Genomic DNA, 133,910 nt, shown 5'->3' on the forward strand with positions numbered 1-133,910 from the left:
GTGTGTGTGTGTGCATGCCTCACCATTTGTTGTTGGAAACTGGATTTTAAATGATATAACACATCAACTCTGGAAATCAGATTCTCCCTCTTCCCTGGTGTTTATTGTTGATGTTGTTTGTTTAGTGACTTTTCTGAACAAATTCTGTAATGTCTATGTATTCTTTGTCATGTGTGGCCACTGAAGTCTCTGCTCAGTCAGCTTAGTGGTCAGCTAAAGACTGGACAGAGATTTGTTTTAGATGCCTAGAACCAATAAGTCTGTCAGTCTTTGCAGAGGCTCTAGGGGCATGTTGGGGCAGGCCTTCAACAATCAGCCAGGAAGTTTACAACTCTGCCTTAGCCTTCACTTCCTACTTTTTTAGAGCATCAAGGTTAGCCAGAGATGAGAGCTTAGGACCTTCCTGAAGTCTTTCCTAAATAAGTACACGGCCCTGGGTATGCGCACATTCCTATGCATATGCATGCTTTCTAGATTCTCTGGAATATTTCAAAATCCCCTTATGGACACCTTATTCCCCAGCTTTTTATTTTAAGGTTTTTGATTAGCTTATTGTTTGCCCCAACTGTTATCCATTGCCTCAGGCAGCCATAAAGGCCCACGATTGTCTTTGATTGTTTTCAACAGACCTCCTTAGGGAAAGCTCTTCATCCTGGGCAAGCTCAGTGTACAGTCAAAGTAAGATGGCCTTGCAAAAGGGATCTTCCAGACACTTCAAATAATGACTGCTCTCTGGAAATGAGGCTTTTTGAAGGAGCTCCAACCCTCTTCTACCTGTGACTACCAAGCTGCTGATTTTCCCTGTGATCATGGGGTGTTGGTTCCTAAGGCTACTTCAGCGCTGGAGAGAGGGTGATGGAATCAGAGCAAATTAAAATGCCATAAAGCAGGGCGCCTGGGCGGCTCAGTCGGTTAAGTGTCCGACTTTGGCTCAGGTCATGATCTCACGTCTTGTGGGTTCGAACGCCACGTCGGGCTCTGTGCTGACAACTCAGAGCCTGGAGCCTGCGTTGGATTCTGTGTCTCCATCTCTCCCTGCCCCTCCCCTGCTCACACTCTGTCTCTCTCTGTCTCTCTGTCTCAAAAGTAAATAAACATTAAAATGCCATAAAGGCTCACTGTTCTTACCAAGATTGTGTCCTTTTTCTTGAATAAACACTTTCCATATTAAGCCCTTGGTTAATTTCCAGACTTTTGAGGAAGCTGATTCTGATAATTTTTTGTCAGTTTTCTCCTTGCTTTTGTGAAGAAGAGAATTTTCAGAGGGCTTTACTCTGGCATTTTCACTGACATCACCTGTAACATATTTGAAATGCCCTTCTCTGTGATTGCCTTCTCATTTCTTAAAACACAGCTCAAATGTCTCCTCTATTATAAAGCCTTTTCTGTGTCCTCTGTGCAAAGGACTCGGTTATTTCTTTATCTTCCTATACATCTATGTTGATGCCCCTGTTATTTCACTTTTCACAAATAACAGTTATTTATACCTGTTCCTGTGTCTTCCCTCAGCCTGCAGTTTCCTAGTTTGTGACGTATTCATTCTCCATGCCCAAACTAATTCCAGACACACAGTAACTATTCATCTATGTAGGCAGAGGGGTATTTGTTTTAGGGGATCTCAGAGCCTAGCCAGGGAATTCTCAGCACCCGCCACCAGTTCTTTCCTCCTCCTTCTGTGATTCATAGCTGACCTCTGTCTCTTCATTGTATTAGAAGTGTGGGGTGCTGTGTGTGATTACCATAAGCTCAGAGTGGACACACTGAATATAAGAGGAAAATAGCAAAAATAAAGGCTGTGTGGATGAGGTTCAACAGTAATAATCATAATAGTGATAGCAGCTAATAGTTACTGAGTAGATTCTATGCTAGATATCAGGCTAGGAGCTTTACATTCAGTATCTCCTTCATTTCAAACATCAGTCCCATGAGGTGGGTACTATTTCCTTATTTTACAGGTGAGACAGTAAGGGAAGTGGCAGATCTGGGGTTAGGTGAAAGCCTGTATTCCTAACTGTTCTATCTGAGGGGTCCGTGGGAAGCATTTGGAACAGGGGAAGCCACACAAGTCTTTTTTCTTCCTTGGGACCTGTTCTGCCTCTCTGAAGAGCTGTGGTTCCCAGGCGTGCTCAGCTCAGCCGGGCCGCTTTGTGCTTTGAAGCAAGATAGCACTGGGGGCTCCTGTAGTAACTGGTCCCCAGGGAAGCTGGGGGGAGAGGCCCCATTTCCTCAGCATTGGGGTGACAGGTGTAGCCCTGAGGAGAGAAACGATTAAGATTCCTCATTATCATCCCAATTCCAACATGGTGACAGCCCCACACTGCTGGGAAAGCCAACCCACACAGAGATGAGATATAATCCAGAGGGCTCAGAAACATTTCAACAAATGCTAATATCAGTCTTTCCAATACAGCCCTGTCAGCAGGAAGGGGGAATGTGCTAGCATGCACGGGGCACACTGTTTGGCACAAGGGACCTGGTTGCTAAGCAACAGTAGCTGGCCTCCCCTCCTCCCTATAACCTTTTTCTCTGTTTCTAAGCTTCTAGTTAGCAGATGGGAGGGCCTGAGGCTGCCCAGCCCAGCCCAGCCCTTGGCCCCTTTCCCTGCAACAAGGGGTCTATTCATGGTTTCTGAGCAGATTTATTGTCTCTTTGGCACGCGCGTGCGCGCACGTGTGTGTGTGAGTGTAGTGGGGGGAGGATAAAGGGAGGGGCCCTATGTGAACTAGGGAAACCTCACCCTCCAACCAAGTTGGCTGGGCTATTTAATCAATGCTGATCCAAGAACAGGAGCAGAACCCTGACTAGCAGACCCTGAGGCTTTACATTGGTGCCACTGACCCAAATGGTAAGGCTGTACCTACATCTGTGCTATCCCTGACCTGGTCTCTCTCTCTCTCTCTCTCTCTCTCTCTCCCACAGGGCATCTAGGGATGCCTAGACCAGTGAGGAAAGGCAGAGAGAGAGAGAGAGAGGTAAATGAGCACAATATAGGGCCAAAACAGGTGCCTTATGGGTTGAAGGAAACTTCTTAGAGCAGTGATGTCTAGCTATGTCTTAAAGGGTCCTAGGAGTCAGCTACATGGGAGAAAGGACAGCAAGTGCAAAGTCTCTGTGGTGTGAGAGCACGTGAAGGCCTGGAGGACTGGCATGTGTGTTAGTATGATCCTGAATTCCACTGAGGAGGGAGTCATGCTGGCAACTGGGGATGGAGAGGTGAGGAAGGGTGAGATCACAGGGGATTTTGTGAACCATGTCTTAGGACTTTGGATTTATCAGACTACAGAGATTCATTTGGTACTTTATTATTATTATTATTATTATTATTATTATTATTATTATTATTTTAGAGGGTGAGGGGAGAGGGGCAGAGGGAGAGAGAGAGAATCTTAAGCAGGCTCCACACTCAGGGAGGAGCCCATGATTGAGCAGGGCTCGATCCCATGACCTGGAATCATGACCTGAGCTGAAATCAAGAGTCGGACGTTCAGCCAACAGAGCCACTCAGACGCCTCTCATTGGGTCCTTTAAAGATGAGATTAACTTGCTCATGTTTGAATTTTAGGATTGCTCTGACATGGAGAATGAATGGAGACAAGAACTAGAGGAGGGAGATTACTTGTTGGGTAGTAATGGTGATCACTCTTATTTTACAAATGAGAAAACTGAAGTTTGGAGAGGTGTTAGGCTGCAGACCTAGCTTTGAACTGCTGTTCCAGTATTTCCCCTAAGATCTTATTTTCCATTACTCTTCTTCACGGCACATGAACTTCAGGCAAACATATAACTTACTCTGCTCTGTGCTTTTCCACCCCCATGCTTTTGCCTCTTCAGTCGCCTAGAACACCCAATGCCCATATATGTCCATGTAGGCCCCGTGCGTCTCCGAGGGCCTGTCTCAGGCTGCCTTTTCTGGGAAGCCTTTTTTGATCTCCCCGGTGAGAAGTAAGCTCTGCTTCTGAATGCCAATGGTGGTGAAACTGAACTTCCCTTCTGTCACTTAACATGTTCTGCTTTTTTTACATGACCTATTGTCAGGACTCCACTGCAGATTCTTTGGGGGCAGCTGGGGAGTGTTCCATGTTGGTTTATTTTGAATTCCCTACAGTGTCCCCCATTGTGGCCTATCCACTTGGGCTAAATATGGTGCATTGTGCAGGGGCACTTCCTACTCTGACACAGGAGGGGAAGAAGAAGGCTGGGGTCTGGAGGCCTGAGGAGGGATGTGGAGAGACCCAGTGGATGCCCTTGATAGCTGTGGGAGGCAAGGGGAGTGGGTGGTGAGGAGTCTGGGTTTCAGAGTCAGCCCAGTCTGGGTTTGAATACCCGCTCTGATGCTTACTGGCCTTGTAAGAATAAGGTGGGTGAGGTTAGGGGATCCAGGGGAGCGGAGAAGGCCTGGAGGGGCATCGGCATCGGTGGGAAGACAGAGAGAGTGTCTAAGATGAAGAAAAGGCAGTGAGTGCACAGCCGAGGTTAGAGAGTGGGGGCTCGTAGTGGGCTGTGACTTCTTACCGTGGTGTGGGGATCCTGAGTGACCGACAGTTATTTTCCCAGAGCCTGATGCCGGATGGCCAAGCCCACATGGAGCCTCAGTATGCAGAGGAGGGTCCAGGACGTGGGATCTTCAGAGCAGAGCCAGGAGACCCACTGAGGAGGCCTGAGGCCCAGCAGCAGCCCAGTAGGCGAGATTGGGTTATGGGGAATGATAGGGTGGAGACAGTGAGTGGATAAGCTGTCCACATTCCCCAGACCCTTCATGGGCCAGTCCCAAATTACCGATGGCGAGAGGCAGCCTCACTGCTCCTCCCGGAACCGCTTTGGCCGTTTCCCAGTGTGGGGACCGAGTGGGCTCTGTGGTGATGGGGCAGGGGGAGGTGGGCAGGGACAGTGGGAGCAAACTCCCGCCACAGCCCAGTGGCTGCCGTGCCCCGTGGAGGTGCCTCAGGGCAGAGTGAGGCTGGCAGGCAGGAGCGGGGCACCCAGACTCCTCTGCCCTCTCCCACAGCCTCTCGGGCGGGGCGCTGGTGCTCAAGGTGGCGCGGCTGCGTGGGGCTGGGCGCCCTGGCGCTGCTGGCTGGTGTGAGCGTCGGCTCATGGCTTCTCGGTCAGTGCTGGGGCCCTTCGGTGCTCTGGGGAGGGCTGGAGAACAGGATCTGGGGGATCCTTGTTGCAAGACACAAGCGGGTGTAAAGGGCAGTCGGGAAGAGCGTCTTTCTGATCTACCCAGAGCTGACAGCAAGGGAGAAGGGATGGATTTGCAGCTGGAGGGATTTAGGCTCCGCGTAAAGAATGTTTTAGTCCTACAGTGAGAAGTGTAAGGTACTTGAATGGATGACCCGGGGAGGCCCAGGGCAGACGTTTTCTAGAAATCATTCCCAGTCAGAGAGAGACGGAGACAGGGACAGACAGAGTGTGCTCTCCTCGGGGTGTTAGTTGGGGGACCCGCCTAAGGCTGGGTGGTACGTGAGTCCCCAGGCAGCTGCTTTTGTCTCCCTCTGTTGCAGGGGTCTTGTTCTGCCCCTTGGCCCTCTTCTTGGGAATCCCTCCCTTCTCCTAGCCTCTTCTCTGTGACCTCTCCCTGTCCTTGTCCTCTGAAGTGCTGTATCTGTGGCCAGCCGCCTCTCAGCCATCTCCCGGGAACTTGCAGGATGAGGAGATGCCTTTGAGCTGCTCAGAGGCCAGTGGTGAGGAAGCCCTGCTCCCTTCGCTTCCCAGAACAGGTGGGCCACACCCCCAAGGCAGCAAGACTGCCCTCTTCTCAGCCCTGAGCCCCTTCAGAGCTCTGGGCTCCCCACTTCTGGCCAGGGGCAAAGAGGACCAAAATGGAAGGCCATGAATCCACTGCCTGCATCCGGGTCTCCTCCTCTGGTGGGAAGGGAGTGGCATGGTCCAGCCTCAAAAAGTGGATCTCTGGTTCGGAGCATCCAGCACACCCTGGGGACTGTTTTGACCTCTAGCCGAGGCACAGACAGGGGTCATTAAGGCCTCTTTGGGGCCCCGCACGGCCAGGTCCAGCTCCCCCTGGCCACTCTGCCCCTCTACCCCTCAGCAGGTAGGATGTGACTTTTATGCTGTGCCTTCAGTATCTTTCAGAATCAACCCTGAGGGCTTCTTGCTGGCAGTACAGGTGAGGGCTCGGCCAGACTGGCTCCTGGTCTGCCATGAGGGCTGGAGCTCTGCCCTGGGGCTGCGGATCTGCCAGAGCCTGGGACATCTCAGGTAACTGGGGCCAGGCTAGGGGCCCGGGGAGGGTTGCAGGCTGGTGGTAGGAAAGGGGGAGTTGGAGACCTCTATCTGCCCGTCCCCATCAAAGTGCTCAGGAACTGGCAAGAGGTCACTTTGGCCATCTTCTCGCCTCTGGACACGATGGTACCCCGGCCTGTTTCTCTCCTTTGAGCAATACTGCTTTTTAACAAATATAAATCCCAGAAGTCATTGTCAAAGTCTTGCTCAGTGAGGGTACTGTTGGGTGGATTGTATATCACGTATATCCCGGTCATGATTAACTGCCATCTCCTGTGCTACAGTGTAAACCGATTTCCTCCCGTTCTGTTCCCCTCTTCTGCCAAGACTCACTCACTACAAGGGAGTGAACCTGTCTGACATCCAGCTCAACAGCTCCCAGGGGTTTGCTCAGCTCTCTCCAGGTCTGGGAGGCTTCCTGGAGGAGGTGTGGCAGCCCAGGTAGGGCTTCTGAGGAGATTGAGTGGGGTCCCTTACTTCCTGGTGAACAGTCCGGCAGAAATCTTCCTGTCATGGGAGGCTGGTAGCAAAGACATTGGCCGTATGATATAGGACACAGAGGAACATTTCCCAGTCTGAAATCACAAACTCCGTTCCCATGAGTGGGGATTCACTCTGCCAGGAGAGCCGGGATGCTGTGGGTTTGAGACACTAGAACGATCGAGGCATTAGGCTGCTGGGGCCAGTAAGAGCAGGTGAGAGAAGAGGGCTTTGGTCCATCAGGAATGGAGGTTTGCTAAGAAGGAGGAGGGGGAGAGGAGAGCAAAGGGCGGGGGATAGAGAAGAGAGAGTAAGCCCAGGAGGGGCATGGGACAAAGCTCCCTGTTCTTCTTTCAGTCCCTTATCCGCTCATCCACCGAAAACACGTCCATTTGGGGGCTCTTAGTGGGCACAGTTGGACTTTCTTGTCTGTAACTTGGGGCCCTGTCTAGGACAACCCTCAAGGGCCACGACCTCCGCTGGTACCCCGGGGTGGGGCAATGGGCCAGGGTAGCAGTGCTGTCCTGGGGGCCTGTGAATGAGGAGGGGCCTGGAGTTTGGGGCAGGGGTGGGAAACAGAGGGGGGCTGCACCGGAGGCCTCCTCTGTCTCCAGCTGGCCTCCATGCCCTCGGGTGGGCCCCTGTCCAGCTTCTTGCTGCCATCTCCATTTTGCAGGGACAGCTGCGCTTCTGGTCAAATCGTTTCCCTCAGATGCTCTGGTGAGTCATGTGTCCAGTCCAGGAAGGCGGCAGTGGGAGGAAAGGGTCTCCCCACTGTCCTGAGTGTGGAGAGCCACACAGAGTGGGTGTGGGATGGGGTTCCTTGCCCACCTTCCCCTCTGCCTGCCGGTCACCTTCTTGCAGACACAGTTCCATCTCAACAGAGCCCCGTCCACTCCTCTGTCGTGTCCCCCACCAGCCACCGATCTGGTTGGATGATCTTGCTTCTCTTCCTAGCACTATCTGTCTTCACTTCTGAGGCTCCTTCCCGCTTTCCTCTGGAGAGCCCCCAGGGGGATTACTATAGGCCGTTAACCGGTTAGCAACTTTAGGAGACTAAGGAAGGTGGTAAACCAGGGGCTGCATGGGAGACAGTCTGCAGAGCTCCTTGCGTGTGACCCCAATCATCCGTCTGTGTCTTCACCTCTCCTGTTGCATGCATCCCTCTACACACCAACATTCTGACCCCTCCTGTGGGACAGGCATTTGGTTAGGTGTCGGGGCTCTGCACACAATGCAGGCCTGAGTGTGGGCCTCCGTGAGCTCGCAGACTGATTTCTGCCTTCTCATACCCCCAATTCAGGGTCGGGAGAAATAAATCAGAGCCGTCCACACTGGACCGTGCTCCCCGAGATTTAGGACCAATCTATCACCCACCTCTCTTCCCTAGTCACCATCTCACTCATGCTTTCCTGTTTGCAGAGTGTGGGACGAGGCCCCTGGCTTCCCGGATAGTTGGCGGTCAGACCGTGGCTCCCGGGCGCTGGCCCTGGCAGGCCAGTGTGGCCCTGGGCTCCCGGCACACGTGTGGGGGCTCTGTGCTGGCCCCACGCTGGGTGATGACGGCCGCACACTGCATGCACAGGCAAGTCTCGGGGGCTGCTGGGGAGGACACGGCCTCAGTTGCCTTTTCCGTTTGGCCGTTGGTATGTCCATGTCGAGGGCGCCTGGGTGGCTCAGGTCATGATCTCATGGTTCTTGGGTTCGAGCCTCTCGTCGGGCTCTGTGCTGACAGCTCGGAGCCCGGAGCCTGCTTCGGGTTCTGTGTCTCCCTCTCTCTCTGCCCCTCCCCACTCGCACTCTGTCTTTCTCTCTCTCAAAAATAAATACAAACATAAAAATTAAAAAAAAAGTCCACGTCGAACAGTCTGCCTCCCCATGTGCGTCCTCAGGGGCACGGATTGCGAAGTGCTCTCCCCGTTCAGTGCCAAGAACAATTTGCATGAGTAGCAGCAGTAAGACAAAGACTGGTTCTCTGTGCTGGCTCAGTTTTGAAGTTTTCAAAATACTTTCGTATTCACAGCGCTCTGTGCTTCTTAATGTTTAGCACAAGTGTCATTAAATCACCTTCCGGGTAATTATTTGCTTAATGTCTCTCCTCCCCTTTAGACTGGAAGCTCCCCAGGAACAGGGACTCTCAGTCTTGTTTACCCCTGGGTCTCTTTCTTGATTTGTCCACGGCCATGTCCCCATGGCCTAGAACAGTCCTGAAATACAATAGGTGCGTAATAAATACTGGTTGGAGCAAGGAAGGGATGAATGATGAGCAAATGAGCTCTTTGGACCTCTTCTTTTGGCGGCCGGCAGGGCAGTAGCACACTCCTCACTTCACAATGAGGAAACTGAGGCTGGGAGAGGTGAGGTGTCTTCCCCATGGTCACAGGTAGTAAGTGGAGAGGCAGGACTCCCAGAACTTTTTCTGACTCAGAGTTAGGAGGTCACACAAGCCCCTTTGATGTTCGTTGCAAAATGTGGAGGGGACTCATTCAGGACAGAGGGGCTGGGGGGTTGCAGATGACCCCCAGTGTCTCATGTCTCTGGCCGTTCTGCATATTTATTAAGCGCCTACTGTGTGCCCAGTATCTTGCCAGCTGCTGCGACGATACTAAGAGGCCTGGCCCCTGGGTCCTGCGAGTGGCCAGCCTGGTGATGGGGGCTTCCATTAATGGTTTCTCCGGCCAGCTTCCTCCATCCGCCGGCATGCTTATGTCAGGCTCTTCTGCCCCTCCCTTCCCTGGGCTCAGCACGGCTCCTGTGTGTAGTTTTAGGCTGTCCCGGCTGTCCAGCTGGCGGGTGTACACGGGGCTGGTGAGCCACAGTGCCGTCAGGCCGCACCAGGGGGCTGTGGTAGAGAGGATCATCCCTCACCCCCTCTACAGCACCCAGAATCACGACTACGACGTCGCCCTCCTCCATCTCCGGACACCGCTCAACTTCTCAGGTGAGGCACCGGCCAGGAACGAACAGGCTGCGGGCCGTGGAGGGAGCGGGGCAGGCCCTGGGACGCCTAAGAGGTGAGCTCCCTTCTGAGTTCCCGCCCAGCGCTGTAAACCTTAACACACTCAGTTCATCGGATGAGCTCTGCCATCTCCTGGACCTCAGCTTCACCCAGGCTTGCGCAGGCGCTTTTGGGGACAAAGGTTCTGGCCCCTTTCGCAGCTGGGCTGCAAGCGGGACTTGCCTCCAAGTCCCCAGCGGAGCTCCTGGCTGCTCTATCTACCAACAGACCGCCCCTCCCCTGTCCCCATGCCACGGCGTGACATGCTACATGGTTTTCCAGATGTCTTTCCTTCAACTCTCATAACAACCCTGACAGGTAGATGAGACAGGTATATACAGACAAGGACAGTGACACTTAATGAGGAGAGGGATGCTCTGCAAGGTCACATGGCACACGGTTCCCGAACCTGGTGTCCGGGCTCCAAGGCTGCTTCTCCACAGCACCTGCCCTCGAAGAGCAAGCCCCCCCAGCGTGCATGTGCATGTGCGTGCTCACCAGCACACACACACACACACACACACACACACACACACACACACACACAGAAACACACGCACACACTCACCCAGTGCTCACGCAAGTACCCACGTGCACGCTCTCTCACACACACGCACACACTCACATACACTCAGTGTTCCTCTCTCCCACCTCCACCCATGGCCTTGGGTTTCCCAAATCCCAGTGTTGCTACATACCCTTGGGCCTACGTGACTCTGAACTTTTGCTCAACAGTTCGTATTTCTAAATTGACTTAAGTACATTTATTTTTCCTAATGTTTATTTTTGAGACAGAGGGGGAGAGAGAGACAGAGCATGAACAGGGGAGGGGCAGAGAGAGAGGGACACACAGAATCTGAAGCAGGCTCCAGGCTAGGAGCTGTCAGCACGGAGCTCGACACGGGGCTCCAACCCACAAGCAGTGAGATCATGACCTGAGCCGAAGTCGGATGCTTAACTGACTGAGCCACCAGGTGCCCCTAAGTTGACTTAAGTACCTTTAAAGGGGGAACTTCAAGCTACTGCCTAATTGGAGAGCCCACATTACTTGTAGCAAATAGGTAACAACCATGAAAACACAGAGCAAAAACGAGCCAGGGTTCAAGTCGTCTGCAGAATTTGGCGTCTGGGCCTGCTGTCTCTGTATTTAGGGGGAAGTTGACAGGCACTGGGAGAGCCACAGAGTGGCACCCCATGGAATCTTTCTCCATGATGTAGTTCGAGGGACTGAAGGAGAACCCAGAAGAAAACCCTTCCTCCCCTCACGCATCAGCGATTATTTAATGGCATGTCTACGTGCCACCTGACAAGTGTGGGCCCCAACCATAGGACTTGCCACACTTTTGGAAACAATTCCGCAAGAGGGATCCAACACCCCAAGTGAAGTCCCAAAGGAGTACAGATGCTCGGAAGGAATTCTCGTTCTCCCTCAGTCCCTGGGTTGGGGGTGTGCACTGCCCAGCCTAGAAGGCACCCTGCACACTGCAGTTTATACATTGTCCTCTGTGCAAATGGTGGCCCCCCTTGCAATGTGGTCTGGTGCACGACCTGCACAACCTTACAGGAGGCCTGGTTGGTGGAGGCCGGGAACCAGGGCTGTTTGAGAAGGGGGTGAGGAGGAACTGCCAGGCCTGGTTGTTCCCCGAGGCTGAGGGTGAGGTGGTGGGGAAGGGAAGCTGAGCCTGAGTGGAGCCCAGAACCACCTGCTTCTCTACAGACACCGTGGGTGCTGTGTGCCTGCCAGCTGAGAAGCAAGATTTCCCAAGGGGCTCACAGTGCTGGGTGTCTGGCTGGGGCCACACCGACCCCAGCCACAGTGAGTCAGCTCCCAGGGCCCTGGGTACAAAAGGGGTGGGGGAGTGGGGGAGCATCCTCCCCCCAGGTGACGCACCTCTACCTCCCATGTCCACCTCCCCCCCGGGCCAAATGGCAGTGCCAACCCCCTTTTTCTCTGGTGTCATCGTTGGCCTCAGTCTCCCCTGCCTGGGTCTTCCTGGGAGAACACCCCCTGAGTTTCCCCTGAAGCCAGGCCTTTTATACCCCTGCCCTTTTTCTGGCCTTCTTCACTCTTAAGTCTGACAGACCCCTGCCTCCTTCCCGGAGTCCACAGCTCCCACCTTGGGCTCTGCTCTTTGGGTCTCGTGTCTCCGGGGCCTCTAACCACCTTCCCTCCAGCTGCTGTGTCTTCCTGGCCTTGCTTTGTGCCCCACGGCCCGGCTCTGTATCCCTCCATCTCCATGTCTGCCTCCCGCAGCCCACAACTCAGACACACTGCAGGACACGGTGGTGCCCCTGCTGGGCACCCGGCTCTGCAACAGCTCCTGCATGTACAGCGGGGCCCTTACCCCCCGCATGCTGTGTGCCGGCTACGTGGACGGGAGGGCCGACGCGTGCCAGGTGCAGCAGTGAGCGGGACCGTGGTCGGGGGCGGGGATGAGGGGTTTCCTGCTGGGGCTTGGCCCCTGGTCTGAGCAGCCTCTCTAGGAGGATGGGCGTCTAGGCGAGTTGAGTAGTGCAGCTAAGGATTAATGGAGGGACGAGGTGAGCGGAGATCCGTGCTGGAAGCAGAAGGGGCCTAGCGTAGAGGGCGTGCTTTGGGGAGTTCTGGTGCGCCTCCACCGGGAAGGACTAACTGCCCGCTTCTCTGTGTCTCTACGTCTGGATCCCTCAGGGTGACAGCGGGGGCCCCCTGGTGTGCCTGGACGGGGGCACGTGGCACTTGGCGGGGGTGGTCAGCTGGGGCCGTGGCTGCGCGGAGCCCAATCACCCTGGTGTCTACGCCAAGGTTGCCGAGTTCCTGGACTGGATCCATGACACTGCGAGGGTGAGTGTGGGGGCAGGGGTGGGCGGGCAGCTTTATAAAGGACCCAACCCTTGGGTGATGCTCAGCTCTTAGGTCTGGGCGTTGCTTGGGGCTGGAGAATGGTCCCTAGATGGGGAGGAGGAAGTGATGCTTATAGCACCGAATGCATTGGATTTCTATCAATTTAAGTATTAGCTAGGGAAGAGTGGACCTGAGTTTGTAGCCCAGATCTGCCATTTACTGGGTGAGCTTCGGCCCGTTCCTAACCTTGGCAAGCCCCAGTTTCTTGGTAGTAGCTCACGGCTACCTCGAATGCTCCTGCGACGATGTAGTGAGGTAAGATTACCACGACACAGCCGCGCAGCCCTAGGCTTGTGGTGGGTGGTCCTCATGTTGTTCGTGGGCGTATTTCCGACCATCATTCGTTCCTTCTTTCTAAGGCAGTTGTGAGTGCCTGCACTCCCTGCACTTTGGAGAGAGCTCGGCATTTTGCAGTGTGGGTTCAGCAGGGGATTAATTCTTGTGTGACATCAGGCAAGCCACTTGGCTTCATCCGTTCAGTGGGAGGGCCCAGGAGGATAATGTGCATGAAGACAGGTCCTCTGTGTAAAGTACTTAACAGATGCAGGGCGTGATGATGAGAAGCATCTCTCCCCAGGGTTGGGCACAGGGGCAGGTGGCCGGTAGTACATTTTAGAGTTTCAGGGGACACATACACCCCTGTTCTCATTCAAGCCTCACAGAAAACCTAGAGAAATAGTTTTAGCTGCATTTGATAGAAGTGGAAACCAAGGTTCTGAACGGTGGTTTCCTCAAATGGAAATTTCTCGGCTGGTAGGTGTTGGGGCCATCATGGGTCTGGCTCCTTCCTCCGTCAGCCCAGGCCCCCCTCTCCCAGCCCTGTTCCTCCTCCACCGCACCACACGCAGCCTCACACTTCTTCCTGGGTCTCTGGCAGGCCCGCCAGATGGAGGAGGAGCTGCAGACCCAGGTGCCGAAGGCACGGACCTCCTTTCGCACAAGACAGTCATCGCCCGCAGGCCAGCCTCCGGGTCCGGGCCTCTCCTCTCAGGCCCTGGTTTTGAGTCCCTCTTTCTCACCAGGGAGCCTCAGTAACAGGAGAGCCGATGGGGCTGGGCTGGAAAAGTGGGGGGAGGGGCGGGTGAGGAAGATGCTGCTGGCGGCAGCTGGGCACCCGCCTTCCCCCCCTCTGCCCTTCCCTGCACGCATCTTTTGGGAGGATGCTCGGGGATGCCCTGGGACCGCTTTCTCCATGTCTCTCAGGCAAGGAAAGTGCCTCCTTAGAGGAGCCCCTGGCCCCGAGGCTTCTGGGCAGATGGGGTCAAGGCTGGGCAAGCCCATGCAGTCAGGATCCTCCCCACTCTGCATGTTCTCAAGTGGCTGTGGCTGACCCGACCGGACAGGGTCGGGGACATTTAAGAATGCTCTGGTTGGCCTTCAGTTAGGACTTTGCTTTTATAACGACAGTTCTGTGAACTGGTTCAAGGACTGCTGTCTTGGAGTGAAGTGATACAGGGTCTCAGTCCCTCATTTTCTCTTGCTCTCTGTGTCTCTCTTTCTCTCGTACACACACACTCTCTATCTGTGTCTCTGTCTCTGTCGGTCTCTCTTTCACACACACACTCTTTGTCTCTGTCTCTCTTTCTCTCTCTCACACACACATACACGCTAAAAGGATAGAATTACAGTTTTCCTCCCATACATGTTTCTTAAATCTCCGGATCTGACTCCTGCTCCTCTCTCTAGAATCTGGGCATTCACTTATTCAATTCTTTATATTTCTTGAATCTACGTGTCATAACCTGCAGCAAAGAGCCCCCGCCGTCCAGATGGGCTGATGCACAGGTTTGAGGACCTTCCCCCCACCCCAAGTCAGTGCTGTCTTGGAAGGCTCTGGCTTCCTCATGAGACCTCTGTCTCCTTGGCTCCTGTTCCAGCACTGGGCCTTCTGTCTCGGGGAGATTTCTGAGTTTATGCCCAGTTAGCATTTTCCTGGTTAAGCTTCTCCCCGACTCTCTTCTCTCTAGCAATTAAAATGCACTTGGCATCTTGTTTCTAAAAAGTGCAATGAATTTTTTATGGTGCTTACCCAAGGAAATGCAATTAGCGTTTAGCAATAACAACTTTTTCATGAATTTATCAGCATTTTTTTGGAGGGGTAGTACAAATGAATATTCATTCCTGGAGGGTCTGCTCACTTTTGGAGAAGTGCACTAAAAAATAAGGACCTCGATTTACTGTCGCTGTATTACCTGGGAGGGGTTGCTGGGAGTTGGCTCTCACATTGCAGAAGTGGTGGGGGAGAGACTCTGGCAGGTGACAGACAGCCTCATCCCCCCGCCCCCACCACCCGGCTCTTAGATCTCCAGCCTCTTCCCTGAGCTCGAACATTTACCACCTGACTCTGGTGAGTCCCCATCTCAAGAGGCAGGTTCAGGGCAGCTGATCCCCCTGGGCAGGAAAGAGTTACCTGCAAATCCATCAACCATAATCTTTTCAGTGTTTCTCATGTCCCTGTGAGTGTTTGCTTATTTAAAGGGAGGTTTTCCTTTACCATAGTCATTGTAGCCGGTTAATAATCAGTAACATGGGGCTATTACAGTTTATCAACACAGCTCACGTGTACCTCATTGAGATCTCACACTAGCTATGCGGTGAAGATATTATTATTGTGCCCACTTTATAGGCAAGAAAATTAGTTCAGAAAGATGAAGCATCTCCCCAAGACCAGCCACTAGTAAGCGCCAGTGAACCCTGGATCTTTTTATTCCACACCCACATTACCGTTTGGCACATGGATGAACGAGATGGTCCAGTGTTGCACAGCAGTGTAGATGTGAAAGGTTCTTTATCACCTAGTGGAGTCACCTGCCTACACAAATGCATCGCCATCCCTGCTTTTTATAGGTGAGGCAACCAAAACCTGGGGAGAAGTGGCTCCTGCCAGAGACCCTTCTTAGGCAATATTCTGACAGATTTCCAGTTCTCCGTGAGATTGATGGCCTGACTTAAACGTTACAAATGAGTATCTTCCACAGGAGGACGATAAAGAGAACCCTAATTAGAGAATTTGCTAAAAGTGATTCCCTGTTTACCTTCAGAAGATCCCAGGATCTTTCATCAAGCTACCAGTCAGATCTGCAGACTCAGAGGCTCCCACCTGCTCTTCCTTTGTTGGCTGGCACCCGCCAATCCAACTCTTAGGAAAACGAGGAGAAAGAGTGCCTGGGCTCTTTCTCCTGGGCCAGCTGCTGGAGTGCAGCGGTGGGGATGGGGGCAAGGAAGGGTGGGAAAATTCAGGTCCAGAAGGATTTTAATGAGGACCAGCTGGGTGCCCAGCTGTGTTAAACTCTGTAGGGAATTCAGAGGTTGAGAAACTGACTGCCTTATTGGAGTCAGTATTTGTAATACTGACTTATTTGTAATAAATTATTAGTGGCCAGCCAGGCACAAAGCTGCGTGGTGAGGCAATAATTGTGAAGGGAGCTCTAGGGGACTATCGTGGAATAAGTCAGGGCATTTCTGTGCAGGAAACTTGTCTGTCCCTTCCAAGGATTCAGCATCCCACCTGCCTGGGCAGAGCTTGTGAGCCCCAGGAGAATTCGTAAGCAGGTTGCTCCTGGCTGCCATGCCCAGGGTGGAAACATTCTCCTTTTCTGTGCTTTCGGGGTCTGGAAGGTATAGCGGGATGCAGGCTTTCTCTACTTGTTAGAACTTCCGTGGGGTCCTGCTTTTCCTAGAAGGGCTGCTGTGAATGAGGGGGCAGGCCTGCCATTCCTGAGGAACATTTCTCAAGCTCTTTCCTACATTTTATTTTTGGAAGTGCTGGGCTCACCCACAGTAGGACAAAACTGGAAATGCTATAAATGCTAAAAGCTGGTACAGCATCTGTCAGGGGATGGTTTTCCCCAGTCTCTCTATTGCCTTCTGTGCTCTGCCCTCTCCTGGCCATGCACTTAGGACCCTCCAGGCTAGTGAAGAGAGAACCCAGCTACACTATTCAGCCTCTCTCAGCATATCTGGTCCGGATCCCCCCACCCCTCTACTCAGACACATCAAAATGCACTCTTGGGGTACACTTCACTCTTGGGGCTCTGCCTCCTGCTGACCCATTGGAGCCCATTGCTCACGGCTGTTTAAACTGTCTTGAATACCATCGCCTCTAGAAGAGTTCCTAGTAGCAGGCCTGGAGTAGCTTCCCACTCCTGAGGACGAGGCTGATCTTTCTTTCTTTTTTTTTTTTAATGTTTTTATTTATTTTTGAGAAAGAGAGAGACAGAGCGCGAGTGGGGGAGGGGCAGAGAGAGGGGGAGACACAGAATCCGAAACAGGCTCCAGGCTCTGAGCTGTCAGCACAGAGCCCAACGCGGGGCTCGAACTCATAGACCGTGAGATCATGACCCGAGCTGAAGTCGCACGCTCAACCGACTGAGACACTCAGGCGCCCCGAGGCTGATCTTTCTTACACATTCCATTACCTGGACAGGAAGACGCGGGGCAGGCGGGCACACTTCTCATGCGCTGGAGGCCCTGGGTCAGAGCAGCCCAGGGGAAGCCACTGGAGGGTTTGTACCTGGGGTTGGTGCTGGAGCAGAGCAAGCTGGGGACTCAGACGGAATGGAAAGAGGAGTCCTGGCTCCAGAAGGCGCCGGTCTCGCCCTTGTGTGCCTCTCCCAGAGTGGGGTGAGGGCTGCAGGAAGGCAGGGGGGCTCACAGGGCCGGGCTCATCTCCTGAGCCTCCTCCCTCCCCAGGAATCTTTGGCTGTGGCCTCTGAGGGTGTAGAGTCCCAATCTAGGTCTCCAACCACTTGGGAGTTTGCTTTCCTGAGCTAACGACCCAGCCTCCCTCAAACTTGGACTCTCACCTGTCAAATAGGGAGTCTGGGCCAAGTGGTCTCCATGGGATCTGCCTTGTCAGCTTTCACGCAAACCTCTGTCACCCCCGGAGACATCTGCCCCGCACCCTGTAGTTGGGACACAATGGACAGCTGCCTGTTCCCTGGGATGGATCTAAAGGACCAAGACTGTTCTGGCTCCTCAGGCCCATAAGAGGAAGGCACTCACAGCTGCTCTCCCTTGAGGCTCACCCTCTGGGTCCTGGGGGAAAGAGGAGAGACAGCACCAGGCAATTTGAAAAGCCATCTTTCCCCATGTCCGTCTGCCCAGCGTTTGTATAGGGGTGAAGGGTTCCAGGACAGGCTGAGCCCGGTGACTGGCACTGTTTCAGCTGCTCCTCAGCTCCTTCCCGACACCCTGGGCTCTGTGTGGGGCCTCATGGGCCGCAGACTGCTAAAGACACTGAAGGAATTTCCTCCTTACCTCAAAGATCCACGGACACTTTCCTTTCGCCCATTTTCTCTTGACAGCTCCTGAGCTGGCCGCAGGACCCCCTCTGCTCCCCAGCCTCTCCCCGTGCATGAGGACGAGTAGTGAGGAAAAGTTTTGACTACCAGAACCATTAACAGGCAGCTTTGGTCCAAGATGTCCCCGTTCCTGGCCACGTTACCAGGCTCACAGAGGGAGAATCCTTTCCCATGGCCCTTCAGTCAGGGTGACCCTATCTTCCCAATTTGCCTAGGATTGACCTGGTTTTAACACTGAAACTACCATCCCGGCAAACCAGTGGGTCACGCTAAGCCTGCTGCCTCCCTTCTGTTTAAAAGGCATTTCTGTAAACTCTGGTGCCCCTCGGTCTCCTCCAGTCCAATCGGGCTTAAAAGAAAGCTTCCCTGGTGACCCAGAGTTGGAGGAAGAGAAGGTTCCCGGGAATTCTCGAGGTCTGGATGGTTTTGTCAAGGCTGCAACGTTAGCAGATAGTGCCTTGGCCCTGAGGCCCTCGGAGCAAGTCTCCCACAGACCTGGCTGTCCGTCCTTCCCTACGGTGGTCCCTCAGAATCCAGGACAGCCGTACCTCGCTTCACCTAATGTTCTGGGCACACAGCCTGATCCTCCCAGGCCCAGAAGCCCTCCTGCAATTTGGGGGAGGCTAGGAAGGTGATGTACGTGTAGCGCTGCTCCCGGAAGCCATGAACATCACTTTCCCACTTTGCCCAGGTCTCACTCATGTCTGGTCCCCAGATCCTGGTCTGGGGCTTGGCATGAGGTGCTCACTGAGCCCCCTTGGGAGGAGGATAAGAGGGGGCTATCGCCCTCCTGGGAGGTGGGTGGGTCTCTTCTCCAGCCTCTGCCCTCCGGAGGGGAGCAGAGAAGAGCAAAGAAGAGACTGCCAGACTGCTGGAGCCCACAGGGATTTTGTGGGGTTTATTTTGCCTCGGCACTGTCTGCAGAGGTGAGGGCATGAATAAAAGAGCGAGGGAAGATTTACTGTTCCCACACTTGGCGGTGGCCCTGTATTTGCACAGCGGATCCTGGCTGGGAGGGGCTGGAGCAGGTGGAGGCCAGGCTGGGACTCAGGGAGAAAGCCAGACTCCAGGCAGTCTTTTCGAAGGGACCCTGGGGTGGAGCGGAAGGTGAGGCTGTGAGGGGGCTACTTAGGCCATCTCTGTGACCCCCCAGGGGCCAGAGCGTCCCCTCCACTCTTCTGCTCTGTCCCTCACATGAACCAGTAGCAAACAGCTTGAGTCCAAGAACCTCTTAAACCCAGGGGCATGTGGTGGGCCTGGTAGGGTGCACTGCCAATGAGGACCCCAAAAGAAAGGGCCCCAGGCTGCGCTCATTTGTATTCATGGCCCTGGTAATGGGCACAATCAAGAAGTGACATTAGTCGTGGCCTAGCCTGGCCTGGGGCTGGGACCTGGAACCTTTCAGCTGAGAGTGACCTTGGACGGGGTCTAGTGTCACCTCTGCATGCACGTCCAAGACAGTACAGCATCGTAGTGTCCTGGGGCCAACAAAAGACGGACCACTTTTTGTACACTCAATCCTAATGGGTCAAAGCTGGTGGTGGGAGGTAGCAGAAAAGAGGAGAGTCTGAGGGACTGGTAGCGGCTTCTGGGAAGTGATAGGATCCATACTGTGTGTGTGTCTATGTATCTGTGTGTCTGCCTGTGTATGTGTATCTTTGTGTGTCTGTGTCTGCATATGTCTGTGTGTGTGTGTGTGTGTATGTGTCTGTGTGTGTGTGGTCTCTGTGTGTTTTTGGGCGCATGTCTGTGTGTATATTTGTGTGTATACTGGTATGTATATTCTATGAAACGTGAAGGTCTGGAGGGAAGAGGAGACATAAAGGGAGTCTGGGATAAGCCTCTACAGAATTTCTCCCCTAACCTTGAAGAGGCAGATCGAACTCTGGCCAGTTTCCATGTACAGGGCTCCCCCCACCTTTAGCTTCTCCCTCCCCATGACACACACACACACACACACACACACACACACACACACACACCACCTCAACACTTTACCCTGGCAGATGTGATCATAAATAATTAGGAAGAATCACAGTGGTCACATATAAGAAACACAGACCTCTGGTACTAGCTTGTTTGTATATATGCATATGTGCACGTGTGCATACATGTGTGTGTGCACGTATGTGTGGTCATGTCCCCATGGAAGCTTCTGAATCTTAAGTCAGCCTCTCAAGACTGCTTCCCCCAGGTCCACTTGAACATTTGTGGGGCTTGGGCAGGAGCATGGATGGAATATACCATATGTCTAAAGAGTTAAAAGTAACACATCAAACTAGCAGATCATTCAATTGAAAATGTCTTGCCATGACAAATATACCTCCTTAAAGCTGTGGAATACCAGGTTCAAATTTAGAATCCTAGAATCCTTGGATTCTTTCCTGGGGCATGGCGGGATGGGGAGAACTGGCGTGTGGCTACCTTTTCTTCCCAGCTCCTGATCCCTGCCCTCCTGCACAGGGACTCGTAGGCAGCCAGGAGGGCATTCCTCCTGCCTAGGGCTGTGCCCACCAGTGGGGTCTGCCCTCAGGGAAAGAGGCGAATGCAGCCTCAGGGCCACTTGAATTCCAGGGTGTAGAAGGGGGCACATGGGCTCTGGGTGGGCATGTGACCTCAGCCCTGCGAGCTTCTCCTTTGAGGGAGGGTACGATCAAAAAGGTCCAGGACAGCAGGGTCAGGCCTAGGGTGAGGTTAAGTGAGGCATGGCTCTCAGGATCTCACAGGGTGGGCTGGCTCCTGCCTCATCCTGGTCCTGGCCCTATTGGACAGGGTCTTATTAAGTAAGCAGCCCAGAACGAGGCTGGCTTCTCTTTCTGGTCTCTGTGGGGTCTGATATTTACTGTAGCCCATCATGTGAGACAGAGGTGAGATGACAAAAGTAGACCCCCACCCACTCCTCCAGATGCTGTAAAGTGCCCCTGGCTACATTTCAGGGGGCTCCACTTTACATCAGCCACCCTCCCTCCCCCGCCCCTCATGGCAGTCCCCAGACTCAAGCTCAGTGGAAAAATAGAGTGATTCATGATTCCCACTCACTGGCCCTCAGAAATTAACTGAGATAAACACAGGAACAAAACTCTAGTGAACAAACGAACTATATTCCAGAACTCTCTCACAGACAGAATTCGCTAAAACGAAGGCAAGCCAAAGCTAATTAGAAAAATGGATGTGTAGGGTCAGGGGAGGTCTGTGGGAGAGGAGCCAGGATACAATCTGTATGCATTTTGGAGAAATCTGGATTGAACTTGTTATGGACAGAATTATGTCTTCCCCAAATGCATGTGTCGAAACCCCAACCCCCAATGTGATTGTATCTGGAGATAGGACCTTTGGGAGGTAATTAAGGTTGAATGAGGTCTTCACTGGTGTCCTTATAAGAAAAGGAAGAGACACCAGCACTCTCTCTCTTTCCTCACAAGCACAGAGAAGAGGCTATATAGGAGGACACAGTCAGAAGGTGGTCATCAGCAAACCAAGAGGGGAGCTCTCACGAGAACCTGACCGTGATGGCACCTTGATCTTGGACTTCCAGGCTCCAGAACTGTGAGAAATAGATTTCTGTTCTTTAAACCATGCAGTCTGTAGTATTCTGTTAGGGCAGCCCACGGCAATTAATATAAAATTAAATCACTGGAGGGACGCCTGGGTGGCTCAGTCGGTTAAGCCTCTGACTCTTGATTTCGGCTCAGGTCACGATCTCATTGTGAGATCGAGCCCCAAGACGGGCTCTGCACTAGCAGTGTGAAGCCTGCTTGGGATTCTCTCTCTCTCCCTCTCTCTCTGCCCCTTCCCGTCCTTGCACACATGTGCGTGTGTGCTGTCCCTCACTCTCAAAATAAACAAACTTAAAAAAATAGAATCACTGTAGAAGATGCTCATAAAACAGGAGAATAAATAGAAGAGGACATCCGGGGTGTTGGAGACTGATGCTGGAGACCGTGGTTTGGGTTTCCATCACATGATGCATGGGAGGCATTTAGGGGAGGCCAGGTCCAGGACCCCTGGAGCTTGGGTTCCGAACTGGCCTTCATCCCTTGTGATTGAGCCCAGCTGTCTCTGGACTTTGCGAAGTTCCTATTTTCTCCTCTATGTAATGGGACTAATAACATATGTTCTACATAACTCACAGAGTAGATGGGGAGACCAAGTCAAATGAAATAACCAGAAGGCCTCGGAGATTGTGTGGAGCTAGGCAAATGTAACAGGTTATTGCTTCTAATCTGTGTTGGTACATCTGCCACTTGTCACGTTTATCCACTCAAACCCCATTTATTGAATGTCTCCTGACTATCATGCCCCATCTTGAGCCTGGAATACCCAGAACTGAATAGAAGAATAGCACTGTCTTCGAGGGGTTCATGGGCTAGTTGCAGGCAAACACTAAAACACGGCTATAGTTATTATTTGCTGAAAGAGCACAAATATGAAATATTTTGAAAGAGTTTGCTACAATTACTGTACAACCATTTACAGATAGTTGCTTGTTGCCAAGAAAGAACTGATGTGGCAAATGTAGAAATTTCCCACCTACTATCAGCATGTAAGGTTTTAAGAAAACCAATGGAGGCAAATGGTGTTTCGATCGTAACCTCAGAAATGTGGTTTCCATACCAACGTATTTGTGCAGAATAAAAAGCCCAAAACAAAATGCTGCCTCTGATTCACAATAAGGCGAGCCTTAGTTGAATCGTGTTTTTAGTAGAAAAGACTAAGCCCCCAGCCCCCACAGTGCCTTGCCAAATTGTCTGTGCTCCCGTACACATACGTGCAAGCACACAATGGGAGGTAAACTGGGGCCCTTAGAGGGATCAGATCAGGCTCTCTGTGGAATCCTGGGTTCTAACCCTGGCCTATCACTTTACCTGTCTGGGTCTCAGTTTCCTTGTCTGTATAGGAGGAGTGATTCTGTCTCATTACTTTTATTGTCATGAAACTGAAATTGCACCAAAGGTACTAGTATCTTGAAAGAGCAAGTAACAGAGTAGTCACATAGGTAGTCCAGCCATAGCTTAATCTGGAAGGTCTTTTATGTTCCTAGGAGGTGAGCAGTGTGGCATGAGAAGCCGTGTTTAGTTCTGTGAGGATGATCACTGTGGAGGATCGGGTCCTCCCCAATCTGTCCTGCTAACGTCTGACCATCCCTTCCTCCCTCCCTCTGTCCTCCCTTTTCCTGTCTCCTCTTTCCTCCTTCCCTCCCTTTCCCCTCCATACTCATTTCCTTCATTTTTATTGAATGCTTGTCATGTACCAGAATGTGGAGATAAGTATCTCACTATTTCAGCAGAAACTCATAATCATGTGGGGGAGATTAGAGATGTGCACCAATCATTTCAATAAGGGCCAGGTGCAAGGTGCTTCATTCCGGAGCGTGAATAAGGTATGTGGCTGGGTAAGGAGACTGCTTGAGCTGGGCCTTGACTGATGAATGTCAGCAATGAGCTGGGGCAGGGGCGTGGATATGGCCGGGAGGGGAAGAGAGAACAAGGCCATTTGGGACCAAGGGAACAGCATGAAACACCTGACATTTCCTGGGAAGCAAGTAGTTTCGTGATTGTGGACCTAGAACAGGGTCTGACACCTGTGAATAAGTGGCAGCCAAGCCAAGAAGTCCTCCTTTGTCTAATGAGAAGTGTGGGGGGAGCTTCTGAGACCGTTAAAGCAGGAGAGAGTCACAGTCATGTATAATGGAGAGATTACCCTGGAGGAGATATGCAGGTGGGCTTTGAGGGGAACTGCGGCATACTAATATAACCATTAGTGTAGGGTCTCAAACTCCTTTTAAAGATAAAATCTTTATTTGGAGCCCTTAAATATTTGAGACAAAGCAGTGTTTTATTAGCATGCATTCATTTTATAATTCCACATTGCCGATACCTATGTAGGATAAAATCAGTCAGTGTGAACAGTGATGCCATTTTGATGAGCATCAGCAGTTGAAGTCAGGAACCATGCATCAAATTACAGAGTTATATTCATTTCACGACCCACCTTAATTCCAGATTTTGGTTTCAGTTGCATTGCACCAAGGAATCCTGACTTAACACAGTTAAGTCGTTGCTAATAGCAATGGGGTTTGCACAGCTTGACTTTTAGTCTCAGGGCATGCTTTAATTAAAAGAGGAAAACTTCATTCAGAGGTCTGTATAAAAATGAGTTAATCTCGTATCCTAAGTTAATGGGGTGGTGGTCTCCAAGTACCAAAATTGGGCATGTTACACATTTTCGTAATGGTCTAGATGGCTAAAATATGTTTTAAACGAAATGTAAATCAAATATTTGAGAACCCCATGCCACTTGCAGAAGGTGAAGAGATGAGTGAAGGGTATTATGTGGTTTGTTTGTGTTGGTCCTGCCATGGCCGAAGTTGGACAGTTAGGGTTACGTTAATACATGCTTCTTCAGTTGGATGTTGATGGGGACTTCTCTCAAAACTGGCAGGAGCAGTGCAGTGGGGTAGCTACATTGGGTTCATCTTCCCTATAGACAGCGTGTGGCACTTCTATAATCTTGGTACCTTTGTGACCTATGATTTGTGGGAGTTGGGAGAACCCAAGCCAAACATCAGGATATCGAGAGACCTTATATTCGTTTGCAAACTTCTACCTGTGTATGCTTAGGGAACTCACCAAGTACAAAAGCACCCCCCTCTACCCTCCAAGAGGAAACTGATAACAAATCCTTTTACTGAACACCTGCTATGTGCTGCACACTGTTTTATGCAGTTTATATGTACCAACACTGTTAACCTTTGCAGCAGTCCTATGAGATGATTGCTCTTATTTTCTCCATTTTAAAGACGAGGAAATTGAGGCACAAAGAGGTTAAGCGTCTTGCCCAAGATCACACAGCTAGGAAGTGACAGAGCTGGGATTTGAATCCATAGTCTGGAGCCTGCGTACCTAATCACTATGCTGTCTTGTGCCTCTTCAAGGTAAGAATTTACATTAGACCTCTGAGGTCACATATCTTTTCATTGGAATGAGCATTGCATTTGTCCCTTAATTTTCCCCAGGAATATCCTCAGTGCTGGTCATAGCACGTAGGTTCTTCTGCTGATGTTGAGGATGGGCTTTCAGTGGAAATTGTGCAATGGGCAGTGTAGGTGGGGAAAGGGACTTCACACACGTGTGAACTTTTTGGAAAAGTATTCTTTGGAGGTGGGCTTGGGCCCTCCATGGTCTGGATTCATGATGCTATTATGAAGCATCAGGTATCATGAAGTCAGGAAATAACCCTAGGGGGTCTGTGAGCCACACAGCCTCTGTTTCTCTGTCAACTGCAGGATCCAAGGTACCAAGAGGGTGGGACAGACCCAGTACAGAGAGGGTGGTGGGAAGCTGAGGCTTGGGGTGACCTGTGTTCCCGGCTCCCAGGTCTGCCTCAGATCCACCCTTTTCTGGCATTGGTCCTTCCGAGTGAAGAGAAGCAGCCAGTTAAGCCTGCACTGAATGTAGGAGGTTGAAAAGCTTAAGAGGAGACTGTAATGAGAGTAAGCTGGCAAAGCAGCTAAATTGATAGGAAACAGCAGGGTGGGATCAGCCATCGCAAAACCAGTCTATTAAAAGAAGGTCCCAAGAGGCCAGGATGGCTTTTTCTCCAGAATAAATGCTGAGCTGAGCAGACTGAGTAAGTGAAGGCACATCAGTCAGGGCTGCACGGATGGGCAGGAGCAGCACCCTCTAGAGTCAGGTCATGGTCAGGGTGGCCTCTGACCTGTTTGCCGGATCTCAAAGTTGAAGTTGGAAAGAGTTTATTTCAGCATCAACAAAAGGAATCTCCTGTTGGGAGAGCTTGTAATCTGTGGTGTGAGCACCAGGGATTAGATATACCATCAAGGAAGGATTTAATGAGTTCTTGGAGTGTGCAGAGCAGAAGGCCTGGGGAGGGGTATAGAGAGGTTCAGGGAAGCTGCTTGACCTTGTGGAATGGCCACCGGGAAGTTCAGCCTCCCCGGGCTCCTGGTGGCACCGTGCAGCCAAGTGAACACAAGCCATGATTGCCACCTGGCCTTCGAGGGCCTCTGCTCAGGTATCCGTGGGCTGTCCCCACCCCCGGGTTAGTCTGAGCACCGTGCTCAGAGATCTCACAGCCCTGCTCACAGCCCACAAACCTCAGGGTGTCGACTCCTGGGGATCACACCGAGCTCAGGTCTCTCCGTGAGCAGGGAGCTGGTTCCAACGCAACCACAGCTCTGAGAATGAGCGTGTGGTCTCTTTCCACGTGGCCAAACCACTGCTCCTGGCTGAAAAGAGCAGGGAGGGAACCGTTGCTTGTGGGACACCACCTTTGTATCAAGTACTGAGCCGTGCTAAGTACCTTGGTTCACAGAATCTGTACAAAACTGCTTCGAGGAGGTAGCCTGTTCTTTGTGTAAACGAAACTGAGGCTCAGCTATGTTAACACACACAAGTTCACACACCTGGAGAAGGTGGGGATGGGGTTCAACTACACATTTTTTTGGGTTCCAAAAATCTGTGGTCTTTGCACTAGCCCTGCCTCCTGAGCAAAAGACAAGAAACTCACCGCTTTCAGTGGCGCCCAGGAGTGGCCGCCATGGTGTCTCCCGGCAGGGCTCGAGCCAAAATGTTCCCCATGGGACTCGCAGGCTCTCAGCTTTTGCCCTTGGGCAAGTTATTTGACTTTTTTGAGCCTCAGTGTCCAACTTGGGTACGACAGAAATAATATTCTCCCCTTCCCCTTGGTGGGTTGTGAGATAGATGAAAGCAAGTACGCAGAAGCTGTCGTCATGGTCAAGGACACATTTGGTGACAGAACAATCAGCACTGAAGTATCCAGTGAGTTCACTCTCCTCTTCCCCATTATGTACCCCTGGGTATCTCTGGCATAGCACTGATCTCCAAACATTCTGGGCTTGAACGGATGAAGATGTCACTGTTCAGCCAAGAAGTCATTTATAATTCCTCTCGGGGTCTGGTCACTGTGGGGCAGAATGGGGGGAAAATCCATCTAAAGGCAAAACTTTCTTTTGTGCTGGCACCAGAAAGGAAGTAAGTCATCTTTTGATTCGAGGCCTGGGTAGCCAGCCAAGTCCAGGGAAGGGTGGAAGATGCCCAGGCCGGAGGGGAGGGCAGGCCTGGAGTCGTTACCTGGGATGAGGATGGTGGCTCCTGCCAGAACCCCAGGCGCTTCAGGTCCTTTAAGACTTGGGTGGGAGCAGGAGGGCAGTGCTGGTAAATGCGAGAGGGCACTTCCGGGAAGGTCTGCGGGGCTCGGCTTAGCCCTGCAATGGAGGCCGGGTGGTTTTGGGGCCCTGGCTCCCCAGCTGTCCCATTTCTGTCCTCCTCGCAGGACCCCGCTGACATTGCCCCTCTCTTCAAACACTTCCTGCTCTGAAGAGCCCTCATGCATCCTTAGAACATCCCTCTCCTGCCACCTGTCTCTCAGGCCTGTTCCTCACTGCCTGTCAGGGATAGGACACCATCCGATCAGGCCCTCCCACACCCACCTTGGGTGCCTTCAGAGACAGAAATGCTTCTCCTGTGCTGCTTCTTTGTCTCTTCTGTGAGCATCCACTGAACATCTGCTGTGTGCAAGGCACATGGGAGCAGGCTACATGAATTGGCACTTGTGCTAATCATACCTTTTTATTTTCTGATGCTTTGATGCCTTAGGCTTCAGTGACTCTGGAGGGACTGGCCCTCCCAGGGCTCGCTAATTCTTATGGAGAGTAAAGGACTCCCCTCCAAGGGCACCTTCCATATGCAGACCAACCAATCCAGAGCCCAGACTCCCGGCCACCTGCTTTATTGGGCTCTCAGGGGGCCACTAATCACCCCTGGGTTGGGTGCCAGGCAGCTAGGGCAGCCCCTATACCCAGCTCAGTGAATGGAATCATCCTGCAGCCAGTGCCTAAGCCAGAAACCCAGGGTTATCCCTGATCCTCCCTCATCAATCCGCAGAGTTCCGTGAACCCGGCCTCCTTCACATCATCTTCCTCTTCCTCCTCCTTCGTGGCCCCTTCCTTCACACTCTCAGCATCTCCCCTCAGGCTTTCGGCTCCAGTCCTCCACACCTGGTCCTCCCATTGCATCACCACCACACTGTGACTTTTCCAGACGTACACGGTGCCATCTCAGGTCTGTCTGCAGCTGTCCAGCGTCCTCAGGATGGTGTCGGAACCCCTGGGTTGGGCACACACACCCTCTAGCAGAATGCAGGTCCACCTTCTTCCCTCACTCCATCTCTTGACCCTTTGAGATTCCCAGCACCCCAGGGTGCTCCTTCTATGGGGCAGGAGGATGGGATTCACAAGGAAACTGCAGTCATCACTGGTTCTCCACACTGGATGTGTGTTAGAGTTGCCGTGGCAATCACCCTAAAAGTACCAACCCATTCCAGAAATTCTGATTCAGTTGCTCCCAGGCTCAGGGTCAGACTTAAAATTTTTTTGCAAGTTCTCTTATTGATTCTAATGTTGAGGATCAATAAACCCTGTGGTCAAAGCTGCTGAAGGCTGAGGAATGAGCTGGCTTTGCACCAAGGCCTACCATTGAGGTAGGAGTAGAGGTAGAACCATCTCAGAATTGACCAAGTCAGTCCTGAACATTCTAGTCCCAGATTAAGGGGATAAGAGACATAACCTGGGGGAGGACGATCACTCTTCTACTTCTACAATATTGAGTTTATGTTGAAGTCAGCACAGTGTAGCTCTAATCAGCTGGAAAACTAAAGTGGGAACCTAAAATAATGCTAAGATAAGTCTGGATCTAGGATATTCTGGATTCCTCCAGTCACTGAAGTGGCTCAAGTTTACTGCCCTTAGCACATGCAATACTCCCCTCTATCTCCTTCCTCCACATTTCCACCCCAAACCAGTGATGGGGATGCAGATTCCTGTGACCAGAAGTGAGGCCTCCTCAGTCCTGGCCACATGCAGGGCTCATGAAGCGTGAATGTTTCTCTTCATCGAGTTCCGTGTACATGTGTTTCTCTAATTCTACTTGGGCTTCTCTTTCCTGGGTCCATAGACCTCTCTCAGCTCACAGACCTGTAGTTCTTTAGCATGTATCCAAATCACCTGGAGGGATTGTTAAATGCAGACTGTTAGGCCCCACCACCAGAGTTTCTGATTCTGTAGGATTAGGGTGGGGCTTGAGAACTTGTATTTCTAGAAAATTCCTGCGTGGTGCTGATGCTGCTGGTCCTGGCAGCACGTTTTGAGAATTTCTGCTTGAAAGGACAGGCCCTTTTTGGTCTGGATTCTCTGGGTGTTAACCCAACTTAGGGAGAATCAAACCCTGGAATACTCCTGGAAATCCAAGATATAAAGCTGTGCACTGCCCTCTCCTCATGGAAACTGTAGCAGACATTTTCCAGGTTCCTTTAGCATCAACTTTAACCACCACAAAATGCAATCCTTGTCCTCCTGACTGTTTCTTTTCTCCTGCTTCTCAGCCTTTTCCTCTTTTCTGGCTCTCATTTTCATCTTTTCAAACATTCCAGGCTGTTTTATGACTTGGCTGTGCCATCACATATGCTGAGTTCTGAGCCCGGAATTTCCTTCCTTTCTCTCTGTCTGCCTGTTTTATTTGCCTCTTTTGGTTCGAAGGAACAGGTACTCTCTCGAATTACTTCATTCTATAGGAACTTTATTTTAAAGATCCCAAGAGAGGCAGACCAGATCTCAGGAAGAGCAGGAACAGATGGGCGGTTCTGATTTCAAGGTGTCTGAAGGGATATCAGCCACAGAAATTTGTGTGCATTTCCTCTAATGTTTGGCCACTAAGTGACTCAGCAACTCTGGGCATCTGCTCTTAACTCTGCTCTCTTCCAACTAATATATGCTTCCCCAATATGTTTTGGTTTTTTTTCCATCCAGTTTATAGCTTCTGCTTGCTCTTCCTCATCTTATGTAGTTTCTGTTTCCTTATAACTTTGGCTTGAGCCATAGCTCAAATTCTGCCTCACTGACAATCTTTCAGATAGGGCTACTGGGAGGGTGTTCAGGGCCCTTGTGTATGTAAACAATTTAAAGCACTTATAACAATGGTGGAAGAGGGTCCTCCAAAAATCTTCTTCATTAAAGCCATGAGAACACTGGCAAAAATAGTCAAAATCAACTTTCCTAGAATGCTGGAATTTGATCACAATATACAACAATTTGAGGATCATTCACTCAAGAAATGGCCAAATGTCAGCAAGAACATTATGTTTTCATAGTATTTTAGCTTGCTCTATTCCCATTCCCCTCTCCCTTGCTCCACAGCAACCTTGGAAATGAGCAGCCTCACAACTATGGTTTATGTGAAAATTAGCAGCTTAATAGCTGCCAAAAAGGGAAGAATGGGCTTGGACTCTCCAAAAAACCCTATACTCAGAGAAGAGCTTTATTTGAGTTGTATGGATGCTCCCTGGAAGAGAGCCATTCTCAAGGCTTGCCTTTGTTTGACCCAACTCAGAGCTCAGACATGTAGGACACCATCAAGTTACCAACATATAAATAATGGGAGTCCCAGAAGGAAAGGAGTTCGAGAAAAGGACAGAGAGAAAATCTGAAGGAATAATGGCTAAAAACTTAACAAATTTGATTTAGAATACTAATCTATAAAAGCTTGACAAACTCCAAGGAAGACAAACTCAAAGAGATTCACTCCAAGACACATTATAGTCAAAATAACAAAAGCCAAAGGCAGAGAATTTTGAAAGCAGCAAGAGAGAAGTAACTCATCATTTACAAAGGATCCTCCAATAAAAAAAAGAATAAATAAATAAAAATACAAAGGATCCTCCACGAGGTTAACAGCTGACTTCTCATGAGAACCCATGGAGGCCAGGAGGAAGTGGGATTACATGTTCAAAGTTCTGATAAAAAGACTGTCAACCAAGAAGTTTATATCCAGCAAAAGTATCCTTAAAAAAAAAAATGAAGGTGAATTTAAGACATTCCTAATTAAGTCTTGTTTTGACTTTTTCGGACACTTTAGAATATGATTTCTTTCAATGTTGACTCCACTGTAGTACTCTATACACTGCCATCTGCAGGGAGGATAGATGAAGGACACACAGGTGGAGGAAGAAGGAAAGTCCCTTGTTTTAGACAGTTAAAGACTAACCTGGAAGAATATGATGTCGTCACATCTATCAGAATCAAGAGAAGACATTGATCATAAGGGCCTATTGGCATTGTGGAACCATGATCTCTAAAGCCCTTGGAGGAGATGGTCTGACCATCCCCAGAGGATCATCTGACATGTGGCATGGAGCCCACAGAAAGCAGAAGTACTACAGATGGTGGGGGAGCATGGGTGTCTCCGCTGTCCTTGGGTGCTGTAGACTGAAGGGAGCACCATGGATGAACACCTGATACATGAGCCCAAAGATTGATAGTGAACCTTTGGTAGCCCAAAGTCCTGAATTCATCTTGTGTCTGACATGAGTGAGTGTCACCAAAAGAAATGTGACAATACCATCCTGGTTTCCTGACCTTGTGTAATCCCTTGAAAGAAATACTTTGCATTGGCCAGCAGAAGCAATCCTCTTGCCAAGCTGCCCTCCTAGAATCAGGACCCACCTATGAGGGCCTGTGACAACCACATTGCTGTGAGCCCCAGGGCTCTCAGGGAATCTGGTTAATCCCACATATGAGGTAGAGGGTCTGTGAGCTCCCCAAAGGAAAGAAATAAAACAGGGCCTTTGCAGGTCCTCATCCAGGCTTGGGGTGCCCCTTCTAGATGATACTGATAGTCTCCTTAGTCTGATGCTACTAGGCATCAGAGAGAAAGTACTAGCCTCCCCTGAGGTGGGAGGCCAATCCAGGACGGGGCCCTGCTGGTTCTGATCTAAGGGTGCTACCTTCTCAAGTTCACTTTTCCCTACGAGCCACCTTGTTGGTTAAGTGTTTCTTGGTTTAGAAAATTTCTGAGAGGGAATCTGATTCCCTAGCTGATCAGTTTTGCTCTAGGCCAGTAGTACTCAGGGTATTGTCTGAGGACCCCTGGGGTCTGAGACTCCTTCAGGCTATCTGTATGGTTAAAACTCTTTTCATGATAATACTAAGATTTCATTTGCCCCTTTCTTAGTGTTGACACTGCGAAAATGATGGTGGGCAAAACTGCTGGTGCCTTGGCACAGATGAAGGCAATGCCACCAAACTGTTCTAGTGGTTTTCCACCATATTTTTCACTACCACAGACATTTTAAAAAATCCAGTTTCACTGAAGCGTATATTTGATGAAGCAATAGAGTACTAGTTTTTTTAAATCTTGGCTTTTGAGACAAGACATGTATGTCTTTTTTAGGTCTGCGTGGAGCCCCCCTACAGCCCTTCTGCTGCATACTGAAATACAGAGGATGTCTTTAGGAAAAGCACTCATATGACCGAGTTGCAAGCTGAACTAGCCACTTTTTCCCTAGAATGTCATTTTACTTGTGAGATATATTGATAGAAAAACTATGATTATTCAGATTTGATATTTTGCAGACATTTAAAAATGAACAGAGGGAATCTGCCAGTTCAAGGAAAACAACTGATGGGTTGACAACGATGGCATTTGAAGTTTCAAGCGAACAGTAGGGTTTTGGAAAGCTTGTGCCCACCAGGATCTGGATAGCTTCCCACTTCTTCAAGACTTTCTGATACTGGTGGTGATATTAATGAATGTGTACAGATAGAGGGGAAGATCAAACATTCTGATTCCGGCTTGCTAGGTATGAGGTGCTTTCATTATAGAAAGCAGCCTCAGGGAAGGGGCTGGAAGTCAGACTCTGAGAGCCCCAATAGGTAGGGCTCTGGGGTGGACATTGCCTGAGTTGACACTGGTGGTCTGTATCCTTTGTGGGAGCATGTGGCCCACTTCCTCATGTGGACTGAGAGTTTCTCTAGAAGTTTACTTGTATCATCGAACAACTGTAGAGCTCCTATGGCAAAGGCTTAGGAGAGGGTGGCACTTGAGGCTGGGCTCAACTCCCTCCCCTTAAGCTTACTACACTTGTCTTGAAGGCTCTAGGCATCCTGGGAAGCGACCTCTGAGACCCAAAGGGGAGAAGGGGGTTTGGATGGGCCCACTTAACCCTGACCATAACAATGCTAAAAATAAATGGCTCAGTATCTCAAGCTCTGCCTAGAAGTGGGCTAGACAGCCCCAGTCTTCTATAGCATATCAGATACTGTGTTTTTCAGAAATCCCAACTGAATCCTGAGTATTGCTGCACAAACACTTTGAGCCAAAATGCAAGGGAAGACAAACAAGTCTGAAGACCTTGCAGAGTGACTGAAACCAATGGAGCAAGAGGGAGAGAGCTGGAAAAACATCAAAGCAAAGCCAGTTTTCTTCCAGAGACTCCAGGCTAGTTACAAATGCAGTAATCAAATATCTGGAGGAGCAGAGGATTTGTCCTGGGCTAGGGTTGTGGTGAAAGGTCCCCTCTGATAGAGATGCTCATGTTTAGCACTTTTCTACATGTTTCTGCCACTAAGGAGGTGATGCATAGCGTAGGCTGGTGGTCACAACCCCCATACCCACACTAGTCCCACAGAGGTGGCTGTGGTGAATGTGGAGGCGGGTGGGGAGATTGGAGTTTGGCATGGAGGGATTTTAGCTGAAACAGAGATGCTGGTCCTGGGTGCTCCGAAATCTTTAATGGAAATCTTTCACTTGTAAATAGGTTTTATTTGTCTTTGTATATTCAGTCTAGTGCTGGCCAGCACAGACAGCTGATGCTTGGTAAATACTTGGGGCATTGTACTGTGAATTGCTTTGTAGGAATAATGTAAATGGGATAAAACAGTCATCATGGGGCCAGCAGCAGAGGAGGCTGGAATTTCCCCAGTGGGCTTATAGAGGAAGGTGAAGCTGTTGGAAGAAAAAAGGTGGGGGCTGGCAGAATGGGAGCATGAGGGCTGACAAAGGAGAACAGGGAGAGGGCTGGAAGATCCCTGATGGAGGTAAAAATGCAGGGGTGGATTGGCAGGTCTTCTGTTGGCTGGAAGGAGAAGTAGAGAGACCAGTTTCCAGGCCTAGGCTCCCTTGCCTGCCAAGCCCCTGGTCAGAGGCATTAGAAACTAGAGTGGAGATTGCACACTAAGATGGCAATTTTGCCAGCAGGGCCCTTTGGCAAACCACGGTTCTACAGACCTTTCTCAGCAAACATCCCCAAATATTTCCCATGTCCTAACATTCACCAACTGTATGGCCCCCCAGTACTCATAGCTGTAGGTCTCTCACCTTTATCCATTCATATGATACTTACTCATTAATTAATCAATTAAAAAATATTTATTGGGGCACCTGGATGGATCAGTCAGTTGAGCATTGGACTGGCTCAGGTTATGATCTCACAGTTCGTGAGTTTGCGCCCTGCATTGGGCTCATTGCTGTTGGCACAGAGCCCCTTTGGATCCTCTGTTCCCCCCACCCCACCCCACCCTGTATCCTACTTGCATTCTCTCTCTTGCTCAAAAATAAATAAACATTAAAAAAAACACATTTATTAAGTGCATCCTGTGTGCCAGGCACATGCTAGGTACAAAGGTTAAAATAGCACAGCCATTCTTTAAGTGTGGTCTCTGGGCCAGCCACATCCGCACCATCTGGTGTGTTAGTTACCTATGGATGCCTAACAAATGATTCCAAAATTTAGTGGCCTAAATCAATAATAACCATCTCTTATCCCTCCTAGTTTCTGGAGCTTCTGGCTTAGGATCTATCATGGAGCTGCTGGGAGTGCAGTCAGGAGGCTTGAAGTAGGACTGGAGGGCCTGCCTCCGAGGTGGCCCATTCACATCGCTGGCACATTGGTGTTGGTTGCTGGCTGGAGGCTTCAGTTCCAACCCCTGTGCACCTCTCCTCAGCGTTGCTTGAGTGTCCTCACAACATGGTGGCTGGAGCAGCCTAAGAGAAAAAGCGACAAGCTGCAATTTCTTTTGTAATCTCATCTCAGAAGCCACACACCTTCACTCCCACAATAGCCCCTTGGTCCCACAAGTCAGATCTACTCAGTGTGGGAGGAAAGCCCACAGGGGATTGACCAGGAAGCAAGCATCAGGAGGGCCATTTGTGAGACTGGGAACTTGTTTGCATAACCCCTCCCGGTGCCTCAGATGCATGCTACAGTCTGGGAACCACTGCAGTGAGATATGAAACCTTCTCTGCTCTTAAGCTGCTCATGGCTTAGCTGACGTTACTGAACAATCATGACGCAGTGTTGTAGCAAGGCCATGGGAAGTCAGGGATGTGTTCCCAGCCCAGCATGCCAGGTCCTCCTTAACCTGAGCTCCTCTGCCCCCACCTCTCATTCCTTATTCATTCCCCTCCTACTTGGGCCCTCTGCTGTAGTCTGGTCTCTTCCCATCCCCGTTCCCTCGTGTTGTGCTTACTCTCTCTTCTGTGGAATGAGCTGTTAATGGATGTGACGGCATCTGGCATGGTGCCAGACACATAACAATCGCTCCATAAATGCATCCTTGCTTTCCTTTCCCTGTTCTGGATTTCACACTGGGAAGACCCAGCTCCTGCACCCTTCACTTAGCAGATTCTAAGCTTTCTTAAGGCCCTCCACTTCCATGAAGCGTCTCAGACACTGTTTACCCTAGTTTCTCCCTTCCCTGAGTCTCTGAGCACTTAGCATGTGACTCATACAGCCCAGTCCTTGAGTCCACTGATGCATTTGGTCCTGTATTTTTCCCCTAAAATCCCCCATTTGTGACCATCTTTGCAGCTCTTGTGACTATCTGAGATTGCTTTATTATTCTGTGTTCTTGCCGCTTCCTATCACCACCACCTATGTGGCAGCGCCTACCTCCACCACTAGGCTTAGGTCACCTCCCCCCCGGGCCCCCCAAGCAGGCTCCTGCTTGGAGAATAGCCTCCAAGTTTGGTTTGTTTTAGCTAATGAGCTCTGACAATGTGCATGGCCCCAAGGTAGGTCCTGGGCTGTGGGCGGGGGTTCTCTTTTAAATGCTAATACCTGTGGAACGACTCTGGGCAGATGAGGCTCCTCACGTGGCAGAAATAGTACAGGGCGTAAGGCCTGCTGGCTTCCCGGCTTCTCTGGCTACCTGGTAATCCTGGGCAGGTCCTCCTCACTGGCTCAAACTCCAGTTTTCCATCTGTGAAATGGTGCTCATAGCCACCTACATCTGAAAGGTAATAAATACCTAAGTGAAGGACGGATATGATAGAATTAAACTATAATGTTGTAAGGAAACGAATGCCGACGCTTGAAGGTTATCGGTTATTTAACACTTATTTAATACGTGCTTACTGCACACCAGGACCTGTATCAGGCTCTGGATATAAAATGATGAGGGTCCCTCACTTGTCACTTGAGACTTTGCAATGGTTATCAGGGAGAACGAGGCAGAGTGAAGAAGGAGTGGACTGTGTGTGAGGGCAGGGGGAGGGAACGGGACCCTGAGTGGGTGGGCAGGCAGGGGCTGGGTCCACAGGTAGCTCCCAGGCTCTTCAATGTCCTTTTCTCCCTGGCCCCCAGCCTGTCCACTTCCACTGATGCACATTGCTCTCCTGTGTCTTCCTGGTGGACCAGGGCTGGGAAGAGAGGGCAGATGGGGTCTCCGCGGATTTTCCTGAGTTTGGTTTCATGTGGAAGAGGGCCTTTGAAGAGCCTGGCCCAGCAGCCATTATCCCTTCCTTAGGGCCATCCCTCAGGCTCATCCTGCTTTTTCTCCCCCCAAATGTGATAACTGAACTGTGACTAACTTAAATATCCTCAGATTGTTTTCGTTATTAAAAGCAGGTGTCCGTTCTAATTGGGTCTAGGATGAAGTCCCCTGAACAGCTGGCTTAGTAGCAGATGTAAACTTGCTTACCAACATCCGTCTCTTCAAAAGCAGGGTAGAGGGTGGTGGTTGGGGGGCAAAGAAGAACCGGGATCCGTTTGAACATGGCTACATCACCACATTGCCTTCTTTCTTATCAAGAACTGTGTTTGGCTCTCTTGCTAAGTGATGCTCTTGTGGTCCCTCTGGCCTGCTTGGGAAGGAAAGCAGTCATCTGCTTGTCTCTGATGATTTCTTGTTCAGGGAACATGACAGACAGGTGTAGTGGGAAGATCATCGAAGTGGAGTCAGGAGACTACACTTTGTCCCAGGCCTGTCACTAGCTGGCCAGTGGCCTTGGCCAACTCTTGGAGCCACCTGGGACCATCTGTCAGATGAGCAGGAAGAATGAGGGTGATTTCTTAAGTTCCTTCTGCCCTCTTGGTCTTGTATTATGGGAGGAGTTTCCAGATTTGTGTCATGCCCTATGATTTTATGAATTCTTCCTGGACCCCCTCAAACCTCTGTCTCCCTCTTCACAAACTAAAATTGCTTTGCACATTAGCATCACTGATGGGAGGAAGGGTTAAATATTACACAAAACATAAGAGATGAATGTTGTAATGCTAATTCCTGGCAGCCTATATGTAATGTTTTATGTCCTATTTCTGTAAGAAAAATTCAAATGAAACATCATGAAGGCAAACTCTGGAGACTGTTCAGGCCTAGATTTCATGACTGGTCTAAATTTGGGTCTGTGTCATTGCCCCAACTTAAATGGCCACCTCTCCAGCCCAATGGTCCTATATGAGGTAATAATATTCTCTATGACAAGCCGGTGAAATGGTTCATCCTTGGTCATTAAGGAATTTAACTCCATTTATCAAATAGCTTCTGAATTCCTATTATGTGCAAAACCTTATCAGGCATGCCGTAGGCAATGAAAAGGACAGAATACTCTTTTCCTTAGGGACGTAATTTTATATAGTGTATTTTATGCACTGATTTTCCAAGGAGATAATCATGTGTTGAACATCTCAGGGTGTTAGCATATTGCCTTCATAATAACAGCAATGACTAATTTTTTAAGTTCACACAAAACTATGTGCCTGCCGTCACGTTACGCACTTTGTGGGTACTGCCTCATTAACCTTCACAACAATCCTGTTCTAGAGATGTAGGAACTGAGGCCCAGGGACTTCAGTAACTTACCAGTGTCTTAAAGCCAGTAACGACAGAACAGGGACTCAGCCGAGGTCTGTCTGTCCCTAAAACCTGTGACATTTATCATATGAATAGTCTGCTCTGTGTAAAGTTGACAGTCCAGAAATATTAGTTGAGTAATTGAGTAAGCAAAGAGTGAGAACTTGAAAGAATAAATAAATGGAAAGACTTTGGTGTAGTCCCTGAGGGGCTTCAGGGAGTCACAGGCCACCTCCTTCACCTCACTGAATAGGCCCCAGATCCTGTAGTTGGGAACTGTCTTCTGGGGTCCTTTCCATTCTAGTCTCTGCTCTCACATCATAAATGCCCAGCACACATTCACCAGTATCTACTTTTTTGAGTGAAGCGTCTGCTTTGAGTCAACCGGTTTTTTTTTGTGTTTTTTTGTTTGTTGTTTTGGTTTCGTTTTGTCTTCGCTCTACCTCTTCCCCAAGCCTACTTCCAGGTAGGCTATTATGCATCCATTTTCTGGACTCAGATTCTGAGATACCCTGGGATGTGTCCTCAGAGTTGTTCACTTATCTCCTTTCCAGATGCCCAGAGTGGAGACCAGTCAGAGGAGCAGGGGACAGCCTGATTTATTGCCCTCAGCCCCAACCTGGCACCCTCATCCACACTCAGAGGCTCTGCCAAGCTAAGGAGAGACCCAGGAACTGGGAGGCTCCAGCCAGGGACAACTCTGCCATTGAGTCCTCCAAATTCATGAGGAAGGGAGAAGCCTGGTTAGATGCCTCCAGGCATCAGCCTCTGAAGATTCAATGAGGGGGGCATGCCTCTGAGGGCTGACCAGGAAGTCTGTGAACTCACCACAGACCATGCTAGAAAATCGAGGGCCTGGTCCTGGTCTGCACAGCCCTGCTTCAAGAAAGGCTGCCTTGTGCTACCTTTGTGTTCACATCGGGAGCCCAGTTTCTTCCACCCTCCTCAGCCTTTCTGCAATCTCAGCCCTGCCTCAAGAAAGGCTGAAAGACCCATTCCCCCTGAAATGCTGAGGCTGTCCTAGAGATGGTGATGGGTTTTGGAGTCGTGGGGGTCCAGAGCTGTCGGCCAAGAAAGAATTCTTGAGATGTCTTTGGAGCAAAACGGTGATTTTATTGAAGCACAGCGATAGGATGCATGGGCAGAAAGAGCTGCACTGGGGTTGTGAAGAGTGACTGGTTCTGTACTGTGGAGTTGGGGGAGGTAAAGGCAAAAGGGAGGCCTCCAGAAGGATTTTTATGTGCTAAAGACTCATAAGATGCCAGGGGCCTTGCTATTGTCAAGCTAAGGCTGTTTTCCCTCTAGTAAGGCATTAATATTAGGACAGCAGGGGGTTCCTGGAGACCTGTTATACTCTGTATTTGCCTCAAGTATTTGTCAATGGGCTGCAGGTTATAAGGAAATTTAATTTTACCTGCCATTTCCTTCTCGCCTTTGTTTCCCTTATCACTATTGAGGGATGATGTTGGGGCTCCAGGAAACTGAGTCTATGGGTTTCTGGAGATTAGGCTGTGGACAAGATTGCCTTTTTCTTTCTTTTTTTTTTTTTTTTTTAACGTTTATTTATTTTTGAGGCAGAGAGAGACAGAGCATGAACGGGGGAGGGTCAGAGAGAGGGAGACACAGAATGTGAAACAGGCTCCAGGCTCTGAGCGGTCAGCACAGAGCCCGACGCGGGGCTCGAACTCACGGACCGCGAGATCATGACCTGAGCCGAAGTCAGCCGCTTAACCGACTGAGCCACCCAGGCGCCCCAAGATTGCCTTTTTCTTATAATTTACTAAGATATTTGTAAACTGACAGAGACTCCTGTCCTGCAGGACTTTGATCTCTATCAGTTAACCATTTGTTTTCTTTCCTTTCCTTTGTTCTTGTTCCGACAGGAGTGCCTGAGGGATGTCACACAAGTCCCACCTGGTGGGAGGCAGGGGGGCTGTATTTGCTGGCTATCAGCTTGCCCTATGCTCCCTCATCAATGGGAAGGGCAGGAATGGGCCCAGTGCAAGCTGGAGAGCAGTGAGGAATCAGGGCACCTCTCAGAGGGTGAGTGCCTCCTGGACCTCTATAATTGTGAGTTGACCCCGCAGGCCTGGCCTTCATTGCCAACTGAGGGGAGAAGGGCAAGAGGGAATGTGATTTGTTGAGAGCTTGCTACCATGTCCAGGGCTGAACGGGGACCTCCATACATGGTTCCTTTGACTATTACAATTATCTTCTGAGTTGGGTTTGACTACTCCCATCTTACAGATGAGGAAGCTGAGGCTCAGGAAGGTAAAATAATTCAACTATATTCTCACAGCAAGTGGTGGAGCTTGAATTTGAACCCAGATGTGTCTGATTTCAAAGCCCATGCTGCTCATCCCTGGGTGCTTCTCACCTGGCTCCATTCCTAATGTGGACTCCATGGTTTCCCTCCTGCTTCCTGGCAGCTTCCTGCAGCTGGCTCAGACTGGTGCTTCTAGGGTTAGAAGGTGAATCCTATGCTGTGTGTGCGCGTGTGTATGTATGTGCTCATGTACAGCATACATGTACATTGTAGGAAGCATGGACAGGAGGAGGAAGGTCTGGGGTCTGCAGAGATGCTTCCTCCCCACCACACCTGCCCCACTTCAGGCTGTCCCCAGGCTGCCCTGGGGCTTTGGGGTGGGGGTTTGTTATTGTGTTGTAGGCTCTTGTATCTTTCCCCAAGGTGGGTAATTGCAGATGACTCACCTGTGGAACAGGATCAAAACCAACTTTATTTTACTGAATTCCCCCTTCCTCTATGTGCTAAGAAGCCTTAGGGGTGGGGGTGCGAAGGCTTTCCCAGAAAATTACACCCTGCATTTCCCTTTCTGCTGCTTCTAGGACGTCATTTAAGATGGAAATTAGAGCCCATTATTGCACATTTAATTATCCACCAAATGAATGGCATATTTAATGGAAATGGCAAAATCTTCCAACTTGTGTAAGATTTCTAGTTCATGCATCTCCAGACATGTTGCAAAATAATTCATTAGCTAGAGATGTGAGCTGTTGGGGCTGCCTCAGGGGAAAAGCAGGGCCAAGGAATGGGGCCAAGGATGTGTGAACTAATTAGCTGACATCCCTGCCCTCGGGAACTGAGGTAATGGAGAATTTGCTTCTACTGTGCTTGAAGGTGCAGCCCCCACCCCTTACTAGGGGTGGGGCAGGGAGGCCAGCCCTGGGGCCTCTGGGGCTGAGTGGAGAGAAGGTTGGGGTGGCCCATCTCTTGTCATCTCCCCAGCCCCAGGTTCCCATAGCAACACACTGCAGCCCTAGGCAATATATACAAGTAGCTGTGGGATGGGGGAGAGCTTCAGAGATGGCAGGCACAAGGGAACAATCTCTGAGGCAGTTAGTGGGGGGCAGCCTCTATCACCCCTCTCCCCCTCCAATGTTCTAGCTGTGGCCTCTCTGGCTTTGGCTCGAGGCTGTTGTTATATTTTAGGGATATTTGTTCATTCACTCAACCAGCCAACATTTATGGAACATCTGCTATTTGTGGAAAATCTGTTTGTTAATTCAACCATGCAAACAGCCAACCTTCTTATTAAATACCTATTATTCATTCATTTCCTTGTTCATTCATTTGTTTTAAGCAGTGAACTAACCAGCCAACATGTATTGAATAGCTACTGAATTACTTACTCATGCAACCAATCAGTAACAAAGTGCCTACTCTTTGACCACCCATCCCTCCATCCATCCATCCATCCATCCATCCATCCATCCAATCAACCAACCAACGAACCAACCCACCAACTAACAACCAACAAGCAATCAATAAATTAATTCAGTATTTATTGAATAGTAAAGGCATATTCATTCATGCAGCTCACAAACATATTGAGCACCCACTATATACCAGGCATTGTATAGACACTAGGGAAACAAAGATCAAGACACAAGTCCTGTTTTCAAGGGGCTCAGAGTGAAGTAATGATATTAAGCTAAAATTTATTCAGCACTGAATATATATGTCCAGCAATGTGCTAAATCAGCGCTTTACATATATTAACTCATTTGCTATGAAAGGTGCTGTGAAGAAACAGGCATAGAGAGGTTAAATAAATTCCTCAGTGTTACACAGTTTTTGAGTTGATAGAGTTTTGGGGTTTGAACTCAGATTTGAAAGTGTGTGCTCCTAACTATGGTGTTGTCTCCCTAGGTGGGGTAGGGGGCCAAGTATACAGTGCACAGAGGATATGTGGGATTAGCATTTAATGGTACCTTAAAGAAGGCATAGGAGCCTGTGAGCTAGGGGAAGGAAGGAGAGACACCTTGAGCAGGACAATGTTGAGAATGAGGGAATGTAGGCATACAAGATATGGTTTCTACCCTCCAGGAGCTTTTTTTTTTTTTTTTAATTTTTTTTTTAACGTTTATTTATTTTTGGGACAGAGAGAGACAGAGCATGAACAGGGGAGGGGCAGAGAGAGAGGGAGACACAGAATCGGAAGCAGGCTCCAGGCTCTGAGCCATCAGCCCAGAGCCCGACGCGGGGCTCGAACTCACGGACCGTGAGATCGTGACCTGAGCTGAAGTCGGATGCCCAACCGACTGAGCCACCCAGGCGCCCCTCCAGGAGCTTTTAATCAAACAGGGGAAGTGGTAGACACAGATAACTTCACTACAAGGAATAGTGAGGATGGATGACAGGTGTAGGTGTAGGATGTGCTGAATCATACAAAAGGCACAAATGAAATTCGTAGTAATAGAAGGAAAGAAGAATCCTTTCAGCTGGAGGTGATCAGAGATATCATGATGGAAGGGACAGAGCTCAAGACCCACTCTAAATTAAGGCTGAGTGGAATCTCCTAAAACGGGGCTGGGCAGAACATTCCAGCAGGTGGACTGGCTTGAGAAGATGGGCTAGAAAACAAGTGGTGCTGGCTGATTTTCATTTCAGACTCAAGTAGGTGAGCGGTGAGTGGAAGAAGAGTCTTTCCAGACTCTTTCTGTAGGTATGAAGGGACTGGCGTGTTCAGTTAGGGAGATTAGGCTTAGTTTAGTAGGGAGTAGGCAGCCACTGAAGGTTTTGAGAAGGGGAGAGTGTGAATTATTCTGTGTTTGTACCCTTGTTTGTATGTGCTAGGAGAAAGACTCCCACAAGCTGCCTTACCCATCCTCCATGATGGCCAGCTTCTGGCAAGATTCAGTCAACAAGAGCCCTGGAAGTACCTCCAACCTGTCAAGAAACATGTTCCCTGCTCTGCCCTTGCTAGTCAGAGCTGTGTCCCTCCAGAAACTGTATTTTTAGCCTTTATTGTAGGTAATTTTAGTACTCAGGTAGGCCTGGGAATCATTGACCTGTATGCTGTTTACCAATCGCTTTTTCCTTTAATCTTAGAACCCAAACCAATATTCTTATCCATATTTTACAGTTGAGAAAACTACGGTTCAGGAAGGTTGTGATGTGTCCAATGTCACCAACTTTTAAGCAGAGTAGCTGGGCTTAAAATCCACATTTCTGAGTCCAATTTAAGCTTCTTGGGAGAACCAGAACCAAGATAGAAGATCTTCGCAATAACTGAGTCCTCATATATTTTCCTCAAACTTGTTTCCTCCAGTCTTTGCATTGCTAAATATTGCCCATCTGAACTAGTATTTGCTACACACAGTCCTCTATGGTCCCCCAGCTGATAATAACCTCATAATCTTGTGGCTGCACCTGGTTTGTATTTGCATGTTTTCTTTCTCCAGTTGTCTCTAAAACTTTTAAAGACAGGCGGTATGAAATAGCATGGCTTTTGGAATCTTTGATCTCTTGTACTCCATCATCTCACTCACCCCATCACTCAACCCTTGTATCTCATTCTCTATGAGATGATGAATGGCTTCATTTATGAGATTCTAGGACATCATTCCCTGATCACTCCCCCCATCCCTCCAGTTTTATCACTCACCATTTATGGATTCTTTGTTAGTAATTGCTCAATAAATACGAGCCATTTTCTTATTAGGGTGAGTAGGAGGGAGATGAGCTAGCCAGCTAGACAGAGATAATTTCTAGGGCAAGGAAGGAGCCCCGAGGGCAGGGTATATTATATTTTATGTCACGGGGACCCCAGGAAAGACCATTATTGCATACCTATTCTGTGCCAGGTACTTAAAGACACTATCTGATTTAATCTTCCCAATAGTCTTATGCTTTGTGCATCTATTTTTATTTTATTGAAATAAACTAAATTTCAGGGAGATAAAGTTAAATTCTCTATGTCCCTCTACTTTCAGTGGCAAAGCCAGGGCTTGAATTCACACACATCTGTGTGACTCGGGAGTCCAAGCCCTATCTGCCACAGCCATGGCCTCTGAGTTACGGGTGCTGAGATGAATAACCCAAGGCAGAGGACCACAACTAGATGACAGGGTCTCAGGCCACAAGCTATGTCCAAGGATCTCAGCTCTGTTTTCAGGTTGCTTGTGATTCCCTCTGTCCCATCAGCTCCTACCCCCGACCTTACCCCCCCCCCCCCCCCCAATTTCACCAGAGAGGCCCTGGGTAATGACTCAGCTGGGAGCTGTCCAGCTTCATCTTCCAGACCTATTGGGAAAGACTTCTGAAGTAGATAATGGCTTTCAAAATGTAATTTAACTTAATACACTGCTGTATTGTTACTAATGTAAGTCCCATTGTGTGTGTCTCTGAGGCAGCCAATTATAGAAACTTTGATAAAGAATATGTCTAAGCCAAGGCAACTGTTACTTTTCTGAACAAATGGGATGAGATTTAAGCCATCTGTCTAGGACTGGCATTTGAGGCCTCACTGTAGTTGAGATTCCAGGCTTCCAAGAAAATGTAAGGAAGAAGGTCCTTATTATCCCCTCAAGAGTAGCACTGGAATCTGTGCTGGGCGATCCCTCTGTTCTCATGCTTTATCCCCAGCCTTTCAGCACAGCATGGTGGAAGAAGGCCACCAACATCAGCTTGGGGATTTCTGTGTGCCCATGGGCTGAATTCTTCATGTTAATAAAAAGACATCTCAGAAGACAGAAAAAAAGGACTTTTAAGAAGTATTCTTCAGTTTCAGTGACTAGAGTGGGTCTTGTAACAGATTGCTGGCATCTGGGGACACTGAGTCAAGTCACAATTCAACCCTCATCTAACTGGTATACGGAGAAAGTGCTTAAAATACACACAAGTAGGGGCTCCACTTACCTTCTTTCCAGTTTCTGACATTAATCTCCCCTCCTCTTCCCTCCTACACCAAAGCTGTCACCAAGGGGTTCCACTAGGTTCCCTGCAGAGAGCCACCCTCCCTCCTCCTCTCTGTCACTCAAGCCACACTTCAACAGGCCCTGCACTCTGGACACGAGTGTGTGATCCACTTCCTAGGAAAGTGTCTGCCTTGTCCATCTGGCTGTAGAGCCAGGCACCTCTGAGATTTCTGAGGATCATCCACTGAACCTCATAGCAACTTGCTTGAAATTCTCATTTTTTTTAATATGATGACAAAAAAAAATCAATCTGTGTATCTGGTATTAAGTTCTCTGTTTAAGAATGTCGGCTCAGGGGCACCTGGATGGCTCAGTCGGTCAAGCGTCCGACTTCGGCTCGGGTCATCATCTCACAGCTTGTGAGTTTGAGCCCCGCATCAGGCTCTGTGCTGACAGCTCGGGGCCTGGAGCCTGCTTTGGATTCTCTGTCTCCCTCTCTCTCTGCCCCTAACCCATTCATATTCTGTCTCTGTCTCTCTCAAAAATAAACAAACATTTAAAAAAAAAAAAAAAAAAAGAATGTCGGCTCGGAAGGGTCCTTCCTCTGGGACTTGGAGGTCAAGGGACTTTAGTGCTGTTGGGTGGGGGCACTTGGAGTGTGTGTGTGTGTGTGTGTGTGTGTGTTTACATGAAGTGACTAGAGCAGGTGAGGAGTATTGGATGGATGACACAACCTTCTCTATGTCGTCAAGATGAGCACACAGAGGGGAGAGAGCACTGGGCCTAATGGTGTAGCCTTTGCTTTGCCACTGGCCTTGTAGGATTAGGCAACCAGAAGAAGAATGAAACACCTCAGCCTTGATGGAGCCCAGCTGTGCTTTAGGCTTGGCTGTGATATCCAAGATCTTCCCATCTGCCATCACTCCATCAGTCCATCCATTTGTCCATCTTTTCATCCTTCCGGCCAAATTAGTCAGAAACATTATCTTCAGGAGGGTCCAAACTTTAATGAAGGTTCCAAGGCTCTTCAGCCCAGCCTGTCTCCTCTCCATCCTTTCTCTCTTGACCCTCTCCTTCATGCTCTACACCCCGCTGAAATGGCCACACTCTCACCTCCCAGCTGTGGTGCTTGTTGTCTCCCCTACATCACACCCTGTCTACTCTGACTCCTCTACCGGATTCATCTTCCACTCAGCCTTCAGGCTTGAACTGAGATGTCATTTCCTCCAGGAAGCCTGTTCTCACATCCTCCCCATTGCCTGTTGGTGCTCCTTATCTGTGCTTCTTTAGCTTTTGAATTTACTCCATGAGGACACCTGTCACCCTATAGGGGAAGACATGAGTGTCCTCTCGCCTTGGCTGGGTTGTTCGTGGTCTGTGCCCCTGGTGGCTGTGGCTCAGTCTGGTTCTCTGCCTCCCTCTTGGGGCCGTCCAGGTGGCTGAAATCTCTCCAGAGTCATCCTGGTTAGTGGATCTCCCTAAAGGGGCAGTTTCTACCCATGAATGAAATCTCACATAATTGATCTGTGGTTGGTTTGGGGCATCACAGGGGTTAGGAGGTCAGGGGTTAGAGGATGTGTGATGATTCATTTTATATGTCAACTTGACTGGGCTAAGGAATGCCCAGACAGCTGGTAAAACATTTTTTTCTGGGTGTGTCTGTGAGGATGCCTACCGGAGAGATTAGCATTTGAATTGGTAGACTGAGCGAGGAAAATTACCCTCACCCATGTGGGTGGACATCATCCCATCTGTTGAGGGCTCGAATAGAACATAAAAGGTGGAGGAAGGGTAGATTCACTCTCTTTACTTGAACTAAGACACGAATCTTCTCCTGCCCTTGGACATCAGGGCTCCTGGTTCTCAGGCTTTCAGACTCAGACCAGGACTTTAACTTTCAGCTCCTGATGCACAGGCCTTCAGATCTGCCCTGAATGACACCATTGGCTTTCCTACTTCTCCAGTTTGTAGGAGACTGTGGGACTTCAGGGTCTCTGTAACCACATTAACTAATTCCTAGAATAAACCTCCTCTTAAATATGTCTCTGTAGATTCTACTGGTACTGTTCCTCTGGAGAACACTGACTAATATGGGGGAGGGGGGATATATATTCTAACTTTTGTGCATTTCTAGGGACTAGTATCATGGCCAATCTAGCCCTCTCTGAGCTCTGCATTCAGCCAGGAGAGGGAGAGTTGTCAGAGAGCGCATATTTAGATGTTCTGAAAGTCTAGTCTTCCCCGCTGGGGAAGAGTGTGAAAATGGGAAAATCCCAGAGAGGAATTTGGGGTATTTATGATTGTGTGGAGGGAGGCAACCTCACTGCTCAATGGCCCATGTTTGTTGGTAAATGTACTGTCTCATTACGTGTTTCCTGGGTCCTGGAGCTTATCTCTCCCGTCCAGGTGGAATTTCAAAGCCCATTGCAACAGAGACTCCTGGGAAAGAAGCAGCACCATGTACAGGTTTTTATGGCAGAGTCATCCCTGGAATTTTAATTACCTATCTTCACACTATTATGTATTTACATATCCTAATGATGAGATTACACATTTCAATTAGCATGTAATTATGAGTTCTATTACTTAAAGAAAAAATACTTGGGGATAATCACACAATTACGAAGTACAATTAGAAAATGACATATAATTAAATTTAGAAAAGCTTTTGAAACACTCCTACCCTCCCATCCCGCCGCCTGTACAAGAGATTTCTTGTATTTATTCTTTCTCTCTTTTTCTTCTTCTAGTACAAGCACAGTCCAGTCTAGTGTGAACAAAGGGTCCAGGGACACTGTAACTTGGGGATGTAAGCCCTCATGACCTCTTGGGGGTTTCGAGGCATCTCTTGACTTTGGAAGCTCTACCTGAGGTTTTGGAATCATGCGGGCATTTTTGGGGGGTGTCGTAGGGAGTAGTTGTCCAAACCTTCCTGGCTATTCCATCTGCTGGGAGTGCAGAAAGTCAGGGAGCAGGGTGGGACTGCTGGGAATGTTGCAGGCCGGCTGGGCTCCTGATGGTGGTAGGAAACCGATAGGGTATCCGAAGTGACATCTTCCATGGCTGCCACAGCTCACCATTTTCTTTTTTTTTTTTTTAATTTTTTTTTAACGTTTATTTATTTTTGAGACAGAGAGAGACAGAGCATGAATGGGGGAGGGTCAGAGAGAGGGAGACACAGAATCTGAAACAGGCTGCAGGCTCTGAGCTGTCAGCACAGAGCCCGACGCGGGGCTTGAACTCACGGACGTGAGATCATGACCTGAGCCGAAGCCGGCCGCTCAACCGACTGCACAGCTCACCATTTTCAAAGCACTTCATTTCCCCAGCTCATTCAACCCTCCACACCATCTGATGAGGAAAAAAGACAGGTTAAGTGTTCTCATTTCCCTTGTTGGGATGCCTTTCTTTGAGCTCAGTGTGTCCACATTTCTGGTTTTTGTCTTCAGTCCTTGGATTTCCATCTTAGTTTTCTTCATTTGCTTCTTTTTCTACTTGGCTCACAGATGACATGTTCTTTTCCTCCAGTGTTCTGTCCCATCTTCTGTTCCTTTCTGTCTCTTTGGCAATTGCAATGGGGTGAGGGGAGCAGCTGGCGGAAGGTTGGATGGGAGCAGGGAACGTAGCCAGGGAATGCTAAGAAGCCTCTGTGGCACAGACTGGCTACTGTTTACACACGCATTTCCCCTCCCTCTGGGGCGTGTGGTTGGAACATCTTCCCCAGACTTCCCTGAAGTTATGTTGTGTGTGTGTGGCATGTAACCGTGGATGGGGGTAAGGTACCTCACTTCCAGGCGTGGCCCATAGAACTTCCCTCTTGATCCTTTACTTCTCTTCCACCATTTTCTGGCTGAATGCTGATGTCCAGGATTACCTTCGAAGCCCCTTTGAAGGAGGCAGGGACCCCGCCATCTCTAGAGCAGAGCACTCCTATCATTGTTGCCACTAATTAGAGTTTGGACAAGAAAAACTTTTACTTGGATGCCTGGGTAGCTCAGTCAGTTAAGCATCTGACTTCAGCTCAGGTCATGATCTCACCATTTGTGAGTTTGAGCCTCATGTCGGGCTCTGTGCTGACAGCTCAGAGCCTGGAGCCTGCTTCGGATTCTGTGTCTCCCTCTCTTTCTGCCCCTCCTCTGTTCATGCTCTGTCTGTCTCTCAAAAATAAATAAACATTAAAAAATTTTTTAAAAAGGAAGAGAAACTTTTACTATATGGAACCATTGAGATCTCTGGGTTTATCTGTTGAAAGCGAAATGGCTTGAAAATGAAAACAACCTTACTAATATGAAATACAGCTTTGGCCCGGATATTTGCACGGGCAGTGTTTTTATTCTCTCCTCAGGTAGGTCTGAATGGGAAGCCAGCTTGTATTCAGTGTTGGTGAAGTTGGTTAGTCTAGCAGATGTCTCAGGCCCCTCCCTGAAACCCATTTCCCTTACCTGTGGCAGCTATCTCAGTTTTGTTCAGGTCCCCTGCCCTTGTCCGCCCCCACCCTCAGCTCCAAGGTTTGGCCTGTTGGGCTTAAGAATAACTACATTTTCTTGGCATTAGGGATCCAGGCCGCTGTGAATCAGTCATGGCCTCAGGATTCTTTCAGGAAAGGTTGTGACCCACTTGGTCCAGTGAGGCGGGGGGCCAGGTTTACTGGGGTCTGTTTGGAAAGATCCTTCTTCACTCTTTTTTTTTTTTTTTTTAATTAGAAAACCATATAGAGAATACTTTATTACCTTGGTGTAAAAAGTAGTTTTTAGACAAAATACAAAAAATCACAAAGGAAAATATTGGCAATTTAAAATTGGTAATTAAAGTTGTGAACTTTTTTTTTGCTTCATCACTGCAAACCCATATAAACTCCTTTTTTAAATTTCTAGTATGTTCTAGTTTTCTTTTTTTAAATTTTTTTTTATTTTTAAAAATTTACATCCAAATTAGTAAGCATGTAGTGCAACAATGATTTCAAGAGTAGATTCCTTAGTGCCCCTCACTCATTTAGGCCATCCCCCCTCCCACAACCCTTCTAGTAACCTTCTGTTTGTTCTCCATATTTATGAGTCTCTTCTGTTTTGTCCTCCTCCCTGTTTTTATATTATTTTTGTTTCCCTTCCCTTAGGTTCATCTGTTTTGTCTCTTAAGTCCTCACATGAGTGAAGTCATATGATATTTGTCTTTCTCTGACTAATTTTACTTAGCATAATACCCTGTAGTTCCATCCATGTAGTTGCAAATGGCAAGATTTCATTCTTTTTGATTGCTGAGTAATACTCCATTGTACCTATATATCACATCTTCTTTATCCATTCATCCATCGATGGACATTTGGACTCTTTCCATACTTTGACTATTGTGGATAGTGCTGCTATAAACATGGGGGTGCATGTGTCCCTTCGAAACAGCACACCTGTATCCCTTGGATAAATGCCTAGTAGTACAATTGCTGGGTCGTAGGGTAGTTCTATTTTTAGTTTTTTGAGGAACCTCCATCCTGTTTTCCAGAGTGGCTGCACCAGCTTGCATTCCCAGATGCTTCTTCACTCTTAAGAGCCACAGAGGGGTGCCTGGGTGGCTCAGTCAGCTGAGCGTCTGACGTCAGCTCAGGACATGATCTTGCCGTCTGTGAGTTTGAGCCCCGCATCAGGCTCTGTGCCGACAGTTTGGTGCCTGGAGCCTGCTTCAGATTCTGTGTCTCTCTCTCTCTCTCTCTCTCTCTTTCCCTCCCCCGCTTGTGCTCTGTCTCTCTCTGTCTCAAAAATGAATAAGTGTTAAACAAATTTTGTTTTAAGAAAGAGCCACAGAAATTGTATCCCTGATGACTCTGGAGTTCTGAAAACAGGGAGCCAAGATCCAGACCCCATGCAAGCAGTGATCCTGGGAAGTCTGGTCCGTCCCTTAGACTTGAGTCCCCTGGTTCCCAGACAGCTGTGTCCTACTGGGACTCATTCATTACCTCCTCTTGCCATGCTTCCAGGCTCACTGGGGATACCAGCTTGGGATGCTTTTTTTTTTAATTTATTTTTGAGAGAGAGAGAGAGAGAGAGAGAGAGAGGGCAGGGGAGGGGCAGAGAGAGGTGGGGACAGAGGATCTGAGGCAGGCTCTGTGCAGACCGCAGAGAGCCTGACTCAGTACTCAAACTCATGAACTGTGAAATCATGACCTGAGCCGAAGTCAGACACTTAACTGACTGAGTCACCCAGGTGCCCCGAGCTTAGGATGCTTTTAACCGAAAGTATCAGGAAACACAATTCAAATAAGCCAAAAGCAGTAAAAGAGATTGGTTGGATCATGTAACTGATAAAGGCCAGGCGTGGAGCATGGTTCAAACATGGCTCATGCTCGCTTTCTTTGAGATGCTCTTGGCACACCTACCTTTCTTCAGGCTGGTACCCTGCACCGAGCCCAGGCCTCACAGCTATAAATGAGGTCCAAGCAAAGGAGGTTACACCAGGCTGTTCTGATTGGTGTTTTAGCCCTTTTCAATTCATGGGGCCCTTGGCTACAGACATCTTGGTTGACTCCCACCGTTAGCTCCTCACATCCGCTGTTTATTACTGTTTCATTCTTAGAAGAGTGTCTGTATTTCCTCATCTCCAAGTTCTTAGGCAGAACGAGCGTGTGGCCGTGGCTCCCAGGCATGGCCAGTGCAGGTTACCTCCTCTCCCATGGCTGAGCCATTGCCTGTCCACTGACAACCCCAAGCCTACAGCTCCAGGGTGGACTTTCCTGCAGACTCTTCACAGACTCTTCTGGTTCTGGGCACCCACTGCACAGCTCTGTACACACTGAGCGAGCATCTAGATGGGAAATCCTCCTGTGCTCTCAGGCCGGTGTCCTCTAACTCAGTGAGTGGTGCCTCGATTTACTCAGTCACTCAAGTTTGAAACGTCACCACCATCGCTGCCTCCTCCTTCTTCTTCCCTGGTGCATCCAAGGGATCCAACCTGATGTTGGGATCCAACCTTAGTTGAGACCCTTCTTCTCTTTTTCCTGGAGTGTGAAGGGAGTTTTCCTGACTAGTCCCCTCTGCTTCTGGTCTCATGCCTTTCAAGTCCATCCTTCCTACGATCCCTAGAGCAGCCTTTCTGTAATACAAACATTCACTTGTTGGCTTCAAAGAGGAGCCTTCACTGGCTCTCCATTATTGCTCGACAACAAGATCCAAATTCCTTAGCCTGGCATTCGAAGCTCTTCGTGTCTGGCTCTGATCCTCGGCTCTACCAACATCTTCTACCATGATTTCCCTCACACTCTACCTTCCAGTCATACCCAATTGTTTGTTCTTCTCCCTCTTCCTTGAAACCCTACCTCGTGGGTCACCTCCTCAGGGCACCATCCCTCACCCTTCTGCCCACAGCCAGCAGCTCTGTCTCGCACTCCCCGCCACCACACGCTCATCATGCCTTCCATGGCACTCATCAGTGCATTTGCCATCGTGTGTATATATGTCTGTCTCCTTCACTGGACGATGAAGGCCTTTCATTCATGCCCTCAGCCTTTATGGAGTGTTTGGCACGTGTCAGACCCTGTGCTGGGAGTTGGGGACAGAGATAAACGATAGCAGCTAACATACCTATACGACTTGCTGCAGACCAGGCTCTCCTCAAAACACTTGGCGCACATTAACTGAGAGAGCAGTAATCTGTTGGGAGCCATGGAGAGAATGTGAGCTGTGTTGGCCATGCATGGGGGCAGCAGTGAGGTGCCCGTCCCCTCCCCAGGAACATGGAAATAAGAGAAATGCAGCCATTTTTGTAAGAGTTAATCCACAAACACAGTTATTATTGCAGCTTTGGTTGGTGGAGAGGCAGGGCTTGGCTCCCGATTTTTTCAGGCCCAGAGCTCACGTCCTTTCTGCCACGCCTGTTTCGCTTCACCTCCTCGCAGCGTCCTCATCTGTCAAGTGGTGAATATACCTTCCTTTTCTACTTCATCTGATTTGTGAGAAAGATCCAATATGATGGTGGTAGAATTTTGCAAACTCTAAAGCTCTATTACAAATGTGAGTTCTCACTGCATCTATACGTGTGTCTCAGGGACTGTACTGAGCATCCATTGCACCTAAAATAAGGCACCTCTTAAAGCTGTCGTCTGCTAGCATCTCTGGGTTGCACAAGAAAACACTGTTGCCCTGATGGGGTCACGGATCTCTGGTCGCTTCTGGATCCTCCTTGGCGCCTGACAACAGGTTGTTTCTAAGTAAGTGACCCATTTGCCTTCGTTGGAAGAGTTTTAATCCACTGTTTACTCTTCCCTCATTACCGTATGCGCCTCCAAACTCTTCTGTCTCTCCTTTGGTCTACACAATCCCAAACCCCTCACTTCCAGGTTCTCTCAATGAGAGTGGGAAACCCTGCCAGAACTGAGAGCTGGTGCAGGTTGCCCAGAAGGTCCTGTCCTGGAGTGGCGTTCTCACAGTGTCCACTTATAGTCAGCCTCAGGGTAGAAACCCCTCTGGGCTCAGAGGCAGGACTCTGCCTTCCCCGGTTAGCAGAGCCAGCAGCAGGCAGGCCCCTCGGGAAAGGCATCCACTGCACTGACAGCCGCTCAGTGTTCAGGCCACTTGCTCCCCAGGGATGTCCTAGAGCACCCCCAGCAGCCTCACTCCGGAAATGTGCTGACTTTGGGCAGGAGAGAGGGGCTGGTCTCTTGGGGTTGTGGTGATGGCCTCAGAAGCATCTAAGTGTGAGTGTGGAGGGGGTCTCTGGGCATCTTTTATAAACACAGACTCAGCCTGATGTGATGGGGCGCAGTTGGCTAAAAGGCAATGGAGAGCTTACCGAAGGCCCTGTCTGTGTGCAGGGAAGGCTGGGGCGCCTGTCCTGTCCCGGGCATTGGAGGGACCTGGGGCATTCCCTTCAGATGTGGGTTCAAGAGAGCTTTGGACCTTGCAGGCTTATGCTGGTTCTGTAAGGGGATTATTAAGGGACTCCTCCCATCTTCTGTCTCCTATCTTCTGCCTTTTTTTTTTAACTTTTATTTTTTTTTACCAATTGCTGTGACACCAGTGCTGAGCATGTCAAAGATAACAAAGAGCCCAAGGTCAAGGTGCTGCTTCTAAGAGAAACGATTCTAAATTGCAGATCTAATTATGTCATTTGCTCCCCATCTGCATGCTGTCCCTCTCCCCTACTCACTTAAGACTATCCAGATACGCTTAGGACAATGTCCAGAGTCCTTAAAGCGCCTATAATCCACTACCCAGGCTCCCCTCCCACCAATGAGCCTCCCCCTTCCTTTCTGCTCCAGCTACGCTGATCTTTCTGAGGCATAAGATTTGGCTGCTCTCTCTGTCCGCAGCAACTTGTCTCCCCTTCCTCCTTGTAAAGTCCTCAGGTTAGACATGACTTCCTCTAGGACTCCCTCCTGCCTTGGGCTTTAGACTTTCCTCCTCTGTGCCCCTCAACACCTCAATTTGCATGCCTCCGAGAAAACAGATCAGATGTTTTATAATCGCAAATACTATTTTCTCTTCCCATGGAAACAGTTCTTTTTTTTTTTAAAGATTTTAAAAAAATATTTATTTATTGGGCGAGCACAAGTGGGGGAGGGGCAGAGAGAGGGAGACAGAGGATCTGAAGCAGGCTCTGCATTGACTTGCTGACAGCAGCAAGCCCAACGCGAGGCCCGAACTCACAAACCGCGAGATCATGATCTGAGCTGAAGTTGCTGGCGCCCCGCGTGAAAACAGTTCTAGTAGGACAAGGACTGCTGTGACCCCTAACACTTGTTAGGTCCTTAGTGAATGAATGAATGAACGAATGAATGAGTGGCAACCTGTCCAGTCTGGAGCTATCTGGGTTTTTGAGAGACACAAACAGTGATGTCTACTGACATCTGTCCTTCCCCTGGGGTGGTTCCTACATTTCACATCCGTTGCTTCTGCCAGTGGCCTCAGACCTCTCCTCATGCACAGAACCACCGTGTGGCTGCAGGGGGCTCCGGCCTCATCAGGGGTTCCTCGAAGCTCTGAAACTGAGTGTTTTTGTCGGGCCTCTCAGTATCTGTGAGAGCAGGGCACCCCTGGGGAAGGCATTGCCTCTAGGCTTCAGAATAATGGCTTGTAGAGACTCCTCAGGGCAGGCTTATCATAGAACAACTCACTGGATTCCCCCCCCCCCATTTGATATATTTCTGCTTCCTACAGTTGGTGAAACCTTTTGAATTCTAGCTGCCAGCTCTTGCGGTAGAGTGGCCCGGGGCCTCCCCAGGGTTGCCCTTTTGGCCGGGTTTTGAGCAGGGAGGATGACTCTGGGCTGCCTCTGCAGCTCACAGGCCTGGATGAGAAGGGGTGGGTCACCCACTCCCCTGAGCACGGCTGGAAGATAAAACTCTGTTGATGCTCTGGTGAAGGCTAAGGTGATAAAATTTCAAAGCCAGCCCAAGAGGGAGGTAGGGAAGGTAGTCATAGGATGACAGCTATTTAAAGCAATTGATCCCTGGAATCCACAGTGCTGGCCTTGCCCCTGGTCTTGTTCTTGAGGGTATCACACTGGCTCTGTTTTGGCCCCAGGTCCCTTCAGGCAGTGGGATTACCCTGTGCTTGGTTTTGAACTAAACCGTCTAGTGTTTGAGCTTGATGTCTGCTGGTAAAAATACCGCACACAGGTTTCTCTCTCTCTCTCTCTCTCTCTGTCTCTCTCTCTCTCTCTTTTGTTTTTTTCAAATCCATTATGGATTTTATTGTGGCATGATGTGATTTGAATGCACACGAACCAGTGCCTTTGAATGAAAAATATAAGCTATAGTAGTGAAAGCTGTTGATTTGCCCTCTGTCTCTGTCCTTTCGGTTTGGTGTGCACACTGTACGTATATATATATTTTTTTAATCAAGCATGATTAAGTATTTATTTTTGGTTGGGAACCATCTGCCACCTCTAACAGGGAAGGCATAGAAACCCACAGAAATTTCTTTCTCATCATACTCACTTTCTGGCTGGTAATGGGATGTGATGGGTAAATAACAACATTTGCAGGCTTTTGTGGGGCTTTGCTAAGAATACTGCAGTATTCTGTGTGCCTTCGTGAAACGATCAGAAGGTTACTTACTGGTGAGGAAGTAGGAGCTGGATTAAGGAGTTGAGAATTCTGCTCTGATTCCTTCAGAGGGGAGGGGAGAACTCAGGGGTGGACGTAAGCCTAGCCTTTCGAGGGTCCTTTCAGGGCAGGAGAACAGGACGAGCGGGCTTGGGGTGAGAGGAGAAGCTGAGATGTCCCTGAGCAGGACAGTGAGGCCGAATGGGGGTCTTGCAAGAGAGATGGTGGTTTCTGGGCTGAACAACTTCAACTCTGTGGTTCGAATGTAGAGACCTTCAAGATCAAACTGTCTGCCTTTGCCCCCTTCATACCGAGGAGAAAACGGGACTGGAGAGTGGAAGTGAGAAGCAGGAAGTCATGCAGCTATGTAGTGAAGGGCAACAGGAAGCTGACCGAATCTCTGCCTGGTTGTGAGAGGGGTGGATGAGGGGTGGTTTCAAGGAAGCCTCAAAGAGTAGCATGGGTTTGGGGGAGAACGGCCAGGCAGGCAGAGGGGAGTAAAGCTTTCAGGATGAGGAAGTGTGTTGCTTCCTGTCAATATCCGAGCTTCTTAAGTTCTGAGGTTCTCTAGAAACAATAAAGACACCTTTCTGCTGGTGGTAACGTGGAAAGTTAAGGAACTTTGCAGGGAAGAATAAAATGACTTCTCAAGATGGGCTCAAAGGGATACATTTAGAGCTAGGTTTATACAGATGACAGAAGGGGCGTCTCTTATTTTCATAATGTATGTCAGGAGGCTTAGGCGGTCGAATGGTGCCCCCCTCCCACCAAATACATCCATGTCCTAATCCCTGGAACCTGTGAGTTTGACCTTAGTTGGAAAAATGGCCTTTGCGGTTATAATTAAGTTGCCTCTGCTTTTCCACTGGTCTTTTTCTCTCCAAGAAGTGCTCAGAGAGCTCCGAGTGTGGGAAGGTAAGTACCTGTTGATGGCTCCTCCAGGCCCCAGATCCCTTTTCAAAATGAATGTAAAAAGACTCTAATAAATTTAACTTTAAGGTTTCATTTTAACATGCCAAAATTTTGATTCTGACAGGGAGTGATTCACTGAATTCTTCAAAGTGTTTGAGCCGTTTTCCATATTCAGTGGGTCCAGATGCTGGATGGCTGTTTCAGTAAAACGAGCTGACATCCTAAGAGCAAAGGCCCATGGGTCCCTACCTTCCTTGTCGAAGCCCCCGTACAACGACCGCTGGGAAATGCAGTGATTTTGCAAAATGGAGCTTATTCAACATGCTGAGAAAGGGGATTATCATGTTGGCAGCATCTCAGTAGTAGCTGAAAAGGGGGAAGTTCCTGAGCTCTTGTGATAGGGTGGTTTTAGGGGAGAAGTTAGTAAGTGAGGTCTGGACAAGGATTGGTCAGAATTTGCACACAGGTGAATGGTCGATGGTCTTGTCTCTAGAACCTGAGTTCATATGGAATTACTGTTAAATCATTTTCATCATGGAGCCCATGGGTGTGTAGGAGCTGGCGTTACATTATTTTGATCTTAGGTTGTATAGCAAAGCGTGGTTTCATACAATTGACCTCTTTTGCAAATTCTAGTACAGTTTTGCTATTCCTGGATTCAGTTTTATTTTTGCCCTCTGAAGACAGGAGAATATGATTTCTTAAGAGCTGCTACTTCTTTGATTCAGTCCAGGAGGAGATCCCTGATGGAGGCTAGAAGGGATACATGTTCCCAATGGAAGCTTTCCATTTTCTGCCTCCTCAGGCTCTACCTGAGATCGTCTGAATCTTCTTGCTGAATTAGGGACCTCCAAGGACCTGGCTCCCACCACTCACCAGCCACTGCCATCACTCCCCTCTTCCAGGGCCACCACCCACTCTCTCTCACCATCACCCATCACCCCCCCACCCCCACTCCCCTCCCACCTACATCACCATCTCGCCATCACAACCAGAGCCACTTTTTAAGCAAACACTGGATGCCAGGACCTGGGCTGCATGGGGTTGGTAACCATCATTCTGTTCAATCGCCACTGCAGCTTTTATTATGGATTAGTGGTTCTTGAGCAGAAAGATATTGATGGATCCCAGCCTAGAAGTACTGAGACGGAAGCTCTTGGATGAGAGCTCAGGAATCTGTATTTTAAAAATATTCCATAGATGATTTTGGTGCATACACAGCACTCAAGAACCACAGTTGTAAACAATATTTTCCCTGGGCCAATGGACAGGGGATGAAGAAACGATTTCCCCTGTGATCCCAGGAATTGCTATATCTGAGATGAGTTTGGGAAGTAGTCTTACAGGTCATGGAAAAAGAATGGCTTCTGTTTAGCCACCTATTGTTTATCTCATTTTATGGAGGAGGAAACTCAAGTCTAGAAAGGTTAAGTAAATTGCCTAAGCTCACACAGCTCACAAGGGCTGAGCTAGGATTCAGAGGCCAATCTGCCTGATGCCAGGTGCTGGGCTCTTTCCTGAACACTTTCCAGTTGTCTTCAGGAAGCTTCTCTCAGCCTGGCCTAGGCACTCGTCTAACAGACAAGCCCCTCACGTTCCCGCTTCTCCACCAGTGGAAACGTAGCTTCCCAACCCAAAACAACCTCTCTGCTGCCCTACCCTTTATGAACAAAGCATCTCACCATCGACACCTTCCTTCCTCTTCTGCGGCCTCTTGCAATACTCTGTCCTTCTCCCTGGAACCCAGGTTTGAGACTTTAATATTTTGTCTCCTTGTTTACCTCTCTCCAGCTATCACTTCCTGTCTCTTTCTTCCAACATATTTCTTGCCTGTCTTTCTTTAATTCCACTGCTATTGTACTTGTTCTCATGCTGTCTGAAACCTTGTACATCTCTGAAAGTGGCCTTAGTGACACCTCTAGTTTCTTTTCCATGCCATCTACTGTAAGATCATAGAAAATATACATGTTTATCTCTGCCTCTGGTTCCTGATATAGAGCCCCCCAAACCATGTAAATTCCTATGTGATAAGAGAAATAGGAACATCTTTTGCTGTAAGGAGGTGGCTCTGGGAGGCTGCTGGATGACTCCTGATCCTAAAATGCATCCAGCCCAAACTGCTCATCCCAGGCCCTCGTGAAGGGGGCTCGACTGAGTCTGCACGTTTATTAAAAAATCACAAATGATAACAAACCTGTTTTTGTTTTAAAATTACTGTACAAACAGGGGCGCCTGGGCGGCTCAGTTGGTTTAGCGTCTGACTTCGGCTCGGGTCATGATCCACTGGTCCGTGAGTTTGAGCCCCGCATCAGGCTCTGTGCTGGCAGCTTGGAGCCTGGAGCCTGCTTCAGATTCTGTGACTCCCTCTCTCTCTGACCCTCCCCTGCTCGTGCTCTCTCTCTCCCCCTCTCAAAACTAAATAAACATTAAAAAAATTTTTTTAATTATTGTACAAACAGCTACACAATTTTGACATCCACTTAATTTTACTCTTACTGAAACATTAACAGATTGCCTTCAACATAATGTCAGTGTTGATAAAAATCAAGTGAATTTGGACATAAACACTTGCTCTAATTTCATATAACATGAACATTTCTAATATTTATTTAGTTTCCTTTCTTAGAAATAAATTTCTTTCTACATAATTATGATTTTTGTAATGTTCAATATCCAACTCTCAAAAGTATCCTTTTATATGCGCTTTCTGCAATTTCGAAAATGGTTGCTTTTTACTTTATATTCCACTTGAGATAAGATTTCTAACTTAGCACAATCATCTCCAGTTAAGTATATAAAATAGGCCCATTAATTCTAGCAACAAATGTATAATCAGCTTTTAGGAAAAAAAGAATCTTTGGCTGTTTCAGGAAGAATATTACTACCCTCCCCCCAACCGTCGCAAATAATAACTTGTGTTACATTGACAATTCTGTAAATTTAGATGTGATTTTCATCTCCGCTATAATTCAGAACTTTAATTTGCCAGTAGTGACGCTAGTTTATACACACAGTACAACTTTAAATATTATTTTCTGGCAAAAGGCCATTCTGTGTGTTAGAGTAACCCTGACTAATATATAAGCAATTACTTTTACTTACTCTTGTCTCAGACGTTCGGAAAATCTCGCCTTTTTGGCTTCTTGGGCTGGATCCCAGATGGCGTGATAGGTTAGTAGCACTCTCTAGCCACCGTAAGTAACGCTAGCCATTATATCAACCCTCAAATATCAGTGGCCCATCAACATAAAATTTTATGCTGATGGGGTTGGGTTATGCTGTCGGATGTCTCCTTCCAAGTGGTGACTCGGGCCCAGCTAGGCTCCTTCTCTTTTGTGGTTCTGCCAGGCTCTCCGATGGAATTTGGTGTGGGATTTGCTGGGGGCCTGGAAGTGGCACACATCACTTTCTCCCGCACCCTATTGACCAGAACTCCATCACTTGGCCAGTCTATGACAAGGGGTCTGGGAAGTGGTGAGGCACACACAGATTTGGGTGAGGTCCACCAGCTTCTAAAATGGGGCTGCCACACACTATCAACAGTAGCTAAAGTATGGAAAGAACCCAAGTGTCCATCAACTGATGATAAAGAAGATGTGGTACATATATACAGTGGAATATTACTCAGCAATTAAAAAGAAAGAAACCTTGCCATTCTCTTATCGGAGAAAGACAAATATCACATGATTTCACTCATATGTGGAACTTAAGATACAAAACAGATGAACATAGGGGAAGGGAAGCAAAAATAAGATGAAAACAGGGAGACAAACCATAAGAGACTGTTAAATACAGAGGCTGCTGGAGGGGTTATGAGTTGGGCTAAATGGGTGATGGGCATTAAGGAGGACGCTTGTTGGGATGAGCACTGGGTGTTATATTTAAGTGATGAATCACTAAATTCTATTCCTGAAATCATTATCACACTATATGTTAACTTGGATTTAAATTTTTAAAAATGTGAAAAAAATAAAAATGGGGCTGCTACATTCACCCTCATAGAATCTGGATGTCTTGGGAACTAGGGTGGGAAGGTTTCACTTTCTGAGTCTTCATTAGAATATAGAACTCCCTGGAGATTCAAATAGGAGTCAGGAACCCTGAATTACCTCTCTTGGTCTGCAGCCCATGGTCCCAGATGAGGTCTACCTATAGGTTTTTGCAAACTTAAAAACATTTTAATTACCTAACGCAAAACTCATGAACAGGAAGAATGGGAAGAACTGTAGGGCAAACATTTATGCTAAGAGGCTTGGATCAATTAATAAATTTACATTTAGTTGTTTACAGTTGGCTGAATCAGTTATGTCATTTTGAACTCTTCAGGTTTAAACGCACTGAAGCTGTTCTCCAACTTCAGTGTGCGTAAGACTTACCTGTGTACCTTGTCCAAGTGTGGATCCCAATTTAGTCAGGTTGAGATCCTGTGTTTTTAGCAAGCTTCTAGGTCGTGCCCATGGTGCTGGTCTGAGGGGAACCCTGAGCAGTGAGGCACCGAAGTAGCACATAAAACAGGGCATTATCCCTACTCACTTTTGTGTCATGTTCAATATTAGTCTGTATGTGTGTGCTAACAGATACAACATAACCTAACATATAAAAATAAGTGCTCTGGAGTTAGTAAGACATGGGTGCGAATCCTGCCACTGTCATCTGTTGGCTTTGTGAACTTGAGTGAATGATTGAAGGCTCCAAGTCTTTGATTCCTCCTCTATGAAGAGCCGTGAACAATACCTGCATCCAGTGATGCGAGGTTTAAAGGAAGTCTTGGGTGAGTCTCTGGCACAGAGCTGGCAGTGAATGAGAGGAGGTTATTACTCTCCCCTCCCTTTTGGTATCAGCGAAGGAATCATGTGGCTGGCTTGCAGAAGAATTTCTGGTCCTGGCCCTAGATTAAAAAATAAAAACCCATTACATTGCCGAGCCCGGTGTGGCCTGGTCCTTTCAGACTTAGGCAACTGACTCGACTTCTCCCATCACCAGAACCCAGGATTCTGTCTTGAGTTCTGGGACTGATTTCAGTTGAAGCATCCAGAACCTTTGTGCTTTGTCTCTTTCAGTCTGGGAGTCACATTTATCTTTCATGCTCTGTATTTGACTGACCTCTGTGTCTCTGGGCACAGTCACTGGAGTCCCCAGTCTCTGGGACCACATGAAATAAGCTTACTGCTTTGTTTGCCAGATTCCACATGCTAACCCTGTGGGTTTATAATCTACTTGTCCAGCTTTTTAAAAAGTCATTTTAAAATTTTTATTTATTTAATTTTTTATTAAAATGAAATTTTTATTAAAATTATTTTTTTAGTGTTTATTTTTGAGTCAGAGACAGAGTGTGAGCAGGGGAGGGGCAGAGAGAGAGGGAGACACAGAATCTGAAGCAGGCTCCAGGCTCCGAGCTGTCAGCACAGAGCCTGACCTGGGGCTCCAGCCCACGAACCACAACACCACGACCTGAGCTGAAGTCGGACACTTAACCAATTGAGCTGTCCAGGTGCCCCTATTTAATTTTTTTTAGTTTACTTATTTATTTTTAGAAAGAGCATGAGCAGGAGAAGGGTAGAGAGAGGGGGGAGACAGAGAATCCCAAGTAGGCTCCACTCTGTCAGCATAGAAGCCAATGCAGAGCTCATTCTCATGAACTGTGAGATCGTGACCTGAGCTGAAATCAAGAGTTGGACACTTAACTAACTGAGCCACCCAGGTGCCCCTGTGATTTTCCACTTTTAATAATGAATACTATTACATATAACACATTCCATTTACATTTACTATGGGAAATTTCAAACACGTACAAAAGTGCAAGAGTGTAACAAGTAGCCACGTCCTCATCATCCTGCTTTACCAACAATTTACTTACAGCCCATCTCGTTTCATACCATCCCCACTCTTATCTCTCCATCCCCACGTTGTTTCCAGGCAAATCCTAGAGATCCTACCATGTTATTTATAAATATTCTGTTTGCATCTTTAAATGATGAGCGACCTATAAAAATAACTGTAATACCATTACCTAAATTATGAATAATTCCTTAATATGACCAGGTATCCAGTTAGTGTTCAAATCAATCCTATTGTATCCTAATTTATTTATTTATTTTTATGGTTCTTTCAAATCAAGATCCAAATAAGGTCCATACCTCACAACTAGTTGATGTTTTTAAATCTCTCTTCATTTCTAGCTTTCTTCTTCCTGTTTTTCCCTTCTTTGCAATTTATCTGTTGTACTAACAGGGTGATTTGTTTGTGGAATTAGTTTCCTATTTTCAAGATTTTGCTCATTGTGTGCTCATGGTATCATTTACCTCATCTCTTCCACCTGTATCTACTGAATTTAGTAGCTAAATATAAAGTATCAGATTATAGGGGCGCCTGGGTGGCTCAGTCGGTTGGGCGTCCGACTTCGGCTCCGGTCACGATCTCGCGGTATGTGATTTCGAGCCCCGCGTCGGGCTCTGTGCTGACTGCTCAGAGCCTGGAGCCTGTTTCGGATTCTGTGTCTCCCTCTCTCTCTGACCCTCCCCCGTTCATGCTCTGTCTCTCTCTGTCTCAAAAATAAATAAACGTTAAAAAAAAATAAAGTATCAGATTATATATATGTGTATACACACACACACACACACACACACACACACACACACACACACACATATTTTAAAGTAGGTTCCACACCCACTGTGGGGCTTGAACTCATGACCCTGAGATCAAGAGTCCCATGATCTACTGACTGAGCCAGCCATGTGCCCCCAGTGTTGATATTTTAAGAAAAAAATCCATCCTAGGCAATGTTGTATACTTTTATTGAGAGGCATTAACATTGGTTAGCTGTTGTCTTGTATTGTTAGTGCTTATTGTATTGGTGGGTATTGCTTCGATCTGTCCTACAAAATAGAAGCATAATTCAAGCCATATAAGTAATTTAAAATTTTCTAGTAGTTATATTTAGAAAAAGTAAAAAGAAACAGGTAATATTAATCTTAATAATATATTACATTTAGTCTAATATGTTTCAAATATTACCATTTCAACATGAAATCAATAGAAATATTACTAATGGATTATTTTACATTCTTTTTTTTAAATGAAGTCTTTGAAATTCAGTGTGGATCTTACACTTAAAGCACATCTCAATTCGAACTTGCCACATTTCAAGTGCTCGGTAGCCACATGTGGCTACTGGCTACCCTACTGGACAGAACTACTATGGGCTGGATCCGTTCTCCACTGGAGGATGCATATTCATGATATTCTAATTCTAGCATGCTGCCTTCATTTTTTAGCTGCCAGACAGCTGAAAAAGAAAGTTACTCTCATCAATTATTTGCTTTTCTTGAGATAGTTCACAAAAAAAGGGGCAAGATAGATCTTGATTTTTTTGTTGTTGTTATTTGCCAGTTTTTAGGTAATGGTTCCCTAGAATTCTCCAAAGATAACCGTCCAATGAAGTTTTTAAAAAAATGTAACATTACAAACTCATGGATTTAAACATATTTGATGTGTTTAAATAATTGTATTTATTCTTACTGATGCTCAAAGTGTTCCCTCTTTCGCCCATAGGAGCCTCTTCAAGTTGGCTCCTGCATATCCTAGACATGGCCCTGGTTGTCTTTGATAGGTCTCTGGTAAGATAAGATCTTCTAAGCTCCTATTGCAAATTTCCTGTCTAAGACCTAGAATCAGCCATTTCTCCTTACAGCCCTGGTTCATTTTAGGGGGAAATGACTATAAAGGTCATAGTCTAGTGCTAGGATTTGCTCATTGCTCTAGGTTTAGCCATTGCTTTTGGTCTTTTCAATGGTCAAAGCTAGAAAATACATATAAAAAAAACATATCATTAGTTAATACTGGTACTTCCAGTGCAAATTCAGGACTGCAGGAGTTTTAATCTTTTTAAGACTTCGTTGTTTTGTGTTTTTTTTTTTTAGAGCAGTTTTAGGTTCACAGCAAAATTGAGGGCAAGGTGTAGAGATTTCCCATATACCACTTACCCCACACATGCATAGCCTCCCCCATTATCAATATCCCTGACCAGAGAGTCACTTTGTTATAGTTGATTAACCTACAGTGATATATCAAAATTGGTGTTGTACCTTCTGTGGATTTGGACAAATGTATGATAACATATATCCATTATTATAGTATCACGTGGAGCATTTTCACTGCCCTGAAAAGTCTTCTGCACTCTGTCCCCATCCCAACTTCTGGGTACCAGTGTTTTTTTTTTTTAACCATATCCATAGTTTTGTCTTTTCCAGAACGTCATATAGTTGGAATCACACAGTATGTAACCTTGAGAATGGAGACTCCATCTGATTTTTGAATTTCTTTTCTAGACTTCTTTCCTTTCCCTACACTGTTGCCAGTTTCTGGACTAAGAAACAAGAGCCAGCTTTCTGGTATAGAGCTAATGTCTCTGTTTATTCCTGCTACTCTAATTTTACTGTGAGGATCCTGGCTTTGGAAGCATCTTGCTTTGGCTCCTGGCCATGATCTGCTGAGGTCACCTGAGAGGCCAGTGCTGTCATCACGGCCACCAGTCTGTAAGGGTCTATCCTGGGGCTCATCCAAGCCCCAGCTCCAGGAGGCAAACTGCAGATGGTTCTTCTATTTTTAGATCCTGGGATGTTGCCCATGAATGAGCCAGTGACCTGGAAGAGCCAATTCTCCCTCCAGTCTATGTTTCTGACTCCCTCATTTCCCTTATTGTTTTACTAGAATTTCCTTCTGTCTGTGGGACTGGGATGAAATGACCCAGAGTTAACTGAGCTGCACCTTAGTGTGGGGACACACACTTAAAATCCCAGGCACCTGCCAAGACTGTTCCTACCAAGACTGGTTTTAAGTCTAACAGATCACACTTCTTGTTACATCAGGGATCCACAATTTTTGATCATGTTTTCCTTTGAGCACACACTCCAGTTTTTGCTTATGTATTTATTCATAAGTTCTCTACCTGTACATTTGCACTAATGTATATGTTATAAAGCCTATGGGAAATTTATAGGCTGAGAAAGTTGTGAAGAATGAGAAGGTCTCGTATTCTTTTCTCATACTTCATAGATCTTCTGGCATATCCCATGGTGGAAATCACAGCTGCATGGGGAAAGTCACTACATAGTGGAATGAGGAAATGTTCTAGGGAGACTTTGTTTTGAGCTGTAATGCCAGCTATTGTTGGCATTATGAGGAATAATGGAAACGTTTTTGCTGGCCAAAGTATTTTCTCTTCCCCAATAGATAGCAATATCTTAAAACCCTCTATTAGAGAAGTGATAACCTTTGGGTTAAGCATTGCTTTCTCTCTGAAGGCTCTTAAAACACAAATCCTCACGACAGAAGTTGGCAGAAGGAGCATTTTACATCTCCAGGTCTTTGGGTTGGTGCCTAAATCCTTGTTTTCCTCAGAGTCCTGGATGCCAGACATTGTGCCTGGCACATAGGAAGAGCTCAAGAAGTATTTGTTGTGTGAGTGAATGAGTGAGGAAAGGGCACAGCAAGGAAAGACCAAAAAGGGCAAGAAGGAAAAAGGGTACTGAGAGATAGAGCACAGTTGAGTTTCCTCCTCTTCCTAATTTTGCTCCGGCTGGAGCCGTCATTCAGCACAGAGTGGTTCCTCTCAGTACAGGGCTTCTCTTTCCCCAAGATTCTGTTTATCAGGGTGGCAGGGGAGCCTGGGTCTCTTCAGGTTTGAGAATGGACCCTCCACCATACAGACATCTGGAAAGAGGTCCCTCCTGCCTTTCCAATAAGCTTAGCAAAGTCTCTGTTCCATTTCTTACCACTTCAGTCTGTTCTGAGAGCATCTGTCTGTCTACAGACTCAGCGGGTATCTGTGGAACCAAAGAAGGATCTGCCCACTTTGGTATCTCGAGAACATTTCTTTTGGGTAAAAGAAGGAGACTTCTTTCTCCAGAGAAGAGATGCATGGTGAAATGGCTTCTACTCATCTAGTTAGCCTTTTGTTTGTTTCTTTTTTAACTCCTTCCCCCCAAACCAGAAGAGGCTTTTGACAGATTGGATTAAGATGATAGAGGGGAGCCTGGGTGGCTCAGTTGGTTAAGCATCCAACTTTAACTCAGGTCATGAGCTCACGGTCCGTGAGTTTGAGCCCCGGGTTGGACTCTGTGCTGACAGCTCTGAAGCAGGAGCCTGCTCCAGATTCTGTGTCTCTGTCTCTTTCTTCCCCTCCCTGCTCATGCTCATGCTCTGACTCTCTCTCTCAAAAATAAACATTATAAAAAATTTAAAAAATGACAGACTGAGCCAGAGTATCTTTTCCCTTTGTTCTCTAGAGTTTTGGTGCACACCTAGATTCAAAGGTGCATGTGATGTGTAAGTACAGGTATACATGAGTGCGTCTCCAGAAACAGCACAATTTTTGAACTTCGATAAATTTATAGATTTACTTGGCAAAAATGGACATATTTGCCATATCGAACTTCCACATTCAGGAAAATGCTATGGTCTTCTTTAACATCTTCCAGCCATGTTGTACACTTATCATCATGTAGACCAGCTGAATTTTTATTTGTCTAATCCTAGGGATTTTATATTTTCTTTTACTGTTGTGTATTGGTTATTTTTTCTGCTGTATTTTTTATGGTAGTAAAATATACATAATGTAAAATTTACCATTTTAACAATTTTTAAGTGTACAATTCGGTGGCGTGAAGTCCATTCGTAAGGCTGTGTAATCATCGCCACTGTCCATTTCCAGAAACTTTTCATCATCCCAAACAGGCACTGTGTACCCGTTAAACAGTAATTCCCCAACCCCTCCTCCCCCTCACCCCTGGTAACCTCTAGTCTACTTTCTCTCTCTCTCTGTTTGCCTATTTCAGGAACCTCCTATGAGTGGAATCGTACAGTATTTGTCGTTTTGTGACTGACTTATTTCATTTAAGCATAATGCCTTCAGGATTCATCCATGCTGTAGCATGTTTCAGGATTTCCTTCCATTTTATGACTGAGCAATATTCCATTGTATGTATGTATCATATTGATTTAATCGTTTGTGATATATGTTTGGGTTGTTTCTACCTTTTTTTTTTTTTAAAGCTTATTTATTTATTTTGAGATAGAAAGAGAACATAAGCAGGGGAGGGGCAGAGGGAGAGGGAGAGAGGGAGAATCCTAAGCAGGCTCTGCACTGTCAGTAAAGATCCCAATGCAGGGCTCGAAGCCGCGACTGTGAGATCATGACTTGAGCCAAAATCAAGAGTCAGACACTCGACCGACTGAACCACCCAGGAACATGTGATTGTTTCTACCTCTTGACTGTTGTGAATAATTCTGCAGTAAACATGGGTGTACAAGTATCTGTTCGCTCAGTTCTCTTGGGTAAATACCTAGAAGTGGAATGGTTGGATCAGATGGTAATACTATATTTTACTTTTTGAAGAAGTGCCAAAATGTTTTCCACAGTGGCTGCACCATTTTACACTTCCAACAGCAATGCATCAGGGCTCCAGTTCTCCACATTCCTGCCCACACACCTTGTTTTCTGGTGTTTTTATGATAGACATCCTAGTAGGTGACAAGTGACATCTCTTTGTGGTTTTGTTTGCTCTCCCCTAATGACCAGCGGTTTGGAGTACTGTATTTTTAAGCTGATTTTTGCTAGTTGACATCCTTATTTTTCCAAATAAATTGTAGAAGTATTTGTCAAGTTCCTCCAAAAATTCAGCTTACATTCTAATTGGATTGCATTGATTTTATAGATTAATTTGGGGGAAAAAAGAGCTCTCCATTTAGTTGTCTTCTTTATATCTTTTAAACAAGCTTTAAACACTAATAGTATTTTAAATTTATGCCTTTAGAAGAATGTGCATTCTTTATTAGCTTATTGCCTGATTATGTTATCGATTTTGTCACTGTTGTGAATCATGTCTTTTTTTGTTTCTATTTCTAGATAGTTATTATAGATCCGCAGAAATGCTTCTGATCTTTGGAGACTGTTTTTGTATCCAGCCTCCTTGCTGAATTTTACAGTTTGGCATTCCTCATAGATGAGCATATAATTTGCAAATGATAGCAGTTTCATCACTTCCCATTGGGTTCTTACAACTTCTTTTTTTTTAATTAAAAAAATTTTCATGTTTATTTATTTTTGAGAGAGGGAGAGAGACAGAGAGGGAGGGAGACACAGAATCCGAAGCAGGCTCCAGTCTTTGAGCTGTTAGCACAGAGCCTGATGCAGCTCTCGAACTCACAAACTGTGAGATCATGACCTGAGCCAAAGTCAGACACGTAACCGACTGAGTCACTCAGGCACCCCTGAATTCTTACAACTTCTTGTTGTTGTGCTGTTGTTATTAGTATGACAAGTCTTGGCCAGGATATCCAGAAATGGTGATAATGAACACCATGTCTAATCTAATCTTCTCTATTCAGTATGATATGTGCTGTATATTTGGGGCATAAGTCCTTTATTAAGTTAAGGGAATTCCCTTTTATTTATTCTGAGGGTTTCTATCATAAGTATATGTGGAATTCTAATAAAATTAAAAATTTTGAAATCATTTAGTGTTTTTCCTTTAGTCTAGGATATGGATCATATCCAGTGATTTCTGGTGTCAAATGATCTTTACATTACTGGGATAAACCTAATTTAATGATGACTTATTACTTTTTTATATTTTGTTGACTTTGGTTGGCTTATATTTTATTTAAGATCTGGGGGATCTGTAAGTGAAAAAGAGCCATTCTCTTTATTTCTTCCTTTTTTATTAGGGTTTGGAATTAATCTAATACTAGTCTCATAGAACGAGCTGGGTAGCTTTTTCTTTTTCTCTACTTTCTGAAGCAAATTGTTCCAGATGTTTTTTGAGCTCTCATCTGTAAAACCAACTGCCTGAGGCCATGTTTCCCCCTTGTGATAGGGGTATGTGTCCCTTTTTTGTTGTTATTAATCATTTCAGTTTCTTTTCTTTTCTTTTCTTTTTTTTTTAATGTTTATTCAGATTTAAAAGACAGAGAGCAAGCAGGGGTGGGGCAGAGAGAGAGAGGGAGACACACAATCCGAAGCAGGCCCCAGGCTCTGAGCTGTCAGCACAGAGCCTGACGCGGGGCTTGAACTCACAAGCTGTGAGATCATGACCTGAGCCGAAGACACCTAACTGACTGAGCCACCCAGGCGCCCCAATCATTTCAATTTCTTTATTGGTTGCCAATTTGTTCAAATTTCCTAATTTTTCTTGGGTCAGTTTTATATTTTATACTTTTTCTATAAATTTTAAATATTTTAATGTTTTAAATATATTTTATCTTTGCTTTTATTTTACTAGTGAATAGCTATCCGGAATGCTCTTTTATATGATTATTTTGATCTCTTTGGTGTCTATAAGTATTTTCCCTTTTTTGATTCTGAATTTTGTATATCTGCATCTTTTTTCACGTTTATCGGTTCTTGATGGAGGTTAGTACATCTTAGCAATCTTTCCAAAAGTCCAGATTCTGGCTTGGTTTTTACTTACTTTGTAGTTGCTGCTGCTTTGGTCCAGTTGTTTAGTGAATTCTGCCCTTACTTTTTCTCTTTCTTCTTCTTCTTTTTTTTATATTTGTTCTATTGTTCATTCCCTAAATTCTTGAGTTAAAACCTTAGCTCCTTAGAGCACTGGGTGTCATATGTAAGTGATTAATAACTAAATTTTACTCCTGAAACCAATACTACACCATATGTTAATTAATCTTGGAAGGAAAAAAGCCTACAACCTTAGCTCATTTTTAATTGTTATTTTTTTCTGATAAATACGTTCAGAGCCATAAATTTTATTCTTCAGGCTGTTTTAGCTGTCTCTTAAATTCTGTCATGTACTTTTCCCATTATCATTCATTTCCAAGTATTTTATAATTTCCTCTATATTTTCTTATTAACCCAAGGGTTATTGAGTATCATGCCATTTACTCTCCAGATGTAAAGGCCTTAAAGGTATTAAAGTGATAGCTTATCACTTTAATCCATTGTGCTCAGATAATAATGTGTATAATGTTGATTTTTGGTACCTGTGTTGAGTCTCTCTTTCTGATCTGCTAAATGGTAAATTGTTTAAATGTTCAGTGTGTGCTCAAAAAAATGTGTTTTTCCCACTTGTTAGTCAGTTTTTTTAAGTTATTCTCCCTTCCCATATAATTATTATTTCAAGTGTGTGAATCATGTCATTTGAATATCCTCTGTCATCCCTTATTATTTGTCTGCTCATTCTCTTAGTTTCTTAGATGGTTGTACAAAAGTTTCTAACATAGGGGTGCCCGGGTGACTCAGTAGGTTGAGCACCCGACTTTGGCTCAGGTCATGATCTCACAGTTTGTGAGTTCGAGCTGTGCACTGGGTTGGACACTGCCAGCATGGAGCCTGCTTGGGATCCTCTGTAGCTCTCTCTGCCCCTCCCCCACTGACGATCTCTGTCTTTCTCAAAAATAAATAAACATTTTTTAAAAGTTTCTGAAATAATTTCTATATGTTTCTCTCTGTAGTTACACTATTGCATCTTATATCTTGAAGCTGTTCTTTAAAGGCATGTATGTTCAAAATTGTTACAGCTTTCTGATTTTGTTTTCCTTAAAAAACATCCCTCATTATGATTTATTTTTGCTTTGAATTCAGTTTTATTTGACACTCAATTCACTCTCCTGTTTTATTTGGCTCAAAATTACTGCATATCCCCTTTCCATCCTTTTATTTGTGGCTTTCGTGTCACCTTGTATTTTATGAATATTCCTTTGAGAAAACATTGCCGCTTATTATTTTTCGAAAGAGAAAAACCTTCCAGTCTGTGAATCTCTGTCTTCTGACTGGTGACTTTCATCCATTACAAATTGTATTCGTTTCCTAAGGTTGCCATTTACAAAGTACCACAAACTGGGTTTTTAAAACAACAGAAATCCGGGTGCGAGGGTGGCTCAGTCAGTTAAGCCTGAACTCTTGGTTTTGGCTCAGGTCATGATCTTCTGGTTTCCTGAGTTCAAGCCCCGCACCGGGCTCTGCTCTGAGACTGTGGAGACTGCTTGGGATTCTCTGATTCCCTCTCTCTCTCTGCCCCTCCCCAACTCACACTCTCACTGTCTCTCTCAAAATAAATAAATAAACTTAAAAAAAAAATACTTTGTAAAAAGAAATGTACTGTTTTGTGGTTCTGGTGGCCAGAGGCCTGGAATCAAGGTGTCAGGAGAGCCATGCTCCCTCTGAAAACTGCAGGAGAATCCTTTTCCATCTCTTCCTAGGCATTTCTTGGCTTGCTGCTGGATAATTCCAGTCTCTGCCTTTGTTGTCACATGGCCTTCTCCCTGCGTCTCTGTCTTCTTGTGGCCATCTTTTTCTTAGGACACCAGTTATATTGAGTTAGGGTCCCACCCTGCTCTAGTATGACCTCATCTTAATTTGGCTGATTACGTCTGAGACAACCCTATTTCCAAATAAGGTTACATTCTGAGGTACTGGGGTTTAAAAGTCCAATGTGTCTTTTTTTGTGGGGACACAATTCAATCCAGAACACAAATTATGTAGTTGATTTTATATTAGTGTTTATTTCACTCCTCTTATTTCTAATTTATACTTACTGTATTTTACTTTTCTTTGCTTTTTTTCCCTTTCATGTCTTTCATCAGATACAGTTTTCTTCTGCCTGTTCGAAAACTTGACTTCTATTTTTACTCATTTTGATGGTTATATTAAGCTTATTAAAAATCATATATGTGTTTATTTTTTTCTCATAGGTTCTCTATCAGTGTTTATATGTTTCTCTATAACAAAATAAGTATATGCTCACTTTGCACTTGGCTCCCTTTGCAAAGAACTATTTTTCATCCACTGCTCATTTGTTGTGTTAGTGTTGCCCAGAGTTTATTTCCGGGTGGTTATGAATACTTTTGATATTCTCTCTTTCTCTCTCAGTCTCACTCTTTTTCTCTCTCCATCTCTTTATTTTTAGCTCTATCTCCTTCTCCCTCTACTTTTCAATACAGAATTAACTTTTTTAAGTTATTTATTGATTCTCATTTCATTTTTATCTCATAGTAGTGTCATGGATTCATTTCTTTTCCAATTAGAACACATTCGCTAAGAGAGAATTTTGTTTGAAAGAGACTTTCATGTATTAGCTTATTTGGGCCTTTTATGCCCGAGATTATTTTTATGGCATATTTAAATCTTTGTTTTTGTTCAAGGTAGATCCTTGGTTTGAAGTTCATTAACACTTTGAAAAGAATATATGTCTGTCTTTTGGCCTGTGTTGTAACTATTGAACAGAAATTGGATGTCTATCAGATTCTCATTCCTTCATGAAGGACCATCTCCTTTTCTTTGGCAGCCTTTAGAGTTTTGCCTTTGTCTCCATGTTTTTAAATGTTCTTGTAATGTGTCTAGGCGTGAGTTTTCTCATGTCTTTCTGATTAGACACCCCATGAGCCCATGTAGCTTTTCCTCTTTTTTTTAATCTTGGAAAATGCTTAGCTATTTTTTTTCTTTGACACATTCCTTTTTAAAATTTCTTTCTTTCTTTTCTTCAAGACTTCCTAGTATACAGGTGATAACACCTACATTTTATTAGCTTATTTTTCTATTTATTAGCTTCTAATTCTATATATTTCTTTTTTTTTAATTATTTTTAATGTTTATTCTTGACAGAGAGAGAACCAGAGCATGAGCAGGGGAGAGGCAGAGAGAGAGAGGGAGACACAGAATCCAAAGCAGGCTCCAGGCTCCAAGCTGTCAGCACAGAGCCCAACGCGGGGCTTGAACCCATGGACCGCGAGATCATGACCTGAGCCGAAGTCGGCTTAACCGAATCAGCCACCCAGGCGCCCCTCTGTTATATCTTTCTTATTCCCAGTGTCATTCTGGAGAAGACATCAACCTGATCACCTTGCTCACTTGTCTATGTTCCAGTGGAATCCATTTTTATTATTTACATCATCTATTGAATGCTTTGTTTCAATGATTAAATTTTTTGTATCTGGTGTTTCTATTTGACTCTTTTTAATAACTGCTTTGCTTTGCTCCATCTTACCATTGCCTCCTCTTATTTATTATACCTATTTTGCATTATTGATCAGTTTGTGCCATTGCTTCTTATTTATCCTGTATTGATTGTGCAGTTTGTTGTCTTTCTTTTTACAGTGATGCTTCTCAGGTGGCTGGTGGATTTTGCCTGTGAGTTCATTTTCCCCTGGGATGTCAGAATCTTGGCTTGAACTGTGACAGGGGAGGAGACCAAGACCCACACCTCACTGTGAGCTGCTCCATTCTGAGTGAAGAAGGGAGCCGGACAACGAGAGGCGCACACAGCCTGGGCTTGCTGTCCCCACATTTGCCTCTAGACATAGCAATCCTGCCTGAGTTTCTAGCTGGCCTGTCCTATGGTTTTGGGACTTGAGACTACAACATCACCTCTTAGCTGAATTTCCACCCTGCCAGCTTTTGGCTGCTCCACAGAGTTTGGACTCACCCGTCCCCATAATTGCTCGAGCCAATTTACAAAAAATAAATCAGTCTCTCTCTCTCTCTTTCTCTATTTCATTGTATAAAATATAATGTTATACATGTATATATTTGGTTCTGTTTCCCCGGAGAACCCTGACTGATACTGTGATCTTATTTGGAAATAGAGTTTTGCAGATGTAACCAAGTTAAGACAAAGTCATTAATGTGCGCCCTAATCCAATATGCTTGGTGTCCTTATAAAAAGAGGAAACTGCCACAGCCTGTGAAGACAGAGACACACAGAGAGATGTCACACACAGTGACGGTGGAAGCAGAGAGTAGAGATATGGGGCTGCTGGCCAAGGACACCAAGGTGGCCATTCACCAACAGAAGCTCGAAGAGGCAAGGAAGGCTTCCACCCAGAGTCTCAGAGGGAGCTTGGCCCTGCTGACACCTTCATTTTGGACTTCTGTCTTCCAGAACTGTGAGAGAATACATATTGGTTCTTTTAAGCCACCCAGTTTGTGGTACTCATCCCAGCATCCTAAGGAAACGACCACCACCCCACACATAAACATTCATTCCAGAGGAATTAAACAGATAAGTCTAAAAAAACCCATACACTTATTTTAACGACAGAGACTAATATCTAAAATGTAGATTACTGTCTAGATGCAGGCTGACTGGCTCACTTGGCAGATATCATCACTGTCTCTGTGTTGCATGGAGCCAGCCAGAGTCAGAGTCAAGATGTAAACCCATGAAGTCAACAGGAGAAAGAAAATGTTGGCAAAGGGAGGGGCTCTTCTCTGAAAGATACAAACCGAAGAGCCAAAAGCAAGAGAGGTCTGTTGCTTAACTACATGAAGACTCAACAGTTCAGTATGTCCAAGGCATCATAAACAAAGTTAGGACAAGGGACAGGTAAAAAATACTTTCAGTATGTTTAATAGACAAAGGTGCTCTTTGTTTTGTTAACGAGGTGACTTTTGAAAGGCACCCAAAGTGGGGTATGGGGGTGTATGGGGGTGGGGAGAGGGGGTAGGAGATGGAGGGGCTTGTTGCCAGGAGAATGAACCATGTGATTAGAGGGAAGGAACTTTAAATTCCACCTCCTGACCTCCAGGAGGCTTGACTCAGTTGCCAATGGCCAAAGATTTAACCAACTTTGCCTGTGTAACAAAGCCTCCATTGAAAACCTGAAAGGACAGGGTTCACAGAGCTTCTGGGTGGTGAAAAGGGGAGATTCAGGAAGAAGAGTGCACTCAGCATGGAAGCTCCACCCCCTCTCCCCATGCCTTTCCCTAAGCATCTCTTCCATCTGGCTGTTCCTGAGTTATACCCTTTTATAATAAACTGGTAATCTAGTAAGTAAACTGTTTCTCTCAGTTTGTGACCTGCTCTAAAAGTTAATTGAGGGGCGCCTGGGTGGCTCAGTCGGTTAAGCGGCTGACTTCGGCTCAGGTCATGATCTCGCGGTCTGTGGGTTCGAGCCCCGTGTCGGGCTCTGCTGACTGACCGCTCAGAGCCTGTAGCCTATTTCGGATTCTGTGTCTCCCTCTCTCTGACCCTCCCCCGTTCATGCTCTGTCTCTCTCTGTCTCAAAAATAAATAAACATTAAAAAAAAATTTTTTTTAATAAATAAATAAATAAATAAATAAATAAATAAAAGTTAATTGAATCCTAGAAGGGGGTCATGGGGACCTCTGATTTCTAGCCGATTGATCAGAAGCACAGGCGACAGACAGCCTGCATTTGCAGATGATGTCTGAAGTTGGGGTGTGTGTGTGCAGTCTTGTAGGACTGAGCCCTGAGCCTATAAACCAAGAAGGGGGTTGTTAGAATCTCTATTTTGTAGCCTGCTGATCACCTGCAGCAGAGAGCTGACCTGTGGGACCGAGCTCTTAACCTATGGGACCTGATGCCATCTCTGGGTAGATAGTATCAGAATTGAGTTGAAAGGTAGGGAGCCCCACTGGGGTCAGAGAAATTGCCAGGTGTCTGGGGTGCTCCTCAATTCTGAATTAATGAACAGAATTTACTGAATGCATATATTTTGTTTTCTGGAAAGCTGGTTTTAAAAAATTTGCCAGCACGTTTTAGGACAGCATGCCTATCAATTTAATTGTAATGTTAACTACCAACAGGGCATTACTATGAATGAATCTTTCTCAATATAAGTGAAAGACTTAAATCCCAAAAGATTAGATACAAGATGATAGTCTTTTTATAAAATTAAAAGTAACTTTAGGGGCGTCTGGGTGACTCAGTCAGTTGGGCGTGCGACTTCAGCTCAGGTCATGATCTCATGGTTCATGACTTTGAGATGCGCGACAGGCTCTGTGCTGACAGCTCAGAGCCTGAAGCCTGCTTCGAATTCTGGGTCTCCCTCTCTCTCTGCTTTTCCCTCACTCATGCTGTCTCTCTCTCTCTCTAAAAATAAACATTAAAATTTTTTTTTTAATTGAAAGTAATTTTCTTTTCTTTCTTTTTCTTTTAATTTAATTTAATTTAATTTAATTTAATTTTTAAAATTTACGTAAATATCCAAGTTAGTTAGCATATAGTGCAACAATGATTTCAGGAGTAGATTCCTTAATGCTGCTTACCCATTTAGCCCAACCCCCACCCACAACCCCTCCAGTAACCCTCTGTTTGTTCTCCATAGTTAAGAGTCTCTTATGTTTTGTCCCCCTTCCTGTTTTTATATTATTTTTGCTTCCCTTCCCTTGTGTTCATCTCTTCTGTGTCTTAAAGTCCTCATGAGTGAAGTCCTATGATATTTGTCTTTCTCTGACTAATTCTGCTTAGCATAATACCCTCCTGTTCCATCCATGTAGTTGCAAATGGCAAGATTTCATTCTTTTTGATTGCTGAGTAATACTCCATTGTGTGTGTGTGTGTGTATATATATATATATATATATATATATATATATATATATATCACATCTTCCTTATCCACTCATCCATCGATGGACATTTGGGCTCTTTCCATACTTTGGCTATTGTCTATAGTGCTGCTATAAACATTGGGGTACATGTGCCCCTTCGAAACAGCATACGTGCATACCTTGGATAAATACCTAGTAGTGCAATTGCTGGGTCATAGGGTAGTTCTATTTTTAATTTTTTCAAGAACCTCCATACTGTTTTCTAGAATGGCTGCACCAGTTTACATTCCCATCAACAGTGCAGAAGTGTTCCCCTTTCTCCACATCCTCATCAACATCTGTTGCCTGAGTTGTTAATGTTAGCCATTCTGACAGGTGTGAGGAGTTATCTAATTGTGATTGTGGTTTGTATTTCTCTGATGATGAGTGATGTTGAACATGTTTTCATGTGTTGGTTGGCCATCTGGATGTCTTCTTTGGAGAAGCGTCTATTCATGTCTTTTGCCCATTTCTTCACTGGATTATTTGTTTTTTTGGGTGTTGAATTTGATAAGTTCTGTATAGATTTTGGATACTAACCCTTCATCTAATATGGTGTTTGCAAATATCTTCTCATATTGTGTTGGTTGCCTTTTAGTTTTGCTGATTGTTTCCTTCACTGTGCAGAAGCTCTTTATTTTGATGAGGTTCCAATAGTTCATTTCTGCTTTTGTTTCCCTTGCTTCTGGAGACATGTTGGGTAAGAAGTTGCTGCGGCCAAGGTCAAAGAGGATTTTGCCTACTTTCTCCTCAAGGATTTTGATGGCTTCCTGTCTTACATTGAGGTCTTCCATCCATTTTGAGTTTATTTTTGTGTATGGAGTAAGAAAGTGGTCCAGGTTCATTCTTCTGCATGTTGCTGTCCAGTTTTTCCAGCACAATTTGCTGAAGAGACTGTCTTTATTCCATTGAATATCCCTTCTTGCTTTGTCAAAGATAAGTTGGCCAGACGTTTGTGGGTCCATTTCTGGGTTCTCTATTCTGTTCCATTGATCTGAGTGTCTGTTCTTGTGCTAGTACCATACTGTCTTTATGATTATAGCTTTGTAATATAGCTTGAAGCCCAGGATTGTGATGCCTCCTGCTTTGGTTTTCTTTTTCAAGATTCTTTTGGCTATTTGGGGACTTTTCTGGTTCCCAAATAGGAACTGTTTGGGACTGTATGTTCTAGCACTGTGGAGAATGCTGGTGTTATTTTGATAGGTATTGCATTGAATATGTGGATTACTTTGGGTAGTACTGACATTTTAACAATATTTGTTCTTCCTATCCAGGAGCATGGAATATTTTTCCAATTTTGTGTCTTCTTCAATTTCTTTCATAAGCTTTCTATAGTTTTCAGTGTATAGATTTTTCACCTCTTTGGTTAGATTTATTCCTAGGTATTTTATGGTTTTGGTGCAATTGTAAATGGGATCACTTCCTTGATTTCTCTTTCTGTTGCTTCATTGGTGGTGTATAGGAATGCAACTGATTTAGGTGCTTTGATTTTATATCCTGCAACTTTGCTGAATTCATGAATCAGTTCTAGCAGTTTTGTGGTGGAATCTTTTGGGTTTTCCATATAGAGTATCATGTCATCTGTGAAGAGTGAAAGTTTGACCTCCTGGCTGATTTGGATGCCTTTATTTCTTTGTGTTGTCTCATTGCTGAGGCTAAGACTTCCAATACTGTGTTGAATAACAGTGGCGAGAGTGGACATCCCTGTCTTGTTCTTGACCTTAGGGGGAAGCTCTCAGTTTTTCTCCATTGAGAATTATATTAGCGTTGGGTCTTTCATACATGGCTTTTATCATCTCAAGGTATGATCCTTCTGTCCCTACTTTCTTGAGGGTTTTTTTATCCATAAAGGATGCTGTATTTTCTTAAATCCTTTCTCTGCATCTCTTGAGAGGATCATGTAGTTCTTGTCCTTTCTTTTGTTGATGTGATGGATCACATTGATTGTTTTGTGGATATTGAACCAGCCCTGCATCCCAGGTATAAATCCCACTTGGTCGTGGTGAATAATTTTTTTAATGTATTGTTGGATCCGGTTGGCTAATATCTTGTTGAGGATTTTTGCATACATGTTCATCAGGGAAATTGGCTATAGTTCTCCTTTTTAGTGGGGTCTCTGTTTTTGGAATCAAGGTAATGCTGCTTCATAGAAAAAGTGGGAGTTTTCCTTTTATTTCTCTTTTTTGGAACAGCTTCAAGAGAATAGGTGTTAACTCTTCCTTAAATGTTTGGTAGAATTCTCCTGGAATGCCATCTGGCCCTGGACTCTTGTTTTTTGGGAGATATTAAAAAAAATTTTTTAATGTTTATTTATTTTTGAGAGAGACAGAGACAGAGCTTGAGCGGGGGTTGGGGCAGAGAGAGAGGGAGACACAGAATCCGGAGCAGGCTCCAGGCTCTAAGCTGTCAGCACAGACGGGGCTCAACACGGGGCTCAAACCCACAGACTGTGAGATTGTGACCTGAGCCTAAGTTGGACGCCCAACCGACTGAGCCACCCTGGCTCCCCTTTTTGGGAGATTTTTGATTACTAATTCAATTTCTTTACTGGTTATGGGTTTTCAAATTTTCTGTTTCTTCATGTTTCAGTTTTGGTAGTGTATATGTTTCTGGGAATTTGTCCATTTCTTCCAGATTGCCCATTTTGTTGGCATATAATTGCTCATAATATTCTCCTATTATTGTTTGTGTTTCTGCTGTGTTGGTTGTGATCTCTCCTCTTTCATTCTTGATTTTATTTATTTGGGTCCTTTCCCTTTTTTTTTGATCCAACTGGCTAGTGGTTTATCAATTTTGTTAACTCTTTCAAAGAACCAGCTTCTGGTTTCATTGATCTGTTCTACTGTTTTTGTTTTTGTTTTTGGTTACAATAGCATTGATTTCTGCTCTAATCTTTATTATTTCCTGTCTTCTGCTGGTTTTGTGTTTAGCTGCTGTTCTTTTTCCAGCTCTTTAAGGTGTAACGTTAGGTTGTGTATCGGAGACGTTTCTTCCTTCTATAGGAAGACCTGGATTGCTGCGTCCAGCAGCAATGGACTACCTTTGCTGCGTCCCAGAGGTTTTAGACTGTGGTGTTATCATTTTCATTGGCTTCCAAGTACTTTTTAATTTCCTCTTTAACTTCTTGGTTAGCCCATTCATTCTTTACTAGGATTCTCTTTACTCTCCAGGTATTTGTTACATTTCCAATTGTTTTCTGATGGTTGATTTTGAGTTTCATAGTGTTGTGGTCTGAAAATATGCACGGTATGATCTCGATCTTTTTGTACTTGTTGAGAGCTGATTTGTGTCCCAGCGTGTGGCCAATTCTGGAGAACGTTCCATGTGCACTGGAGAAGAATGTATATTCTGCTGCTTTAGGATGAAATGTTCTGAATATATCTGTTAAGTCCATCTGGTCTGGTGTGTCATTCAAAGCCATTGTTTCCTTGTTGATTTTCTGTTTAGATGATCTGTGCATTGTTTTAAGTGGGGTGTTGAAGTCCCCTACTAACATGGTATTATTATCAATGAGTTTCTTTATGTCTGTGATTAATTGACTTATATATTTGGGTGCTCTCACATTTGGAACATAAATGTTTACAATTGTTAGGTGTTCTTGGTGGATAGACCCCTTAATTATGGTATAATGCCCTTCTTCATCTCTTGTTACAGACTTTATTTTATAGTCTAGATTTTCTGGTTTAAGTATGGCTACTCCAGCTTTCTTTTGGTGACCATTAGCATGACAGAAGGTTCTCCATCCCCTTACTTTCAGTCAGAAGGTGTCCTTAGGTCTAAAGTGGGTCTCTTGTAAACAGCATATAGATGGATCTTGTTTTCTTTTTTTAAATTTTTTAATATTTTTATTTATTTTTGAGACAGAGACAGACAGAGCATGAGCAGTGGAGGAGTAGAGAGAGAGAGAGAGAGACAAAGAATCTGAAGCAGGCTCCAGGCTCTGAGCTGTCAGCACAGAGCCCGACATGGGGCTCGAACTCACGGACTGTGAGATCATGACCTGAGTAAAGTTGGATGCTTAACTGACTGAGCCACCCAGGCACCCCAGATGGACCTTTTTTTCTTATCCATTCTGTTACCCTATGGCTTTTGATTAGAGTATTTAGTCCATTGACATTTAGAGTGAGTACTGAAAGATAATGAATTTATTGCCAACTCTACTTGTAGAGTTGGAGTTTCTGGTGGTGTTCTCTGGTCCTTTCTAGTCTTTGCTGCTTTTGGTATTTATTTATTTATTTATTTATTTATTTATTTATTTATTCATTCATTCATTCATTCTTCTCTCCCTTTAGAGAGTGCCCCTTAAAATTTCTTGCAGGGCTGGTTTAGTTGGTCACAAACTCCTTTAATTTTTGTTTATCTGGGAAACTTTTAATCTTTCCTTCTATTTTGAATGACACCTTGCTGGATAAAGAATTCTTGGCTGCATATTTTTCAGATTCAGCACATTAAATATATACTGCTCCTCCTTTCTGGCCTGTCGAGTTTCTGTGGATAGTTCTGCTGCAAGCCTGGTCTGTCTTCCCTTGTAGGTTAAGGACTTTTTTTCCCTTGTTGCTTTCATGATTCTCTCATTGCCTGAGTATTTTGTGAATTTGACTATGATATGCCTTGTTGATGTCAGTTTTTGTTGAATCTAATGGGAGTCCTCTGTGCTTCCTGGATTTTGATGTCTGTGTCTTTGCTCAGGTTAGGGAAGTTTTCTGCTATGATATGTTGACATAACTGTTCTACCCCTTTTTCTCTCTCTTCATCTTCTGGGACCCCATGATTCTGATGTTCCTTTTTAATGAGTCACTGATTTCTCCAATTGTTAAATTGTACTCTTTTGCCTTAGTCTCCCTCTTTTTTTCTGCTTCATTATTCTCCATAAGTTTGTCCTCTGAATCACTGTTTCTCTGCTCTGCCTCATCCTTCCTTGCTGCCATGGCATGCATTTGAGATTGCAGCTCAGTTATGGCATTTTTTAATTTCATCCTGTCTAGATTTTATTTCTTTTATCTCCACATGGAGGGATTTTAATCCATTTTCAACTCCAGCTATTATTCTTATTATCTTGATTGTAAAGTCTGGTTCAGATATCTTGCTTGTATCTATGTTGGTTAAGTCTCTAGCTGTCACTTCTTCCTGCTCTTTCTTTTGGGGTGAATTCCTTCATTTCATCATTTTGAAGGGAGAAAAGGAATTAATGAGGTAAAAAAAAGAAATTAAAATGAAAAAAATTAAAATGAAAAAAATTAAAATTAAAAAATTAAAAACAACATACACACAAATCAAATAAATAATGGTAGATTCTAGGTGTATTTTGGTCTGGGTGTTGAAAGGGTCTTGATTATAGAAAATAGGGGAAAGAAAAAAAAAGGAAATCATTCGAAAATTTGGAAAAATGAATACATTGAAATAAAATAAAGTGAAATGATGGAAGTAAAATAGAATTTGAAATAATTTACACAAAAGTAAAAAATATACTAGAAAATGATTTAAAAATATTTTTAATAAAAATAATTTTTTTATCTTTCTGTATTCAAGAAAAATGAAAAAGAGAGGAAAAAAAGAAAATTGAATAGATGGGCCAGTGAACAGACTGAAATAAGATTGAAATTTCTTCGTTTTCCCCTAGAAGTCAAAGTATGAAGCGCTTTATAGTCTGTAAACTAAGCAGGCGGAGAGATTTATGTTCCTGAAGAGCGAGGTTGGCCCAGTTAGGCGGGGCTTTGTGTAATGGCTCCGTTCTCCACTAGATGGCGCTGCTTAGATTACTGGGGTGGATTGTTGCTGCTCTGGTAGGTGCGTATGCGTATGCGCATGCGCGGGGTCGGTGAAAATGGCGTCACCCAGCTACCCCGTTTCTAGTACCAGAATTCTGTTCTCTCTGATCATCCATCACGCGCCCGTACTTTGTCTCCGGCTTCCGTCCACTCCCTACTTTTACACTGCCTGTGACCAAGCTGTCAGGTTGTCAGGTGGCACCTCCTTCCTGGGTTTTATCTCAGATGCGGCTGTGTGTCCCGACCCCTCACCTCTGAGGGATTGCGGCTTTGACCCGTTCTGTCCCTCTGCAGGAGGGTCTCACCGAGCAATGGCCGGGTGCCGCCCGCACCCAGGAGCGTTCACTGACTGTGCTTCTGGTGATGCCCAGAGATTGGGGCCAGGTGCTAGCCGGCCCCAGAAAGAGTTCACGTGATCGTGTAGTAGCAGCATTTCAGGGATTATGGAAAATCACAACACACACCTGGCACCAGGCTTCAGTCCCGACAACCTTGTTTCAGTGAATGTGGTTGTTCTCCCGGGTCCACTGGGGCCTTTGCCTGTGGGCACACAACTTCTACCTGATGTCCTCCGAGCAGGGAAACCACCTTTCCTCATGTGGCCTGAAGACCCCGGACTTCACTCTGCTCCCGGGGATTCGCCCTTCTCACCAGAGCACCACCAGGTATGGAGCTTCCGAGGTTCAGACTCTGCGCTCCTTATTTATACCGTCTTCATGGAATTCAAACCCTCTCCTTTCTCCTTTCTCTCTTTTTAGTTCAGTCCCTGCAGCTGTTTCCACGTTTCCACTTTCTCTCCAGCTGCTTTGAGGGGGAGGGGGGCACTGCTTTTCCCGTCCTCTCTCCGCAAGCAAAAACAGCTCCCTGCCCTCCGCCGCTTCTGTTTCCCCCAGCTCACCTCTTCAAGCCGCGTACTTGCTGAATTCTGTGGTTCGCGTTGTGCAGATTGTTGTGTTCATCCTCAGGTCAGTTTTCTAGGTGTGCAGGATGGTTTAGTGTTGATCTGGCTGCATTTCATGGACGTGAAACATACAAAAAAACTTCCATGCTGTTCTACCATCGTGGATCCTCCCCTAAATTAAAAGTAATTTTACAACACTTCTTAAATTAAAAAAACATTTTTTAAAATGATTGTTTATTTATTTTTGAGAGAGACAGAGAAAGAGAGGGAGAGGGGCAGAGAGAGGGAGACACAGAATCTGAAACAGTCTCCAGGCTCTGAGCTGTCAGCATAGAGTCTGATGTGGGGTTCTAACTCATAAACTATGAGATAATGACTGAGCCAAAGTCGGCCACTCAACTGACTGAGCCTCCCAGGCATCCCTTATAACACTATCTAAAGAAAACATGTACTAATGTCTATTTACATTCTTTCCTCATTAAAAAAAAAATTTTTTTTTAAATTGTTGAGTTGTAAGAGTTCTTTCTATGTTCAGGATACTAACCTTTTATCAGATTCGCAAATATCTTCTCCCATCCGGGACCGCCTTTTTACTTTTTTGGCTCCTTGACATTTTGTCTTGTCCTCTTTGAAGCTTTAACTAGGAGTCTCCCTGGGAGGATTTACTCTTTAGTCCTAGTTTCAGGGCTCAGGGGAAGCTAAGAGTCTCAGAAAGGGAAACAGTTAATCACTTGGTCTGAGGAAAGCAGTAGTTTTCAGATGAATGATGATTAATTAAAGAAAACTTCTGAATTCAATCAGGAGCCACTTTGGGCATCTGCGGAGATTGGGTTAGCGATGCTTACAGCAAGAGACTGGAAATGTGGGGCCGTCAGGCACCTGTGCCCCCTACACATTAGGGCCCAAGTGCAGGGCCGGAGCACCTGATGTGGGCAGGGGCCTTTCCAGAAGTGGCACTGTCTGTCCCAGGAGCAGCAGATGCCCAGGTGCCACAGCAGGGATGCTGGAGGCTGTATTTCAACCCTGGAAAGGGGGCCCCTTTCCTCTGCCTAAGCCTAGATAAGTCTCTGAAAGATCTGTGGCCAAGGTCGTTTCTCCTGTTAAGAGGAGTCATTGTACTTCCCTTTGGCAGATGGGGCATTTCAGTGCCTGCCAGCTTCTGAACTGGCAGGAGTGTCTGCAGGGCCTCCTCCTACAGGGATTATCTTGAAAACACCCGGAAAGGGCAGGGCCGAGCTGGAGGAGGGTGGAATGCTGGAGCCGACAGCCCTGAGCGGGGTGCCGGAGGGCCTTTTTCCTGGCTGTGCTTCTGTTTGTTAAACATGCATCAAGCATCACGTGCCCTGGAATCTCATAGAATAGACACACTTTGGTTAAACACAGGACCAACTCCGGGGGTGGGCATCGGTATAGCCCCTGTTTTATACATGAGGATGCTGAGGCTCGGAAAGGTTAAAATCACATAAGCACTAAGCAGAGGAACTAGGACAGGGTGACTTTTGATCCCAAGATTTTTCCATAAAAAAGCCTCAATTGAGAATAAGGTTAGTGAGCTTGTGAGGCTCAAATGGGAAGCACAAAACTGCTCACCAAAAATTAGTTCCCTTCCCTTTTGCGTGCTCTCCCTGAGAGTCCAGTCCAGACTCAACCTTCTGTAAGTGAAGGCAACCTTCTCACTTAACCTGGAACAGTTTTTCTCCTTACCTCTTACCTGCTACCCATCAGCTCATCTCCCTCACCCTGCCCCCCTTCAAGGCTTTTAGGAGCACCTGGGTGACTCCTTCTGTTAAGCGTCGACTCTTGATCTCTGCTCAGGACGTGATCTCACATCTAGTCCTCTGTCGGGCTCAGCACTGACGTTGTGGATCCTTCTTGAGATTTTGTCTCCCTCTCTCTCTGTCCCTCCCCTGCTCTCTCTCAAAATAAATAAATAAACACGGAAACAAGCAAACAAAAAACAAGACTGTTAAATGCAGCTCAAAAGTTGCCTCTTCCAGGTAGTCTTCCAAGACTGAGCCTGCCAAACTCCCCTGTGCCCCAGCAGCTGTCAGTCCTACTGTTCCTGTGACAGGGCTGGAATCTAGGCATTATGGTCTCTGTCGTATGTGCTCCTCTGTATACCAAAACTCGAATGTTCGTCGTGGTGTTATAGAATAGGCAAAAGGTGGGAATAACCCAAATATCCATTAGTTGGTGAATGGATAAACAAAATGTGGAATATCTATACAATGGGATGCTATTCAGCCCAAAGTAAAAGGAATGAAATACTGATTCACGTGTGGGAATCTTGTGCTCTGTCCCTCCAGTGGGTGCCCCGAGAGCAGGGCCTGACACCTCTTCATCTGGGTTTCCCTTCTGTTATCAGCTCTGCTGCCCTAGGGGTCTGGGGGACAAGAGCCAACTACCACGGAGGTCTTTCCTGATGCAGCCACCTGCAAGGTCCACCACAACGTGGTGGATAAACAAGAGAGGGATTCCCCCTAAAACAGAACCTACATCCCCAAAGAGGTCTAGCAATTGTGCCCACAAAGTAAGTCAGCAAGGGGAAGCCCTGGACCAGCTTGTGTGGGAAAACTTCCCACCATTGCCTCGTCACAGATAAAAGTCAAGACAGCATGCGTTCACTTCATCCTCTTCCTGTCTTCCTACCTTTTGCCTCCTGGTCAACATCCAGTTCAGATGCAGCTCCTGAAACCTGGCCATCTAAAGAGGCAACTGTGTGGGGAGGGGATACCAGACAAGGCTCTGCTTCCCACTGTGTCACTTCCCATCTGTGTGCCCTTGGGCAAGGGACTTCTGCTTCTTCATCTACACAGTACTAGAGTGTCAGATCCTTCAGGGCCCGTCTCACATCCCTCCCGAACCCCAACACGTAACACGGTGCCTGAACATAGCAGGCGGCCAGCATGTCATCATGCGTTTTAGTGGTGCCTAAAACCTACCTCACCTATAACCAGCACACCAGGGTTGTGTTGAATATCTAATGACCTCATGCAGGTGAAAGACCTTAAATTTAAAGCCTCAAAGACACCATCCCTGCCCTGGCCAAACAGTAGTCAAAGATGGGCTTGCTTTTATACACTCTGGTGCATATTTGTAGCAGTTTGATGGTGAATTTTCAGAGTTGCCCCACAGTGAAAACAACCCAGATGGACAGGGGTAGGTGAATGGATAAGCACATTGTGGTGTATCCACACAGTGGAACGCTTCTCAGTGATACCGGGACCAAGCTACTGTTGCAGAGTATGGGCTGTATCATCCCATTCCTATAAAATTCTAGGAAAAGCAAACTAATCTATAGAGACAGAAAGTACATGAGTGGTTGCCTGAAGATGGGGTGAAGGGAAGGACGGATTACACAGGGGCACAAAGAAACCTTCGGGTGTGATGGAAGTGTTTGTTGTCTTGATAACGGTGTGTTGAAATGTATCCATTTGTGCACTTGACATATGTGCAGGGTGTCATACTTCCACTGGACCCCAACAAAGCTGTTAAAAAGAAAGATTAGCCTGGGATGGTCGTCCTCTTAGACTCTTTCCTCTGCCTCTCTCTCGTTCCAGAGAAAAGGCTCTGGGAGGTGGGCATGTGATTATTCTTTGGTGTGGGAGGGGCGGGCAAAGTCAAGTTTGACTGTTTCTTCCTGAAGTTCTCCCCTTGTCTGACAGCAAGGAAACAAGCTTCTTCCTAGTTTACTGTTCTCCCTGTGTCTTCTCCTTTCCAAAGGGTTTGCTTGATGGCCTTGGTGGATTTTTGGATGGAGAACAGAATTGTACGGTGCCTGCCTCTCAAGCTGGTCTCGGACCAGGCTTTAGGACCGTAAATTCTCCATCACCCAACCCTCCACTCTTCCTGCACACCAGCCTGATGTTACTCCATCACCTCTATCCCATTCAAGGTGGACATCACCGAGAACATGGCGTCTCAATGACAATTTTCCCTAAAAACACAGTGCCAAAATGATTATTTTCACCAGAGACTAGTCCAGATAAAACCTCTGGCTTCGCCAAAAACTCTGGGCTGCTTGGAGATGGGAGCCAGGGAGGAGCAGATGGCTATAAAATCTCTTGGCTCTGTAGACCCCCTCCACCCACCCAGAGTCAGTCCCCAGGCCCTGGCCACCAACTTTAACTTCATTTAATGCCTGCCCAGTCTCTCTAGGCCACAAGTCCCTGTGTCCTTTCTCTGCTTGCTGCTTGGTTTTGCTAGTGTTCTTCTGGTTTTCTGACCACGTATTCCTGCAGAGAGCGATAACAGTTTCCACAATCTTTAGCAACCCGGAGACCTTGGGAGCTCTCTGGATGCAACTGCAGAGATAAGATCATGCTTACCCTCACACCATGCTGAGAAGGCAGGGATGAGTACCTTATTTAGTAGATAAGAACAGAGGGTCAGGGGACTCCATTGTATCATATCATATAGAAGAGACCAGACAAGCATTCGGATTATCTGCCTTCCCAATGTGGAGGTTTTTGCTCTAGTCTCCTCACTTTTGTGGTGCATGGGGCCTGGGACAGGAGGGAGCAGACAGTAATAAGACCTCTGCTCCGAGACCCTAGTTGGTCTGAGCAAGATAAGACAGGCTGGAGGCCACCCTTCTCTGATCAGCCTCATTGGATGTCTGGTGCCTCAGGATGGACAACCCGTCTGCTGCAGTACTGTTTCAGTTCTTAGGAGCTGACCCTGCACGTCCCTTATCTATGAGATGCCAATCGATCTCCTGTGTTCGGTTTTCCACAGTCGGCTCTCCACCCGATACAACTCTCTCAGGAGCCCTGGAGCTTTCTGTGTAAAGGGCAGGGCAAGGTAAGTAAAGGGGGAAGGGACTCATAATAGCAAGCGGGCTGGTGTCTCAACCACACCAGGCCTTCCACAAGTCATTCTCTTCACAAGCTCACTGCTCTTGTCTGCTGGGGCCGCTGTAACAAAGCACCACAGACTCCGGGGCTTAAACAACAGACGTTTATCTTCTTACAGCTCTGGAGGCTGGAAGTCCAAGGGCAAGTTGTTGGCAGTGTTGGTTTCTCCTGGGGCCTCCCTCCTTGGCTTGCAGGTGGCTGCCTTCTCGCCGTGCCTTCACGTGGTGGACTCTATGTGCGTGCACATGTCCGGTGTCTCTGTGTGCTAATCTCATAAGGACACCAGCCATGTTGGATTAAGGCCCACCCTTATGACCCCATCTTAACTTACTTGTCACTTTAGAGGCCTATCTCCAAATATAGTCACATTCTGAGGTACCCAGGGTTAGGGTTTCTACATATGAGTTTGGGAGGGACACATTCCAGCCTGTGCCAGGCACAAAGTCCCAGCAGGGTGCATGAGGGTCTGGCTGCCTGCACTGGACCTCCTGCTGCCCTCAGTGAGATCACCGCCTCCAGACTGTGGTCCTAGGCTCAATGGATGTGATGGTAGGCTGGTGAGCACAAGCCGGCTGTCCCATTGGGGCCACTCTTGCTCAGAGAGCTTCTGGTCCAGTGTTGCACATAGGCCCTACCTCTAAACACTTGCCCATTTTCCTCTTCTCTAAGATTGGCTCCCACATAATAAAATGATAATATAATTGCTAACATTTATTGAAGCTTACTATGTGTTAGATCCTATGGTTACACATATTATTGATGTGTATTATACCCATTACACAGATGAAGAAACTGGACTTGGAGAGTCACTTGTCCACGGCTGGGGGAAGGGACCTTAGAAATCATGTCCTTCACTGTACAGATGAGGACATGTGGGGCTCAGAGGGCCTGTGCAGAGGATCCTGGATGCCGATGGAGGGGACTCCAGAGGAGTGTCATACTTGAAGATCTGTGGTTTCTCAGCATGTCCGTTGAGCTTACCCACAGAGGGACTAGACCTAGGGCTCAGGGCTCCCAGGGGCAGAGAGCATGTGTGAGATTAATGGCCAGCTCTCCCAGACAGAGAGTCTAATTGGAATTCAGGCCACTGCATCCTAAAAAAGTATCCCAGAGATAGCAAGGAGGCAGAGGAAGACCTCCAAGATATTCAGATAGGAGGGTCTTATGTCAGAAGGGAGCCTGAGATGGTAGAGATTTGATCAAAGGCCTTGAAGGCACACTTTGAAGCTCAACGAAGAGACAGCAGAAAAAATGCTGTTTTACACAGAGGCTCAAAACAGGGGGGACTGGTCATTGTGCTTTTGTGCAGACTGAAAATAGTCAAAGCCTCACAATCTCAGGCCTGGATAGACCTTCTGGACTTAATAAGAGGTCAGGTGAATTGTTCTGGGGGAGCGATGTAATCAAAGGAAGAGATGTCTGAATGGGGTGGCAGGGGAGTGACCCCATTTATTCAAAAAAATGGCCAGATCCAGGTACCAAATCCCGCTCCAGCTTTAACCAACTGTGTGATCTTGGATAATTAGTCTAAACCTCTCTGAGCCTCCGTTTTATTCTACGCAAACTGAGGATGTTAACTGCATAATGTGTAAGGGCTGCCCCAGCTCTCACACTCCCAGATTCTGTGGTCCGTGGACTTGAAGAGATCGGAATGGCTGATGAGTGGTAGGTAAAGCCACAATGGCCTCCATGCATTTTACTTAGAGAATACCTTTCCTGAGAGTACTTTCCCCAGAGAATAGCCATTGGGGTGGTCATCAGAGACCTGAAACCATTTGGGAAGGACCTGGGAGCAACCCCATTATGTTATTCTGCCATAGGCCTATTTAGTGGTACAGATTAGAAGGCAAAATGGAGTAAATGAACTTGGAATGAGGCAAACCTGGGTTTGAAGCCACCTCTGCCATTTACTCATGATGTATCTTTGGGAAAATTATGTAATCTTTCTGTGCTCAGATTCCTCACCAGTAAAATTGGGATAATAATACATTCCTCCCAGAGTTGATGCAAGAAATAAATTAGATCATGTATATAAAGCACTCAGCATAGCTCCTGGTAAGTTGTGAACCCTCATTACATGGTTATTTTATATTATGATTGCTATTTGTTCATAGCAGGTATGGTGGAAAGAGGAGACAGTCCAGTTCAGCCGGGACAGGATTGTAATGCTCCATCTCTGGGCCTGGCCTGTCTTCCCAGAAGTTGAAAGTTTCCTTGAAACTAGAATTTGAAGCCTGTCAAGTATTAAGATGGTTATTGGCTAATTAATGGTCTAAGAAAGAGCTGAGAAGCTGAGCATAGGAGAACTTCCTGACTCATGCAAATACATCCACAGAGCAGTTGAAGTATAATTACATTTTTTACTGCAATATTTATGGAGATCTTTTATTCTTCAATGGAGTCACATTTGAGCTCAAATGACTTCAAAGGAACAGTTGGAGGAATATTCAGTGTTCTAATTGATTAATTAATGCAGCCAATTCTAATTATGCAGTTGACATCCACTGAGCTACAGAAGATGTGGCTTACAGAAAAAAAAACACAGCCCAACAATTAATGTGGTTAAGTGCTGATGCTGTTTTTGATTTCCTTAATAGAGCCAGACCATTTGTAAAAAGTAAGTGAATGTCAATAATAAATGATCTTGTCTGAGTGAAAGCTAGCTCTGAAAAATGTTGAAAGATACTGCAGTTGTACATCCTGAAGGTTTTGTTTGTGTCTCTGGAAAGAAGACTTTCATTGCTAAGCCACTACGTAAGAATTTAACACTCACCTGTGCCAGCGGGCCCCTGACCCCTCCCAGTTCTCCTGGCTCCTGGTCTCCCTTTCTGCCTCAGGCTGTCCTTTTGTTATCTTTTAAACTCTCTGAACAGATTTTGGAAATCTTTTTTTTTTTTTTCCAAAAAATTTTAAACATTTATTCATTTTTGAGAGATAGGGAGAGACAGAGCGTGAGTGAGGGAGGGGCAGAGAGAAAGGGAGACACAGAGTCCGATGCAGGCTCCGGGCTCTGAGCTGTCAGCACAGAGCCCGACACGGGGCTTGAACCCACAGACTGCAAGATCATGACCTGAGCCACCCGGGTGTCCCTGACTTTGCAAATCTTTTAAGCTTTGGGAGATAGAAGGACGGGAGTAGACATGGGGTCAGTTAGTGCCCACTTTCCCACACAGGCATCCCTTTCTGCACAAAGCATGCATCTGGTGAGGCTGAGTGACCTTTGGCTCCAGGAGCCTGCAGTGCAGGAGTTCCCCTACTCCCCAGGAGGGGGGCTGTGATCTGGAATTGACCTCCAGTAAACCCCGATGACCTATATGTCTAGAGGGGCAGAAGAAAGCCTCCAGGAGGCTGCAGTCATCAGCAGCCCGCCAACCTGAGACTTTTGGAGGCTGTGACCTGTAACTCGTATATTGGTGATCTGCCGTATGGATAAGAACACAGGTTTGGTTCACATTCTACCTGAGTTTGAATCCTGCTGGTCAAATGACTTAAATTCTCTAAGGCTCTGTGTCTTCATGTGTAAGACGGAGATAGCACCTCCTTCCAGGATTGTGGGAGGAGGTAATGGGATGATCTATATGCAGGGCCTGGCTCCTAAGAAGCGCTCTGCATCTGGTACCGATCACTACTAGCATTCATCCAATCTGCCTGCACAGTACTTTGCATGGGGATCCTGGGGATCCAGAGTGGATCATGGCCAGAAGGATGGTGGGGGAGGGGTGGGCTCCCTCTGAACCGTTAAAGGGCCCATCCCTGCCTGCAGCTGTTGGCTACATGGAGCTAGCAGTCTTAATGGATCTGGATAGAACCTTCACTGAGAAAAGAGAACATCATAGCTGGAAGGGAGTTTGTCAGTATCCTCATTTTGCAATTGAGAAAATGAAGGCTCTGAGAGGTCCCTTAGTGGGGACACATAGCAAGTAAATGATGATTTCAGATCCAGGTTCCTGCTCGGCCCAGGCCCACAATGATGTGGCTCATTAAGACGTCCAGCAGCCCTTGAACCTGACTGAGGTCTGATGGCTCCAGTCTGGACAAGCCACGTCCCTAATCTGGACAAGCCAGATTGAGGCTGGCTGTGATTGAGCCATGTGAGGCTGGCTGCCTTCGTCCTGAAGGCCTCTGGAGAAGGGCTCTCTGGCGATTCTTCCCAGCATCATTCCAGAACTTGCCAAACTCTCTGAGTGAGGCACATGGCCTTCCTTAGCTCTGACAGAACCTTTCATGCTACAGTAGACCCCACAGGAGTACCCGTCTACCCTGGGCCCTGTGTACACCTTCCTGGGATGTGCTCGCTTGCCCTTCCTCAGCCCCCCCGGTTTGGGCTGTTCCGGCATGTCTGGCTCAGAGTATGAGGCGCCGCTGAGGCTTCGATGCAAGTTCTTTAAAGTTCACTTTTGAAACAAGGACAAAAAGTTGCCTGGAACTTGGGCTCCCAGCTTGCTGAGCTCTGCAGCTCTCTGGGGGACTGCCTGCTGCCATCAAAAAGAATAGAGCCGTCATTCTGCAGGAGGTTTTATATGATAATAGGCTTTTTGCCTCCCAGTAATTGGAAAGGTGCTAATCTAGTGACTCATGAGCTACATATAAGAAAAAAAAAAAAAGAAAGAAAGAAAACCCACCCTGGAAATGAAACTGTGTCTGTCTGTTGAGCACTTTATCTCATTTCAGAGGGGAGGGTGAATTGGGGCTTTGCAGTTTGGGGCAGAGCTCTGTCGTCCTGGCAACGCTGCCGGAGTGACCACATCCCCTGCCCCGCCTCTAAGTGGCCAGTGATACAGAAAGCAGGGAAGGATGGACATCAGCCATGTTTGGGGAAGCAAACCCAGTCCCAGGCCATTGGAAAGAGGGGCTGACATGTGGATGGGTTTGCAAAGGAGATGGTTATCACTGAGTTAGTGTTAGAACCTCCCACGGTCGGGTGAGAGCCCAAGTGTGAGTGCACATGCATGTGTCTGTGCATTTGGGTCTGTGTCACATGTGGGTTGGTGACCACGTGAGCTTACAGTGCGCATGTGTGAGGTCGTGCCCCCACCTGAATGCCCGTTCTCTTTCTGTGGGCTTGGGCTGTACTTATTTTTCATTTTCTCCATCCGTGTTGTGACTTCTGACCTTAGGGACCGGAACTGAGTCCCCAGACCTCACCCTCTGTGGATATGGACCTGGGCAGACCACTGACTGGGTCTTGCTACCAGGGAGCAGGTGGAGATTTAATTGGTCCCCCTTTGGAAAAACACAGCCCTCTCTCTACCCCTACAGGAGTGGACAACTGGGCTTTGACTCTGCCTGGAGGGCGCCTGGGGCTGCTCAGTACCTGGACCCCTCGTCCCTGAGCTCAGGGGTGAAGCACGGCCATACCCATGCTTGCATCCCTGCTGTCTCTCTGCTGTGCTCCCTTTGCTCGGTGAAAACCCTCCCCCCTGTCCCAACTCCTGTCTTCTCATAGGATCCTGCTTCCCACAGAACCCCCAACCTTGGTGCAACCCCAGGACCCTGGATCCCGGACAAACAGAGTTTTACTGACTCCCCAGCCTGGTCCTGCCGCAGCACCCAGGTTGAGTCACTGTCCCCCTGAGGCCCTCCCCTCTTCCCTCCTCCCCTACTCCTTTCATTAACTTCATTGAAGCTAATAATCCTGCGGCAATTTCATTGTCTCCTCTTAATTCCAATTTCCTTTTGTCTCCAGGGGCAAATCAGCAGAGTACCCTGTGAAGTGGCAGGCTGGCAGGCTCGCGCATTAATGCGGGGGGAGCACTGGTGAGGTGATTCAGACGCACCTGCAGCATCAGGGTGCCGCTTCAGCCACCCTCTCCTTTACCTTCGCTCTTCTTCCTTTCCCAAGTTCCAGCCACACCTGGGAGATGCCCCAGGGCTGGAAACCTGCCACCTGTCCCACCTCCACTCACTACAAATCAGTTACCGAGTCACATAATTCACCTCCTGAGTGTGCCTAACATCCTTCCACAGGCCTTCTCTCCCCTAGGTCACTACCTTGGGGCACACCACCATCGGCTTCCACCCACGTGGTGGTGGCAGCCTCCTAGCTGGCCTCTCTGCCTCCAGATTGCCCTTGTCAGATCCTTTCTCCATCCTACAGCCAGACGCAGCCCATGCCGCTCTTTCCAGGTACCCTTCCTGAGTGGGTACTGCACAGCCATCCCATGTCCCAGGCACATCCTCATTATCATGGGCTGCACTCCTGCTCCCACTCTGGTTTTTTGGGCATCTTTTCCTCCAGGAAGCCTTCCCTGGCCTGCAGGACTGGGCTGGGTGAGCCTTCTGATGATTCCCAAGCAGTGAGTGCATACATAGATACGTGCAGGCTGGTCCCTAACATCGCATTGACCATGCTGGATGATATCACCATGGCTGGTCTGGCTTTCCCACCAGCCTGTGTTCCTGGAGAATGAAGGCTTTGGGACATGGGGGTGGGGGAGGGAGGAGGGACTGGAAAGGGAGTGCCAACAATTCCTGCCCTCTAGCTGTGAGTTTTGAATTAGGAAATAAGCACAAGAGTCAGATGGGCTCTTTATTATTATTAGTCTTTTTATGATTGCTAATAAAGCTGGATTGCAGAGAGTGACTTGGCCTCAAGACAAAACAAGTTCCCTATGCCTTCCTTCCCAGGCTGAGTTTGCCCCCCACTCCCAGCAGCACGACAGGCCACCACTGATGCCAAGGGCAGGGGGGTGGCTGCAGAGATCTTACTCAGTGCAAGGAGGGGTGGTCACACATCCACTTGGCCCTTAGCCCAGTCTCAACACATAGTCACTGTTTCTTCCGAGAGCAAGTGGGACGGAAGCAGCTGTTTCTGCCCGGTATTAAAAGATAAACTGAGGCATATTAAACATTGTAAGAGTTTATATGAACCATAATTGATTGGAATTGGGTGGCACCCAGTGGGAAGTGGTTAGGAGGGCTCCTGAGCTGGGGCAAGACTTTTATAAAGAAGAGGCAAAAGCCGAGCAAGGACATTGTTTGACTGGCTGTAGCTTCAGTGGCTGCATTATTTGGGGAAGTCTAGGTGGCTGTTTGCGGCTGACTGTCCATAGGTTTCCATTCCTCACCCTTGAGGCGTACGTTTAGGTTTGCTTGTGTAGGCCACTAAGGCATTAAAGCCATCGCTCGAATGGCTTTCTCGTTTGAGTAATTTAACACCAGTACCAGAAGTGTGGGTACATTTTTCTGGGGAGAGGTAAAGGATGTTTCTCCCCTATTGAACTGTCTGGTTTGCTATCCAATCCCAGCACCCAGTCCACACGACATATGATCAATGATAGTTTGTCAGGTGGAGGAAGGGTCTTCTGCTGATTGTTTTCACCAAAACTTAGAGCTTGAAAGCATCTTATTATGAGGAAACAGAGCCCCAAGGGCCAGGGTGGCTCACCGAAGAAGGTCAAGGTTCGGCCTTCTTGCTGTGTGGTCACGTCTCCTGACCCCCCAGCTTTCCCCAAGGGTGGAGGTCCCTAGGCGGGTTGGCCATGGAAGGCTGTACACAGAGGGAACTAGGACTGTAGCAGGTGACTTCTCGGGATGATGAGGCATGAACAGCCCGTTGCCAACTTGTGAGCCTCCCAAGTACAAAGAGGACAGCTCTGGAGATGACCTTTGCTGCTCTCCTCTCTTAAAACCCAGTTGTAGCCCACTTAGTGTGCCAACGTCCAAATAATGTTTTCCTGACAGTTTGAATCCTGCCTTCTTCCATCTGATCTCCTCTTCCTCTCTAAATTCTCTGATGGTCCATTTCTGTCTTCATGACCCTGCTCTGTTCTGATCTTCTCTCATGAGGGATTGCCATCCAAGACCCATTCTTCTCTGGGGACCAGGAAGCCAGAAGCTAACATACCCGCCTCTGAGATTCTGGAATTCAGAGAGAAAAAGGGCGCTCTTGCCTTCCAGATACCAAAGGCCAGGAGCCTTGATGACAGGCCCGCCCCATCCCCCCCTGACCTGGACTGCCGTGGCCCTAACCCACACACCCACCCAGACTGAATACCTTCTTGAATTCCCTTGGCTACACTATCATTGACCTCCAATCCTTTGCTGAGATTGTTGAAAAGAAGCACACTATAATTGCCACCCATCGGTGGCATTCTGCAGTTAATATGCTTTCAAATGCATTTTTCCCTAGTGATTTTTTTTGTAGGTTTTCTTTCTTTTCCTTTTTTTATTTAAAAAAATTTTTAATGTTTATTTGTTTTTGAGAGAGAAACAGAGCAAGAGCTGGGGAGGGGCAGAGAGAGAAAGAGAAAGAGAGAGAGAGAGAGAGAGAGAGAGAATCTGAAGTCAACTCCAGGCTCTGAGCTGTCAGCACAGAGCCCAATGTGAGGCTCGAACTCATGAACCGTGAGATCATGACCTGATCTGAAGCCAGACACTTAACTGACTGAGCCACCCAGGTGCCCCTATTTCTTTTCCTTTTTAAAAAAAGTTTATTTATTTTGAGAGAGAGAAAGAGAGAGAGAGAGAGAGGGAGTGAGCGAGCATAAGCCGGGGAGGGGCAGAGAGAGAGAGGAAGATACAGAATTCCAAACAGGCTCCATGCTGTCAACACAGAGCCTGACATGGGGCTCGATCCCACAAACCATGAGATCATGATCTGAACCGAAACAAAGAGAGGGATGCTTACCCGACTGAGCCACCCAGGCGCCTCTTTCCCCAGTGATTTTTAACAACTTCTAAGTAAGAAAAGGAAGTTCTATTTTTCCCTTTTACAGACGAATAAACTGAGGCTCCTTGAGTTTCTTGACTGAGAAGCTACTCAGACACTTAAATCCAGATCTGAATGCTTCAAGGAAAGTTTCAGTCTAATTCAACCATTTTAAACTCTACAGTTTATATTTTAGTCCCTTGCCTTTTTTTTTTTTAGAGTATCAGCTAATTTATATAGCTGTTCTAGAAGGGCCCCTTTGAGAAGATCCCAGGTTTGGTGGTTAAAAGAAATGACCACACAAAAACCCGCACGTGGATGTTTATAGCATCTTTATTCATAATTGCTCAAACTTGGAAGCAACCAAGATACCCTTCAGTAGGTGAATGGATAACTAAACTGTAGTCCGTCCAGACAATGAAATATTTATTTTTCAGTGCTAAATAGAAATGAGCTACCAAGCCATGAAAAGATAGGAAGGAACCCTAATTGCATATTACTATGTGCAAGAAGCCAATCTGAAAAGGCCACATACCGTGTGATTCCAATTGTACGACATTCTGGAAAAAGCATAGCTGTGGAGATAGTAGAAAGATCAGTGGTTGCCAGGGGAGAGGGGCAGGGGTGGGATGAATAGGTGGTATGATACTGTCATGGTGGGCGCATGTCATTGTACATCTGCACAGACTCAGGGTATATACAGCACCCAGTGGGCCCTTGTAAACTACGGACTTTGGTGATTATGGTGTGTCTGTGCAGGTTCATCCTTGGTCACGGGTGCGCCATCCTGGTGGGGGATGTTTTTAATGGGGAGACTACGCATGTGAGGGGCAGAGTATATATGGGAAATCTCTGTTCCTTCCAACGGTGGTGTCTCTGTCCCCTCCCCTTGAATCTGTGTGGGGTTGTGACTGCTTGGGCCCATTGAATACAGAGGGAGAGATCCTCTGAGGCTTCTGAGACTAGGTCACAAGAGGGCACACAGCCTCTGCCTGGTTCTCTTGGAACATTCAGTCTCTGGATACTCCCACAGGGACATCCCTCTTGGATCCCAGCTAGCACGCTGTGGGAAGCCTGTGTCAGGTGAAGGAGCCCCACATGGGCACCTGGTTGGTAGTCCTAGCTCAGCCCAGGTACCAGACACGAAAGTGAAGAAGCCTCCGGTGATTTCCCCTCCAGCTGTTCCTGTCAACCATACCTGGCTGAGTTTCTCAGACACGGCCCCCTGTCCAGATTCTTCACCCATGGAATCTGTGAGGGGAATGAAATAAAATAGTGTTTGCTTTACGCCACTTAGTTTGGACTGGTTTGTTATGTGGCAACAGATAACTGGGACATCGTGCCAGACCCAAATGCTACAGGAACTCACTTTCTCAGACCCCCAATGTTAGGTTTCTTGTCACTCACAGGCAGGCGCGATGTGGGCTGCTGGGGAATGGGCACAGATTTGTGCATGGGATCGATTGCCAGGCCTGGATGTGATGGCTGGGCCACTTTACCTTTCCTACCTACCAGTCGCTTCGCTCAAAGGGGAAGCGAATTGTGACGTTAATCACCTGTTACCCTCCTTCCATCTGCAGGGGGCTGCTCACAGGCTTCAGAGCTCAGCCCTGGAGCCGCAGGGGGAGGGCCCTGGCCCCAGGGGTCTAATCAATATCTGCCTCTGAGCCGGCTCTTAGGGGCTGTTAGTGCGTCATTTACAAAATGACTATTGACCACAGGAGCAGATAATTGCAAGTGACAAATGCCCACTTTGACACACAGCTTTCTCTAGGGCTCCGGCACGGCCTGACTGAGCCTCCCATGTGGTATGTTTGGTGTGGGGTGCAGCCCGTAAAACCATAGTCTGAGACTGGTCGAGGGCAAAGGGTGGGATGTTCAGAGGGGTGGGTGTGTGTGTGAGTGAGTGAGTGAAAGAGAGAGAGAGAGAGAGAGAGAGAGAGAGAGAGAGAGAGAGGATGGGTTTGGAAAGGGCTCTGACCTATCTGGCCATCCCACCTCTGAGTCCTACATGGGTGTCAGACAAGCTTGTGAAAAATGGACAAGGTCAGGGCTGGTTTGGGCTGCTGTTTCTTTTTTAAAAATTTGTTGTGTTGTTTTTTTCCACGGGGCCTAGGGATGATGGAGATACTGCCTTCCAGTTCCTGTCTTTAACCATCTCCTCCAGGAGCTGAGTAAGATGAAAATGAATGGTCATTGCTGACCATGATCGCCAGGGATTGAGAAGGAGGAAAAATACTGACCTAACTGGGACAAGAGGAGACTCTCTCTGGGTGACCAATTAGGTCACCATTTAGGTTGTAGCTGCACAACACATTTTAAAATAATTTTTCCCATACAAATGGTAGCATAGGACACTGCTTTTCTGTCCCATGTACCACCCCCCACCCCCACCATTTTACAGTGTATGTTATAGACTGCTCTCTCTCAGCACTTCATAAGAGAGGTCCCATATTTTCTAACAATTGTGTATAAAATTTCATTTTATGGATGTGCTATATAGTTTATCCAATCAGCTTCCTGTTGACGGATGTTCAGACAAGTGTTTCTCAAACTTTAAATCGTCTGGTGATCTTGTTGAAATGCAGATTCTGACTCAGTAGTTCTGGGTTGAGACCTGACATTCTGCATTAAAAATAGATATATTTATTTATTTTTGAGGGAGAGAGAGAGACGACAAGCTGGGAAGTGGCAGAGAGAGAGAGGGAGACACAGAATCCAAAGCAGGCTCCAGGCTCTGAGCTGTCAGCACAGAGCCCGACGCAGGGCTCGAACTCACAAACCGTGAGATTATGACCTGAGCTGAAGTCGGACGTTTAACCGACTGAGCCACCCAGGCGCCCCGAGATTCTGCATTTTTGACAAGCTCCCAGGTAATACTGATACTTCTGGTCCATTGACCACCATTTGAGCAGACAGGATTCAGATTATTTTCAGTATTTTGTCATTATAAACAGGCTCCCCTAGATTAAAAAAATTTTTTTTAACGTTTATTCATTTTTAAGAGACAGAGTGCAAGTGGGGGTGGGGCAGAGAGAGAGGGAGACACAGATTCTGAAACAGGCTCCAGGCTCTGAGCTGTCAGCACAGAGTCTGACACGGGGCTCGGACCCACAAACCGTGAAATCATAACCTGAGCCGAAGTTGGACGCTTAACTGACTGAGCCACCCAGATGCCCCTGCCATAGATGTTTTTAAAGGTGCCTCTCATAATGTGCAATTCTATCTGTAGGGTATATTTATAGAAATAGCATTCCTGGACCAAAGATACGTCGGTGCCCTGGTAACCTGATACATTTTGCGGATCTTCACAGACGTCCACTCTATCAGTGCTGTGTCACACCCTTGCCTATTAATAGGGGGTATTATTAAACAGACGTGTTTCCATTTCTCCTTCATATTTTTCGTTTTTATTTTATGAATTTAGACATCCTATTGTCGGGGTGCGGATATTCAGGGCTGTTAGACCTCCGTGGTGAATTGCACTCATTTTGTAAGAGACCTTGTTTTGTTTTAGCACTTTTCCCCCCTGCGTTTCACTTCAAATATATGTTTGCCTCATAAGCCTTTGCCCATGCTTTTCTTCATATTCTTGTACATTTTCATTTAGGATTTTTCAAACTTAAACTTAATTTATCAGTTAGTTCACTTGCATATGCATGTTTACTCATATATTATATTTAAAAAATTGTAAGTTTATTTAGTTTTGAGAGAGACAGAGATAGAGCACAAGTAGGGGAGGAACAGAGAGAGAGGGAGACACGGAATCCAAAGTAGGCTCCAGGCTTTGAGCTGTCAGCACAGAGCCCGTTTTGGGGCTTGAACTCACAAAGTGTGGGGATCATGACCTGGGCCGAAGTCAGCCGCCCAACTGACTGAGCCACCCAGGTGCCCCTAAACTCATATATTAAATTAAATCTTAATTTAGAAATGCAGTTTCCAGGGTGTCTGGGTGACTTTGTCAGTTGAGCATCTGACTCTTGATTTTAGCTCAGGTCATGATCCCAGGTTGTGGGATCAAGCCCCATATCGGGCTTGGTGCTGAGTGTGGAGCCTGCTTAAGATCCTGTCTCTCTCTCTCTCTTTCTCTCTCTCTCTCTCTCTCTCTCTCTCTCTGCCCCTCTCCCTCACTAGCACTCTCTCTCTCTCTCTGAAAAAAAAAAAAAGAAATTCAGTTTCCTCCACCTTCATTATTTTATGAAATCATTTCGTTCAAACCCTTTGCATGCGTTTTCAGGATTACGGTTTTCTTCTCCATCATTAGAGATAATGTTCTGATTCATTTATCCCAATTTTTCCAGAGCACATCATCTTTATCTCCTTCTAAAAGCTGAGATGCCACAATTTTTGTATCCATGTGTACTAATACCACTGCCAAAGCTATCCCAAGCTACAAATACTTTAACATTCTTGAACATTCTGTTGTTTGGTCCATTTGTAGGTGTCTATTTAGGAGATGCTCAATGAAGCTACTTATTGTATTGCTTTTTCCCTTTCATTTAATTTGTGTTTTTTATAAGGAACACATGGGAATACATAGGAATCTAAAGACATAAATGGCAAACATTCATGGGTCTTATATTTGAAAATATGTATTTACAAAACTCCCCAGTACTTTTCATCCACAGCTTCTGTACTCAGGCAAGGCAATCACTTTGAATCCTTTTAGTTTTTCCGGCATTTTCTCTATATTTCTGAATAACACGGTTATGTTGCCCCTCCCCCTTTTAACTTCTTTAAGTTTTAGCTACAATCTATTGACTTCCCACAATGAAAAATGTGGATTAGTTTCTTTCATTCTGTTCTTCCCCACTTCCCCTCTTAATTCTCCTAATACAGCTATATTACAACTTTGGGGACTAAATAAATCAGTAAATGTGTATGTTATTGTGATTGTATGAATATTAGCTAGAGTTGAGCCATGCATTGAATCATAGCTACATATCCTTTCTTGTACAACCTTGTGTTTTTCCCCCCACAGTTACTATTGACTTTCTTTTTGCGTAGTTTTCTCCATATTTGTCATTAGTTTACTCCAAACTCTGTGACAGGAGTATAATTCTTGTCTCAGTGTGTTCAAAACTCCAGTAGTATCTTTCTGGAGGCCCTGGCCTCTTGTTCCAATCAAGAATAATTACCCTCTTAGCCTGCTGCCCAGACTGTCATTTTGAGGGCTCTGTCCACCACCCTCTGAGGATCCTCTTCGTTCTCTTCTCTGTTAGATCACCTGTCTTCTGGCTTTGTCTTTGGTTATTCTCATTTAGGTAGAGCCATTTTTCAGTGGTGCTCTGAGAAGATTTTTATCTCTGAAAGTGTTCTTATTCTGTCTCCATAGTTGATTAATAGTTTGGCTAGATAGAGAATCCTACCTTCGATACAGTTTTCCCTTAGAATTTGAAGGGCCATTATATTCTAGCTTCCAGTATTATTGAGAAGTTTTTCTGATTCTGGATCCTTTGGGTGTGACCCCAACTTCCCCACCTCCCTTCCTGTCAACACGTCACCTCTCTGGATGCCTCTGGATCACCTCTTCACACCTGGGAGTCTGAGGTTTTATGATAACATGCTTGGATATCCATTTTCTTGCATTGTGCTGGGTTCTTAATTTTTATTGTTTTATTTTTATTTTTTATTTTAGTTCCAGTGTAGTTACCAGACAGAATTATATTCATTTCAGGTGTACAATATAGTAATTCAACACTTCTATACATCACCCAGTGCTCATCATGACAATTTGTGCTGCGTTCTTGATGATTGGACGTTCCTATGTGGAAACACCTCCTTCAGGTCTAAGAGATTAATTTGCACAATATTGTATTTTTGAACAGCTTCCTTCCTTTTGTTCTCTCTTCTCTCTTTCCAAAACTCATATTATCAGATACTTGACCTCCAGGACAAATCCTCTAACTTTTCTCTCTTTCCTATTCTCAATCTCTTTATCTCATTATTCTATCTAAAAAAAAGTTTTTACCTTTATCTTCTAATCCTTCTATCAATTTTTAAACTCAGGCTATTATATATATTCTTGTTTGCTGAGTCTCCTTGTCACAACACTTTTTATTTAAGTTTATTTATTTTGAGAGAGAGCATGAGAGCATGGGAGGGGCAGAGAGAGAGAGAGAGAGAGAGAGAGAGAGAGAGAGGAGAGAGAGAGAATGAATCCCAAGCAGACTCTGTGCTGTCAGCACAGAGACCAACACAGGGCTCAAACTCATGAACCATAAGATCATGACCTGAGCCAAGATCAAGCATTGGACACTTAACTAACTGAGCCACCCAGGTGCGTCTCCACCCCTCCCCCCCAACACTTAAATAAAAATTTTTTCTGCATCCTGTTCTAATTTCCATGGATGCCACAGCTTCCTTTTATCTTTCTGAGGATATTAACTACAATATTGAGGGAGTTTTCTCTGCTCCCTACCTCGATTCACTTTCTTTTAAGCTGTTTTTCTATTGGTTTGGTGTTTGTGTTTTATATTAGAGACTTTCTTAAATCTGTTGGTCTTTGTCTAGTTGCTAAGAGTGAGGCATTACTATGCAGACTGGAAGTTCAGGCACGTGGGGCAGATACTCCAGTGGTGGGTTTTACCACGAGATCACTGGGCAGGGGGCACGTGGCTTCCTGAGGACTCTCCATCCCTTTGCCATGACATTATCTTTTCTCTTGACCAGTTAGTTTCTGCAGAGGGGAATGTGTGCATCTCCTGCCCTCTGCCCTGGGTGGTGGGGTGGGGGTGGGGAAATATATATAGATGCCCACTTCTGGGAACTCGGTGGGGAAGGAGGGCCAGGGAAGGAGGGGGGAGCTTCATCACTTAACATGAAGACCTCGTTTACCCTCAAGGTCTCTCTGGGTCTCCCTCTCCTAAACCTCCTTTCCGCCTGGCGATGGCAGGGCTGGGGGCCTGACTGCTGGTTCCACGGACTTTGGGCCAATGCTATGGTTTTCAGTCCCAGCCACATCCTGCCTCGGAGCTCCTGGGTGCCTCCCCTTCCTGAGCCTTTCTGGGATCCTGTGCACGAAAGTGGCTTTGCATCCACCTCCCTGTCTGTGGCCCTCTGTGCTGGAAGTTAGACCCTGCTCTTTTTCATCAGCTAAGTTTCTCTGTGCTGCTTCCAACTCCCCTCCATCCAAAGTCCAACTTCTGTTTACATCTCTTACCTGCTTTCATCTTTCTGTTCTCTTCCTTGTGGTTTTATGCCTGTTTTCATCTGTTTACTGTCACCTTTTTAGTCACATCAGGGAAGAAACAGAGAGAAAAATGTTCAGGGCCCCACATTTCACTTTCATTTCCATCCTCTCTGAACTGTTCTGTTTGAGGTGTTTCAGAGTGATCTTTTCAAACAGTGAGCCTGGCCTTCTCTGTCTTTGGCTTAGAATCAGGGTTCCTGATGTTTTCTGAGGGTATGAGCCCCAAATCTTCAGCCTGGCTTACAGGCCTGTGTGACCTGCCTACTGCCTCCCCTCCCCTCTTCACTTACTCTCTTCCAGCTGTGCTGGACTTTTGGAACATGCCGTTCCTTCTGCCAGAGCTCTCTTCCCTCGCCTGTCCTTCACCTGGTTGATTTCTATCACCCTTCAGTGTTCACCTCTAATCTTCCTTCTTCAAGGGAACCTCGTCTACCTCCAGACCAGGTCAGGTCCCTGGTTGCATGCTCCCATAGTCCCCTGTGTGTACATTGAAATACCTAAGGAGTCACCCAATGTCTGTGTCCTTCACGAGGTACAAGCATTTGGCTTTAGTAGTGAGTTCAGCTTAGGGGTAGGGGGTTGAGCTGGGTTCTGTGAGGCCAGAGACCACATCTGTCTTCATCAGTTTTGTGTCCCCGTGCCCAGTATGGTGATTGGATGGAAAGACTGCTCAAAGCATAGATTTTGGATGGATGGATGAATGGATGGATGGATGGATAGATGGGTTTGCACCTGGCTCAATATCTACTTGTTACAACTGAAGGCACTGAGGCTCTATTGACACAAGGGGACATGCTTCCAAACCCACATACACACATTTTTCACATGTAATGCTAATAACAGTCCTCTGAGAGGGTTTCTGCCAGTCTCATTTTACAGAGGAAGAAATTGAGGTTCAGAGAGTCAAAGTCACTTGGTTAACATCATACAGCTAAGCGACAGAGCCAGAATTTGCACTCAGGTCTGCCTGCTTTCAAAGCCCATCAGTTTCTCCCCTTTATGATGCCCTGAACAATGCCATTCAGATCACATTTGGGTGGGAGCTCCCAAGAATCAGGGAAGTGACTTGATGCATCAGCTTTTGCTCTTATAACAACCTTTAAACCTCAAGGCTTACAACCATGAACACTTTGTTCACACTTATGGGTCCACAGTTCAGCTGTGGCTCTGCTGGCCCTGGCTGGGCTTGGCTCTGGGCTGAAGGCCACATTCAAGTCTGTTCCATGTAGTATTTCCTCATTCCAGGACTAGGCTCAAGGAGTCTCCAAACTGTGGGGAATTTTGTTCTCATGGCTGAGAATAGAAGCTCAAAAAGGCTGCCATAAATGCACAGTCCTCCTAGAAGCTTTGGACCTAGATGCCACATCCATTCAGATTCCATTGACCACAGCAAGTCGCGTGGCCAAGCCCAACAGCCAAGGTGTGGGTGGTGTCAGGACATCTGGAAGGAGCATTTGCTGGACAATAATACAGTCTAGCACAGTGGGACACGTAATAACCTCCATGGACAGTGACAGCATTGGAACCCATTTTCTAGGGCCTGGCCAGCCTGTGACTTCTGAGAAGATCCGTCGTTGTAGTGCACATATTAAACACCTACTCTGTCTACATGCATGCTTGTTGTTCCAGATACCCAGATCTCACTGGTGAGAAGGTAGTGAATGCTAGAGGGGGCATCTGATTGGTTTGGTGCCCATGCAGGTGTTAAGTATTTTCAGCACCAACCCTGAATATATGTAAATGCAAGTTACATATTTAACCCTTTTTCCAACATGACACCTCATCCCTTCTCCAGGACTTAGGTCAGTAACCAGGGTCTGCTATATCCACGGATAACTAAGGAGAATGTGTTGAAATAAACGTGTAGAGCTCAGTTAGACACACAGAACTTTCAGTCTGCCCAGGTCACAGATTTAAAAAGGGAAGTTCCTTTATTTATTAATTTAACACACGTTGGTAAGATGCCTTTAAGTGCTGGGCACTCTGTAGGTACCTGGCAGGGAGGGGGCAGGGAACACGACATTGCAGAGCCCATGGCCGCGTTTGAGAGAAGCCTGCTTCCCGTCTGAGGCAACGTCACAGCTGGATCAGCCCTCAGGAGCCTCACAGACCCACACTTTGAGAGGGAGCAAGTGTCATTTCACCCATTTGGTGGAATGTCAGAGCTGGGACCGGGTTCCTGGTGAGGTGTTTCTTTCCTGTCTTCAGAGAATACAGAAAACCCATTTAGAGAGGACCCCTGGGCTGTGAGGACAGAGGGTCGGTGGCTGCTCTGGAGGGTGGTGTGATGGATCCCTGGTCAAGCGTGTGTGAGCTGGGCCCCCCAGGGGCTCAGAGGTGGCCCAGGATCCAAGCCCCTGTGCAGAGGCTGGCCCCCTTCCAGCCCCACGGATGGCTCGAGCCTGGGAGCCCAGGGGCGGGGTGGTGAGGCCGGCCCCTTTGTGGCTGAGTTAATCACACCAAAGTGTGTGTGGGAGCCCGGGTTCCTTCTCTGCTTAATCCAAACCATATTAAAAACAAGCCTCTCTAGGGGCCTCTGTTCATAATAAGTGGTTTATGCTGCTGCTTCCAGTGGGGGGATTTGTTCGCCTTTCATTCATTCCTCCTCATCCTTCTCCCTCATTCCCTCCCCCTGCGCCTGTGGACGGCAGGAGGAAGAAATGGAAAAATGGTTACCGTGCATGCAAATGGATGATTAAAACAAGGATTTTGTTTCTAAGAGGTCATTGCTTGAGTTTCTCTCTCTGACCCTCAACCTGGCCTCTAAGCCCCCCTGGCCTGCCAGGCTTCCCGTGGGTGGGAGCGGGGGCAGGAGGGCTTGCAGGCCTGGGCAGCCGTTAGGGGTGTGAAGCTGAGACTGCCTGGGTGGGAGAGTCCAGTGTGCTGGGGCCCCGGGGCCCGGGTGGCCAATCCTCCCACCGCATGGCATAGCTCTGGAGGCTTGGTCCAAAGAGCCCTGGGGAAGGACTCCCATCACTGCCGGTTTCTGCTGTTTGAGCTCAGGCAAGTCACGTCACCACCGGGCCCCGTTTTCTTAGCTTCACAGCAGGCATGTGGATCTGTCCTCACAGGGCAGTAATGACAATTAGCAGTGTTAAGGGCTCGGAAAAAGCAGGGAACCTGTGTTGGGGATGGGCGTTATTATTATTATTGCAAGCCCTGCTCCACTAGAGATGGGGGTGGGACAGAGGACAGGGAGGGGGCCCGCTCCTCATACCCACATGGTGGTGGGGGTAATGTGGAGACTAGGGGATGGACTGGAAGAGAGCAGGACCCCAGCGCCCTGTGTCCCACAGGAGGGGATGTTCTACCACTCACTGTATCTGGGAGCCAAGGGGCTCCACACGGGGCTGGAGCCCTGAGTCCCCTGTCTGCCGGCCTCTCTAGCCAGAGCACATTAGCAAAACCTCCATGTGGCCTTGGCTGCCCCTGCAGGGCCTTTGATTAGGGTCCGGAATGCAAAAGGGTAACACTAAGAGCTGGGTGTCGGCTCTTGGCCCAGTGAGGCTAGCCGCCCCCCACACACGTGCCACAGTCAGATAGGTCCCCACCTGTGCCTCAGCCTTTTTGGGCCCCCGGGCCCTCCGCTCCAAATCCCCTTCTTCACATGGAATGTAAGACATGTCCCCTCCCACCTCCACCCCTACAAATGGGTCCTTCCACTCTGGCCCCTTCTTGGGTCTGCTCTGGACATGAGGAAGAAGACTCAGATGCTGAGTGGGCTTTCCTCAGCTTCTTGGGTCCCTGCCCTGCTCTGCACGGCTGGTTTTGAATTCCAGGGGAGGAGGTGGACTCACCAGGTTGGCCAGCCCAGCCCAGCCCAGCCCAGCCCGGTCCGGCCCTCACCGTGCCCCCAGCTCCCCTTGTAAAGCTTTTCAACCGGGCTGAGTGCTTGGGAAGGAGAAGCGCAAGGACTCTGGAATAGAAACACAGATTCAAGTGGGTTAAACTCCAGCCCTGACATTTAATTAGCATCTTCTTCAGCTCCCACACTTGAAGAGTACCTGTTATTTCTTTTCTTTTACTCACAATACAACGTGAGCCAGGAGCGTTTTCCTGAGCTGCCGAACCTCTCCGTAGAAGTCAATCACTTTGGAGCATGAGAAACACTTCTGCAAGCTTGCCTGCTGCGGATGCGGGGCTCGGGAAGCGGGGGGCTGCCTGGGGGGCAGCGAGGCATCTGCGGGGAAGGCAGGTATCCCCCACACGCTCCCAGCTTTTAGTCTGCCTGCCCTCCCCACCACCTCCCCCCAGACACGGCACTTCTCAGAGTGGTATGGGTGTCCAGTGAACCCCAAACCACTTGCCTCTGAAAGCAGCAAGGGGGGGAACCCCAACAGAACTTTGGTGTCACAGCCCCAGGGGAGCCCACTGCCTGCCTGGCTTTGCTGGGGGTGGCTGGGCACAGGTCATGGCTGGAGGGATGGCCCCACTTACACAGCCTCACCCATAAGTAGCAAACAAAGTAAAAGGAAGGTGTGAAGTGGGGGCCTGAACTGGTCTTGGAGGTTTGCGGAACCACTTAGAGGCAGAGATCCTGATGGGTGGGACAAGGAATGGTGAGTCACGCATGGAAGGTTCCAAGCAGAGAAAAATGTCTGTGCTGATTGATACTCTAAGGCAGGAGGGAGCTGGGAACCTCGCAGGAATGGAACAGGTGTCTGCCACAGCCATTCCTTTTTCTGTGTGTTGCTGCCACCTCAGGTCTGGCCACTTCATAAGCCTCTTATCGAGCCTCTGGGCTCCTTCCCTTCCAACCCAACCTAGTGGTTGCCACCAGGTTGATCTCTAGAAAATATAGCTTTGATCGTCACACCCGCTTATCCAGAAGCAGCTAGGGTCTCCCATGGCTTACTGAGATAAGGCCTTGAGCACTGTGGCCCCCACTGTTCCCTAATTTTCCTCTCGTGGCCTTAATTTAGCTGCATGGGGCCACTTACCCTCCTGTATGTATGCCCGTGCATGCCCTTGCCTGAAATTGTCTCCTTGCATTTCCATCAAGGCCTGTAAACATCCTACCTAAGCTTCGGGATCCTCCCCAGATGCTTCTGCTCTATGAAACCCCCAACTCTATCAGCGTGTGGACCCACCTGAGGCACTGGCCAATGTGTAGCTGTAACCAATGTACTGAAGCCAAAAATCACTTGGGCTGGAGGCCAGGGGAATCTAGATGAAGTCCAAGGGCAGGACCCTTCCAGGGAGGTCTAAGGAGACTAGTGTATTAACTTTGCCCTTGCCTCTCACTGTGCCAGTCCTGGAGATCTTCCCTCTACCCCATCCTGACCCGCGTCCCTTGCCCCTGAGTGAGGTCTAAGGATTTCTCTCGCTTTGCTGAGCTGAGCATCTGCAGTGTCTTAGTGCCCAGCCTGCTGCCACGTTTACCTCTTTATCCCTGAACTGCCTGAAAGGTGGGGCCACATGTGCAATGTGAAATTAGGGGATGGCCATGGACTTGGGTTCAGAGAGACCTGAGTTCGAATCCAGCTCTGCAATCCATTACTGTCTTATTGTTAGGCATATTATTTAACCTTCCTGACCTTCTATTTCCAGAGAGACAATAAGACCTCCCTTTTAGGGATGTTGTAAAGGCTGAGTGAGATAAATGAGATCATGTAATGGGCTAGAAACATAGTAATTACTTTAGAAGCTGCCAAGATAGTGGTGACTTTCCTATCTGGAATAAACCTTAATTTGATTCTTTTAATCACACTGGGGTAGAGGCTTGGGATCCTGAGACAGAAGCCCTGGCATTTAAAATCTTCTCCTCCCCTACTTCTTCTTCTTTTTTTTTTTTTAATGTTTATTTATTTTTGAGACAGAGAGAGACAGAGCATGAACAGGGGAGGGTCAGAGAAAGAGGGAGACACAGAATCCGAAGCAGGCTCCAGGCTCTGAGCTGTCAGCACAGAGCCCGACGCGGGGCTCGAACTCATGGACCGTGAGATCATGACCTGAGCCGAAGTCGGACGCTTAACCGACTGCGCCACCCAGGCGCCCCTCCTCCCCTACTTCTGGATCCCTCATCCAACACAGCTGAACCATGTTTAGGCATTACACTGTTACTCTCCTGGTGAAGGTGGGGTTCTACCATGTTTGACCCACCCCTGGACCATGATGAAGCTCACCTATTGAAGGGATAGACCCAAAGGGCCACGTCCACCCACAGTCAGCCTCCTCAGACCCACCTTGGAGAGGAGAGACCCTCGGTCCCTTTAATTATGCACCTGGGGCAGAGCTGTGGGCACTGGGTCACATCCCTCACCAAGGTGTGTGAAATTTCTGAGGAAGGTCTCATTCTGTTCAGGAATTATGCTTGCTATTTGATGTTCTGGAGTTAAACAGGCCTATATGCAAATTCTGACCCTATGACTTATTAAATGTGAAACCCTCGGCCAGCTACTTAATTTCTGAGTCTCAGTGTTCTCTTCAAGAAAACAGGGACGGTTATTAAATACAAAAATGTACCTGAAACACTTAGGACGTTCCTCGCCCACTGAAATACCTGTTGACTCACCCAGTATATATGTTGTGGGGCCCCCTGCGTCGGAAGGATGCTTCTCTGTGCACAGAAATGTGGACCACAATTTCTGCCCCGTGGAGCTTATGTTCCAGTGTGAGTGGGAGACAGACTCCAGCAACAGTGGAGGAGGGTGTGCCGGCAGGGGTGAGGGCTGCTATTGAAATGGAGCAAAAAGAAGGTGACATTTAAGCAAGGGGAGTGGAGAGTGAGTGGAGAGCCTGGGCCCGGTTCATGCAGGGCAGAGCCTTCCCGGCAGAGGGACCAGCACCAGTGCAAAGTCTCTGAGGCAGGAGCATGAATCCGAGGGGCGACAAGGAACCTGTAGGGCGGGAACTGAGTGGGAAAATGGCAGAAAAGCAGGAGGTTGGGACAACAGGAAATAGAAGGTGGGTACAGACTGGGTGGGGCCCTGGAGGCCATTGTGAAGAATCAGCCCCTTCTAAAATAGGGGCCATTTGGAAGGCTTTGAGCAGAAGGGTGAAAGAGTCTGACTGACATTTAAGAGGACTGCTCCAGGTGCTCTGCTGAGAATATTCTCTACAGGAGTATGGGGGGAAACAGTGACACCCATTGGAAGCATCTGCAATAATCCAAGTGAGAGGTGATGGGGGTGTGGGCCAGGTATCAGCAATGGAATTGGTGACGAGTGGTTGCATTCTGGATACATTGTGCAGCCAGAGTTTAAAGGATTTCCTGACAGGTTGGGGAGTGGAAGAAGGAGGGTCAGGGTGGTACCAAAGTTTTTGGCCTGAGTAATTGGAAGACTAAGATATGGAAGACTGTGGGCCCAGAGTAGGTTTGTGGGGTGAGAGCAGAATTCCTGTTTTGGATGTGTTACCCTTGAAGGTCTGCTAGACACTCAGGTGGAGGTGTTGGAAGGCGGCTGGCTATGAGTCCGGAGCTCGGAAGAGTGGGTTGCACTGGAGACACAAATTTGGGAGTCATAGCACTGAGAGGGGGTTTAAAGTTGGGAGGACAGGAGAGATGGCCAGGGGATTTAGTGTGGATTGAGTTGAGATGGGAGTTCAAGCCAGAGCCCTGGATCCTCCAGCCGTAACTCAAGTAAATGTTAAATAACGTAACAGATACTGATGTTTTAGTCTCTCAATGTCAAACTCCCTCTTTATTCTTCTGAGTGAATAGTAAGATCCTCTTTCTTTTCAAATCATCTGTCAATTTATCATCTATCTATCTAATCTATTATTGATTTATTAACTACCTACCTCTTATCTACCTATTACCTATCTATTGTCTATCATCTTATTTCTCTCTCTCTATCATCTATCTATCTACCAACCATCTATCCACCTCTGAATCTTCTTTCAGTCATATACTTTGTATGCTAAGACTCTGTCTCATCTCAAAAATGCTGATTTGAGTCTCTTTTCAAATACGTATGTTGCCTTGTTAGCCATCACACCAGATGTATCAAATGTATATTAGCACTCACTTGGAGTTTGTTTACTTGGAGTGCCAAATACAGCTCCCCCGTTATTCCCAATTCCTGGAGAAGTGCACCTGTAGAGAATCTTAGGTGGTCTTTGTGGATGAAAGGGGACTCATGCAATTGAGGGCTTAAGAACTGAGGCCTCTTCCCTGGCATCAAGCTGGTGGTCAGCCTCACTCATTTCTTTACACACGCAGATTTTGAGCAAATGTAAAAACACAAATACAAACAAACAAAAAACCATCAATGACAAAAGACACTCTGAGTTCTGAATCAGATCAGCCAGGACTCTGGGGAACTCCCCTCTCCCAGGTCCCAGAGCTCACCCACCGCTGTGCCCTCTTCCCACCACTCCCTAGGGACAGCCAGCAGAGAAGTCACTTGATTCTTCTGTATGCAAAAAAAACCTTGTATTTGGGTAAAAATGTGTTTTAGGAAGCTAGTTCTGTGAAAGAGACAAGTTCCTCTGAAGCGGCTATAGTCGTTATCAGAGACTGGGCTGTCAAGAGGTGCTGGGGCTTCTAGAGTTTAATGAGTAAATTTAAATGTTAGATGCAAATTAGACATACTATCAACTCTAGCTGCAAAGAGCAAAGAGCAAAAAAGGTAGTTAAATAGCCATGAGGCCTTCTTCAGAATAGACAAGCCGATTGCTGGTATGCAGACGCAACGTGATGGCTTTTCCATGGCTTCTGCCAAGCCACAGCGAAAACACAGTGGTGTGACGAGAAAGGGGCTCTTCACGAAGAATGTGTCTCTCCGAAAGCTCACCTGCTCTTTGCAGCCCTCCCCTGTCCTTAGGTTGGGCCAGACAGTGCATGGTTTAGGGGGCGGCCAGTGTGCAGGCCTGCAGGGCAGGTCAGGAGGGGCCGCCGCCACTCAGCTCCCACCTGCCTGCAATAATGCCACCGTCAGACGGCACTCAGCCTACTCTGGAGGTGCCAAATTCTATTAGCAGGAGAGAGTCCTATTTCCATACCTACCTCTCTAATCACCACCACCAGCAAGTGGATTAATTAAAATGCACATGCAAATACATCAGTTACAAACACAGCAACCCTCTTCACATGCAAATGCAATCAATAGGTACCAAGATGATTTGCATGATGGCAAAAGAAGAAGGAATTTTTTATAATGTGGCTTTTGGGATGAAAATTTAAAAACTTCACGTGCGTCATACGTAATCTGAGCTTGTCTGGCACAGAGTGTTCTCTCTTCTGCTCCTCTGCGACCCAGGGCGTTCCCTCCAGGAAGCCCTCCCTGGCAATACCACCCACACTCTCTGCTCCCTTAGCCCCTCCCCTCAGTACACACACCCCCATATCAGGGTTGGGTCACCTCTCTGCGCTTGCTCACACTCTGCTTTGAGAGTGCTTTCCCTGTGGGCTGGAGACTGGAAAAGAACCCTGTCCTCCTCATGCCCACCCGTGCATAGCTGATGAGGAGCTCAACACGGGAAGGATGTCCGAAGCCATGTAACGACACCCCCTCACCATGCAGTCGGGAGACTGAGACCCTGAGCAGAGAGATGAGATAGGCAAGGTAACTCCGGTATTAGGTGGTGGCACAGCTGGACCCAGACGGAGGCCAGCCCTGAGAAGGTGCGCCGTGAGGCGGCAAGGTGGTCAGTGGGCGATGTTTCCTTCCCTCGGGCCATGGGATGTTGCCCTATATCGCTTGGCCTCCAGACGCTGTGAGTCTCTTGAGAGACTCTTGGTCTTAAACTACTCTCGGAACAAAACCCAGCTGCTATTTTCCAGGTGAAGGCTGGAGACTTCCAGAACCCAGAGAAGGCACGTCTCCTGCCTTCAAGGATTTGGAGATTGCTAACGTTTTTGCTTGTGAGAACTATTTTTACATTGGAAAAAAATATTTAGGGTATTCTCTTCACACAACAGAACTGGTGTGAAAGTATATGTTAATCGAGAAGGTAAAGGATAGCAGAGAGTACACTGAATCTAGCAGAGCACATGTATTTCCAAAATAGCTTATCTATGTGATAACATCGTTTTTCAGCCCATGGGCAATGCTTGCTATGCCTTTGGATCTGTGGGTGTGTCAGTGGCTTTTCCGTCCCCAGGGGAGTACAGCTTAGAGTTACTGGGGTGGAGAGATCTTCTGTCTTAGAGGCTATATATAGTTCCTGGAAAGGGACCTGCTGTCTGGTTTCTTCAGGAGGCTCCGACAGGTGGGAACCAGCCCTGATAGTCTTTCCTCCAATCATCCTGAAACAGACTTTCTATAGGTGAGTCTGGAGGGGGTTAGGGACTGGAGAGATGAGGGGATGGGAGATTTCCAGAATCTCGGGTCATTTCTCAGAAGGATGTGGTGTTGGGCTCAGAGCATACGGCAGGTGGCTAGTAATAACAATTATACAATACCATTTACGAAGTAGCAGAAATTGCAGAAGGAGATGAGGTAGATACACAGGTGGACGTGCCATGGATATGGATGGGTCTCTCGTACATAAAACCCAGGGCTTCATGTTCTCCAGTCTCTGCATTGAGTTGTGCTGTCAGAAGCAAATTTTAGCAGACAGAAGTAATTAAGCAGGAATTCCAATCTTTGCTGGCATCTCTCAAAGAGCACTAAATGATGGAATTTGAGCCACAGCAAAATCTGTCAATGTTCCCTTTCCTTCTCCCACACTCTGCGGCCTCCCTCAGAAGCTCTCGTTTGGCAACTATTCCAGAATGCTCCCCGATACTTCAGTGTTTTTGCTGCTGCTTTCCCCTCCCTGGCCTCTCCTTGGCCTGAGATCTTTACCGGGCAGATAGATTTAACCTCTCTCACATCAGGCCTGGGGCTGACCCAACGGGCCAGAGCCTGTCGCCCTGCCTTCTGCCTCTCTGGTGCGGTCTCTCTCTCTCTCTCTCTCCCTCCATTCGTCCTAAGTGCTCTGCAAAAAGCCAGGCAATGGTTAGGGAGAACTCTCCTGAAAGACCAGGGCCGAGGAAGAGCTGAGCAAAATTCCCCAAGGCAGGTGGGGTGGGATGGGGACCAAGGAGATGAAGAAGGATGGAGCCTGGGAATGTTGGCACATTTCCACGCTGATACATCTTATCATTTAATCTTCACCAAACGCTATGGGGGAGGTGGAACTAACCTCATGTTACACAGGAGGAAATGAGGCTCAGGTCAACCAGGTGGTAAGACCTTATTAGGAAGCAAAAGTCCCGACATGCTGCACTAATGCTCAGGGAAGCCCCGCCATGGTCCTCTCAAGCTTTGGGAGCAGTTTGACCCCCAGAGTCCTAATCCAGACAGTTGCATGGTTCCCCTGTATGGTCTCAGGTGCTTTCAGATCATCCCTTGACCATTTTCTTAGTTCAAGTTAAGCACATCAGGCGTTTGGTTTGCTTAGACAGGGATTTTCATACTATAGATCTGTGCTCTCGTATAGCTGTTCTGAGAGAAAATACCATTTCTCTTCAGGTATTTTATATACACTCTGGCCACACCAGCCCACTCTCTCCCTTCCAAACATGGCTTTGTCTTGCTGTCTTCTGCCTTTGAAAGGGCTTCACAGCCCAGCACCTGCCTTCCAGCCTGGCTCTGCTGGGCAGGCTACCGCCAGTTAAAGATAACCACGTTACTCGTTCCACAGAGGAGGGCAGAGAAAAGCAGTGTCTATTAGAGGCTGGGTTTTACCCCCCAAATTCCTGTGTTGAAATCCCAACCCGCAGAATATGACTGTATGTGAAGATAGGGTCTTTAAAGAGGTAAGGAAATTAAGATGAGGTCACTAGTGTGGGCCTTCCTACAATATAACTGGTGCCCTTATCAGAAGAGATCAGGACCCAGACAGGTACAAAGGGAAGACCACGTGAGGACACAGGAAACAGCCATCTGCAAGCCAAGGAGAGAGGCCTCAGAAGAAACCAGGCCTGCAGGCACTTTGATCCTGGACGAACAGCCTGCAGAACTGTAAGGAAATACATTTCTGTTGTTTAAGCCGCCCGGTCTGGGGTGCTCAGTTGCTGCAGCTCTAGCAAATGCATACAGCGCCCTTCTTTGGATTTGACAGAGGCCCTGTCCTAGAATTGACTCCACGGAGGTCTGGAATCGCTAAGCAGAGCCCTAGGGCCTGCCTATGCCCCTCAGAGTGGCATTATTCTCATTATTTGGGAGCACCTGGGTGGCTCAGGTGGTTAAGCGTCTGACTTTTGGTTTCGGCTCAGGTCATGATCTCTCATGAGTTCAAAGCCCGAGTCAGGCTCTGCGCTGGCGGTGTAGAGCCTGCTTGGGATTCTCTCCCTGCCACCCCGCCTCTGTCCCTCGCTGGCTCATGCTTGCTCTCTCTCTCTCTCAAATAAATAAAAATCTCATTATTTGGAGGTGGCTCTCCTGCAGATCACAACAGTTCCCGTGAGAAAGTTGAGCTCAGAGGCGGCTGCCAAGCATCTGAAGAGTGTAAGGAAGGGGTCTCAGCAAGTTCCCATAGACCAGCTAATGTATGGTTCCAACACGGCAACAGTGTCACCTGGGAGCATGTTAGAAATGCAGACTCCCAGGCCCTCCCCCCCATCGATTGAATCAGACTATTTTAACAAGAGCCTCAGGTGATTAGAATGCACATTAAGGTTTGAGAAGCACTGCCTCTGATCCATAGACCCTTGGATCTGGTGACAACTCAAGTCATTACCTACCCGTGTACCTCCCCTGTGTTCTTCACACACCTGAAGAGTCCACCTGGCCTACATCCAGGTGGCCCAGGCCAGAGGAACTAGGGCAGTGATGCTTGAGCTGAGCCCCACATTGACATTGCTTGGGGAGCCTTTGAGATGCTTGATGCTGGGGTTAACTCTGAATGAGAAGCTCTGTGGGGAATAGTGGAAGATCCAGGCACTAGTATTTTTTAAAGCTCTTCAAATGATTCCGATTTGTGGACATGTTTGAAATTGTATCAATTCTCTATTGCCTCATAACAAACAGCCCCAAAATTCGTGGCTGAAAGCAGTAATCATTTATTCAGTTGAGGCTTCTATAGGTTAGCACTTTGGGCTGGGATCTGCTAGGCAGTTCCTCTGGTTGCCGTTGGGCCCACTCACGTGTCTCCTGGCAGCCAAGGACCAGGAGGGGGGCTCTGCCTCGGGGGGATGTCAGCAGGGGCAAGGAAGGAGGTGTGGGTGGGACTGCGCCTTATTTCTTTGGCCACCCATAAGTCCCCCCTAGGCTTGTTCACGTGGCATCTTGGTAGAGGAGAGAGAAAGATCTAGCCTCCAAACTGGCACCATGTGGCTTCCATAGTTTTCTATTGGCTAAAGCCGGTCCCAAGGCCAGCCCAGATTCAAAGGAGAGGGCACCTGATACTATGACTTTAAGGAAATCACTGCAGAGTCACATTACAAAAGGCCCAGACCCAAGAAGTGATGGAGAAGTGTGGCCATTTTTACAGGATGCCACACTGGACAAAGGCTTGCTCCTCAACCAAGCTTTAGCCGGGCTCTCCTGAGCCTCTTCTCAGCTAGGCCTTGGTTGGGGCTCTACCCTTGGCCTACTGAGCACAGTTTTTAGTTAGAACACTGACAAGCCAGTTCAGGGAGAATCAGCACCCCACCCCCCCACCCTTGACCTGTGTCCAAATTCCTCCCCACCACCTCCACCTTGGATACCTCACCAAGTTCCTGTTAGGAATTTCCCAGCCTTGCTCTCACCCTGCCCATTGGCCACAAGTCCCCAGCAGGGCCTGCTGTATTTACAATTGAGTTCAGTCCCTCCCCTCTAGTGCAGGCATCTCATTAAAGTCTTTCTTGCCATGTTTGGAGAGTGTTCAATGTGATTTCTCTTTAACAGGACCCCCGAGGTCTTCCTTCCTCTTTGGTCCCTCACTTGGCTGCTTTGAACCGGACTGAGCTCATCCCAGCTCTTACCAGTGCTTTGCAGGTTGAATTTGTACTAAGACAGTGCTGCATGGAGTGTCATGGTGGCTTGTGTTGAAATCCCAGAAGTCAACTTATGATCTCAAACAAAGAGTGTTCCATGGACCTCTCTTGAGCTGAAATGTCTCCTCTTATAAAAGAGGATTATGATACCTGCCTAGCAGGCTTGTGAAGCTTGAATAAAATAGCTGTCAAAGCTTCTGGCTTACAGGTGGTAAGTCACTTGGGTTTCTTTCCTTGTAGACAAATCTCACTAATTAGGATTCACTAGGGCAAAGCCTAGTGTAAATGAACATAAAGTCTAACTGTAGAATTTTCCCTCAATGGTAGTTGTATTCTCCCAATCATAGAGCAACTGACTAAATATTCTCCTCAAGACGGAGTTCCTTAGAGGTCCACAGAGCAAATAGCATCACAACAATTGGTAGTAAATGGAGATTCTAATTGTCTGCAAATGGTCTCTTCTCCTTTCAATCCTACATGCATCTTATTGCCTATTGCCACTACACACAGTAGGCTTTTAACACACGTTTGGTGAAATGGCCATATTGGTGCAATCCCTTTTCCTGTGGGTAATATTAATAACTGCAATAATACCAGTGAATAATGCCATTCACTGAGGGCTTACTAGATTGTAGGTAATGTATGTTTTAGGTATATTACTTCATTTAATGCTCAACACAACCCCAAGAGATGGGGATTATCCAGCTGTAATGGATGAGGAAACTTGGACTCAGAAAGATTAAGTGACTTTCCGAGGCCTATAAAGGAAGCAGTAGAAGCTAGACGCCGATGCAGGCATCTGTCTGATTTCAGACACATCTCCTGGGCAGTTCTGGGGGACCCTTCAGCAGGACCCCTCTCTGAACTCACAGTGGGGCTAACAGGAGGCTCCAAGTGAATGGGATTCACTGTGGTCGCGGCAAGAGATGGTAAGATCCTGTCTTGAGCCCCTGTGTGTGGAAGGGACGTGGAACTTACCGTTAAAAGTTGGGGAGGGCGGAGCACTGGCTCATGAACAGGGTTCCCAGACCAGCCCATTGGGGTCTTTGCAATTTTGTCAGGGGACCTGTAGTTGCGAGCTCCTGGCTGTGTCCCTGCCAGCTTCAGTGTCTCCTGCCTCTGACTCAGCTTTGTCCCTTTGGTGCTATTAATGCCTCTTAACTGAGAAAGATTTCCTATAAACTGAGCCTGACAATTTGAAAGTCTGAGGTTGGTAATTGGGCCTTTGTTCTTCCAGACCCAGGCTATGCTGAGGTACATTTCTCCTCTGCTTATTTCTGCCCAAACCCCAGTCTCCTCCAGATCCCTGCGCTTGCCAAAAACTTGTATTTGAAGTCACTCCAGGGCGGGCAGGCCCCTTTCAGAAACCAGAGTCTGCCAGAAAGGGCTGTTTCTGGGGGAACTGCCCACAAGTTTGTTGGGGGGCGGGCAGTAAGGGAATTCTCAAACCTGAGGTTTCCAGCTGCTGTCCATTAACTTGCTGGGGGGCATGCGGATGGGCTTCAAAAGTTTCCTGAATTTCTTGAAATTGTGGGCAAATTTTTGGTGGAGAGGGTCTGAAATTTTTATGAGATTGTCAATAACGCTAAGAACCATAAAGAGCTTAAGAATCACTCGTTCGAAAGACAGGGATTAGAGAACTGGGAACAGTGACAGGCATCAGGGGTGTGGATTCCAGAGAAGAACAAGAGAATAAAGTGGATTTTAGTAACTCTGAAGTTTTGTTTTAGTAATAAAACTATTTCTTAACAATACCATTTCTTGAGACCTACCATATGCCATGTGCTTTCCATGCACAGATTCACTTAGCCATTGTAATGGCCCTTTGAGGAAGCTATCACATCCTTATTTTACAGATAAGGAAGTGGGCGCTCAGAGACGTTAGGTGACTTATCTAAGGTCACACCGCTTCTGATGGTGGCACCAGGATTTGAATATGATTTTTTCTGCTTCCAGAAGACAAATAAGAGGCACTAATTAGGACTAAGGATAAACATTCTCCTCATGGTTGGCTATATGTTGACATAATAATGAAGGGAGTCTAAGGGTTTACTACTCCTAGAGATGTTCACTTGTTTCATTTTGTGACGTTTAGGACTTTTTAAAAATTACTGTTGTGTAGAATGGGAAAAGATATTTGCAAATGACATATCGGACAAAGGGCTAGTACCCAAAATCTATAAAGAACTCACCAAACTCCACACCCGAAAAACAAATAATCCAGTGAAGAAATGGGCAGAAGACATGAATAGACACTTTTCCAAAGATTAGACATCCAGACGGCCAACTGACACATGAAAAGATGCTCAATGTCACTCCTCATCAGGGGAATACAAATCAAAACCACACTGATACCACCTCACGCCAGTCAGAGTGGCTAAAATGAACAAATCAGGAGACTATAGATGCTGGAGAGGATGTGAAGAAAAGGGAACCCTCTTGCACTGTTGGTGGGAACGCAAACTGGTGCGGCCGCTCTGGAAAACAATGTGGAGGTGCCTCAAAAAATTAAAAATAGAGCTACCTTATGACCCAGCAATAGCACTGCTAGGAATTTACCCAAGGGATACAGGAGTGCCGATGCATAGGGGCACTTGTACCTCAATGTTTATAGCAGCACTTTCAACAATAGCCACATTATGGAAAGAGCCCAAATGTCTATCAACTGAAGAATGGATAAAGAAGATATGGTTTATATATACAATGGAATACTACTTGGCAATGAGAAAGAATGAAATCTGGCCATTTGCAGCAATGTGGATGGACCTGGAGGGTATTATGCTAAGTGAAATAAGTCAGGCAGAGAAAGACAGATACCATATGTTTTCACTCATATGTGGATCTTGAGAAACTTAACAGAAGACCCTGGGGGAGGAGAAGGGGAAAAAAAAAGTTACAGAGAGGGAGGAAGGCAAACCATAAGAGAGTCTTCAGGACTGAGAACCATCTAAGGGTAGATGGGGGCAGTGGGGCAGAAGGGGAAGTGGGTGATGGGCAGGGAGGAGGGCACTTGTTGGGATGAGCCCTGGATGCTGTATGGAAACCAATTTGACGATAAATTATATTAAAAAATAAATTTTTCCAAATAAAAAAAATTACTTTGTAAATCACTTTTTTCAGGTCTTCCCAGCCTGTAAAGTACCCAGGGTAGATATTAGTTCCTGCATGTTAGGGTGGCACAGACTTGCCCGTATTGTGCGATGAGCGAGCAGCAGCCCTGGGCCGTCTGGCTCTGTCTGCCAGGCTTCTTTTGCTCAGCCTGGGGATGGCACTCTGCGGTCATGACTGGCTGGAGGCTGGCGGCTGGACTAGGGGACCCCTGGGAATCTCTCCTGGATTAAGAGCTCCATAACTAAAAAACTGGTTACAGCCATTGAGGGGGAATCGTTTTCAGCAACCAGCGATGTCTGTTGTTTTTTGTTTTCCTCTGAAAGTTCTTTTCTTTCTGACAGAAGAATGAAAAAGAGACCATTTCATGAAAAAGAAAAAAGAGAAAACAGTTTTGTTATAACCCAAGGTATCGTAAAAACTGGTACATGAGGGACGTCTGGGTGGCTCAGTCGGTTAAGCCTCTGACTTCCGCTCAAGTTGTGATCTCGTGGTTTGTGAGTCCGAGCCCCGCGTTGGGCTCTGTGCTGACAGCTCAGAGCCTGCAGCCTGCTTCGGATTCTGTGTCTCCCTCTCTCTGACCCTCCCCCATTCATGCTCTGTCTCTCTCTGTCTCAAAAATAAATAAAGGTTAAAAAAAACAAAACAGGCACTTGAGACCCAACATCAGAGACGCAGATGGGGGTGACCAGCAGGAGCAGACACAGGTCGAGCAGCGCACTGCCCGTTGACACAAACCACTGCTGCAGGTCCCGCAAATTCAATTCAGGCCTGGTTTGGGGGGTTCTAGAAGCTAGTAGGTGACATGCAGTGTTTCCTAACAGCTGACTTATGGCAAGGTTGAGTTGTTGTGGGTGTGTGCATGGACGTGTGTATATGTGTGTACATGTGCATGGGTATGTGTGTGTGCACATGTGAACACGCGCTCTCATGCAGTGTGATGAAAGCTACGAGGCAGGTAGATGCAAAATGGAAGGGGGCCCCTACCTCTAGGATCGTGCATGTGCCTGGTGGACCCCGTGGGTGGGGGCCTCCTTCCCTCACTTGCCTCTCCTTGGGCCTCCACCTGGACCTGTGCAAGGGGGCCGGGCACGCTCATTAAAGGCATTGAAGGCCCCGGTGTCCATTTCTGGCTCATAACAGTCAACGAACAGAATGATTATTTAAACATCCTTTTCCTTCCAGAAGGAACAGTTGGAGCACAGGGTGCATATGGAGTGAACATATGCAGCAGTCTGTCCTTGAGCTAAACACCGCTCACTGCTCGGGTGGGCGCGAGTGCTCCCCACGTCCCTGCCGGTGGAGCCATTCCCACCATTAGTGATATCTCGTTAGGTTGACTCCAGTAGGGCCCCTGGCATCCCCATGATGGGATGCATGAGGAACCTCAAGTAGGAATTCAAGAAGACAGTGAGAATTCCTTGCCTCACGACCATTTGATCAAATCAGCAAGCTGCATACAGCTGATCAAAATTACGCTTGAGGGCTTTCAGCGTCCCTAGTACTTCGGAAACCAATATGAAGAAGACACACGTTTTGTTCTGGATTTTCATTTGTTGGGAATAAATATTATTCATGAAGGTTTTGTTTGCAGAGCTTGAGAGTAGCAGCCTGAAACCGTGTCTCCTACCTTGTGGAGAGACACAATGTGAAACATTTTAGAAATAAGCCAGCTTAATTTTTTTAAAGCAAAATCGTCATCTCAAGCACCAGGTCATCAAAGGAGGTTTGGGTGCTGTAACACCTAGTTCACATTTAATCTGCATTTTAGTACACAGTCGGGCCCCAAACTGAACATGTGATGGATGTTTTCAGGAATCAGGGAGGGGGGGCGCCTGGGTGGCTCAGTCAGTTAAGCGTCTGACTTCGGCTCAGGTCACGATCTCGCGGTTCATGCGTTCGAGCCCCACGTCGGACTCTGTGCTGACAGCTCAGAGCCTGGAGCCTGCTTTGGATTCTGTGTCTCCCTCTCTCTGTCCCTCCCCCACTAGTGCTCTCTCTCTCCTAAAAATAAACATTAAACAATATTTTTAAAAAATTCCTGAGGGGATGAGCCACCTGGCCGGCTCAGTCAGAAAAGCATGTGACTCTTGATCCTAGGGTTGTGATTTCGAGCCCCATGTTGGGTGTAGAGGTTACTTAAATAAATAAAACGTAAAAAAATAACATAAAAATTTCTGAGGGGACTCCTAAGCCATCTGATGTGAAAGAAAGAGTCCAATCTTTAGTGCCAGACAGGTCTGGCTTGGAAATCCTTCCAGGCTACTTGGTGAGCAGGCATCTTGGCTCTTTTAGCCTCAGTTTGCCCATCTGTAGTGACAGGGCTATGAGAAGTACAAGAGTATAGATATAAGGTGGGTGCTTAAAGGATGGGGGTCTTCCCAGGGTGGCATTTTTTTTTAGGTTTGGGCTCAGCTGCCTTCCTTGAAATCAATGTCTCCTTTCCCTCACACCCCCATGACCCAAGCAGCCCCATGACATATTATGCTGTTTTTATTGCATTCATAACACTCATCTTGGGCTAACATGATCTCATCCATGTATTTTACTGTCTGCTGCGTGTACTCGAATGTGAGGCCTGGGGAAGCAGGTCTCTCTTCTTTTTTCTTTACCATTTCTTCTTCTACATTTAAAATAGCCTAATATGTGATACATGCTTGATAAATATTTGTTGAATGGATGTGGAATGACTTTTTAACTCTTTTCCTTCTTTCATAACCGACTGTGACGGTCACCTCATCTCTCCATAACTTTGTTTTTTCATTTGTCACAGAAGCACATTGGTCTAAATGTTTATATATTTTTGAGAGAGGGGGAGAAAGAGCATGAGTGAGGGAGGGGCAGAGAGAGGGAGACACAGAATCCGAAGCAGGCTCCAGGCTCTGAGCTGTCAGCACAGAGCCCGACGCGGGGCTCGAACTCATGGACCTCGAGAATGTGACCTGAGTGGAAGCCAGACACTTAACTGACTGAGCCACCCAGGAGCCCCAATGTGAGCAAAGTTTTATTGGAACACAGCCATGCTCATGTATTTACATATTGTCTGTGACTGCTTTTTTAAAAGTTTATTTATTTTGAGAGAGAGAGAGAGAGAGAGGGAGGGAGTGGGGGAGGGGCAGAGAGAGGGAGAGAGAATCCCAAGCAAGCTCTTAGCTGTCAGTGCATAGCCTGCTGCGGGGCTCAAACTCACAAACCATAACAAGAGTCAGATGCTTAAGCAACTGAGCCGCCCAGGTGCCCCCATGTCCGTGACTACTTTTTGGGCGACAACAGCAGAGGTGAGTAGTTGCAGAGACAGGACAGGTGGCAAGTGTGAAACAGTTACTGTCTGCCCCTTTATAGAAAAAGTTTGTTCATTTCTGATTTAGCTGAACTCTGAGAGATGTACCCTCCTGATACTCTTAATTTTCTGTGAAACATCCACACTGTGTTCACTGTCCTGTTTAATAACTAGTAGCTGATTGATTTCTGGAACTTGTTTCAAGTCTCAAAAGGCCATGAAGCGACTTTGGTTGTGGAATTTATGCTAACGGTTCGTTCATTTCTCCGTGACTTTCCAGCGTTCTCCCCAGAAGGACTTAAGCCCTGAATGGTATAATTGCTGTCACCCTGAGATCTGCTGTAACTTTTCCTTGTCACCAGCACTCTGATTCTAGGATGAAGTTGCCTTAATAACGTAAGTGCCCTTAGGGCACACGGAGCTTTGGGATCCATAAATGTTTCTAACTGGTGTTGCCCCAGCCTCAGAGTCCTAAAACATCAGCTGAGAACTGGGGGTGGAGAAAGAAGGAGGCAGGTTCCTTATTTCTCTGAGGAGTCTCTCTTTTTAAATTCCCTGCCCACACAGTTCCACAAAGGACTGCGTTTCAGAGGTGGTGTAATTGAAAGCTCACAGGGTTGGCTTTAGAGAGATTGTGGTTGTGTTCCATATCTGCCACTTACTAGTAACATGACTGTAGACTAATCCCATCATCCTTCTCCAGCTCAGTTTCCTCATCTGGGAAGTGAAGGTAGATTCATTAGAATTTCATAAAGGAGAGTAACAGTGGTCATTTGATAAATGTTACTTGAGCACCTGCCGTATTATTCTGGGTCCTGGGGTTATAGCAGTAAACATAAAACTGACAGTGGCCCTGCCCTCATAGACCTCAGTTCTTTCAGAGGGAGGTAGTCAAATAACCAAACAAATATCCAATGTAATGATGAACGCAATGAAGAAAAATAAAGCAGGGGAAAGTGATAGAGCGTAACAGATGGGTACTATTTTATTTCATAGGATGGTCAGAGAAGCCCTCTTTAAGGAGATGACAATGGAGTAAAACCTAAAGGGAATGAGGCAGACAGACACGGACATATCTGGGAGTACAATATTCTGAGTCAGAAAGGCAGCATGTGCAAAGGCCCTGAGGCAACAGCTTGCTTTTTGAAGAAGAGACTGTGGGCCAGGGTGTCTGGGGTGGAAGGAGGGAGGGAACGTGCTCAGACATGGAGTTAGAGGGACAGTAAGAGCTTGGATCATTCAGGGCCTTGCAGGGCCATGGAGAGGACTTGAGGTTCTATTCTAAAGGTGGTGAGAATGGGGCACCTGGGTGGCTCAGTTGGTTGAGTGTCCAGCTTCAGCTCAGGTCATGATCTCACGGTCCACGAGTTCGAGCCCCACATCAGGCTTTGTGCTGACAGCTTGCAGCCTGGAGCCTGCTTCGGATTCTGTCTCCCTCTCTCTGCCCCTCCCCTGCTCTCTCTCTTTCTCTTTCTCTCTCAAAAATACATAAACATTAAAAAAAATTTTTTTTTAAATAATGGTTATGGAATCCCAAGGAAGGTTTTGAGTAAGGCTGTGACAGTCACTGACTGTTCTGACGGTTCTGGCTGTTGTGTGTGCAGAGGAAACTGTGGACTCTTTTTTTAAAAATTTTTTTTTTTCAACGTTTTTTATTTATTTTTGGGACAGAGAGAGACAGAGCATGAAAGGGGGAGGGGCAGAGAGAGAGGGAGACACAGAATCGGAAACAGGCTCCAGGCTCTGAGCCATCAGCCCAGAGCCCGACGCGGGGCTCGAACTCACGGACCGCGAGATCGTGACCTGGCTGAAGTCGGAGGCTTAACCGACTGCACCACCCAGGCGCCCCATGTGGACTCTTTTTTAAGTGCCTGTTACAACTGCCTTCTCATGGAAGACCCACAGTAAGTGATGTCTACACCCTGTGGTCGCAGAGCCTATCCAGAGGGAATCACCTGTAGTCGTGGCAAGACAGTGTGAGGTTAGCTGGGAAGAGGGTCTGATTGCTGAAGGGTGACAGGAGGCCCTCTCCCCTGGGAAAAGTGATTTCCATCCTGGCGGGCTCAGGCTCATGCTCAAGTCAGTCCTGCCTGGAAGCAGGGTGGGGGGGCATCCTGACCTCTGGCCTGTGCTCTGTCTCCCAGTGGAGACTATCTAGTCATCCTCCTTATCAGCCCTCAGCCACAATTAGAGGCACTCAGACTGGGCTGGACTATTTGCCACATTTGAAATTGGGCCATAAAATGGGAGATGATTACAAGTGCTTTAGAAAGACCAAACATCATTAAGCCTCCCAGATCTGCTGTCTGGAAAGCCTTCCACCCAGGCTGCTTAGCTGAGCCACGTGAAAGTGTAGAGCTGTGTCAGTGGCACTGGAGACATGTGGGGTGGGAGGGGAGTTCTAGAAGGAAGGGCTGAGGGGACAACAGAACCGATCGTGAGATTAAAGTCGTTCTGTGAGCTTACAAAAAATCAGGACCCAGAGTAGGGACCAGCTTCCCTGTGCCCTCAGCTAACAACATCTCCCAAGGGAGAACGGGGCTGGGGTGACACGGTGTTTACTCTCTGGCCACAGACGCCCTTTAAGTGACCGGTATCCTATGGGTTCAGCTCTGTCAGCCCAGGTCCAGGAGGAGTCACCCTCCCACCCACCCCTGCTCAGGATTACCTGTCTTTGCAGTACCGGGACCGGCTGGTGGGGGCTTTGCCCCTGTCTCCTGCCAGTGCAATCCCCATGGGGGGCGGGGAGGGGGAGTTCCAGTAGGGTGACCTATTATCTGGGTTTGTCTGGGACTGAGGGGTTTCCCGGGGCATGAGATTGTCAGTGCTAAAACTGGGCAAGTCACAGGCCAAGCAGGGCAAGTTGGTCACTCCAGAGTCTCGCGGAGAGCAGAGGTTGGGTTTTATTGTTTTCATAACCACTGTATTGAGATGTAGTTACATGCCATCCGTCGACCGTTTAAGGTGTATAGTTCAGTGGTTTTGAATCACGGTTGTGGGACCAATATTACAATCAGTTTTCAACCCACGACCCCAGCCTTGGGCCACTATGAATCTACCTTCTGTTTCTTTAAATTTGAATGTGTCCATTCTAGATATTTCATATACATGGAACTATACAGCATGCATCCTTTGGGTCTGGCTTCTTTCACTTAGCGTCATGTTCTCAGGGTTCGTTCAGGTTGTAACATGTATCAATACTTCGCTCCTCATTATTGCTGAATAACATTCCATCATGTGGATAGACCACCTCTATCTGTCTCTTCGTTGGCGGTTGGGCATTTGGGTTGTTTCTAGTGTTCAGTTATTAGGAATCAGCCGCTATGAACACCAACATGCAAACGTTTATGCGGACATGTGTTTTCATTTTCCTTTGGTAGATGTCTGGAAGCAGGATTGCTGGGTCTGTGTAATTATTTGCAGAATTGTCAGACTGTTTTCCAAAGCAGCGGCTCCCTCGTATACCCTCTCGGGGGTACATGAGGGTTCTGATTCTTCCACATCCTCACCAACGCTTATTATCTTTGTTATTATAGCCCTCCCACTGGGTGTGAAGAGTAGTCCATTGTTTTCATTTGTATTTCCCTGATAGCTAATAATGGGGTGCCGTGCTCTATTTCTGCTCATTTCTGAGCACTTGGCACATCAGCTGGGTCAAAACAGACTCTTAACACATGGTAGTTGAATTCTAAGTGCTCGAATTCCAGTACCATCAGACTCTCATTACTAGGGGAGCTTGTATATATAGCCACAGTGGCTGGGGCGGGGGGGTGCGGTTCTTCAGTGGGTTTAAGAAAGCACCTAAGAAACGTCTATTGAGGGGCGCCTGGGTGGCTCAGTCCGGTAAGTGTCCAACTTCGGCTCAGGTCATGATCTCAACGTTCATGGGTTCAAGGCCCGTGTTGGGCTCTGTGCTGGACCACAGAGCCTGGAGCCTGCTTTGGATTCTGTGTCTCCCCCTCTCTCTCTGTCCCTCCCCTGCTCATGCTCTCTCTCTCTCTCTCTCTCTCTCTCTCTCTCAAAAATAAATAAACATTAAAAAAAATTTTTTAAGTGTCTATTGAGGGTCAGAACAGAGATGAAGGGGCCTTCCTCAATGATGTGGGATGCTGTTTGGTCATCCAGAGACAGTGCTTTGATGGCCAAATCAAAGGGTTCAAATCCCCCTGCTGAGGCCCCAGTCTGCAGCTGTGGGTGGGAAAAGCAGCCAAACAGTGAGTTTTGAGACTAGAGAGCCAGATTATGGAGGGCTTCGTGGGATACACTGCAGTCCTACAGGCAGGCCAGCCATGTGGGTACGTTTGCATTTTAGAGCGAACACTCTGGCAGACCCGGAGGCAGCACAACACAGGAGGTTGTTGCAGGAATGCAGGTTATACGTGATGGAGGCTGACTAGAAGGTGAGAGAGGAGAGGGTCACCCCTGGGGTGGTGGGCACTTAGACATTCAACACTCTGAAGGTCATGGACCTCTGTGTAAATATGATAAGACCCAAAGAACTTTTCCCCAGGAATAAAGTACGCAAAATTGAACATGCAATTTTCTTTTTTAAAATATATATATATATGTATGTATATATGTATTATATGTATGTATATATGTGTATATATATGTATATGTGTATGTATATATGTATATATGTATGTATATATGTGTATATATATATATATGTATGTATGTATTTAAGTTTATTTATTTATTTTGAGAGAAAGCATGAGTCTAGGAGGGACAACAGAGAGACAGAGAGAGTGAGAAAGAATCCCAAGCATGCTTTGTGCTGTCAGTGCAGAGCCCCATGCAGGGCTCAGTCCCCTGGATTGTGAGATCGTGACCTGAGCTGAAGTCAAGAGTCGGACGCTTAACCGACTGAGCCACCCAGGCGCCCGGAGCATGCGGCTTTCAAGGTGGCAAGAGCTCAAGTCTATGCTCAGCCTTAGCTTTGCCCTGTCTTGCTGGTGGCTGTTGGCAAATCACTTTCCCTCTCTGAGCTTCGCTTTTCTTACCTGTAAATTACCCAGACTGGGCCAGATGGTCTGCCACTTCCTTTCCTGTCCTGAGGGTCTCTGAGTAGTCCTGGGGCATATTCCCTGTGGTGGTCAGGCCTGGACGACGGCTTCCCCCGGGGAGGACTCAGGGATGTGAGGTGTGGGTGTGGGGACGTGAGGGCTCCCTGACAGTGTAGGGAGACCGAGTGGCAGGAACTGCTCTGTTTGCCTTGCGGCTTTTATTGAATGTCTGTGAAGAAAAAGAAATGCACAAAATACATTTCCCACCTTGTAAATAATGCATCCGACAGAGGTGGCTTGCAGAATTATCGCCTGCTGTCTGGCTTCGTGTTTGTTTATAACTATGTGAAGAGTTAAAATTATTTCAGAACCCGCATCCAAGCATTTGGCTGAAAATTTTGGTTTGGTTTAGAGTCCTCATTCATAGCCCTCCCCAAGTAATTATTCTCAACATGCTTCCCTGGTTGTCCCTGCTCCACAAGCTGGGGCAAGATTCATTTCTGCCAAGGGTGACGTGGAATCCTAGGGAGGTCGAGAGGGAAGGTGGAGGCAGACTCTGGGTCCCAGCTTTTGTCTGAGACTAACCAGGGTGACCAAAAGCACGTTAGGCAAAGTGCTTTACTTTTTGGAGGTTTTACCCACTGCAAAATGTAAGAGCTGACCAGCTCTTTAGAAATCCTTTAGCACCCACATTTTGTAATATAAGGGGGCTTTACTACGAGGTTGTCTTTACCGCTTAAAGACAATGGCTCTCCAAACTGATCATCGGCCTGTGCAAGGCTGGCTGGATAAGAATCATCTGGGAGCGTATGAAAAATACAAATTTCAGGCTTTTAGGACCAGACCAGAGAGATTCTAATTTAGGGGGTATGGGATGGGACGTGGGAAAATATAGCCTTTTTTAAATTCATTTACTAGTTAAAAAAATGCGTTAAGAATATATGTGTGTGTGTGTGTGTGTGTATTTTTTTTTTTTTTTTTTTGCTCTCCCCCCACTAATTTTCTAAGGTGATTCTAATGTACATCCAGGTTTGGAAGCCACACCTTTAAGTAAACCTTACTGTATTTCAGTTTAATTTAATAAACATTTGTGAAGTATCTACCATGTGTGAGGTGTTTTGGTCAATAGGATGAAAAAGACACAATTTCTGCTTTCGTTCACAGTCTGGTCATGGAGAAAGGCAGGTGGGAAGGGATCCTGCTCTAGTGTGAGAGATACCACAGTAAATCTGTACCAGATGCAGAGGAGGGGATGATCAAAGAGGGTTGGAAATGACAAGGCAGGAGACAGGGTTAGGGTGTCCTCAGATCCCGGCTTAGAAAGAGGACCCTACCTGGCCACAGAACTTGCTCTCTGTGTTTTGAAGCCTGGTTCCAGATGGCAGCCGGTTTACCATTGCAACAAGGGCTCAAGACCAGTCATTGCAATGAAAGTCAGAAACGATGCAAGAGTCGCAAACGGGGTTTGGCACTGTTCTGTGAATTGTTGCTTACACGCTTTGCAGGGGTTAGGATTAGGTGATGTAAATGTCAAAAGTAGGAAGTAAAATTGTTACGATGTATTGATGATCTGTTTGTGTACTAGAAAACTCTATAGAATAAGTTGAAAAACTATGAAAAGTAATATGACATTTTAGCAGCTGAAAATACAATAAAAAAATGGATAGTGACAGCTAGCAGACCATTGTTGCCTGGTGATGGGCGGATGGGTTGGGAGGGATTGGAAAAAGGCTTGAGGAAATTTGGGGACTAATAGATATGGTCATTATCCTAATTATGGCGATCGTTTCATGGGTGTATACATTATTCAAACATATTAAAGTCTCACCTTAAATATGTGCAGTTTATTGGATCTCAATTATCTGTCAACAAAGCTGGAAAAACATGAAGTTCCTATATATTAGTAATAACCAGGTAAGAAATATAAAGGAAAATCCTGTTTCTTACAGCAACAAAGCCCGTAAAATATAGGGAATAGCCATAACAAAAGAGTGAGGGTTTACATAAAGAAAAGTATAAAACTTTACTGAGATTTATTAAAAAAAAAAAAAAGTGGGGCACCTAGGTGGCTCACTCAGTTAAGCATCTGACTCTTGATTTCGGCTCAGGTCATGATCTCACAGTTCATGAAACTGAGCCCTGCATCAGGCTCTGCACTGGGATGGGTTGCACTGGTTGGAATTCTCTCTCTCCCTCTCTCTGCCCCTCTCCCATGCTCTCTCTCTCTCTCTCTCTCAAAAGAAATAAATAAACTTAAAAAAAAACTTGAATGAATAGAGAGGTATACTATGTTCCTGGATAGGAAGACTGTCATAAAGATGACATTCTTCCTAAATTGCCATGCAAATTTAAAACGATGTGAATCAGAAGAACAAATTGTTTTATTCTGGGGGGAGGGGGGGTCATGGGAGATGAGGAAAGGACTTGAGCTTGACCAAATGGGGCATCTGTGTGCATTCATCATGTCTTATCTTTTCTGTGTTCTGATGCTTTGACATCTGGGGCCTCACTGAGCCCAGAGAGACTGCCTCTCCCAGGGTTACCAATTCCTAGAGATTGCCTGTGGGTCTGTCTTCCAAATATAAACCAGCCAGTCCAGAGCCCACAGTCCCAGTCATGTCCTTTATCACATCTGAGCCTCTATCTCCCTGCCCTAATCATCCTAGGTACCAAACACCTAGACCCAGACCAGCACCTGCTGAAATTATTCAAACCAGCCAATGCTAAGCCTGGTTACTTTCTAGGGAAGTCACAATAAAGTCTCCTGCTCTGAGGTCCCCCATCCTGCTTCACCCCTGCTGCCTGAATGACCCCAGAGCTTCCCTGTGTGATCCTCTGTGGTGTGGCATGCCCCTTCAACTTGGGATCTCTGATTATAACAAAGATATTTTCAGTGGGAGTTGTTTTGTGATTTGTCGGGCTTAATTGTACCTAATTAATAACTAAACACAATTAAAAGACTGGTAGGCAGAATTCTTAAGATGGGTCCCCCACAATCCTGCCCTGGTTAGTTAATCAAACACTAACCTCGCTACTGCTGTGAAGGGATTTTGCAAGATGTAAATAAAGTCCCAAGAGAGTTGACCTTAAGACACAGATTATCTGGGTGACCTGGCTCAATCAGGGAAGACCTTTAAAAGCAGAGTTTTCTCTGGCCAGTGGCAGGAGATGAAGTTATAGAAAGAGGTGCTCCTGGGACGCCTGGGTGGCTCAGTTGGTTTAGTGACTGACTCTTGATTTCGGCTCAGGTCATGATCTCATGGTTAGTGAGTTCGAGCCCTGAGTCGGCCTCTGCCCTGGCAGTGCAGAGCCTGCTTGGGATTCTCTCTCCCTTTCTCTGCTCCTCTCCTGCTTGAGCTCGCTCGCTCTCTCTCTCTCTCTCTCTCTCTCAAAATAAATAAATAAATAAACATTTTAAAAAATTTAAAGAAAGAAGAGAAAGAGGCACTCCTGCTGGCTTCAAGAAGAAGCAAAAGGTGCTATTCTGTAAGCTGCTCTGGGGGCCACATGCACAGAACCAGTGGGCCTGGAAGAGGATCGCAGCCTCAGAGGAGAATTGCAGCTCCATGGACACCATGATTTCAGCCTGTGATACCTGAGCCAAGGACCCAGCTACGCTGTACCCCAGACTCCCAGTCCATGGCCCTGTGAGTTAACAAGTGTCTGTGGCTTTATGGCCACTGAGTTTGTGGAAGTTCACTGTGGTGGCACAGAATGTTCAGAGGATGGCTTCTAGAGTCATCCTGGGTTCAAACATCAGTTCTGCTGACCCCAAAGTAGTTACTTATGCCTCAGTTCACTCATCTGGAAAGTGGGGATAAATATATTACCTGCCTCATGGCTTAGTTGGTTGGAACTTTCCAACCTTGATCAGGTCACCTGCACCTGCCATAGACCCTCCTCCTGCCTAGACACTCAAGCCTGATATTTAAGTGACTTCTTACTCATTTATCAAGAGGAGTATAGCTGGCACAGAGTAAGTGCTCTCTCTA

The 133,910-nt window shown here is 46.9% G+C and overlaps 1 protein-coding gene across 15 annotated transcripts; it reads left to right on the plus strand.

The window, feature by feature from the left end:
- Nucleotides 1-2,699: 2,699 nt before the first annotated feature.
- TMPRSS5 (transmembrane serine protease 5) lies at nucleotides 2,700-74,455 on the plus strand. Of its 15 annotated transcripts, none has more exons than XR_013550026.2 (14): nucleotides 2,700-2,845; nucleotides 4,555-4,678; nucleotides 5,006-5,104; nucleotides 5,598-5,720; nucleotides 6,084-6,219; nucleotides 6,571-6,684; nucleotides 7,400-7,443; nucleotides 8,146-8,308; nucleotides 9,486-9,664; nucleotides 11,439-11,537; nucleotides 11,976-12,118; nucleotides 12,393-12,545; nucleotides 24,708-24,842; nucleotides 74,069-74,455. XR_013550026.2 is itself a non-coding variant. In XM_078432753.2 (14 exons), exons 1-14 carry the CDS (start codon nucleotides 2,843-2,845, stop codon nucleotides 74,103-74,105), a joined length of 1,536 nt encoding a protein of 511 aa, XP_078288879.2. In that variant the 5' UTR covers nucleotides 2,700-2,842; the 3' UTR covers nucleotides 74,106-74,455. The 15 variants fall into 15 exon arrangements, 13 of the variants coding, with proteins under 13 accessions (XP_078288879.2, XP_078288878.2, XP_078288880.2 ...); XR_013550027.2 differs by lacking the exon at nucleotides 74,069-74,455 and adding an exon at nucleotides 34,550-36,080; XM_078432753.2 differs by lacking the exon at nucleotides 24,708-24,842 and adding an exon at nucleotides 21,336-21,454.
- Nucleotides 74,456-133,910: the final 59,455 nt, after the last annotated feature.

This window comes from Panthera onca, chromosome D1, assembly GCF_046562875.1.
Source record: "Panthera onca isolate mPanOnc1 chromosome D1, mPanOnc1 haplotype 2, whole genome shotgun sequence".
NCBI lineage: Eukaryota > Metazoa > Chordata > Mammalia > Carnivora > Felidae > Panthera > Panthera onca.

Coding starts and splice junctions, on each gene's coding strand:
- TMPRSS5 (XM_060604764.3), top strand. Junction 5,105..5,597: donor CGTCGGCTCATGGCTTCTCG/GTCAGTGCTGGG, acceptor TGTCCTCTGAAG/TGCTGTATCTGTGGCCAGCC. Junction 9,665..11,438: donor GACACCGCTCAACTTCTCAG/GTGAGGCACCGG, acceptor GCTTCTCTACAG/ACACCGTGGGTGCTGTGTGC.